Raw genomic sequence first — 119,574 nt, 5'->3', positions numbered from 1 at the left:
GTTGAGGACCATTGGTCTGAGAGCCATTAATGGTTTCCAGTTAGAGGCCAGGAGGATGTGGCTTCGGATCCATTTTTCATATCTTTTCCTTTCCCCAGTCTACGCTGACTGGTTAGCATCACCCAAATGGCTTACTCCTGCTGCCTGGGGGGATCATGAATTCCAGGACCAGGGCTCTGTCCACGGATAAGCTCCACTCCAACCTTGCTTTCTTCTTGGGAAACTCTGGTGACATGATCCCTCCATTTTCTGAGCCAGTCATACTCAGCTGTGTGGTCATCCAACAACGGTGCCACGGCTTGCTTTTCTATGAGAAAACACTGACCAAAAACAACCAGGAAGGGCTTACGCTTCCCTATCATAGGCCACCATGACGGGAAGTCAGGGCAGGAACTCAATGGGAAACCCAGAGACCGGAGCCGATGCGGAGGTCGTGGAGGGTGCTCATAAACGCTTGTTCCTCCTGGCTTGCCCAGCTGGCTCTCTTACACACCCCATGACCATCTGTGGGGTGTGGCAGCACCCACACTGGGCTCCCACATCAAGAAAATGCTCCATCGGCTTGCCCACAGGCCAAGCTGGTAGAGATGTCCAGTGTCAGTTGTGGTTCCATTTCCAGCATGACCCTGGCCTGTGCCGAGCACAGCACAGCTGCCTTCGTCGCTCTGGGCTATGCTCAGCAGTCCCAGGCTTGGCGCCTGCTCAGGCTCTCGAATACCCTAACTCTTGCTTGTCCCCACGCTGACCTAGCCAACTGTGTGGCATCCCCTACCTTCCCCAGGGGGCCACAAACCATCTCTTGATCCAATCAGAAGCACACCTTTCTTTTTTCTTTAACCCACCCTCCCCATCTTGTCTCCTTCCCATCTCTTCCCCCGCTAAGATCCTTTGGTGGCTTCTGTCTTCTCTGCCTGTCCTGTGCCATCTGCCATTACAGGCACCCATCGTGGGGGCCACCGTACGAGGACACTCTGAGAGGTGGGAGGGTCTTGTAACCGACTCTCTGATAAGAAGCAGATGAACAAGGGGTTTGGGACCCTGCCAATCCACCTGCGCCGGCTCTGTGGGTCTCGGACTTGCCCCATGCCTCCCTGGTCACACCCCCTCCTGAGTTGTCACCATTTCTAGCCTCTCCCACTTCCCCAGACCCCCGTGCCCATGGAAACAGCTCGGGGAGGAGCCTAGGCTGCCCACAGGACATCTTCAGCTTCCAGTTAGTCATATGGATTGGTTCCATTTCCAGAATGACCCTTGCTCCATAGCCCTGCTGAAAGGGACCCACCCCAACCCTACTGGGTCTCCTGGAGGCTCGGAGGACAGGACACAGTCCACAGCCACAACTGTCAGGTTTTACCAAAAGGCCTAAGACCTGTAGACCCCTTATTTATCCTCCCCATGTCCCCCCACCTCCCCACCCCGCACTCAGTAATTTGATATGCATGTGAGTCCTGCCTGGTTGTTCCCACCTGGCAGTCTGGCAGTCTTTGTTCTCTGGTGCCCTCTACTGGCTGACTTGGGGAAAAGCCTGCCTCCAAGCTTCTGTAGCTACTGCCAGGGGCCAACCACTGCCCGATGCCAACTACTGTCAGGTGCCAATCCAGTGCCTTCTCACTAGTAGAACTCACACTGATAACAATTATACCATGGACTTTTGTTTAACATCAGGTGTATTGATGTGTACGTCATGCTCCTTAAAATGTAAACAAGTAGCCGGGCAGTGGTGGCACACAACTTTAAATCAAGCACTGGGGAGACAAGAGGCCGAAGGATCTCTGAGTTCGAGGCCACCCTGGTTTATAGAGCGCGTTCTAGGACAGCCAGGGCTACAGCGAGAAACCCTGCCTCAAAGAAAACAAAACAGAAAGAATAAAGCTTAAGTCAACGCAGCAACTTTGTCTAGTGCACGTGATTGTGTAAATACTATTTTAGTTAAGCACAGAATATCATTTTGCCCCACTCCCCCAAACCTCTTGATACCCTTCCTAACCTGCCCTATCACCTTCCCCTCCAAGAACCCAGTGATCAACTTTTTTTTAAAATTGTTTTTTTATTTATTTTTTATTTTTTTATTTTTTATTTATTTATTTTTTTTAGTGATCAGCTTTCTTTGCCCCTGCCTCCGTCTCTCTTAGAGCTTCCGGTATGTGCACTGTGCAGTACGGCGTGACTGCTCTTTCTGGTAGAGCCTGTATGCTCGCCAGGCTGTTGCCTGAAGGGAAGCTTTGTTCTTTACCAGCGCTTCATGGTGGGGTGTTTGGATAGACTTTCGAGTCGTTTCCAGAGTTTACTTATGAATGAAGTTACCAGGATCCCCCAGGCATATGTTTTTGGACATACTTTGGTATGTGGTTGATCTCTAGGATAAACACCTATAATTTCTCAGGCAGAGTTGAACTTCGTAAGTCTGGGTTATTGCAATCATCCCATTTCTCCTGCCTACCAGCAATGGGTGAGTGACCGAATGCTCTCTGCGCCCAGACCCTTTTCATCTTAACTTATGTTTATCAATTAGCAAATAGCATTGGGTATCTCATGGGCTTAAGATTTTTTTAAAGAGTTTTCTCTGGCAAAGCCTGACTGGATAGTTCATCTTTTTTTAACATTAAAAAATTATTTTATTTGGTTATATGCATACCATGGCAGGTATGTGGAGCTCAGGTGACAGATTATGGGCGTTGGTTCTTACCTTTCAACAGGTGAGTCCCGGGGATTGAACTCAGGTCCTCAGGCTTGACAGCAAGCACCTTTTCCCACTGAGCCATCTTGCCAGCCCCAGCCTATACATTTTAAATCAGATAGGGTTTCTTTTGTTGTTGTTTGCTTGTTTGTTTCTGTTCGTGTTCTTATATCCAAATAGAACTCCTCTATCAGAGCTGAGTGTGGTGGTTTGTTGTGGGATATTCAGCAGAGAAGACTGCTCTGACATGGGTTTAAGCTAATAAAAAGTATTAGCCAATCAATAACTAGACTGGGTGCTCAGGATCCCAGGGTAGCCCTGAGCCAGCCTTTCTCAACCTGAGCTTTAAGCACAAAAAACCCACATCCTGGTTTGACATACTTCAGTTAGCAGAACAGTTAGCCAGAAGCGGAACTACGGAAGCCAAAAAGGTAAGCTTGGTACATTTAGAGACTTTCCCAGAACAATGGACTTTGATGGATCAGGTCTTTGTTTTGGGGTTTCGTTTGTTCGTTTGTTCGGCAGGTGGTGCTGTCTATGAGCTGTTTTACAGCCTGAATGGAGTCCTTCGTGCTAAGGTCCAGAGGTCTATCACAGGCTCACCCTGGAATTCCTGTACTTGAGAGCCTGAGGTACAGAGACATCATCTGTGAGGTTGAGGCCAGCCTTGGCTGCAGAGTGAGTTCCAGGCCAGGCCAGGTTCACACACAACCAACCAGCAAGGGCTCTATGGATGTGTGCTGTGTAGATATTTCCTTCCGGTCTCTCCGGCTCAGCCTTCAGCTCACTTTGGCAGTGTTTGGCGAAGAGCAAATCCTTCTAAGTTTGATTGATTTTGTGTGTTTGTGTGTGTCTAAAAACCGCTCAGCATCCTGTCTGAAACCATCTGCTTTAACCCAAGGCGCAAACACTTCCTGTTACACTTTCTTCTCGGAGACCCATGCCTTTAATGACTGCATCTCCTGTGCAACACCTCTTAGGAAGACCTGTAGGGTTTCTGTCATTTCCTCTAGAGCAGCCATTGCAGTGTGAAGACTGCTTGGTGTCTGAAGCTCTTACAGGGTTCTAAGAGACTCTAAGCATGGAGACCTGGATGGACCTGCCCTTCAGAACGTCTGTTTACTCATTGTCCTTCAGCCTGTGTCCCTGCCGGAACAACCCTGTCTCACCCATTTTTGTGTATCTATTTTTCATCTTTATTGACTACTATGATATATGTATGTGTGCACATGTGCCACGGCAAGCATGTAGCAGTCTGAAGGCAGATCTGTAGAGCCAGGACTCTCCTTCCACCTTTACATAGATTCCAGGGATCGAACTCAGATTGCCTGGCCTGAGCGGCAAGCTCCTTTACCCCCTGAGCCATCCTGCTGTCCCATTGCTCTTTTGAAATGCCAACATTTTTTTGTTTTGGTTTGTTTTGGTTTTTATATGTGTCAACCCTAATAACGACTGTAACGTTTCCACTCCACAGAATTGACTGTTTTCTTCCTGAACAAACACACCATTAAATGCTGGGAACATAAGGAGTTGTGTTACTTTAGGATTAGATTCTGACACACACGGGCACAGATGTGGTTCCTTGATTACCTCTGAAAATCTGTTGCCTTACTATTTTGGGCCACTTAGCTTCTCTTAGCTAAGTGGTGTTTCCTCTGCCAGTGGAGATTTTGGACCACATATATACATTATACATATAAATATACACATCATACACATATGCATATAATATATAACATATATATATATAATATACATACATATGCGTGCACGCGCGCGCGCGCGCACGCGCGCGCACACACACACACACACACACACACACATAAATGTTCTTCAATACAGGATTTCTCTGTGTAACAGCCCTGGATGTTCTGGAACTCACTCTGTAGACCAGGCTGGCCTCAAACTCAGAGATCCACCTGCCTCTGCTCCTGCCTTTGAGTGCTGGGATTAGAGGCGTGCACCACCACTGCCCAGCTAGAAATTAAATTTTGGAGGAGACACCTCAATACCATTCTGGTTCTACTTTATTCTATGCTGTGAGTCCCTGTCAGTGACTTTAGATGATTTCTACAACAGCTTGGAGCTCTTTTTGTGTGGTTAACTGTGAAGGCGTGTGAGGTCAGAAAGGGCGGGCACCCCTGGCTCCTTACGCTCCCCAGTCCTTATCACTCAGAAGCCTCTTAATGACCCATGAGTTACCTATTAGCCCTTCTGCTTTATGGCTGCATTGTTTGCCCTGGGCACAGGAGAGAGTATCGATTGATTATAATCTAAATAGCCCTCATAGCAGCAGAGAGAGCTGGCCCAGGAGACTGCCTGATGTTGCTTTCCCCAGGTCTATCCAGTCAGTTCAGCCAGCAATTGCACAGCCTCGGAGACAATTTTCTAATCCCCCAGGAGCCCTGTGGCTGCTCAGAGTCAGGCAATCACCAATAACTGACATCTGTCCTTATAGCAGAGCTGGAGCACACATGCTTCTGATGGAGTTGCTTTGGACCAGGACATCAATGTTTATTACCGAAGCTTATTTATTCTGTATGCTGTACCCCTGCAAAGGGTACTCTCTGTCCTGAGAGGCACTAGGAAGGTGAGCAGGGAGAAGCCCCACCCTCCCCCAGTAGAAGAGGCTCAGGGGAAAAAGTCATGGACAACGGGGGTGGGGGGGGTGGGGGGAGGGGAAGGGGGGAGAAGGGGGCGGGCAAAGCTCTGCCTGGGGAAGGAAGTCACTGTGGCGTGAAGTGTGGGCTTTGACTGGCAACAGGGATGGGGGCAAATCCAGCTGGCCTCAGTGTTAAGAGCCTGTAGAATTTGCTGTACAAGATAGCCATAAGCACAATGAGTAACAGTAACACTGCGTAACAGTAGCACACTGGTCTCCTGTTCACCACGTGGCTCTACCACACACGGTACCACCATTATGTTTTGCCTGAGCATACAAGTCTAGTTACTTTCTGAAAGGTCCAGCCCAGGAAATCCTTCATCTTATACATTGTTTCAGGTATTTTGCCTCAGCAACAACCAAGTCGCTGAGTAGAGTTCTTTTTGCTTCTCCACCTCTGTCCAAGCAGGACATAAGTCTACCCTGGGGAGGAAACCCTTTATGTAAATCCAACCACCTGCATCACTCTCTGCATCGGGATGTCCTCAGTGAATATGACGTTAAGATATTAGCATCCAATAAGATCTGTCCCGACTTTCTCCTATCAATCATCACGATCACCATCTTCTTCCTCTTTTTCTTCTTTCTCTTCTTTCTTTCAAAACATACTTTATATATAGCAACACAATTTACATATAGAACAACACTATAAGAGAATAATTTGGTATCGTTTTAAAGAGAAGAAAAAGGGAATTTTCCAGGTTCTAAAACTATTTTTTTAAACGCATTATGGCAAATGCATTCAGTGACTAGTCACATCTAATTTCTGTTCACACTAGGGGTCAATGGAATTGAAAAGAAAGCCTGACTTGGCCAGTTCCATTCATCAACCCTGGCGGTAGCACAAGGTAGCATGTAGGAACAGTCCCTTCCCCTCTAGACAAAGGTGAGAGACCCAGGCCCTAACAGATGGTCCTTGAGCTGGTCCAGCCTGGGTCTCTTCCAGCACCTAGCTCTGCGTTTTAGCAACCTGGATTGGCCCATGCCCTACGCCTTGGTGGCATTTCTTGTCACTTTTCCTTTTCTTAGCCATCACACCGCTTTCGTTTCCGCTTCCGCCTCTGCTCGAAGCCACCTTGCCTCTGCCAGATGAAGTGATACACTAGTCCCAAGGCTGTGGAGCACTGGGCTTTCCCTTTAACCCACTGCGCATGCGTGAAGTAAACACACTGCCGGCTCAATCCTTCCCAATATATCGAGCTGCCGGTGTGCAGTGATAGTGGCGGGTAATTGCTGCTTGGGGTTGGAATTCAACATGCCCCTCCACAGCCAGCATTTTTATCAACAGTGGCCACCTGGTGCTCTTCGTATCTTCCGAGGCACTTGGTTGGAGGCTGTGCACAGGGTGATGGCTAATAAATATTGACTGTTCTTTGTTCGATAGTATTTCTGCCTACGGGAGGGAACTCAGCAAATATTAACTCTCTGGTAAAAACTCCCCAAGACGTTTAAAATCAAGTTGGCCACAAGGGCTCTGGGCATGCAGCTAATCTGTGATGAACCTCGATGTTGAGGTGTGGGAAATGGTGCTTGCCACCAAGCCCAGAGACCTAAGGTCTATGTCCAGGGCCCCCGTGGCAGAAGGAAAGAACCAACTCCAAGTTGTCTGCTGCCCACCATGTGTGCCCTGTGTGCACATATCCACACACGAACACAAACACGATAAGTAACTAAGTGTAATGACATCTTTTTTTTTACAAAGAAGAACTGTTATTTACAGTACCTACCTGTAGTGCTGTGTTCTCCAACAACTGAGAGCCCAGTTAGAATTTTGGGTGAGGGGGTGTTGTATATATGTTATTACTGGCCCAACCAGTTTGCTTGTGTGGAATAGATAAAAACAAAAAAACAAAAAACAAATCCAATCCCCAATTTAAACGTGACTGAGTAAGTCTACCGAAGTTTAGAAAAATCAAATAAAAAATCAATTCCATCTGGTAGAATGGATAGATAACCGTAAGTGAGCATAAGCGCTCACCATACCATGGTGAGTGACCCTTCCAGACCCTGCTTGGGTCCCCTCCAGCATCTTGGAGCTGTACCTGCTTTTTTAAAAACCTGTTTTCGTCAGAATCCATTAGGGGATTGGAACACTTTTCCTGAATCTCCAAGTCAGGCATACAGTGTACAGTGGCCGAGGAAAGGGGAGATTTAGGCTTCTTTGTGCCAAGGTCACCATAAGCACATGGATGGCACAAGGCACCAGGACATTTTCAAGTCCACCAGCATCTCCCACGACCATTTGACGATAGGTACCTCTGCTGTGGATGAGTGTGTCTTTCCCAGTGGGTGGTGAGAAAGCTGTGGTTGCCCTCTGGAGGCCCAGGAATCAAGGGGTGGAGTAAGATCTGAGAGGACTCTGTTCCCTTTGAAACTTGGTGCTGGGTGGGACTTAGTATGAGACCCTCACTCCTGACCGTGGGAGACTCTATGGTGTTGACTCCAGGTTGGAATGCAAAAATAACTCCAAACCAGGACCCCAGCATTCATCCCGAGCCTAAACCTGGCTTCTTCCTCCAGGCCTGCTGGTCATGAGCGGGAATGGATGGAAGGGCTCCCTGATTCCCCATCCCCTACTGTTGTTGGGATTTGTTCAATGTATACTTTGTTTCAAATGTGTTTCTTCAAATGTGATACACAGGGGGCAGCCTTTTATATGCTGTTGGCCTTTGGGTTTTTTTTTTTTTCTGTTTTTTAATGCATCTTAATAAAGAAATGGAATTCTGGAAATGTGTCCTTTGACACTGTCCTCAGTATTTACATCTCTGTGGCTGGGATAAAACGCTGGCCAAAAGAAACTCAGGGAAGAAATGATGCCATTGTATGCATTACAATCCACTACGGAGGGAAGACAGGAGGAACTCAAGACAGGAACTTGAAGGAAGGAGAGAGCACAAGGAATGGAGGCTTACTGGCTTGCTGCACTCATGTGGTGCAGGCCCACCTGCCTAGGGACTGGGCCCTCCATCAACTAGCAAATAATGCCTCACAGACACACCACAGGAAGCAATTCTTCAGTTGAGGGTCGCTCTTCCCAGGTCTGTCAGGTTGAGAGCTGATGCTAATGAAAACCGATTTCCTTCCCCCTCCCCAGAAGCAGCCTCTATTTTGATATATTTCTTATAGATTTAGTGAGAATCTCCAGAAAGCAACTTCAAGAGTGGAGTCAGAGCCTTAGCTGTGGTAGGCAGATAAGAGCGTGCCCAACTGACATGGCCCCAACATTTCCTGTAAGTCATTGAGAGTACATTGCAAGTTTTTAAGTTGAGAGGATTGACGACAGATTTGTTGTTGGGTAAATAATACATGCTAAATGCTTATAAGGTAGTTGCTTCTGTAGTTTATCTGAAGCTATGCTTATATTTTGCTCTCTCATGGTTTACTTATCAAGAAAGTTAAGTACTCCTCTAAGTATTGTTTGGATGAGGAGACTAGAATGTCATCCATACAATGATCAGTACCCAAGTTAGGTGTTTTGTATCCTAATTGCAACTGTTCCTGTACTGCGAATTGGGCTTGCTTTAATTTCTCCTCATAAAGGCACCAACCCTGCTGTGAGGAAATGCAAACAACGCACACATACAAAAGAACAAGCTAGAATAAAAGTAGCCTCTGGGGCAGTGAGTCCCAGCTCAAGTGGAGGCAACAGAGCTCCCCTGGTGTTCCTTGGAACCAGATGTTGCATTAGACACCATGGTTCATCCTGACCATGGTGGGTGGTTTGTACTGGGAGGGCTCTAAGTTCCAGTCAGAAGACATGGGAGTGCAAGCCTCAAATGCATGGCTGGGTGACAGCTAGGATAAGAGTGGTCTTGGAGTCCTTTTGGCCCACCCTGCTATGATATGTCAAGATGTGCCTGACAGAAAAATTTCTGTCTACCCACTTGTCTGTCTGTCTGTCTGTCTATCTCTCTCTCTCTACCTATCTATCTATCTACCCACCTACCCACCTATCTAATCTGTCTATCTATCTATCTATCTAATCGATCTACCTTTCTGTCTACCTACCTACCTATCATTTTCATCTATTATCCATCTATTTATCTATCTATCTATCCATCTATCTATCTATCTATCTATCTATCTATCATCTATCTATCCCTCTTCTTAATCTATCTATCTATCTATCTATCTATCCCTCTTCTTAAAAGGTTCCAAGCAATAAGTTTCTGTATTCCACCTTGCAAAATAATTGACAGAGATTTTTCTCTCCCTTGACATTATTAGTTCCTTTCTTGGCCTCCCTTGACATTATTAGTTCCTGCAAGTATAAAGTTGCAGAAGCTGTCGCACTGAATATTTTATTCCTTTGGATTTTAACAAACATCTCAATAAATGTACAATACACTTTGTCTCAGACTGAAAAGGACTGGTATTAATTCCACTCTCTCACACACAGTTGTTACCCCTTGAGCAAGAGGCTGATTCCCGCATTCTGCTTCTATTTAAATAAATCCTGTCTTACCTTCTCGAGCCTCTTCTGTTGGGTGCCAGCTGTGGAGGAGGGTCCCTTCAGTTGCTTATGGCCAGTAGAGAAACAATTCACAGGAGCTGAGAAAAGAAAATCTCATCCAGTATGACTTGTTTAGCTGGTGCCGGTTCAAACTTCTAGAGTCTGATATGAGGCAGTTTCTTTTAAGCATATTTAAGCACAGCGCAATTTTGGAAAAAAATATTTCCTGATGACAATGAACTCAGACCTACAGGATCTGAAAGTCTTTACAAAGTATAGCATCCTCTATAAAAATGGCATCTGTTGAAACAATGTTAAAGACACAGGTCTAAGGAGAGTGACTGAGGTAACATATTAACTTGTAGGAATCAGGATTGCTCTAACACAGAAGGCACCTCTGCTGTTGCAAAGTACAAGTCTCATCTCTCATAAGATTTGACGGAGAAGCGTCATTCAAGATCTAGAGGAAAGAGTTTGGGATAGACAAACCCAGTAGTCTAGGAGATTTGAGTGAAGCCCGGCCTCACAGATAGCACAGGTCACCAGTTTGCAAACTCATCCTTTCCCAACTATTTTGGTAGAAAATGGGTAAACTTCTCTTTCCTTTGAAGAGTCAAGCCCGTGTGTTTAATTTCCTGGTTTCCATGATGCTTACCTGTGAGCACAAGGCCCTCACACCCTCTATGTTCCGCCAACACCTTGATCTTGGATTCATGGTACTCAAGGATGAAGCGCCAAATCTCTGTCAGGTGAACTACCTCTCATGGTCCTTTCTATAATAGCCGGGAAGGAGTGGCCACAGCCAGTGGCTCTGAGTCCACTTTAGCTTCCAATTCAGGCAGGAAGGTCAAGAGCATCTCTGGTGGACTCTCCACTGTCGTTTTTATTGACTGTGTTATATGCCAATTTTCAGCTTGTGAGCCAAGGCAGGTGGAACTCAAGGTAGGAACTTGCGGGCAGGAGAGAGCACAAAGGAGTGGAGGCTAACTGGTGTGTTGGGCTCACATGGTCCAGGCCCACCCGCCTAGGGAATAGGACCGCCCACAGTGGACTGGGCTATCCCACAGCAACTTTCAGTTAAGAGAATGCCTCACAGACTCACCCCAATCAGCTAGAGGCAATTCTGCAGTTGAGATCCCTTCTTCCCAGGTCTGTCGGGTTGGCAACTGATGCTAATGAAGACAACCATCTTCCTCCTCCCTCCCCAGCAGCCACAGCTCTTTTATTGATATAAGGTCCCTTATATCAATAAAAGTAGATCTGACAGAATCATGTGAACATAGGTCTAACACTCCCCTGATGGGTGTGTGTTTTTTTCAATTTCTTCCTGTTGAAACACAGGCTTTTTCAATGTAGATTGTTATCAAGGTGCCTGACACAGTACGAGTCTATCATGCTCTCCGAGCAGCTGGGTCAACATGCAGGCAAGGGTGTCCCAGCTTTGGTTCTGTGATTTTGAACTGCGCAGGGAGGCTGGGTCTCTTATGTGGTTGTATTTATAGTGTATGCCCCCCTCTTTTTGTCTTTTAAAATTCATTTTGTATTTCCCCCCTTTTGAAAGTAGATTCTTTATGAATTTTTGATCAATGGTCTAGATTTCAAGTATTTTCCGTAAAAAGTCAGAATTTCAGTGGTCACCTGGAAAGGGGATCGACTGCTCCTGAAGCCTGGCTCTGTTTACAACATTAGAGAACATTCCGAAAAGTCAGCCCAGTCACCAAGGAACAAGAGACAAAACCAGAATTGGATAGTGTGAACCACCACACCAGAGACGAGTTTCAGAAAGCACCAGATGCTCTTGACCCTTCCTACCTGAAGCAGAGGCTGAAGTGGATTCAGAAGCAGAGGCTGAAGTGTATTTAGAAGCAGAGGCTGAAATGGATTCAGAAGCAGAGGCTGAAGTGTATTCAGAAGCAGAGGCTGAAGTGTATTTAGAAGCAGAGGCTGAAGTGGATTCAGAAGCAGAGGCTGAAGTGGATTCAGAAGCAGAGGCTGAAGTGGATTTAGAGCCACTGGCTCTGGCCACTCCTTCCCAGCTCTGGTAGAAAGGACCGTGAGAGGTGGTTCACCTGCCAGAGACTTGGCCTCTCCATCCTGGAAGCTGAGTCCAAGATCAAAGCGTTGGCAGGACATTGCTCCCTACATGGACCCTGGGCATAAGTTTTGTTTTACTGAGATGGAGTCTCACTAAACAAGCTCTGGATGTTCTGGAGCTGTGTAGGCCAGGCTGGCCTTGAACTCAGCTCTGCCTGCCTCTGCTTCTCAAGTGCTGGGATTAAAGGCATGCGCCACCACACCCAGCTCAAGGGTAGGAGACTTTTTTGCAGCTCTTCACTGCTGGTGACTGTGCATGTACTCCTTGGCTTGTGACCTTGTCCCTCCTGGCTCTGTCCCACCGTCCCATGGTCATCTTTTCCCACCTCTCTACTTCCATTGTCCTCCCTCTGTCTCTATGTCCCTTTTCCTCCTCTTAAGGATGCCTACCAGTTGGATATAGGCTCACCCTTACTCCTGTGTGGTGCTATCCCTGTTTACTGAGTGACATCCACAAGGACCCTATTTCTCAAACAAGGTCAAATGCTACAGACACTGATCAATAGAGAACACTTGGAAATCCCCATAACACCATCTTGGTTCATGGAAAGGAAGTCTGGTGCCCTAGAGAGACAGCGGTTCATCTGGGTTGCTGGTGGATTTGGAAACCCCTGGCCACTAGGGGTTTCCAAATCATCTGTCCGGGGCTTTGATCCTACAGCTTCGCTCTGCTTTTTGTGAACGTCTGAGAAAAGTGATGTGCCTCCCGATCTGGTGGGCAATGGGCCCTTGGCTTCCTTGAAGATTCAAGGCCACGGACTGGCCTCCCGAGGTGGTGGCTGTCACCGGGTGATAAGAGCTTTGGACCTGCAGGGGAAGGGCGGGGCTGTGCGTGTGGCGGGGTGCCCCTGCTGTACGGCTGTCAGCTGTTGTTTCAGACTTATCTCTGTCCCAGGAGTCGGTCCTGGGAGACAATCCCTCAGCGCGGCACCGCCCACCTGCAGACCTTCTGGAGCTGGGGATCACTGTGGTTGAGTCCTGGGGCAGCCAATGCTGCGACTCTAGCTCCTTTTGAAGCTCGGAATTATTCTCCCAGGACACCTGGGCCTGTTCTATATCCCCCTGACAGTGGTGGGGGCTAATCTCTTAGTACTCCAGACGGGAGACTCAGCCCTATGTGGGAATCACCTTCTGCGGTTAATAATATGTCACGTTTACAATTGTCCCCGAAAGGCAAGGGCATCCCTGAACCAGCTATGATTGTTTGCTTCTTCCAAACATCCACATCTAAGTCCTGATGACTCAGGAGGGGCTGGGAGGCAAGAATTCAGAGGGAGGGAGGACCACACCTAGCACAGCTGCAGAATGGGTGACAGGTGGCCAGCAGGAATTCCCGGCGACGCACAGCCTGGCCTTTTTTTTTTCTTCTTCTTCTTCTTCCTCCACCTTACTGCTGCCTCAGATAACAGAGAGTGGTGACTTGAGAAAAGGAGAGGTGGGGCCACTGCTGGCCTTCACCTGCCTGATTTGTATGGGATGCTTCTGAGTGTCCCCAGGCAGGCAGTACACTGCCATACCCTCGTGACCCTCTCTCATCTAGCGAATTCGTGGCCGTGCCTCAAGAACCACTCGGAACTCGCTTTGCCCTGACGATTCTTACATCCTATGTCCCAGTTCCTGCCTCGAGGCTTTTTCGCTCCTCTTCAGACTGTGACCTCTGAAGTTGAGGGCTCTGCTAGGTGTCATGAGATCCCAGTATCTTCAGGCTGATGGTCTGGTCTATGATCCAGGCTACGTTTACCCTGACAATGCCCTCCCCAGCCTGGATCTCTGATGCCAGAACCAGCCTGCAGGCTTGGACGTGCCCGTCAGACCCTGCACACAGACCTGGCCTCCACTGGCCGGTCTGTGAGGGATGGGCACCCCTTGGGTACCCACTCTTATACTCTTGCCTAACATGGAAGCCAACTTTGAGAGGCTAGATGCAGCCATTTTGTGGGGTGATCTACAAAACGTGCTGGAGGGTTCTCAGGTGGCCTCTGTACAAGCCTATGGATGCTACAGTGCCAGGCAGTGAGGACCAGGCAAGGCAGACCAGTCACCGTTCCTTACCAGCCATCTTCTGGGAGGTGGGACACCTTGAGCTAATGGCTACTAGCCCCTGCTGCTGGAGCAACGTTAGCATCACTCAGTCAGCCCACAGTTTCTTCCTCCAGAAGCCAGGTCTGTTCACCCCCAGTCTCATCCTCACAAGCTGCTGAAGGCTGGTTTCCAGTGTAGATCACTTATTGAGAGTAAGGCAAGAAGACTCAGTAAAGATGAAGAGTCTATAGCTGCTTGGGTTAAAATCTGTGTGGGAGGAGCTAGAGGGGTGATTTGGTGGGTAAGAGCATTGGCTGCTCTTCCAGAGGACTCCGGTTCAATTCCCAGCACCCACACAGTGGCTTGCAACTGTCTGTAACTCCAAATCTAGAGGATCTGATTGATGTCTTTTCTGACTCTGCATGCTCATGCATATATGTGGTACATGCAAGTACATGCAGGTACATGTATACACACACATACACACACAATTAAGTAAAATTTTTAAAAAAGATTTATTTACTTATTCATTATATGTAAGTACACTGTAGCAATCTTCAGACACCCCAGAAGAGGGCATCAGATCTTGTTACAGATGGTTGTGAGCCACCATGTGGTTGCTGGGATTTGAACTCAGGACCTTCAGAAGAGCAGTCTTAATCGCTGAGTCATCTCTCTAGCCCAAGTAAGTAAATTTTTTAAAAAATCTGCTCAGGTCTAGAAAACAGAGGTTCTGAAAATAGATGTCTCTGGATGGGAGGGGGAACTTTATATTCTTTGATTTTAAAAACTAAATATATTAGTGTTTTAAATATATTTTATATATTTGAATTATATATTTTGAAATATATAATTTATGTTATAGATTTTAAAATATATAATTTATGTTGTATATTTTATTAAAATATATTATATTAATATAAATCTATTTTTATAATAAATATATGAATATATGTAGTCAATGTATTTTATTAAACTACATTGAATAAATATTTCAACAAAGTGAAGCTGATGATAACAATGGCTTTTCTGGAGAAAGTGCAGAGTTAGAGTCTCCACCTTCAAAAGTGACAAAGGAGGTTAGAGGTGCTGTGGACGAAGTAGACCAGGTCTTCTTCATTGTTCTCTGTGAGGTGGTTGAGACCACAAGATTAAATGTCCCTGCCTGGCCTGTGGCTCTGTCCAGCCAGTGACCTTGCCTTCAGCCTCAGTCAGTCTGCTTCTAGACTACGTTCATACATTGATTGACAGACTCTGCTTTCAGGTTGATCTGCCATGGCTGTCCCCACCTCTTCCCTGTCCCTGTTTTTCCTCCCTAGCCCTCTCCCCTCCCCCAACCCCCTCCCACCCTGATTTAGGATTGGGGAGGAGTCTTCTGGAATTTCATAGGAGAGAGTGCAGAGTCCACAGAACCCAGCAAACACATGGCTATAAAAGGGCTTCCCTTGCGACCCTGCACATCTTGTGCGGTCATCCAGACGCTTGCCTGCTGCCATGGAGACCAGAGCCCTCTGGCTAGTGCTGCTGATGATCCTGGTGGCTGGGTCCTCTGGGATAGCTGCGGAGTATGTCGGCCTGTGTAAGTACCTATCTGGTTCCCTCTGTAACTAGGCTGGGACCTCTACGAGGAGGGAGACAGAAGACCCAGGCTAACAGAGCGTTCTGTGAGCTTGAAAGCAGGGGAGACTGCCTACCTTCTACCTCGATTTAATAATTAATTACCACTTCAGAGGTACATGGTTTCTTTCAGCAGTCCTACAAAGATGCTCTTTCTGACCCACTTCAGAGACAAGTTAATGTAAGCTCAGAGAATGTTAACATACCCGGGACAGCTCTCCTCAGAATCTGCAGCAGGGTTGGAGCCAAGGCTGGGCTGGGAGAGACGGCTGAGGCTCATTCTCTCTTTTTGCTTTCTTTGCCGGGATTTCTAAACACACACTGAGTACCCGAATGCCCCCCCCCCAACCAAAAAAGAAGAAACAGTTGAGAACGTAATAGCTCCAGACAGTTTCTAGAAACCTGTTCCCCTTGGACATTGGGTCACAAATTAGGTGAGAAGTACTCAAGAGACATTGGGTATGACCTTTGCCAGGCCACACCTGACCAGGGTGAAGAGAGTAGATCTACTGGGGTTGGTTTGAAACCCTGCTGCCTGGGGTGTGTCCCTTAGCTCCCCACCCCACCGCCCACCATCTGAAGGAAGGCATGACATATCCACTTCAGAGGGGGGAGATAGAGAAGTTTGCTGGGTTTCCGCTTAAGGGAACTCGGTTAGCTGATCATGTATGGATAAGCATGCAACCTTCCTGAACTAGGATTGCTGGAGGTGGAGGGAGCTCACAGCTGGGACCGGACAAGCTAACCACCAGGTGGTGAGCTGCAGCGGAGACATTGCAATAGCACACACGGCGATTTTCCTTGTGGCTTGGTATCCCCCAGGATGGTTTTCCCTGTGGAAGGGAAGTCCTTACAGATCAAACAAACAAGGGAACTTTGTTCTAAGCATTATAGGCTCCTGGATTCCCAGGAATCTTGTCAGTTGTAGGACATCTAAACCTGTTTATTTACCTCCTGACCAAGTGAGGGATACTAGGCAAATGGACAGATTCCTTGGGTTAGCATTCAGCAGTGAATGCATGTTGTAGAAATTATTTAATTTTGACCTGGGGTTTCTACCCTGCCTTGACCACTTAGTTCCCGGATAAAAACCACACACAACCTTTTTATTTACCAGAAGCCTTAACTAGTCTGAGAGCTGGGCAGATGCTTAGCCTCTGTGATATTAGAATCTACTTTCCTATCAACGACCAGAGTTATCACTTACTATATTTCATCTAGGTTGATCTTAACTCCAATTGGCCAGCCCTCAGGGTTCACCTAACCCATGGCGGCTTCTTTTTCTCCTCCTGCACATTCTGCTTCCTCGTGGTCCCAATCTGACCCCCATCCCAGGAAACCTAAACCCCACCAATGTCTCTTCTGCCCAGCTAGTGACAGCTGACATCTTTATTTGCCAATCAGAAATAACTTCGGGCCAAGGCGTACATGTGGACTCTCTCATCTCTGGGACAACCAGGTCTTGGGGGAGGGGGACTATATTGAGCATTACGATAGATCTCAAAAGACCAAATCTCTAAGGATACAAACCACAGCTATCCTTCTAAATTAATGAGTGCACATCAAATTCAAGGCCAGTCTAGGCTGCATGAGTGTCTGTGGCTATGAAACCGCCCCTTCCACCATAGAAGTGGGCACAAGAATCTTTTTAGACACAACAAAAGATGATTGTTAAGGCATTTCCCAAGTACTATGATGGTGGTGGGCAGGGCAGGGGAGGGGGCTCTGTTACATGAATTGGCTGTTTCTGGTGGCATTCTTAGCTCTGGAGTTGGTGGCAGCAGTTAAGGGTCTGCTAAGGCCGCATGTTCCAAAGGTTACATCTGAGAGTAGAGGGATGCCAGTCAGATGCAGTGTTAATGGACGGTGAAGGGAACTAAGGAGGCCCCGGAGGATTTGAGTTCCACATTCCTGCCCTCCACTGTCGGGGAGAGCTCCAGGAAGCTTCATTTCCCAAGAGACTGCTTTCCTTTAGACATGTCCCATTGGGTAAGATTGTCATCCTCTCCATACTCGGAATGGCTGAGGGGGTGCCACAAGAAGCAAGAAAGGAAGCCCAAACTAGCAGTCCGGCAGCTGACTGTGCTTCATTTGGACAGCTCCGAGCCAATGTTTGGTCCCGACGGATGTCAGGGTGGACTGTGGCTACCCGTCTGTCACATCAGAGCAGTGTAACAACCGTGGCTGCTGCTTCGACTCCAGCATCCCAAATGTGCCCTGGTGCTTCAAACCTCTTCAGGAGACAGGTAAGGCCAGCCGGTGGTGCCCAGGGTGGCCCTGTCCTTTCATGTGTCTGGGCCCCAGTGGGACAACAGTATCACTAGTATTCCTTGGTGAGACCTCATATCAGGGGTGTTGTGCCCAGGGCGGCTGGTGGCAGTGGCTGGCCCTTTCTATAAAATACATGAATGTGTTCTGAGGACCAGGGAGATGACACAGGGCCAGTGAAATGCTTCCCACGTAAGCATGAAGATATGTGTTTGATTCACAAAACCATGTCAAAAAGCCAGGCGTGGTAGCCATGTTTGGCTCCTCATGGCTGGGGACTCAGGGACAGGCAGATCCCGGGGGCTTGCCGGTTAGCGGGCCTAGCCTAACTGGCGAGTTCCTGACCAGTGAGGGATCCAATCTGAGTAAATGAGATGTCACGGAGTGAGCGGGTGAGATGGCTCAGCAGATAAGGTGCCTGCTGGCCAGCCTGATGTCGGGAATTCAATTCCTGAAACTCCCAGGGTGGCAGAAGAGAGCTGCCTCCACCAGGTTGTCCTCTGATCTTCACATGTGCACACAGAGTAAATAAACATATATGTGAATACATACATACATACACAGAGACAGGCAGGCAGACAGACAGACAAGGAGCTACATGGTGGGAACTGGTTTGAAACACACACACACACACACACACACACACACACACACACAGAGAGAGAGAGAGAGAGAGAGAGAGAGAGAGAGAGAGAGAGAGAGAGAGAGAGAGACTGTGCAGCTGCATAGCTGATTTTGAGCCTAGTATTTTTTTTTTAAGCAAACTAGCCATCCATCTTCCCTTGGTACCTATGACTGTCCAGAGCTCACAGCAGACCCACAGCCAGGTGACTGTGCTTGTGCCCTGCTGCACCCTCACCTCCTACCTCTTTTACCCCTTCCTTGGGTGGAGTCAGTTGCAGGGCAGGTACCCTGAGAATCCCTGGGTAGGGCCCTGTGCAAACAACAGATGGCCAGGCCCCAACCTACCACATCTCAGGGTAGCTACCCACTGTGAGCCATCTGTTATGTCCAAATGCTGGCTCACCTTCTAAGAAGGCTGGACCTTCATGAGGCGTCTTCCTGGGTCAGCACTTAAAGGAGACAGATGTGCTCTTTGGCCAGGATAACAGAAGGCTTAGTCCCAGCTGAACGGGGGCATACCACGTGCAGGCCCCCCTCCTTCAGCCAAGCTAGGAGGGAGGGCTGAGGATAGGCAGAAGCAGCGGCAGGAACTGGCCACTGCCTCACAGTTGGCAGGTCCCTTGCCTCCGGCTCCCTCCTGGGTACCATCTCCCATAACCCCGTGCCAGGACCACCAAGAGGGATCCAGTTATCTGGCTTGGTAACACCAGGGAGGATGCACGGCTTCTCTCTCAGGCTTTGGGGGGTGGAGGGTTCACATATCCATTGTGACCCAGGGGAAGAAGGGAGACAGGTGCTGGCCACGGAGCCTCTCTTGCCCTTGGAAGCCAGGCAGCACTGCATGGGAACGACCCCACTCACCTTGACCCTTTCCTTCCTTCCTTCCCAGAATGCACATTTTGAAGCTGTCCGGGCTCCAGGAAGAGGGCTCTGCACCCTGGACTCCTGCTCAGCCCGCTGACCGAGGGTAGCACTCACCCCTGATCTGCTCTCTGCTGCAGGCCAATAAAGGAGCCGGGAACCCTGAAGAATAAAGACCTCACAATCGGCACAAGGTTGCTCTGATTGCTGAGACCTCTGCTCTTGTGTTTATTTCCGTGTGTCGCTCACAGGGTGGGGAGGGTGAAGGGTCAGGGAGAGGATGTTCCAGGCTTGTCGGGAACTGACTCTGAATTGCTGTGATACACTGAGAACAGCTTCAAGCCAGTATTCTAGTTCCCTTCTATTGATGTGATGAAACTCACTGGCCAAATTCAACTTAGAGGAGGAAGGGTTTATTTGGCTTACACTTCCAGGGCAGCGTTCCATTGTTGAGGGGAGACACAGCGGGTACTGGAGCTGGGGCTTGAAGCAGAAACCATGCAGAGTAACCCTTGTTGGCACAGTCTAGGGTTCATGCTCAGTTGACTCACTTATAAAGCCCAGGCACACCTGCTAGGGGATGGTACTGCCCGCAGTGGGCTGGGCCCTTCTATATCAATTAACAATCTCCACCACCACTGCCCTCACCCCCAGCCATTCCAACAGGCCAATCTGATTTGAGCAGGCTCTCAATTGAGGAATGCTTTCTCAGGTGACTCTTTAATGTACCAAGTTGAGTTAGAGCTAACTGGGGGAGCAGCAGGTAGAACACATAGCACACTTCTGTGATATTTAATACCTGCCATATTGCAGGTGACTTTTTTTTTTTTTTAACAGATACAGAGTAGCCATCTGTATCCATACCCATGTCCACTTCTTCTTGGCTGATTGGTCCCCTTCTCCTCATTTCCTGGTGTGGCTTTTCTCTGCACTCACTATGGGAAGGTTTGGGGGTGGAGGCATCTTCTTGTGCTGCATGGCTGATCCCTAATTCTGCTCCCATAGGGGACCATCTTAGCACCACATCATCCATGTCATTGTATGACTCATTTATACAACACAGGGGTCAGGAAACATTGCTTCTCTTTACGCTGGGGTTTCCTGGTTTCTTCCTTCTGGAAGAGACCTCAGTCCCCTTAAACACTGCACTAGAAATGATGGTTCAGTCTGATTTTTGTCAAGTCACATTTAAAACATATCACACGGACAGTTTGTCACATTGACTGTGACACCTAAGGTGCACGGGGGTGGGGGGATGGGGTGGGGTAGGGGAGTTGGGGGGTTAGGGGGATGAGGGGAACCATTAGAACCCATGTCTTAAAGGACTATCAGAGTAAACTTGAGAGACAGACATTTGAGCCTGTATGGTAGGAGAAGTCCCTGCCTCCTTGGCTTCTACTTGCTTTTATAAAGGTTTATCGGAAGCAGGGCCAAGATTACAATGCAGAAGCAGGGTACTGTTATCCAGGTCCAGAATTTTGACATTTTATCCACTACATATCTATGTGTTACTTTTGTTTTTCTAAATGCAGTTCTCTGTTTTGACAGCTGAGGTTTCTGTACATTTTCATGAGAGGTGAACACTTTATACAGCAGTGGACCCTGGTCTCCACCCTATTTAGTGACATCGGACTTGGGGCATTCACCTTTGTAGTGACATTTTTGAGGATCCTGGAATTTTTGTTTCTTTAAAACCAAACACAGAAATATTGTAAGAAAGTGCTTTAATTTTAATGCCAGGTGTGGGGTTGTGGGGCTGCTTTGGGCTGTCCACAGCAGCTGACTGTGATTTGCCTCGTGCTCTAGCAGAGGCACGGCTTTGCCAGTTGCAGATAGTTCCTGTGATTGTGTGATGTTTAGCAATTTGGGAACTTTTCAGAGGGTATAGAAATCCAGGGCTTTGAGACAGGGGTGAGGGTTGGGGTTGGGGGGAAGGGAGAGGGTGGGTGGCTGTTGGTCGGTGAGGGGCCTTGGTTGCAGTTTGTTAGTAGCCATGGTCAAAGAAGAAACAAAAGGAAAGAAATTAGATTCAGGGGTCTCTTTCCCCTTTCCCTCTTTTTTTCTCTTTCCCCCATCCTTTTTTGGTTTGTTTTTTAAAGATTTATTTATTATATGTGAGTACACTGTCACTGTCTTCAGACACACCAAAAAAGGGCATCAGATCCCATTACAGATGGTTGTGAGCCACCTTGTTGCTGGGATTTGAACTCAGGACCTCCGGAAGTGCAGTCTGTGCTCTTAACCACTGAGCCAACTCTCCAGCCCCCACTCCACCCCAATCTTTGTTTTTCTTCTATCTAGTGTTGGGGGTGTGTGTGAAACCAAGCAGGGGTGTAAAGGTATAAAGGAAAAACACAAAGTAACAAGGACCAGTTACAACCTTTCAAACTCTCTGTACATCAGAAATAAGATATAGCTGCCCTAAGTTTAGGAACTCTTTCTATAGGCACTGTATTCTCAATGCCTCGACTTAGAGAGAAGCTGTCACCATGTCCTTGTTTAGAATCCAAAGGGGTCCTTCAACCTGTCTGCCTGCTAACATCAGGAAGGACACTTGGGTTTATCTCCCTCTTAACAACCAAGTGCTGTCCCCAGCCCAACCTTCCATTGCAAGTGGGATCTGAAGATATTCGCTTGATTACTGAGCTCTCTGGTGTCTGTTCCACACTATCATGTAGGGTAAGTGTCCTGTTCCCTTTGCCCTAGTCCCTGCTCTGCTCAGTGAAGGAGGGACCCAGGCCGAGCCTCTGAGTGGGGGAAACCGGTCAGTACACCCAAGCATGGTGAGAAGCTTCTTTAGGGTCCCATTGCAGAGGTGTGATCTCAGTGCCAAGAAATCAGAATTAACAGGTCTTAGATACTTAGAGAACATGGTCACAGAGGCTGGAGGCAGCCATCTCTGGGCAGAGAACATGGTCACAGAAGCCCCCACGAGGGAGTCAGCCATCCCTGGGAAGAGGGGACCTCGACTGAAAAAGTGCCTCCTACAGGGCTGGAGAGACAGCTCACCAAGCTCTGGCACTGGCTGTTCTTCCAGAGGTCCTGAGTTCAGTTCCCAACAACCTCATGGTAGCTCACAACCATCTGTAATGGGATCTGATGCCCTCTTCTGGTGTGTCTGAAGACAGCTACAGTGTGCTCATAAAATAAATTAATTAAAAAAAAAGTGCCTGTGGGCAAATCAGAAAGGTGCTTTATCGATTACTGATTGATGTGTGGTGTGTGTGTGTGGTGTGTGTGTGTGGTGTGTGTGTGTGTGGGGGGGTGGCAGCCCACTGTGGTTGTACCACCGCTAAGCAAGTAATCCTGGCTTGTATAAGAAAGCAAGGTAAGCAAGCCACTGGGAGCAAGCCAGTAAGCAGCGTTTCTCCGTGGCCTCTGCTTCCTGGGGATGCAGCAGGCCTGGTCTTCATCTTTTTGCTTACAGAACCCATCCACCTCTCTCTGCCTGGCCTTCCTACACCATAGGAACTCAGGACGCTTCCCCTCTTCTTCAGGGGCCTTGGGTCGGACAGTGTAGACTTAGCTGAAAGCAATCTGGCAACATTCCAGACACTGAGCTGTTCACACTTAGAATTCCTGAGGGCTTTTTCCAGTCCTAAGGGAAGACAACTGTGAACTCACCAGGACGGAATCAGAACCTCAAATAAAACTCATACGGCCTCACACCGCCTTCTGCTGGCAGCCTGGAGTAGCGGCTGCTCCTCACCTTGAATTCTCTGACCTAGTCTATAGTCTAGCTTCCCTGTCTCCCCAAAGCATCCAATCCCGAGCCAGCCATTCCCTTGAGCGGCCCTGGCCTGTGTGGTGTCCTACAGTTGTCAATGGAGCCAGTGTCGAGTGCTGAGACCTTCCCACTGTGACTGGCCTCCAGCATTCTGTAATCTCCAGTGGGAGACATGGGACTCAAGTGGGCCAAAGAAAAGTACCTCCCATTGTCTTAGGGTTTTACTGCTGTGCACAGACACCCTGACCAAGTCAACTCTCATAAGGACAACATTTAATTGGGGCTGGCTTACAGGATCAGAGGTTCAGTCCATTATCATCAGGGTTGGAACATGGCAGCATCCAGTCAGGCATGGTGCAGGAGGAGCTGAGAGTTCTACAGCTTCATCTGAAGGCTGCTAGTGGAAGACTGACTTCCAGGCAGCTAGGGTGAGGGTCTTAAAGTCCACGCCCACAGTGATACACCCACTCCAACAAGGTCACACCTCCTTATAGTGCCAATCCCTGGGCCAAGCATATATAAACCATCATACCCATCCAAGCTCATTTTTGTGCTGTTCCCTGTTTAAGGCTTGAGGTGGACACAGTCTAACCGTACAGCTCTGTGAGTGTTCAGAAACTTGTGTTAGCTGGGATTCACAGGGTTTGCTAGAACAGACTGTATGTATATTATAAAGGGGGACTTTAATACCATAGGGGTCTTATACCATAGTGGTATTTGGGAAGCAGAGGCAGAAAGATGACTGCGAATTCGAAGCCAGCTTGGTATAGACAGTGAGTTATAGGGTAGGCAGGTCTACCTAGTGAGACCCTGCCTCAAACAAGCAAGCAAAACAAAATGTGTACTATTATCATCATGAACAACAACACACATACACAACAACCCACACAACACACACACACATACATACACACACACCCCTCTACCCTTCTACCATCTTTGTCAATTCCCTGCTCAGAGTCTGAGATTTGAGGTGTGTTGCTAGGGACATAAGCCCTTGGTCCTGCCCATTGCTTCTAAGACGGCAGGGGTGTCCCCTTCCAGGATGACCCTGCTGTATGTCTAACCTTCTTCCCAGCACAGAGATTACTAGATGCCTTTCCATGCATCTGTCCTTGTCCCCTTGTCTGGCTGCTGCAGTCTTTCTAATCTGTGACCCCACCTCCCTAACCTTAACCCTACCCCTAGCCCTAATCAGCTTCCCCTGTTCTCTTCCAGAGGACAGATCTGCTCCACACAGTGTAGCTCCAGCTACCACTAGAGGGCGCCCTTGAGCCACAGACATTTGTCACAGACCTTTCAGCTGTCCCTCACCCAGCAAAGAGGATGATAGCACTTGTGTCTCCTAAGAGGAGAGTCTGTGCTGGTGACACCCCAGAGACAGGCGAGCCTGTGTGACCCCCATCTCCCCACACCCACATACTTCCATTCAGAAAAGTTGGGTGGGAACTTTGAGCACTGCTGTGTGTGCCTGGGGCAAGGAGGAAGGTTTAGGCCACTGCAGCACGGAGAGGTGGCGCGCCAACAGGAGCACCGTGCTGGCTGCTCGAAGCAAGGATTACTCATGAAGAACCAAGTACGGGCCCCAGCAGGTCACCAGCAAGGGCCACCCCATAGCTAGGGGCTCCCTGACTAATGTTGGCATCTCTGCCTCTCACCGTGGAGAAGGACCTCATAGACATAGATGTACAGGTTTCTGGAGCCCAGACCTCATTGTTCAGTGAACATAAAACAGACATGACCCCTAACTGGATACAGTTCCCATCATGCCAAGGCACTGGCATGCAACGTTTCAGGTGCCTGACGCTGCTGCTGTTTAGTTCACCCAGTGCTGACAGGCAGAGAGCAGCATTGTTGCCGCACTGAAGGAGCTGTGGGCTATGTCAAGGTCTGTTCTGTCTATGGCGTGGTGTTGGACAGTTTTATGTCAACCTGACACAGCTAAAATCATCTCAGGGAGGGACCACCTCCACAGAATCATGTTGGAGGCAAACCCTTAAGGCATTTCCTAAATTAGTGATTGACAGGGCAGGGCCCCCAGCTCACTGTGGTGGCTCCATCCCTGGGCTGAAGGTCCTGGGTTCTACAAGCAAGCAGGTGGAGCAAAGCATGGGGAAAAGCCAGTAAGCAGCCCTCCTCCATGGCCTCTGCGCCAGCTCCCGCCTCCAGCCTCCTGTCTTGTTTGAGTTCCTTCCCCGACTTCTTTCAATGATGAACAGTGATATGGAAGTGTAAGCCAAGTAAAACCTTTTCTCCCCAAGTTGGTTATGGTGTTTCGTCGCAGCAATGGTAATCGTAACTAAGACAGGAGTGGACTTGTGCTCTTTGCAAGATGAGCCCAAACGCCATTACCCCTGAGCCATACCTGGGGGCCCTGAAAGGCAGAGGTGGAGAGAGTGTCCTGACACCATCTTCATCATAACTCTTGAGTTCTAGAGCCCCAGAGTGTACTTGTGCCTCCCTGACACCTGACTCTTACAGAGCCCCGAGCAGGGCACTCCCTGAAGCAGCTGCTAGGTCCTGGAGAGGAGACGTGGGCAGAACTGTCTTGGCTGTGCCTCTGGGGGTTGAGGTGGTGGCAGCTCTCCTGTTCCAGGGGCTTCAGTCTCACCTGGTGCTGCTGGAGGCAAGGGTCACATGATCACCGCAGAGGACTGTGGGTTAGGCATCTAAGGGAACACAACCCAGAGACAGCTGCACAGAAAGCACTGCAGAGAGCAGGCAGACTCCACGGTGGGTCAGACCACACAACTGATCAGAACTCTTTACCAGGCAGACACACCCATCTTCAGCAGGCAGCATGAGGATTTGACTCAGCCAAAAACCCGCCAACAAATCACTTGGAGCATTTGACACCGAATGCACGTAAACATTTTATGTAAAATATTTTATTAGCAGTTTTATATCTTCTGAGTATCTAACTTTACATTGACACAGTCCGCTCCTCGAGCTCCCCTGCTGGGTTCCATCTGTCTGTCTGTCACCTTCTCATTCTCGGTTCTCAATAGCCTTAGTGGGTTTGCCATTAGAGACCTTCGTCTCCTGCGCTGTAGGCATGGATGAATCTTGTCTTTCCTTCTTGGAGTAAAGGTGATGGGGAAAGACTTAGAGGCTGCTAGGCTACTGACACGAAGGGCAAGCCACAGAATAACTCGGTCAGACATGTGTGTCAGCGGTCCTGCACATGTGCACATATGAGTGTGCACGTGAGTGCATGTGCAAGATCACGGCTAGACAATCAGTCACAAAGTACACAGACACCAGTGTGCCTGGCCTGAGGTGGCCCACTAGTGCTGTGTCAGGAATCTCAGCTAGGGTAGGAAAGATGGAGGCCACCCTCACTGAGACACAGGCAAAGCTGGCCTCTGGGTGGGCTCATGACATTCACCACAGGCACTTGGAGGTAAATCCCTCAGGGGACCGAGAGCAGGCTGGCCACTACCCTCCGCCTTATCTTAGTGGTAGAGCAACAGACGGGGAGGCAGCCACTGCACCCGAGTTACATTTTGCATCTGTCTAATCCCTGTCAGCCAGTTTGCACAGTGACTGCTGGAAGCGCCAGAAAGCAGGAACTGAGATGTCTGACAGGGGCTCCCTCCCCATCCCAATGCTACACGGAGGAGAGAGAAGTAGTTGTCCACCAAGGTAAGCCTGGAAAGAAGGTCCCTTCCCTGGCCTCGGGACCTGGAGCAACAGGGGGGAAATCAGATCAGATGAAGGTTTGATGGATGACTACTGAATTGAGAAGCCAGAAGGGACTCCTCGGTTCCCAGACACTCCCAAGTGAAGGTGTAACCTCCAGTCTGTTCTGTTGTCAGGGGTACCCTTGGGGTGTTTTCTGCTCTGCAGATATTGTTGCTTCTGGCATTGAGTTGATAAAAATAACCTTTCTCAACTGGGCAGTGATGGCACACACCTTTAATCCCAGCACTTGGGAGGCAGAGGCGGGTGGATTTCTGAGTTCGAGGCCAGCCTGGTCTACAGAGTGAGTTCCAGGACAGCCAGGGCTACACAGAGAAACCCTGTCTCAAAAAACCAAACCAAACCAAACCAAACCAAACCAAACCAAACCAAAATGACCTTTCTCAGGAATCTAAGTTTTATGTTTCATTTTCTGGTCCTAATGAGTGCCTCTCCCCACCTCCAGCTGAGGAAGGGAGATGACTGCCCCTACTGTGTGCAGTGCTCACTGACTCACCCCCCTCCCTAGAAGTAACACCAGAGTTTAACTCTCTCTGGTCAAAGGGTAGAAGAGGAGGCAGGAGAGGCTGGGGTTGTTGGGGGGGGGAACAAAGAAAGGGGCTAGACAGAGGCTAGCAGCCCCGTCCTTGAGCACAGGCTTTCCTGAGCCTCAACCTGGCAGGGCCCCACAGGTTTCACTGACAGGGTCTCTCTAAATTCTGTCTTTGGGCTTTTTTTTTTTTTTTTTTTACACGAGGACTTTTGTTTCATCAGCTTACAGGAGGAAGTGGTGTAGCCTCAAACTCAATGCAATCCCTTCCTTTCAACTGAAGGAACTCACCTAGAGAGGAAAAGAAGCCTCCAGGGGACCCAACTGCAAGGGAAGTCTGACTTTAACGTCAGGGTCAGGAGGGTGCACACTTCCGGGTTTCTCCTACCATGACTGAGACAAACAGACAAACGGGAAGAGGGAGAAAAGGAACTGGTCTAGAAATCCAGACGACATCTCCGGGATCCAGGCTATGTATGGGGATAAGCAGAGCCCCTGGGGACACTGGATGAGGGACAAGGATGCTGAGTCCCCTAGCATGGCTGTCAGCCTTCCTCAAGTCTGCAGAACAAATGAGCAACGCTCTCCTGCAGGGTGACTTCTGAGCCTCTTCTGGTCAACATCCTTTACCAACTGCCCGGGTCACCCTGCCACCCAGCAGCCTTCCAGTTCTTGGATCCCGAGCTCAGACTCTGCCCTGTGGAGGGACCATGTGACACCTTCACTTACTTAGAAGCAGTGACAAGCTGCTCTCAGAATCGAGGAGAAACCTGGACTGGAAAGAATTCTTCCAGAGGCTGAGGAGCCCTTCCAGATTTGAAACATGGACCACCCTGCCTGTGATTGACAGCACAGAGATCTCTGGGAAGAAACGCAGCCCTTGGCAGAGCCTGCCAGGCATGACCCACCATACCAATCCATACATGCAGATATGGACCGAATGGCCTCTTTGGTACCAAGCTCACCAAGTGCCAGACTGAGATCTGCCCACCCAACACCCATTCCTTTCAGGTCCTACTTCACAGAAGCCAGTTCCTCTCCAGATGCCACGGCTAATATCCTGAAAATTAAATGAAGACTTTATGTTTGTTTGTTTGTTTTTTTAATGAAGACTTTTTTTATAAAGGCGAATCGTGACCCTGGTTAAAAGCTGAGTCTAGAAGGCAAGGCCGTGTTTGTATAGAACAAGCAAACTGAGAATTTACATCGTAATAACGCATTTCAATTGTGTTCTCTCTATAAAAAAGATTCTAAGAGTGTAAAAAATAAAAAGAATCTCTAAAGAGTTCCAAAGCACATCACCCATGCGGTAAGGATAATTCGGACCCTTATCATTCTCTACAGATAAGATACGAAGGCGTCAAGGCCACAGCCGAGGAATCTCAGGACCTGTCCAGACCGTGATCTAGTGCAATTACTTACAGGTGGGGAAACTGAGGCTCACAGGGGTAAACAGACCTACCCAACAAGAATTGAGACTTTTGTAGGCGAGTGATCCTAGCATGGCGGTGCTCTGGAAGAGGCGAGCAGCTGCATTTTCTTAACGGGGGTATCCATGGCACCTCCCCTTCCACTTAGCCGGCCTACCTATCCTTGATACCCCATGGCTCCCCTCAAGTTTGAGGGGATACACCCGATATGTCCCTAGGCCGGCTTCCCAGGCTCAGTGGAGGTAGTTAATGTGATTTGTGAAGAAAGGGAAAGGTCTTTAAAAAAAACAAATCAACAGAGTGGATCGAGTATTTCTCGGGCAAAATGAAAGTAGCTGGAAAACTATAGGAAGAGTTTTATGCCCATCTAAGTTTGCTTAAAATAAGAAGCACATTTGAGAAAGGAAGTCTGGAAGGAGCCTGCCAACTCTCCCCCAGCACTGTCTGCATTGCGTTGCGTTGCGTTGCGTTGCGTTAGTCCCGGCTGGCCCAGTGCAGCTGGTGTGGTGCCTCCCTCACCTGGAGCCTGCGTCTGACCTGTCTCTCTGGTTTGATCGGTGAGCCCGACTTGGTGACTTGATTAGACTCTTCCGTTTTCTAAGCAAAACACATCTTTGACCCTGAATAAGTAGTCCTCAAGAAGTACTTAAAAAAGATACAATCTCTTGAAGTGAATGAAATTTATCGACTTTGGCTCGGAAAGCAACTTCATCAGAAATGAGAGGAACTTTAGAAGGCTGAGACCTTTAGATCCCGCCCGCTACATGTGGACCTTCCTCCCAAGATATCCACCTCTCTGGACCAATCTGGCCAACACTTCTCATCCAGGGCCAGTGTGTCCTGGACTCTGGGAGGAATCTACTGAAGAAGCCCCCCTGTCCCCAGCTGGAGCAGGGGATGACATTCTATGCCAGTTGTATTTTGAATCCCACATGTCAAAAAAAAAAAAAAAAATCAAACCCCAACCATCCTACATCTTCCTAGTTAGAAAAGGAAACGAGGTCCAACCCGGCAGGCAGAGGCGGTCAGCACTGGTCATCATCGACCTGCGTGGCCTCCAGGTTGGGTTGGGAGAGTCTGTGTCACCAGGAGCAGGTGCGCTGCCACCTCCCAGCAGTGCCCTTGGTCACAATGTCTGCTTTGCCTTGTTGCTGGCTTGGAGGTGTTTTTTACCTCTCCGCCCGGATTTTGTATCTCAGGACGAAATAGGCGATGAGCCGCAGGGAGATGAAGAAGATACCCAGGACGATGAAATCCAGGTACAGCTTCGCATTCTCCACGTCTAGCTCCCGCAGAATGGCCTCTGACTTCTGGAAGTGGCACGTTTCCGCAATGTCACAGTGCAGGTCCTCTCGGTCCAAGCCGTAGATGGACAGGATGACCCCCTCAAAGCCGTATCTAGGGAGAGGAGGAGTGCTGAGTATGAAGGGCAGTCCTGGCTGAGGGTCACTAGGCTGGCTCTCTGCGCTCAGTGGGCCCCTTCCCTACACCACTGCCTGGCTTTATCACAGCTTCCAGAGTCAGCCCTGGTTCACCCTCCTACCTATGTTCCTAATCCTGTTTCTTCCAAGGCCAGCAGAGAAAATTCAAAATGGAATGAACCCTGCTTAAGCCATTGGGGCGATAAATAAATAAACAAATACATCTGGCTTCCTTCTGAGCCTGTACACCTTTCACAGTTAGGTCCTGTTATGGGTTTGGATATCCTGGCAAGAGCACTGGAGCATTTAAATAAAGCCTCGTTGGATCAGCCTTGTTTTTGCAGAACAAAACGCAGGGATCTTCAGATGAAAGGCACTGGTGTCCGGTTTCCCAGGGTTGGCAAGCACACAGGCAGCTGAAACTCTGCACAATGGCTTTGTGTCTGTCTTGTTCTCCTAAACAAAGTAGTGGGGTCTAAGCTGACACTCCAGGAAAGAAACGCTTGTTCCCAGTGTGGACCTTTGTGACTCAAGGGAAAGAGCTGCAGCTGAGGGTTGGCGGGGGAGGACACAGGCCAAGTCCTAGGGACAGCCACTGACTACCCAGGGACTGCCCAGGGTGTAGAGTCACTCAGCAGAGGGGTAGGATTCTGGTAGACCCTGGACCCAAGTTGCCAGAAAGTTCTCGTTGGAAGGGTGTTTCAAGAGAGGGCATGGTGCACACTAGGTACTCTGGTCAGGTTTTATAACCAAGATCTATCTCATTGTGGTACTTTTTCCATAAAATACAGACACCCCCTTGGGCACACCCCGAATATGAGGGCATGCCATAGCATCTTCAGGCTATGAGACTGTATGTGCACTTGGAGAGGCACAAAACTAAGGGGACACATAAACGGAGACCTTTGGAGTCCAGGTGTGGATTTGGCTTCATTCCCACTCAGTTCTTGGCCCCACCCCCTCCACCCCCACGCCCCTGCCACCACCGCCCATGGGTACCTGACATAGGAGATGTAGGACATCCACTGCAAGTAGGCTGGGATGGTGTCAAAGCTGACAAAGAATCCGGAGAAGAGCAGGACAGGGATGGCTGTCACGGGACCCACAAACGTCGCAACCTGGAGTGAGACGGAGCAGGACATGAACTGGTGCTCACTGCAGGGGAAGAGGGATATCCCACCCACTCAGGTGACCCCAAGGATATCCCAGTGGCTGGAAAGGACGTGTGTCAAAGGGCCAGAGTCTTCCTGGGCTGGCCAAAACCAGGGTGGTAGTCAAGAATGTTCCCTGGTGGGGCAAAAAGTTAATCTCCTGAAGAGAGGCCCTGAGACACCAGTGACGAAAGGAATGGAAAGAAATAAACAGTATTTCCTGAGGGCAGAGGCCAATATTTTCTGGGAGGAGTCTCTGTGAGCAGTTTATAGCTGTCCCTGGAGCTGACAGTTGGGCAGGGCCACCTCTCTGGAGGGGAGGAGGTCCCAGCTAGAGGCAAAGATGCTGTCATCGACACACTGTGACACCGAATGCCAGAGACAGGTTTAGAGGACCCCATGGGGACCCAGTGATGGGCTTCTCCTCTAGGATCCTGACGTCTCCTGAGAGCTAAGGGCAACACCCTGGAGGCTGGCAAGCAGCAGCTCCCACAGGCCAAGCTCTGCAGGAAAGACTCTAAGGAGTGGCTGTGCTGTGTGTGTTGCATATTGTGTATGTATTCATAAATGAGCTAAAGGACATCTAGCACCGAGTCAGATACACCCGCTTGGCGTCCAAAACTCTAGGGGCGGGGGAAGGTCTGAGAAGGAGAGATGGGGGTACACATTAGGAGATAAAGCCATCTATGGAAACGGCATGGTTCTGATGTCTGCGTGGGACTGGCGGGGTGCACAGGCCACACTGAGGTGAGAGGTCAACATGGGGTGACATATGTTTTTCCATGGGCCTGATTTGGGGCTGGGATATCCCAGCCCCTTCTCTGGGGTGTTGTCTTTGGCCCTCATACAATGCTATAAGACAGATACAATGGGTGATCCACCTCTGAGTGAGGAACCCAGACCAGGATGCCAGGAAGCCATTGCTGCGGATACTAGAGATGAATTGGGAAGCACGTGGTACCCAGGAGCCCTTGGAACATGGCATGGAATCTCAAGAGCCTCCGATGGCTTTGGATTGTAAGGGCAGGGGAGGCCTGGCTCAAGGACACAGGGAAGAGGCTCTGGGTGAGGTGAAGAGTAGGTCTCTACCATTGGTGTGCCAAAGGTACCCTACTGAGGCAAGGCTAGAAGTGTGGAGAGCTTGGTCTCTATGCCAACCGTGTGATGCCAACCAGTCAAGGCAACTCTGGTCCTAAGTCTTCCCTTCCTGTAAAATGGGCTCTTGAGGTATGCTTGGTATGACAGGAGATGACAGTTTGAACTCATGTCTGGGCATGTGTAGTGTCTAGGCAAAGCCACCCTGCAAGTCCCTTCTGTAAGAAGGCCATTGTGACCAGTGAAGGCAATGCTAATTCATTCCTATGAGAACAGCCTAGTGAAGATAACCTAGAAGTTAACAACAACTTCTAACAGAATTAAGGGTCCAGCGGATCACGGAGCCCCGTAGGCCATGTTAGACCAAGGAGACAGACAGAAGGCCAGCAGTCCCCGGCTGTACCTGCAGGGATGTGGATGCAGCGCCAATCAGCAGGCCTAAGGACTGGGCCACCAGCGAGGTCATGGTACCCAGAGCAGCAAACAGCACAAAGCGCACAGCGTCCGACGGCTGCGACGTCATCCAGTACACAATGCTGCAGTAGGCCACGGGGAACATGATCTGCAAGTACAGAGCCTGTGTCCCTGGGGGCTCTGCGTGTCTCCCACCTCTGGGGCCTTTCTGTTGCAGACCCCACCAAATCCTGCTTCTCTTCTCAGCAGAAGAGCACTAGTGGAAACTGGTCCCGCCCAGCTCTGTATGGTGTGGAGAATGTCTGCTCCCCCCATGCAACTCGCTGGTGGCTCGCATACCTGGAAGGGGACATCGGCCATGGTCTTTGCCAGGTAGTAGGCCTTCAGGCTGTACCAGTAGTTCAGGTGCTCTCGGAGGAAGACACTCATCTCCAGGGGAACTACAACAAGAAGGCGGAAGAGACAGGTTGGGTAGGCACAGCCAGGGGTTGTGATATACACATGGGTGACCTTGGGCTGAGCTCTGTCGCTTCTGACCTATGTCACAGTGTGGGTCCCCAACACTTCAGTACTCAGACTTTAAACAAAAGATGAAACCTACATTCACTGGTCTAGGAAAAGAAAACAAAAAACAAAAACAAAACACAAGCTGTTTCTCTAATCGCAAGAGCTACATCTTTAATCCTAGTACTTGGGAGGCAGAGGCAGACAGATCTCTGTGAGTTTGAGGCCAGCCTGGCTTACAGAGCCAGTTCCAGAACAGCCAAGGCTCTGCAGAGAAACCCTGTCTTGAAAACCTGAAAAGGTACGTTACATGATGGTTTGAATGAGAAATGTCCCCTGCAGGCTCACGTATGGGAACACTTGGTCCCCAGTTGGTTGTGCTGTTTGGGGGAAGTTACGGAACCTTTAGGAGGCAGAGCCTTGCTGGAGAAAGTGCATTCCATGAAGGGGGCGGAGCTTAAAGGATTGACAGCCTTGACCCATTTCCTGTTTTCACTTTCTGCTTCACGTGGGCAGTCACAGTCAGCTTCCTGCTCCTGTGGGCACAATGCACCTTCTCTACCATGACAGATGCTGGCTCTGGGCCTGTATGCCCAATAAACGCTTTCTTCCCTAAGCTGCTATTGTCTGTGATATTTTATTATAGCAGCAAAACAGAAACCAATCCAAGTGGTCCCATGAAGACCCGGAGTGGATCAAGTACCTGACAACACCAAGTGTCCGTATGGTGGCTAGTGGGACCATTCTGGCAAGCACTATCTCTGATGGCCTCACCAGCTCTCTAATCCAAGGCGGCCAGAGCTGCCATCCAGGCTATCTGAATAGCTGACCTCCACTGGTCAGGTGGGCAAAGCTAAACTGGGGGTCCCTTAAAAAGCAGACTTTAAGGAACTGCCTTCCGCTATGCCTAGTTGCCTTTCATTGACATTTGATCATCTGTTCTAAACATAGTATTTTAGTGTATGTGTGTCTGACACATATGTGCACATACCCATAGACCAAAGGTACTGGATCATCTAGAGCTGAAGTTACATGTGGCTGTGAGCCATTTAACATAGATGCTAGAAACCAAGTCCAGGCCCTTTAAAAGGATGCTCTTTTAACCTACTATACTACAGTTTCTTATCCAGCAGTAAACACAACACAACCCATTTTGTCAACATGTAAAGGTTGAATTTGAAGCATCAAGACACTGTGGACCTGTAAAAGCCACGCACGGTCAAGGCAAGGCCCCAGCTGCTACCCCAAGCCTGGGCAGGAGTCCCGGCTAAAAGGGAAGGGACACTCACAGGTCAGAACTGTGGGCATGAGGGCAGCAAACATGAGGAACAGCATGGAGAAGAACAGGAAGCCGGAGTTGCTGAGAACCTTCTTGGCTTCGTTCCCAATCCCCAGGTACAGCAGGCCAATGAGCAGGCCGATTCCGATGTGCGAGGTGATTCGCAAGTGTGTCAGGACCTAAGGGCAGACACAGCTTTTACCCAGTGTGCAGGAGAGAGAGAACAGCAGGGCCAGGGCCACCAGAAGCATCGGATGGATTCTGACTCCCATGACAGCAGATCATACGAGACACCTTCCCTTTCCTTCAGGGAAATATCAGAGTCCTTATCAAGTACACTCATGCACAAACACGTGTGCACACACACGCACGCACACACACATGCACCAAGCTTACATAGTACTAATCAGAAATTACTATACTTTGTTGCTTCTATTAAACTCTGGCAAGCAAGGCCGGTCTCCCTGCAGAGGAGACAAATCCACAGGAGACCCTCACTAGCTGTGACTTGGGTTACTATGAGCGTGAGCCCATATGGTAAGTTACAGGTCTTCCAGCTCAGGGCCCTGAGGCTATACTAACTCCAGGCTCCCGCCCCAGGCAGGCTGCCCAATGCCCACTGGACCACCCTGCTATCAAACCTCCATCATCTCCCGCCTCCCTCTCTGTGATCCCAGTCCTCGGTCTCCCTCTAGTATTTTCCTTCCCACAGGTCCATACTGGAGCTATCCAGTTTGGGGTTTGGAGTGAGAGGAGAGACGGGGCCAAGCCCATTTCGACCCCTACAGCACATCTATGACACCTGCAAGACGGACCCTGGGTCCTGTGAACACAGCTGTCTTGGGGCCTTTTGTTACTGTGGCAGTGGTAGCTGACTGATGCAAACTGAGATACGGCAACCTGAGAGCGTGCTTGCAGGAGGGGGCGGGGAAATGGACACCCTTACCGAGTCCCGCATGATGCTGAGGAAGGTTCTCTTGAAGAGGATGCAGAACTGAGTGAGGCAGCTGGCTGAAAAGCTGTGGCAACCTTCCATGGAGGCTGAGTCCTGAGGAAGCACAGAGAAGGCGGTGAGTAAGCCGCCTGCTTGCCACGCCCCCCACCCCGCCCAGGGAGGGCCCTTGGGTAGCACAGACACAGGACATGAGCTACCCACTCCAGGCCTCTCCAATCCCTTCACCCGCTTTACCTCTTCAGCAGGTCGGTGCCAAAGAAACGGGTTCACGTCACTGTCGCCCCCGAGGTCTCTCTTATAGTCAGAGTCACACATGCCCTCCCGCACGGCTCTCACCAGGCGACTGTTCTGATCCCCGTACTCCCCAGATGCCACTTCCATGACTGTGGGAGACACAGAAGGTGAAGTAAGGCAAGGGGGGGCTTCTGGGAAGAAATCACCGTGGTGCTGATGGGAACGGAAGGTCTCTGTTACTTGGTAATAGCATAGGCCGGGAGGCAAAGGAGGAAAGCTTTAAAATGAGTTATGGTGCTGGCTGACAGCCACAGCGGCCGGCTGCTGACTGAAGTCCGCTCACAACCTCCCACCCCCCACCCCAAGTAAACCATTCGTGGTGTCAGGAGGCCAGAAATGCAAACCCACAAATGTGCATGCATACACCGAATGCCTGCTCTGGACCAACATGGCCTGGAGCAGAGGAACCAGAAGAACCTAGCTCAAGTGCTGAGTGTATAAACCGGTATAAACAGGTCCGAGGCCGAGGGCTGCTCACAGCACTCAGGGTCCACTCCTCTGAGGCTGGGGACCATGGCCCACACCCTTGACCCCTGAGCAAGCAGTTCCTTCCTCCCTCACTTCCTCTGCCTTTCCTGAACCCTGTCCAAGTTCCCTCCGCCTAGACTTCTGTGGTTGACCAGGCTGATTGTCCCCTGCTCGCTCCACAGTGAGGACACCATCTAGACACCACTTTCCTTTATTTAGCGCTTCCCTGAGTAGCACAGCCTTCATCCAAGTATCATGCTGCTGATGTCCAGAGACCCCCTCCTTCCCGGGACCCCTCAGCAAACTGGTAACTGCTTTTCAAAGTGCACATTCAGCGGAAACCAGGACATATCTGGACCAGAGCACTGAGCGAGCCCTCTGGCACTGCCGGGTTCCTCTCTAGACTCCTTGGCTATTTGCACCGCTCCTAAGGACCACAGTCCCATCTTCCCGCCAGCGGACCCTCAGGGGAGAGAAACCCCTGTGGAGGGGTATGCTCGCCTCACCAGACACCTGCCATCTTCCCATGGGTCCACATTTCTCCCCTCTCCTGCTTGTCCTTCTCTCTGGGATTCTATCTCTCTCCGACCCCGCTCAGTGGTACCCACCACCACTACTCTCTTGTGTGAGGGCATAAGTCAACTGCAAGCAAGACCTTTCCCTTGGCTTGGAAATATGCCCAGTTCTTCCCTTTAAGGGGAACTTCCCCTTACCTACCTCCTCCCCTCTACATTTTGTGACAGTTTGCTTCTTGTAGGTGAGGGATTTTTTTTTTTTTTTAAACCAGGGCCAAAGGCCCCAGGACACAATTTGGGAAGTGACATATGGAAGCCCAGGAGCTGTGTGGTCGGATGTCTGAGACAAATAGAGCCATGGGAGAAGAGCTATACATGAGGGCTGACCAGCTGGGACCCCTGGGTGGCCCCGAGTAGCAAGGTGTGTCTATAGGGAAGCAGTCACAGGTGTAGGGTTGGTCCTAAGTTTAGTGACCCTTGTCTACATAGAAGGGTGAGGCCAGGCAGATCTTGGTCTTCAGACAAGTCCTCCTGGAAGAGAGGATGGCCTGGAAAGAACTACCACAGGACGGCGTCACCCATTGGTTAAGACGTGGCAGTAACCGCTGACTCGAAGTGGGACACACAAGACTGTGCGGGGGGGTCCCCCTTTCCTTCCAGCTGGTTTGGTGGTTTCTACTCACCAAAGTCTGCTGGGTTGTGGTAGGTAGGGCAGTTCAGACCCAGATCCCTCAGGTACGGCACGAGATTCGAGACCTTTCCCCGGTAGACACATTGTCCTTGACTTAGGACATATAGCTGAGAGGAAGCAAGAGAGAAAGCGGTCAACCAAGGCCTCCACCTCTGTAGAGCAATGGTGGCTCTCACTCAGTCAGCCCTTCAAGCATTTGGCCAATGTACTGGCTGGCTTTGTGTGTCAACTTGACACAGGCTGGAGTTATCACAGAGAAAGGAGCTTCAGTTGGGGAAGTGCCTCCATGAGATCCAGCTGTGGGGCATTTTCTCAATTAGTGATCAAGGGGGGAGGGCCCCTTGAGGGTGGTGCCATCCCTGGGCTGGTGGTCCTGGGTTCTATAAGAGAGCAGGCTGAGCAAGCCAGGGGAAGCAAGCCAGTAAGAAACATCCCTCCATGGCCTCTGCATCAGCTCCTGCTTCCTGACCTGCTTGAGTTCCAGTCCTGACTTCCTTTGGTGATGAACAGCAATGTGGAAGTATAAGCTGAATAAACCCTTTCCTCCCCAACTTGCTTCTTGGTCATGATGTTTGTGCAGGAAGAGAAACCCTGACTAAGACAGCCAGTGAGTCATTCATTCATTCATTCATTCATTCATTCATCCGGCCAGCCTGCCCATGGGTCAGCCAGCTTGTCAATCAGCCAGTCAACTAGTTATTCAACCAGTCAGTCATTAATCAGCCAGTCAAACAGCTAGTCAACCAACCAGTCAGCCAATCACCCTGAAAACTAGTAGAAAGAATCAAGATTCCGGGTCTAATTTTGTCAGGCTTTCTCTACCCTGTCTGGGATCTTAGGATGGAGTCCGGGGTAAGAATCTGGGGTAGGTCAAGGACCTGGACCGGGGGAGGGGGCCGTGTACCTGGTCAAAGAGCTCAAAGAGTTTGGCGCTGGGTTGGTGGATGGTGCAGACTATGGAGCGGCCGCCCTGCGCCAGGCCTTTCATCAGGGACACCACTTGGAAGCAGGAGGCGCTGTCCAGGCCACTGCAAGTCAAACACACCGTGAGATGCTAAACATGTGAGGGACAAACTCAGTGCCCCATGTCTTGGGAGTCTGGGCAGTCACTGCTGAGGGAGGATCTGTAGCTGCACCCCGCTCCCTCCAAAGCTGGGCTCTTCTCAGCCCCTCCAACTGTCCAAGGGTGACACTTCCACAGGGGCCGTGTGCACTGCATGCTATTTCTGACAAGGATACAGGAGCCCAGAAGATTCCCAAAGGCTTGGCTGTGGAATGGGGGAGGGGCTCCCTCCCCACCTGCCTTGTCGAGAGACATCAGAACTGTCTGGGTCCAAAGTAAACCGGAAGGCCTGGCAGTCAGTAGTCACAACGCCACACTTGGGCTGTTAGGGAGGGCGCAAGGGGACTCCTGATGCTTTATTGACAATATTGATGCCTTTTGTGGCAAGGCAGAGACCTGAGGCTTGCAGGGCTTTGCCAGTATCTGGAGCCCCTGGGTGAGTTCTCTCCTCTCCTGCTCGAGCACACCCAATGCCATCTTGCTTCTACTAAGTAGCTCCCAACAAGCGGAAGGAGTCACAGTGGGCACCCCCCAAGCACTGGCTTTCCCCCAGGGCAGTGAGCCTGTGGTAAGCAATTTTAAGGGTTCTTGGAGTTGTTTTGGGGGCTCACTGTGGGCCAGGCATTCGGTTGGGCTGAGGTAGATGTGAGCCTCCCTGGGATGCTAGGGATGGCTCTCAAGTTCAGAGGGCATCCATGAGACCAGCACCAGTAGGTAGGCAATGAAAGGGTGCGTGAGGTCAGTCAGGAGCAGCCCTGTGCAGCCAGCCTGTTTTGTTGGGGATGCCTGAATACAATGTGCTTGGCAGAAAGGCGGGCTGATTAACCAGGGACCCCTGTGCTCTGGAGGCAGGACTTGAGACCGGCATCTCCCCAAAGGTAAGCAGGTGTGTCTAGGACAGACGTCAGGGTCCACATGGTCACACAAAGGTGGTAAGCCACTCAGAATGGGACAGACTGCTAAGACCATAATATCCCAGGCCCCCTCCTCAGTGCACCCCACAACACTAGCCTTCAGGATGCTTTGCCACTGGGAAGTCGGGAACAAGCGAGAGACAGACACTAGGAAGGGATGGTTCCGAACTCCAACCATATCTCCACACTCAGTACCCAAGGTCCCAAACACACAGAGAAGCCTCTGGGCTAGTGGCTTCGTCTTGCCATCCCACAGATGGGGTAGTCTCTTGTAGCCGTCTCCAAGGCCATACCAAGGCAGCAAGGCCACCTCCAAAACCTCAGAACAGATTCTAGAAACGACTCTTCCCTGTCTCTCTCTGGTCAGCAGTCCAGACACCAGACATGGGCTTACCTGGTGGGCTCATCAAAGAACATGACAGGGGGGTTGTTGACCAGCTCTAGCGCAATGGCCAGGCGTTTCCGCTGGCCACCTGAGAGGCTCCCCGTGCGCGTGTTGGCACAGGGCAGCAAGCCCAGGGCTGTCAGGATCTCCTTGACCTGTGGGTAATAAGACCAGAGTCTATTAGGAAACAACCTTCCAAGTTTATGGTCATCAACGACGCATGCTGAGCCCTGTGGGATGCCCTGCTGGCTACAACCTTGACAGTCCATACACACATGTCTATAATACTGCACTGTCCCAGGCCACCCCAAGGGAGTGGCCCTGCCTGGAGAGACAGGAAGAACTGTCAAGAGGCAAGAAGTAGCGTTGGTGGGGGTGAAGGGGTTCAAGCCAAGGGCTGAAGTTTTTGAGAATCCTCTGACTGGTGACCTAATATCATTTCTTCTCTTCTAAGCCAAACCTAACATCTAGCATGAAGAAATGTCCTATAAATAGTTGGCTAGTGGATAAATTAATGGACACATAAGTAGGTAGGTGATCAGGTCTGTGACCAGCACTGACAGTCACTGACCATCATATGGCAATGACCTCAAAAGTGCCTTATTGGAACACTGGGCACACAGTAAGTACCCCACCCCCAACAGCTACCACCCCTGTTTCTCATCTCACACAAAACATATGAACAATTCCCTTTGCAAGTTCCCTACCACGCGCCCTGAGCCAGCTGTGCCATGAGGCCACTTAAAGTGTGCCCAGGTGAATGGCTGAAGGCAGTGAACAGATCTGTATTGTATCTGTCACAGTGGCCACCCCATGCCCAGGGCCCTGGGATAAAGGCTGAGAATAGTAACAAATATGGTTAGTTATACATAGAGTCCTCCGATTGGCCCGTGATGGTGACCTAGTATTGGCTGAGGGAAACAAACAGGTCAGCAGGCTCTGGGGAAACAGAGACTGATCTAGCTACCACATCCCTGCCAGGCTCCTCTCCAGGGCGCTCAGTGATTCCCTCCAGAGTTTGCCCAGAGGCAGGACAGCTCTGAGGCAGCCAGGCCCTGGTGGCCATACCAGGAGGCTCTTGGCCAGTGGCTTCTCTGGGGAGATGAGGTCATCTGAGAGGAGAAGGCGGTACAAAGGAGAAACTTTCCACTCTGGACATCTGAATTGTTTATCGGTGGTCAACACAAAGTCAAACGCTAGTGGGAGAGCCCCTCGGAATCCAGTGCTGGTGAGGTCCTGGGGCCCAGGGTTCAAGTCCCACTCTGCCTCTTCTTGCTCAACCCTCAATCCAGCACCACGGTCTCCTTCTGGAATCCATGGCTCTGGGAGATGGATGTCAACCTAGGGACAACTTCCTGTGACTGTCCAAGAGGGCCAGAGAGGCAGGGCCACGATGGGCAGCCCTTTCTCTTAGGCATATATGCTTCTTGCCACAGGGTCTGATTTTCTCACCACCGGCTTCCAGGTTCTTCAGCACAGCTAGCTGGTCCTGCAGGGTGACTGGGGTGGTTTCCTCTGGGGGACATCCCATACACAAAATGCACCCTGATTTCTTCAGGGAAGTTCATGGCAGGAGAGTGGAAATAGAGCCCACCATTTGGTGGCTGTCCTTCTGCCCACATGATCTATTTCTGCAACCATCAGGCCTGGCCCGTTCTCTTCAACCTTGTCTTAGAAGTGACACTATCTATATAGGTTGGTTTGGGTGTAAAAGTAGTCAGAAATCAAAACACAAAAGACAACTCCACAGGTTTATTTCTACGTTTCTCTAAATAAACAGAACAACACAAGAGAAAACAAAAATCCCTGTGGTCACTTGAAATCCACCTCCTCCTGGAGGCCTCACCCTCTGGGGACGATCTCAGCAGCCCAAGACTGCCCACGGTGATCTTCCTCTTGAGGAAGCATCTGTCCCAGAGAGCTCCTCCTCAGAGCCAAGGTGCCTTTTCCGGGAAACAAAGCAGGCTATAAGGAGCATACTCTGTGATGTGCTAGAACATTCCATTCTGTTGTTCTTCCACATCCTATACGCAGCATTCACTGAGGTGCTGCAGGGGCTGATGGGAAATGAGTCAAAGTCGTATCCTGCTGCGAATCTGTCCTTGAGAGGCCTGTTATGGGCTCTCGGAAAAGGCAAGAGCTGTATTTGTCTGAGAAATTCCATACCAAGTGGAATTTCTGGTCACACACACACATGCCGGACACGTGACGGCCTCAGACCGACATGGCTGGCTTTCTGTGACACTCAGCGTGGGCTATGGCTGGAGGACCAGTTTGGGCTTGGCTCTCTCAGGGACACTTCTTAGAGTAGAATAAATGGAGTCTGGGTACACGTTGAGAATCCTGTCAGACTGGCTATAGTGACTCTTCCTGGTTGTCAACTTGACTATATCCGAGAATGAACTACAATCCAGAACTGGAAGGCTCGCCTGTGTTCCTAATCTGGAGGCTAGGAGATACAAGTTTCTGATCTGGATCTCAGCATAGAGATCTTGAGGCATAGTGGCTATAAATCCCAGAAGATTAAGAAGGGGAGATCTCTGAGTTCAAGGTCATCTGGGACAAAGCAAGTCCCAGATCCAGGCGTGGTGGCACACACCTTTAATCTGGGCCACATTTTTTTTCTTGGTTTTTTTGAGACAGGGTTTCTCTGTATAGCCCTGGCTGTCCTGGAACTCACTTTGTAGACCAGGCTGTGGGCCACATCTTCTACTGGAGACCTATATAAGGCCATTGAAAGAAGGAAGGTTCACTCTCTCTTTTTCACCTGCTTGCTTTGTGGGACTGAGCAATTGCTAGATCCTGGGACTTCCAGCCATAGCTGCTGCTGACCATTGTTGGGGAGTTGGACTACAGACTGTAAGTCATAAACAAATTCCCTTACTATATAGACTACCCATACGTTCTGTGACTCTAGAGAACCTGACTAATACAGAGGCCTAACTATGGCTTTTTCCAGAAGGTTCTAGGCTTCTCTAAAAGATACCACTACAGTCACAGAAAATGCTCCTGGGACCCCAACCAGCACCCAAGAGAAGGGCTCAAGCTAGATGCTAGACTCTGACAGTGCCAAACAGCATCAGAGGCAAAGATGACACAGGAGTCAAAGGCCTGCCTTGCAGTGGTCACCTGCTCAGAGGCCTGAATTCAGAGAATTCTACTTTCCCAGTTGCATAGGAAAAGGTTGGCCACAGAGCCATGGCTGTGAAGAAACAGTCTGCCTCTATCTCTCCATCCTGCATTCACAGAGATCTTACCAACCTGAAGACTTGAACGATACTGTCTTCTTCGGCCCATGCTCCCTGAAAGGTGGCAGGGCCCCAGCATGGGTTACACAGGCTAAATTATCTAGAGAGGTTCAGAGAAGCCAGGGCTAAAGAGGCCGCTTCTCTGTAGGACCTTCCCCTCCTGGTCTTCTCATCTCCACACCATGAGAGTCCGTGGCTGGCTCTGACCTTCAGTCTCTAGTTTGAGCCAAAGAAACCAAGCTCCTTTCCCAGCCTCACACCCTCCAGAGAGACCAGCGTCTTTGACATCAGGGCGGAAAATCAGCACAGGCACTGTTTCTTTACTTGGTGGCAACTGTCAGATACTGGCGAGGCCTCACAGAGGTTGGATGGAGCATTGGGCCCCTGTGGAGCCCCAAGAGGCTGGTAGATGGGAAGGACCAGGGATGGGAGGTGGTCCCAAGGCTACCACAGTCTTCTGATAAGTCACCAGGAGCCACAAGGATGCTCCCTCTGGACTTGCTTGTGGCTTCTGCCAGGTTCACCACTGTTCCGGCCATTGGCGGCTTTCCTTTTCAGCAGTGAAGATGGAGCCCAGGGCCAGGGAGTGCTGGGGCAGGCATCTGATAAAGGACAAAGGACCCCGTTCTTTGGTATAGGTCATCTCGGACTCACCTTGGCACACTGTGTTCTGATACTTGGTTTTCTCTTTCCTTCTTTCTTTCTAGAGCTTTCTTTTGTCATCCCAGTGGTTGCCTGACTTAAGACAGCTCGAGTTGCCATGACAAAGTATCCCAAACTGAAGGCATAGGCACTGGACTTGCCACTGATAAGAGTCTGAAGGCTGGTTGGTTACGTTCAAGGTGTGCGAGGGTACTAGTTCTCCCGGGCCCTCCTGACCCCTCTCTTCCCGGCTTGCAGATAGCGTCTTCTCCCTGGGCTCGCAACAGAAATCCTTCTGAGTGAGCGTATGTCCTGACCTCCTCTCCTCGTAAGGACAAAGTGAGATTGGATCAAGGCCATTCCAATGACCTCTGCAAACAGCCTGTTAAGTCTGAAGTACTGGGCTTAGAACTGTAGCACATCATCTTGGGAGGTCAGCCCCTAAGCCTAGTCTCTTCTAGTCTTCGAGGTATGGAGGTAGGTCTGGGGACGGGAGTCACTGGGAACGTGGGTGTGATGTCTTTCTAAGTCACACGATTCAGAGAAGACTGAAGACCACAGAGGTTCTTGAAATCTCACCCTCCAGGAAGAGGTCACAAGCCCCATTCTACTGCCAACATGCGGCACCCGCACTTTCCATATCTTCTTTTGTTGGATACAAAATGGTCCAACATCTTCCCCCTCGATCTCAGAATAAGAGAATTCCACAGGAAACGTTTCATTTTTTCTTTTTTCTTTTCTTTTCTTTTTTTTTTTGTAGTTCCGGGGAACTGTTTTTACCTCAGAAGTGAGTTCTTCGTTTCCATAGTGCATACCTCACTACCATGACAGAGAACCCCAGAGTGTGAGGGTCTTGTGAGTGAGGAGAAGGGAGCCCCTCAGGCTGCCTTTCCATAGCCAGCCATATACTGCATTAGCTGTTCCAGGCAGTGAAGGGGCTGGGGTCTGAGCATGTGAACATAAGGGGAGCAAATACTGTTCCTGGCAGCTGCCAGTCAGAGGCACGACCGCCGTTGCCTGGCCTCGAAGGCGTCAGAAGGCACAGATAACATCCATGTAAGGGGGCCTTCTGTGACATCTCTCTTCTACAGAGCATCTCAGTAGCACTAGAGATAGCAAGGAGTTTCCCTGGGTGGCCTGTGACTATGGGCTGAGAGGCCCTCCTCCCCCACCCCACCCCACCCCCACCCCTTGGGGACTTCCTGAGGCTCCTGCGGGGTCCTGATTATTTCCTTCTCTGCTCCCTGAGGGCTCAGGGAACTGGGGAAACTGGTAAAAGGGAGGAGAAGAAGTCTCAGTTAGGCTGAGATGTTTTTATTCCCCCCACCCCTGTAAATGGCTGGTTAATAAGACGCAAGAGCCCAATTTCTCCTTGCAAAGGTATGTGGGTGGAGGAGAGTTATTTTTAAAACCAATGACTAACCATCCCATTGTCAGTGTTTCTTTTTTTAAAAAAAGAATGGTTTAATCTAAAATATATTAAACACCCAAGGGGGTGGAGTACCCTGGCCAGGCCCTGAGGTTTGCATCTTCTGGTTACTGGGAGGGGGAGGAGCCGAGGCTGCAGACTGACTGAGATCTATACATCAGTCTATCCCTGGAGCCGTCTCTCCTGGACTCCCACCACTGTACCTTACTACACACATTCTGAGGCCCCACCACAGACACATACACCTGCACTCAAGGGGAGGCAAAGAAAATCAACAACAACAACAATAAATCCAGAGGGGAGGATCAAGCCCCTCCCCTCACAGGTCACGTGTGCTTGCATCACACCCCGAGCCATGGAGGGCTTGGAGCAGCAAACTCACCATCTCCCGTCTGCCTTCATCCTTCTCCTGCAACTTTAGATGTGCGGACACCTGTTGGCAAGAGAACACCAGTGAGGTGGCGTCTTAGTTAGGGTCTCACTGTGTGAGCAGACACCATGACCAAGGCAACTCTTACAAAGGACAACATTTCATTGGGGATGCCTTACAGGTTCAGAGGTTCAGTCCATTATCATCAAGGTGGGAGCATGGCAGCATCTAGGAAGATACAGTGCAGGAGGAGCTGAGAGTTCTACCTCTTATTCTGAAGGCTGCTAGCAGAAGACTGACTTCCAAGCAACTAGGATGAAGGTCTTAAAGCCCATGCCTACAGTGACACACCTGCTCCAACAAGGCCACACCTCCTAATAGTGCCACTCCCTGGGCCAAGCATAGACAAACCACAACAGGCGGCTTCAGGAAGCATGAGTCTCACAGGATCCAAATAAGGTTCACAGTCACACCATGGTCAAAATCACACCGTGGTCAAAGCGATACCACAATCAAGGCCACACCATGGTCAAAGACACACAATGATCTAAAGCCACACCACAGTCGAAGCTACACATGGTCCAAAGTCACACCACAGTCCACTGTCCCATCATTTTGAGCTGCTTGATGGATTCATGAGAGCCTCATGTGGTCTCGGCCTCCCACATCCATGGCCTGATGGAGGTGGGCATCCTGGGAGAGCTATCTGGGCCTGCTATGCTTCTGGCTATCTCTGGTATCCCCATGAAATAACCCAGACATACACAGCACAGAGACAAGAAGACCCTAGGCAGTAGGGTTTGGAAACAGCTTGTAAGGGGACCAGTAGCACACTCAGGACCTTGAAGTTGTCATGCTGGGAGGATCTGCAGTTGGGTAGCAGGATGAACTTCCTGGTTCACTTCCTCAGATCCTGTTTAACAGGAGAGGGTTGGGTCCCCAGCCCTGCTTGGTTAAAGCCTGAGACAGACTCACCTGGCCCAGGTTGAGCCCTGTTTAGTTTATAGCGGACTCTGTGTCCGCTTGGTTCTTGGCGCACCTGGGCCTCTGCTTCCGGAACCTGCATGACAGTACATTTAAAATATATCTCAAGGGGCTGGAGAGATGGCTCAGTGATTAAGAGCACTGGCTACTCTTCTTGTTAAGAGCACTGACTGCTCTTCTGAAGGTCCTGAGTTCAAATCTCAGCAACCACATGGTAGCTCACAACCATCCATAATGAGATCTGACACCCTCTTCTGGCATGTCTAAAGACAGTTACAGTATACTTACACATGATAAATAAATACATGTAAAATCTACCTCATTAGTGAACTTGCTGAAGGGGTCAGGTCAGAGACTAAGAGGCAGGGGAAGGGACTGAAGAGGCCCTGGGCCTCAGAATGGGACAAAAGTAAGCCTGCATTACCTCTACAAGGCCAGCTGCCCATCTTATGACACTGAGTGTTGCAAGAACGTGTCATGTTGGGCATGAGGTAAAAGAACCAGATAAAAATGTACAACTGTGGAAGGTTGGTAGCCAGCGGCCAGGAAGCAGGGGTGAAGGGAGCCAGGACCTTGAAGTTTAAGGTTAGGGAGAAACATTCCAAAAGTGCTGTGCAAGCAAACTCCCCAACTGATTATGTGATTATAAAATAGATGGATTTCACAGCAAGACCTGGAGAAGAAACACAGCCACCACAGAAAAGGGCAGCAAAGGAGCTGGAGGGTCGAAGGGTCCACACAATCTACCAGTGCCTCACCAAGCACTATGTTCAGGTCACCCAACACACTGAGGGTCCCTCGGGGACTCACAGGAGTCCACAAGTACATGAAGAACAAGGCCTGAGGTGAGAGAAACCTAAGTAGGCTGCCTGGCCCCATCTGTGTACAAATCCTTTGGCATCCTCTAAGCCCACCGAAGCTCTACTAGAGGCCAAGTAAGCAGGCAGATCTCCCCTGAAGCCACTGCTCATGGAGACTGGGTGGTAGACAGGTGTCCCCTTACCTAGTACTAGGACAGAGGAATGAGTCGTAACCCTGCCGGGCCCTCCTTTTCTCTTTCCACACAAAGCAGGCAGAAGAGCAGATCTCAGCTCTGAAATCTTAATCTACTTTTCTTTACTGATCTACGACTCCCCTGGAGTCACACAAAGTGCTGTGTGGTGGCCATTGTCTTGCTTTGCTCGGTTCAAGTTCGTGAATGTGAGGGCAAGACCTCTCCACATAAGGCTATCCATATAAACATCCCATCTGCTACCAAAGTACAGAACTTCTTCCAATGTCTTCTTCAGGACCAGGGGAGACACAATCCTACCGAGACTCTACGAAGTGACAGGAAAACAGAGAAACAGCGCCGGCTAGGCAGGAGGTGAGCGGTGACGAGCAGAGACTACCAACCAGAGCTCAGTGCTGGTTTTTACTTTTTTTTTTTTTTTTTTTTTTTTTTTTTTGAGACAGGGTTTCTCAGTATAGCCCTGGCTGTCCTGGAACTCACTCTGTAGACCAGGCTGGCCTCAAACTCAGAAATCCGCCTACCTCTGCCTCCCAAGTGCTGGGATTACAGGCGTGCGCCACCATGCCTAGTTTCAGTGCTGGTTTTAAAATCGCCCATTAATGAGAGACATTTTAGAAACTTCTTCTACTGACAATGAGGTCACATGGGCTAGTCCTTTATATATAAATGGCCCCTAGAGGCCCAGAGCTCCTACACTGATGGGGACACTGTCTGTGTAGAGAGGACAGCCTGGCTGTTCTGGAAACCTATGATACAAGCTCCATCTGGACCCTTGTATGGCCCCGGCGGGGAAGGTATTTTTAAATTCCTCCTGGACTTATGCACTGGAGTCTCATGTGAAGACACAAGAAGAAGACTCGGGAGGGTGGAGATAACCAGAGCACACCTGTAAGGACAACACTGATGAGCCCTAAAGTTCAGGCCTTTCCCTAGTTCTTCCTGTGATGCTTATCACGATTCCAGCAACATCGGGACAGTCTCACAGATGAGGAAGCCAAAGCCAAGGGGCTAAAGCAACATCATGGATGGCCCATAGAGTGAGATGTGAAACTCAGAGACCCTGGACCAGAGCTCTGCCTCAGAGTCTCCCCTTGGCTTTGGAAGACTGTAGCCCCGCCTCACAGCTTCATTCTTAAAGAGGCTCTGCTCATCCCTGTTCCCTAGAGCCTGAATAGCCTAGACCTGTGGTACCCGGCAATGGCGGACTCTGTCTTTCACCTGGCAGACAGAAGAGTCTGATGGAGATCTCAGAGAATGGTCACTCCACCAAAGAGAATGATTCAAGGACAGAGACGGAGGGTGCAACTGCTAGGCTAGGTCAACTTGATGTAGGCTAGAGTCATTCAGAAAAAGGGAACCTCAATTGAGAAAATGGTGGTCAGATTGACCTGTGGGCAAGTGCCAACCCCCCCCCCCACCCCCCAGGGCTGCTGGTCCTAGGTGCTATAAGAAAAGAGGCTGTGAAAGCCATGGGAAGCAAAGCAGTAAGGAGCATTCCTTTGTGGCCCTGCTTTCGTTCCAGCCCCAAATTCCCAAGAAGATGAACTGCAATTGTAAGAGAAATAAACTCTTTCCTCCTCAGGTTGCTTTTGGTCACGAAGTTTTATCACAGCAATAGAAACGCTAACTAAGCAGGGAGGTGTGGAAAAGTTCGTGAGGGAAAAATAAGAAGGTGGTTACCATGGAAACAGTCATTCAACTCGGTGACCAATCATCTCAGAAACCTGATTGTGACTTTGCCAAACGAGATCTATTAGAACACTGTGCAGGCGGCAAGACCAGGGTTGAAACTCTGCTAGAGAGAAGGGACCGGATGTGGTCACGTGTAGCAGGTCTGGGTAGTGCCCAGGGCAGGGGTGGCTCACCATCATGGCCTCCTGAACTGTGAGGTGAGGCAGCAGCATGTCGTCCTGCATGATGTAGCACGAGACCTTCCGGAAGCAGCGCAGGTCCCGGGGCATGCCATTGATAAGGACCGCCCCTTTCATGCCGGTCTCCCTGCCGAGACAAGAAGAAAGGTGGCTGTCAGCCAGGGCCTTCAGCATCCCACCTTTAGGGGGAGAGGGGACCTCCCTCCCTCCTGGACTCTTCCCAGTGGAACCATTCACCATGGCAACAGGACGGAGCAGAGGGACCTAGGGATGCAGAGTACCGCACTAGTGCTCTGCCGGGAACCAGGGATCAGCAGGGAGACAAGCCCCACACCAGGCCTCTCTTTATCACACCACTCAGAAATGGCTTTTCTTTGACTGTTACACAAAGATGGCTGGGGATGTCCCTCAGTACAGCCACAGGGCAAAGACGTATACCAACGGCTACTCCATCTGCAGCCCAGACTACACTAACTGCCCCAGGATTACAACAGCTACTCCATCTGCAGCCCAGACTACACTAACTGCCCCAGGATTACAAGTGTACTTGGCAGGTGTCTCAGGCTCAGGTGGCTCAGAGACAGTATCGCGGCCATGACAGTTCATGATTGGTTCAAGTGCAAGCAGAGGACCTTCTGACAGCAGATGAGAAGGTTGGGAGCCTCCTGTGTCCTGACAGGACTGGAGGGCCATCCAATGCCCCCAGAGGCCCCCCCGTCAGCTCCTCCTGTGTGTACCCATTGGGCCTGTTGCCTCTTAGGTGCTTCTAAGCACCTGAAGAGCTGGCTTCCAGAGGCCCTCCATCTTCCTTTCCACCCAAGGACACATCTCTGCAGCTTTCCCTTCCTGTGCCCAGGGAAAACAGTAGCTTTACAGAATCTGTAGGGACTAAACTCATTCTGGATTCCAGCTTCCATGGCACCCTGCCAAGGCCCAGGGCTTTGCAGTGGGTCCTACCCAGGCAATGGGCAGCTCCCTTGGCTTCCTCTGGGTACTCAGCCTGGCAGGGCTGACTCTGCATCCCTGGGATACACAAGTGCCCTTGGCCTTCTAGGAACTGCCGTGGTAATCTGAAAAACAGCCAGCCCTAGGAAACTATCCCACTCTGCTCCCTCCCTGTCTCGACTCTGGGAGCCGAGAAGTGGTCTTTGGTCTTCAGACATGAGTGTCGTAAAAAGGAACTTATAGGGATGATTTTGAAAAAAAAATGTAATTTCTAATATTAGGAAACAATTCAGTACCCTAAGGGATGGTGAGATTTTTCTTCCTCCTGCTTGCCCAGTAATTAAAATTACTAGTATCACAGGTGTCCATCATTATGCTCAGGAACTATATAGTATGTTTGGGCTTGCATTCAGAATGTCTCCCACAGGGTGTGATTGAACTCTTGATCCTCAGATGGCGGTACTGATTTTGGAGGCTGTGGGGCCTGGGTGGCAGAGGAGGATAGGCCTTTAAAGGGTGAAGCCTAGCTCTGCCTCTGGCTCCACTCTATCCTCTTCCGGGGCAGTGCCAGGAAGTGGGAAGCCTTCACCAGTAGGACAAAACCCAGTTGCTTCGGTTGCCATGCCTGCCTTCCCGTGACTGTGATGTCCCTCTGAGACCGTGAGCCAAAACAGATCCTTCCTCCCTTAAGTTGCCCCTGACACAGGGATTTGGCCATAGCCACAGGACAGTGACTGACACGTGTCCTAGGCAGAGACTGAAACCATGCAGAGCTTTGTACACTATATGGATGGTGACCTTTCCTAGGCTGTGTGTATGTGTGTATGTGTGTGCTAAAGCCTAATTTATAAAATAAGCATGACAAGAGATTAATAATAACCTCTAATGGAATAGAACCGTTCCAGTGTGTTGTCAACAGTCTTATCCTTGTACTCTGGGGACATTATCAAGGAAAGCAAGGGTCCCTCGAACAAAGCTCACACTGCTCCAGCCAGTCTTAGAGCCTAGACAGGTAATAGGCACAGAGAGCAGATACATCAGTCCACGTCCGGAACAAATGTGGCATCAGATTCCATCAGATTCTTTTTCGAAAAGATGTGCGCAGGTAAGGTTTGAATAGCTTTCTGATCACGATTAGCTATGGGTTATTGCTGCTACTACTCCTTGCTCTAGTTACCAAGTGAGAGCAGGACTTTAGAAAGCCTTTCTTTCTTTCTTTCTTTCTTTCTTTCTTTCTTTCTTTCTTTCTTTCTTTCTTTCTTTCTTTCTTTCTTTCTTTCTTCCTTCCTTCCTTCCTTCCTGCCTTTCTTTCTTTCCTTCCTTCCTTCCTTCCTTCCCTCCCTCCCTCCCTCCCTCCCTCTTTCCTTCCTTCCTGCCTTTCTTTCTTTCTTTCTTTCTTTTTTCCAAGACAGAGTTTCTCTGTGTAACCCTGGCTGTCCTGGAACTCACTCTGTAGACCTGGCTGGCCTTGAACTCAGAAATCCTCCTGCCTCTCCCTCCCAAGTGCTAGGATTAAAGACGTGCACCACTACTGCCAGGCTTTGAAAGCCTTTCTTAAGCACGTCAGCAAAATTCACAGATGAACGACCTTGGCACGACCTTGGGGATGGTGATCCCTAAAGTCCTGAATGACCATGGCAAATGCAAGCCTTGGACCTGGCAGCCTCTCATTCTCCTCTGTCTAACAGTCCAGCGTGCTGTCCTACAGTCTGGCTGTCTTCTGATCTGACCAGATCTTGACCTTAGTACATTCTCCTGTCAGGAAGGTGGACTGTGGGCTGAGCTTATTAGGAAGCAGCCTTGTTCACCTGCACATGGTCTCTTCTTCATACCCTAGGCATGCGCAGCCGTCAGTAGGTGCAGACTTTCAGTACTGCTTCTCTGTGCTGCTTTCTTCATGGATCCTCAAGCTCTGGATGCAAACATGCACCACACACACACACACACACACACATACACACACACACATACACCCTGAGGCACTCAAGCACACATGCACACAGGTATTCATGCACACACGTGGCTTCCCAGGAGCCCAGGCGAGCAGAGCTTCTGGTAGCAGACAGTTGACAGAATGCCCTCAGTGCCTGCACTGAAGCAGCTCCGTGCCTCCCTCAGCTTTCTCTGCTGGCCTCTGCTCACCTGTATCCTGCCAGAATGTTCATGAGCGTGGATTTCCCGGCTCCAGAAGGACCCATGATGGCCACCAGCTCTCCGCTGTTGAATTTCCCAGAAATCCCTTTCAAAAGGGTCTTGTATCCTGAAAAAAAATGCAGATTGGGTTCATTTTCTAACTGTCTCATGCTTTATTTGATCCCAGGACTTAACTGCTGCGGCCAAAGACACAGTTTTCCACGGTGGTATGAAAGACATATAGCAACATTTTAGGCTAGAAGCAGACATCGTGCCTGTTTTATGCATGTTCTATGTACTGTCTGTTTCCCAGGCTGACCTTACGCCTTATATCCACGACCACGGCATATGCATCTTGCTTAAGGTTTTCCAAGCACAAGTCCAAAGGGCATCCAGGAAGATCCACCATTCACATCTCAACAAGAGAACAGGTGGACAGAGCCTATTTAGCCCTGGACCAATGGCCATCTCTTCTTCCCAATACGGTATACATGTGTATGTACTAACAGGTAATTCGTCCAGCATTTCATTAGCATGTTTTTTTTTTTACTTACCCCTTATAGATTTATATAAAAACAAATAATTTGTACAAAATTCATAAACAATTACTTTGTGATTAAATAATATAATCAATGAAATTGTTAACTGGTTTATTGGGTAATTGAAAGGGCTTGTTGTCACACAGTCACATCAAATGTCTAGGGAATATCCGGCAAGTGTCTTCTGCCTGGATCTTTAGAAGGGTGCTGGGAGGGGGGTGTGTGGGGGAGGAGCCACACACCCAGAACAAGTCAGGGCACTATGGCTTTCAAGCAGGCTGTGGAAATGTGTTATAAATGATAAATGAGAGTAACTGGTTCAGAGATAATGGTGCCAACTCAGACGTGGTGTTTGGTGTGGTGTCAGATAAGAGCCCACCCTAGTGAGACAGGCAAGCGTTACCTCCCACTTCCTGTGCACGATGCCTAAAGAGACCTCATGAGCCCGGGACATGTGGGGAACTTAACCTGGTTTCCCCAGGCTCCTGCGAGCACCCAAGCCTCCAGGTCTGAGAAAGCTCGAGCCCAAGAGAATGTTCTCCACATAGTCTTACTGTTTGTCACAGATGGGACACTTGGACATTCCTACCTGTCATCAGGTGCCACCTTAATTTGGACGAGGAGTCCCTGGAGCCTTGTTTGAGTCAGGGAGAAGCGGAAGCTAGAGAGTGAGGAAGCCTGCTGCTCAGAAACTGAATCATTAAGCAGAGGAGGCCGGCTGTCAGCTGTCACCCCAGAGGGCTGAGAATCATCCCAATGGGAAAAGGGTACCCAGGAACAAAGGGCAGGGCACCGAGGAAAGCTCTAAGCTGTAGAGGAACCGGTCCCCTCCCCGGTAGCACAGGAGAACAGAAGGAGGTGACTGTGTGGGGAAGGACAGCTGGCTGTGTCTGCCTTCAGTGGACAGACGGAACAGCAGATGTGGCAGACAGGTAAACAAGAGCCAGGGATGGCAGAAGCGCTTTCTGTACAAAGCCAAGCCCCTGCCAGGCTCATCAGACAGAGTTCTGCCCCTTGGGGACAGATGTGACCCTCCAGGGGCCCCAAATGACATCACCAAGGGGTTAGTATGTGCCCCGGTGTCAGCTCATTACTATACTTATCTGCCTAGGCTGGAGCTGGGGTTACTGTCGAGCAAATGTGTTTGAGGCTGCTTCCACTCCAAGATGGACCCTCAGCCCCTGCTGAGACCCCAGGAGCAGGAGGCTGCTCAAAGCTGGAGGTTCCCCCCCCCCCCCGAAATGGCCACCACCCCTTGAATGAAAGCCAACGGTGGTGCAAATTCCCTCCGCATGGTTCCTGGGAGAAACATACAGACAACTGGACACAGCTGGGCTCCCAGCCCCCAATTCACAGATGGGGTGTATATGACCAGGTCTGGAAGCGCCCCCCTTGCACTTCCCCTGACATGGAAGGCTTTAGAGTCCTGGCTTTACACAGTCAGGGCAGCACCAGATCGCTTCTTCTCTTAGATGTCAAGACTACAGACATTCCTTCGCCTACAGACAAATCAGTCCCTCCTCTTTCCCCCCCCCTTTACCCATTTTCATATGCATGTGTACATGTTTGCATGTACACAGAGGCATGCACGGATGTAGATGCCAGAGGTGGATGCTGGGAATCATTTTCCATCACTCTTCCACTTTACTAAGGCTGGACCTGTCAATCAAACCCAGAGATCACAGGCATGGCTAGTCTTGCTCTAGCTAGCTTGCACCGGGATCACCTTTCTCGCCCTCCCTAGGCTGAAATTATGAGCGGGTGGCTCTGGCATTTACAAGGCTTCTGGGGTTCCAACCTCTTCTTCACCCTTGTATGAAGCCCTCTGACTGCTGAGCCACTTCCCTAGCCCGAACAAAGCCTTTCCTCTTTAGACAGGAAGTTGCTCCCTAACAATCCCATGAGCCTCTGCTTGTCACAGGAGACTCTCCCCAGCTGAGCCATCTCCCTCCCAGGACCTCACCTCTGAGGTGAGCTAATGCCAGAAAGCTGGAAGTTGGGCAGAACCAGAATGCAAGCGTTGTTTCCCTTCTGCTGTGCTGAGGGCATTTCACAAAACTGAACCTTCTCAGTCCACTCACTAAGGGGATGCAGCTAGTCTACCTCAGGATCAGAACTACTTTTCTTGCTTTTGTGGAACGGGGCCTGTTTAGTGTCCCAGAAGACAGTCTGGCTCGCTTGGGCTGGAGAAAGGCGTTGGCTTGGCTCACGTTATTGTTTGCCTCTGGTGTTCTTCCGTGCATTTTGCACATACAGAAGGATTCAGAGAGGGCTGGCCGCTGTCAACGCCACCTAGCAACCCAGCACCGGGAGGCTCTCAGCCAGACTAAGGCTTGTTGACACACACCTGGGGCCGCCTGCATCTTTGGGCAGATCAGCCTGCAGATCTCAGCAGTCACTCTTCCCCGGACCCCTGTGTGCAGACTCAGTCCTCACAGAAGTGTAGCTGCTCAACACAGTCATAAACCATACTAAGTGTGTCATCCCCTTTACTGGGGGTGCCTTGTGGTCAAAGGCTATGCTATGGCATTGAATGGGTTAAGGGTCCTGTCTGTGACTGGGGTATATGCAGGGCATCAGCTCCAACCAAGAAGTGAAATTAGACAGTTCCAATTCAGCTGATTAAGACTGTGGTCATTTCCAAAGAGCCAGCACCATTCCTAGAACGCCTGAGACTCACAAGGGCTTTTCTGGACAGAGGGCTGTCGGTCTGGAAGGAATCTTGTCCCCAGCATCTGCCCTAGGAGAACATGACACTATCAAGGTGGTTACTGTCCCGCAGGCCAGTGTCTGCTGACTGGCACTCCAGGGCCAGAGTCCAACAGACAGAGGTCACCCCTAAGTGGCCGCTAGAAAACCTACCCACAAGGAAAGAAAGGGAGATGTATGCCTTGACAGTGTGCTATTAGCACCTTTGTTGGTGAAGAACCATTGTGGATTTCTGAGGTGCAGGCTGTCCCCAGGTAGACTGCAATCTATGTCTATGACCTCAGCACCTCCGGGGTGGGGCGGGGGGGTGGGGGAGTGAAAGCAGGGAACAGTGCTTTGCTGTTTTGGTAGGGGGGAGGGAGAGGCTGTGAAGGCCAAGAGAACTTCCTGGGCCTCAGGGAGGAAGTGTCCATACTGCCTATGGGTCCAGCTACCTCACAGCAAAGGCCACTGGGCTCCACCTACTCTTCCCAGGCCAGGCAGAGGCTGTCAGAAGACAAACGCTCCCAAGGGCTGGACCCTAAACCCCAGCCAGACTCCCAGTGGAGCCAGCCAGTCTGAGGTCATCTGCTAAGAGGCAAGTGCAAGGAGGACCTCTGAGCCTCAGGGCCTGGAGCTGGCGGAACCTGTAAATGGTTGGGAGAGCAAGACCAGCCATTCCTTCCTGAGGCAGACAGGTGGGAGAGCCCAGGCTGAAGAAAAAGAATGCAAAGAAAACAAAGAGAGGCTGAGGATTTATTTCTTCTTATCTAAATATCGCAGGCTCAGTGGGGGAGCAGAGGGGGCGGGGCACGGAGAAAGGATCTGTAAATGCTAACTTCACTCCAGCCTATGGGGTCTGCCAGCACGTGCACAGGGACATTCTCCATCTGTACATAAACACACCAAGGGCACTCACGTGCCTGCAGGTTGTCATAAACACCATAGGGGCACACATTCATCCCCGCTACGGTGTACACATTCATCCATCACGGACATGCACACACCTGAACCACACAAACCGTGTACACGCAGGCTAGGTCCTGAGATCACAGCCGGGCTGCCCCTGCCCCAGCATGAATAAAGCTGGCAGTCCGTCGCCTCTGCCTGCAGGAAGCAGCTTTCTATTAACCCAGAACTTTTAGGCTTCTAAAGAGCCATGGTAGTCTTCTTTCCGGGTTTCTAAGCCTGGCTAGAACAATTTGAAAATCGTTCTCGTAGTCCAAAGAACGGTACGGTGCCAATGAAGTCTCCAGATGGGCTCCAGATGCCCTATCAACCTTAACCTGAAGGCTATCCAGCTGCCCCAGCCTCTACACCCAAGGCCCAAACTAGTGTGGTGGTTTGAATAAAAATGGCCCCATAGGTCCATAGGGAATGGCACTACTAGGAAAAGAGGTCTTGTTAGAGTAGGTGTGGCTTTGTTGGAGGAAGTGTATCATTAGGGGCTGGCTTTCAGGTCTCAAATGTCCAAGCCACTCCCAGTCTCACCTTTACTTCCTGCTGCCCATAGATCCGGATGTAGAACTCTGAGCTACCTCTCCAGCACCAAGTCTGTCTGCTCAGTGCCATGATTCCTTCCATGATAGTAATGGACTGAAACTCTGAAACTGTAAGCCAGTTAAATGGTTTCCTTTATAAGAATTGGTATGGTCGTGGTGTCTCTTCACAGCAATAAAACTCGAAGACAACTAGTAAGCCATATATACGGGCCAGGTCATAATCTCACCCCCAACCCCAGGAGAGACCAGGTATCTGTCCTGAGATGTCCCCAGCACTCAGACTGCAAGAACACACCACTGCACTTTATTGTTGTAAGGTCTCCAGGACTCAAACTTAGGTCTTCACACTTACATGCAAGCATCTTAACTAAATGAACTGGCTCCCAAGCGCTGCCTGGTACAGGCTGCCCAGTGTCTTGCTGGACTGAGTTTTCTATTGGCCTGACAGGAGGCTGGGACTCCCAGGTCTGGCAGCCATAGTGTGTATTCTATCTCAGTGGATCATGAAAATGTTTTAAAGATGGCTCAGGGGCATATCAGGGGGGAACTGATCAAGAGCAGCCTGAGGACATCTTTTTGGTCCAGCCTCAGCTCTCCCTGCAACTGCTCACTGACTGTTACAGTTCAGTGCTTGGGTCCCTTACTGTTCGTGTAAACCTACATCAGCATAACTGTCTGAGTCAGGGTTTCTATTCCTGCACAAACATCATGACCAAGAAGCAAGTTGGGGAGGAAAGGGTTTATTCAGCTTACACTTCCACACTGCTGTTCATCACAAAAGGAAGTCAGGACAGGAACTCACACAGGGCAGGAACCTGGAGGCAGGAGTGGATGCAGAGGCCATGGAGGGATGTTTCTTACTGGCTTGCTTCCCCTGGCTTGCTCAGCTTGCTTTCTTATAGAACCCAAGAGCACCAGCCCAGGGATGGCACCACCCACAATGGGCCTGGCCCTCCCACCTTGATCACTAATTAAGAAAATGTCCTACAGCTGGATCTCATGGAGCCATTTCCTCAATGGGGGCTCCTTTCTCTGTGATAACTCCAGTGTGTGTCAAATTGGCACACAAAACCAGCAAAGTACAATCACTTCCATTGGTTCCACTAATACGAACCATGTCTTGGCCACTGTCACCAAGCTTCAGACACTACACAGGGGAGAAGGGGATAGGGTTTCAGGAAAACAGATAAAGTAAAAAAAAATCCTGAGAAATTTACAAGGCTCAAGAGGCTTCTCACTGGTGTTATAAAAGCAGTGGGGGAGGAGGGAATCTCAAGTGTAACTGTCCTCCAGTTGTGCAGGAACCTCTGGGGAGGCAGCTTCTGTGACTTGTCACACAGGATAAGGTGAACATATAATGACGCTATTGTCTGAATCACTTACACACTTATGGAAACCCTCACATATGTGCCTGTCACTACCCTCAACAAACTCATTGGCTTACCACATCTACTTGTGTGTAATTGTTGGTTTGTTCTGATGTTAGTTCCCTATCTGAGGCATTCTAGTTAGTTAGCTTTAAGTTCAATTTGATACAATGTATAGTTATCTGAAAAGGGAGTCTCAATTGGGGGACTGTCCAAATCAGACTGGTCTGCGGGTGTATCCGTGGGGACTTTTTTGTTAATTTGTTAATCGAAGTAGGAGGGTCCAGCCCACTGTGGGTGGTACCATTCTCTAGTCAGGCAGTTCTATGCTGGATAGGGAAACAGGCTGAGAGTGAACCTGCAAACAAACAAACAAGCAGTGTTCTTCAGTGACTTCTGCTTCAGTTCCTGCCCTGACTTCCCCCAGTGTCAGGGGATGACCTGGAAGGATAAGCCAAACAAACACTTTCCTCTCCTAAGTTGCTTCTGTGAGAATGTTTTTTTTTTCCCCCACACCAACAGGAAGGAGACTAAAACACAAGGTGAATAGTGTTTGATCACGTCTCTCCAGGAAAACTCAGGGGACAACCATCCTGTCTCCAGTCCGAGACACCCACTCACCCTCCTAGGCCTCAACCCTTCCTGACTGCAGTCTCCAATTCTGCCCAATACTTCACCCCTACCGAATTTTTTATTCTCCCATATTTTCTCTTTTTACTGCCTAACTATATTCATCCTTTAAGAGTTTGAATAATTTTTTGCATGCTTCTGGAATTTATATAAATGGTGCAGTACTGTCTGTCTCAGGGCTGTTTTTCCTCACTTCGGGTTCTAGAATATTCTATAGTGAGTGTTATCTGTGGTTTGCTAACTTCTCTTTCTAGTGATCACACATAGGGTATTAGACTGGTGCGCTCCAGCAGCGGAAGAGACCTGCAGTATTGACCACTGTCAGCTCAGTCCTTCACCATGAGAGTCACCACAGCAAAAAGCTCCATCTGCCTGACCCTGGGCTGTATCCCCATTTCTCCTGCTCGGGACACATGGCCCACTTCAGGCTGATGCTGGAAGCCACCTGCCACCTAGACCAGCAGGGGCTACGCTGTGCCTCACCGTTTCTGAACCTGTTGTGTGTAAATCTTTACCTGGTCCCAATGGAGACTCTCCTTGTACCTCAGTTAGCTCCCTGCCTGCACACGTTCAGGCCAGCATCTCTATAGTTGTGTGATGTCTACTGCATACCACTGAGAGCTAATATTAGTAATTAAAACAGGAATAAAGAAAGAAAGATAAAGAAATTGCCCAGTGGTTTGGAACACCTGCTGTTTCTGCAGAGAGCAGAAGTTTGGTTCCCAGAACCCAGGTTGGGAAGCCCACAAATCCTTGTTCCTCCAGTTCTGGGGGACCAGATGTCCTCCTCTGGCCTCTGTGGGTAGCCACACACACACACACACATGAGAATAAAAACATGTCGTTAAAAAGAGTGGAGTAAAGAAACCAGAGATCTCCAGAGGTCACAAAAGATGAATTCTGCCATTCTTGGTGGATTTAAAGGCCATGATGGTAATGTGACTCATAATTTATTGTCAACCGATAGATCCCGACGTTGTACAAAGATATAAACAAGTCCATCTATGCCCCCGACTGCGGATTCACAGCACTTTACAATCTACAAAACAAGTATGGCTGGGCAAGGGCCTTTTCTAACTTAAGGAAACATTCATGTTATAAACATGGCCACGCATGCACAGATGCACTGTACTGTAAGACAACATTTCTCACTACAGGGAAAAATGGCAAAGAAAGTGAAATGCTCATGGGGTTATTTTTCAGTCTCTCACGTCAGTGAGTTAAAGCTAAGACTGAATCAATCTCTCTCCCTCTTCCCCTCTCTCCTCCTCCACTTCCCCCTTTCTCTCTCTCCTCCTTCCTCTCCCTCTCCCCCTCCCCTTTCTCTTTCCCACTCTCCCCCTCCCCCTCCCCCTCTCCCTACCTCTCCTCTCTCTACCCTGGAGCAGAGCTGCCCTGTCTATTTTTTATGTCCATGGACTGAGGTTGTTTTATGAAATATTTATTAACAAGTAAATTACCAGAGCAGCGTGGCTGCTCTGCCAGAATCTCTCAGAACTGAAACACCATCTTGATAATAATTCCTTTCGGAGCTATTCCGGATCTACTGAAGATTCTAAAACGCTGCTTCCCACAGTCACCCTCTGTAGGAGTCCTCCAATTCAGTTCTGTGGAGCGCTCGCACGGCTGATTCACAAATCCAGAGGCCCTGCATCTGGAATGTGAAGACCGCACCCTACCACATTGGCACTAATTCGGGCGTGGCGGCCTCTTCCACGGCCTCTTCGCTTCAGCCATCCATGCTGACCAGAGTCCAGTCCCTGACCTGCCAGCAGGTTGAGTGTGGTCGAACCCACCCTTTTTCTGGCTCCATCCTGGCCATTCCACTACCACACACCGTCACCACACTTCCTTACAAACACAAATCTCCAGAAAGGATAGGTCTCAGGAACAGACAGGGAAATGCATCCGGGATGCTTGGCTGTCCCCAGGATGGGACAACGGCCGCTCTGCCTCATCTCCACGTTGGGCTGCTCTCTCCTCTGGCTCTGGTGATTCTTCCATATGCTTATCCAGGCTTGGAGCCTCCCCGAGCTTTCTCCTCATGAATGGCAGGCCAGCTTCTGTCTTGTTCCTGCTCTGTTACCTGCCCTGTCCTCCTCCTGTCCCCCCACAGTTGGCCAGGGAAGCTCCCTGGCCTGTGCTCCATCATCACACACACACACACACACACACACACACACACACACTAGGCTGGGTTGGCCCAGGAGAGTTCCCTGGGGCAGCCTCTGGAGCACATGGGGTTAGGGGGTCTGCCCTTCCCCAGCCATCTCATCCGGAATTCAATGGAGAAGACAGCTGCTTAAGCATCTGTATCACTGCAGCCCTCAATCCATCAGTTACCGTATGGACTGGAGGCGGGGTCTGTTATAGATAGGCTAGCTCATTCATGCTAAGCAAAGTGCCCTTCCTTGGTTGCTTAATCTGCTATCACTTGGAGGTTCTATGACATGGACATTTATTTCATGGGCATTTACTTCATCTTACACACCTCCTGGTACAGAGCACAGTCAAGCAGATTCCTTAGGAGGCCCGGGGTTGCACCAAGGTACCCAGGGTATACCAAACTGCTACCTTCCCTCCAGGTACCCAGCACTCTCGCCTCCCTCTCTGCTCCCCCTTAGGGGACAGCTTTGGGCTAGTGACTAAGGAGCATTGTTGCCAGACACAGGGTGTTCACGCCCTGTTTCTCACCCATCCCTATGAGTCTGACTCTAGCAAGTCACTTCCTGGTACCCATCCAGTCCCGTGCTAGGTTCTGTATGTGAAGATAGGTCCCTCCGCGAAGGTCACCTGGAGCCTCAAGTTGGGTGTTTCCCACTTTCTTGGTAGGGATATGAGTCACTTGTAAACAACCCCAGCCCTCCATAAGCAGGAGTAATAAGCAGCCTCCATTGTCCCCTCCCCCTGCACACTAGGACCAGTGTGGCCGTATCTGTGCCCCAAGTGCAGTCTTTAAAACTGGTGGATTATGATCCTTACAGATTAGAATCTGTCATTATCTAAATAAGGAACCCAAGAGCGAGAACTATGAAGTTTGACAATATGGAAACCAGGCTGCAGGAGATGCAAGAAACCAAGTATCCAGGGCCTTTGATGCAACACTTTGCTGGCCAGGCATTGGCTGTGCTAACATCTGAAGTTTTTTTCTTTTTTCTTTCTTTTTTTTTTCTTTTTTTCTTTTCCCTTTTTTGTGGTTTTTGCAAGATGGTGTTTCTCTGTATATATCTTAGTTAGGGTTTTACTGCTGTGAACAGACACCATGACCAATGCAAATTTTATAAAAGACATTTAATTGGGGCTGGCTTACACAGGCTCAGGTTCAGTCCATTATCACCAAGGGAGGAGCATGGCAGCGTCCAGGCAGGCATGGTGCAGGAGGAGCTGAGACTTCTACATCTTCATCTAAAGGCTGCTAGCAGAAGACTGACTTCCAGGCAACTAGGGTGAGGGTCTTAAGCCCACACCCACAGGGACACACCTACTCCAACAAGGCCACACCTCCTAATAGGGTAACTCCCTGGGCCAATCATATAGGAACCATCACAGTATAGCCCTGGCTATCCTGGAACTCACTCTGTAGACCAGGCTGGCCTCTAACTCAGAAATCCTCCTGCCTCTGCCTCCCAAGTGCTGGGATTAAAGGCGTGCGCCACCACTGCCCGGCCACATTTGCAGGTTTTAGTTTGGGTTTTATTTTTCCTTTGCACTAGTCACTGAATCAAAAGTCTGTGCCTGTTCGAGAGGTGTTCTACCACTGACCCACACCCCAGCTCTGCCTGTTTCTTACTTACACCTAAGAGTCTGGAACAGAGGCCTATGGAAATGTCTACTGCATTCTGTCCTGGCGTGTTACAATCACGTTCTGAGCTGCTGGCTCAGTGGAGCTGGGCACTGAGAGAGACCAGTGAGGCGCGGGGTCTACATGCCTTCTACCCTGTCAGCTCCTGCCTGTGCCCCATGACACATTCCCATCCTAGGGCCACCTGAGGCTTTACAAATGCTTATGTCATTTCCAGTGACAGAGGGTGAGTTTTCTTCCAGCCAACGATAGAGAGAGTTTACAGATGAATACAAAGACCTGCCTGGTCAGAACGGGTCCTTCTTTAGACTTCCTTCCTGCCCCTTCTGACAGGACAGGGCCCTGGAATCCTGGAACGGACGGATGAGTGTCTTCCCTTCACAGGACATCCTCTGTGGCGGTCCTCAATGCTGGCTGGCAGGCAAGGATGGAGATCAGAGCTGCCTCATCCGGGTGCTTCAGCAACACTCCCCGCCCACTCTCCACTAAGCTCCACCCCCACCCCGCCTCAGCCACTAAGGACCACTAAGGATCCGCTCATTCAAGTCCACACAAGGGGGAGTTAGCATGCGTCCCTGGGGTCAGTGAGACAGAAATAAAATCCGCACTGGTTTAAATAATAGTAGCGGGAACTGCTGAACCCGGGAGTTTTTCCCTCCACTCAGCACTGATGTCTGCTGTCCGGGACAGATGCTCTGAGGAAAATAATCCTCTGCCCAGATCCCTGGGGAGGAAAGGGGCTGAGCAGCTCCTTGAGTTCACAGTGGAGAAGGCATTAGGCCCTCCCCTCCATTGGAAGGCACTTTCTCCATTTCTCTCTGATCCTTCAGTGTTTTCTAGGGCGGAGGAGCCAATGACATGCAGAGGCCGCCTGGACCACTGAGAGTGGTTCCCCCACCCTGATCGACTCTGGGGCGGGGGAGGGGGGAAGGGTACGCAGAGACACTTCCTGACCCCGCTTTTCAAAGGATCAAGTGTGACTCCCAGGTGGCCGTGTAGCCATCACAGATTCTGAACCAGCAGTTCTCAAACTGAGGTTCCCCACTGACTGGATCTACACGGCTGGGGTGACCTGCAATTCCTGCGGCTGCGTGTCAGTGTATCTCAGGCGCATCCGAGTAGCAAGGAGTCAACACCACACCAGCAAAAGAAATGCACAACACACAAACAGGTTCTCACCCCATCATGTCCATTCTGAAGGGCTATGGGGGTGCGATTGGTAAGACAACTGAATGAACGAACTCATGGGGGCCATGAGTCCTCCCCAGAGAGTTCACTCTGGTTTTTTTGCCATCTCTCCAGCCACCCCGCCACCCCGCACCCCCCCCAAGAGTTCACTCTGTTAACCGGTTAATATCAGTGAGGCTTACTTAGCATCATTGTTTCATTCCAGGGTCAAGATCTATCTGGATGGGCCCAACCTCAGCCCACCGCCTCACACAGCCCAGGGTAGCTATGCCTGGCTCAGCCCAGCACTGAGTTGTAAACTTGCTTGGAACACTGTAAACTTTTAGGGGAAATGTATAACTTGACTGTGGAACTCTCAAGCATGAATGTTATAGATGGTGATATCAAAGGCTGCACGCACGCCCGTGGAGTGCTTGCTTCAGTGTCCTTTCTCAGGGCCCAGGTTTGAAAAAACAAAAACAACAACAACAACAACAACAACAACAAAAAACCAGTTTTCTATATGGAAACCTAAAAGTCAAAGCATAGGGTGAGAAGGGCGTGCGTCTCTAGAACTTTCTACCTCAGCCTTGCCCCACTCCCTGCACTCTCCTTGTTGACAGGTCTATGGAGTAAGCCAGGCTATGGCCTTGATTTCCTAGGGAGTACACAGGCCTCTGGGTCTGAACTCCCACGGAATGTGGCCGCCACTTGGCCCCACTCACGCCTGTGGCAAGCTTGCTGCTATCCTGGGGATGTAGGATGGGATCCATTGCACCTGAATGTCTTGATCAATGGGTGCTGAGAGGGGGTAGGTAGGCCTGGCGCTCCGTCAGCATCCTGAGGGGCAGCTGCTCTACCTGTGCGCACCGCTCTCACCACACACCTATGAAATTCACAATGGAAGGTTTTCAGAAACCCATACACTCCCTGACAGACCTAAAGAGCACTGGGGGGCGAAGGGTGCCAATGCTGATGCCAGCCAAACTGCTTCTGAGCCTGCCCACAGCCTGGTGCCCTCTTAAACCTACTCCCCGTGCCCTCAGTCCCGTGGGTGGAGCTGAAGGCCACGCTGGCCAAGTGTGAGTAATGCTGGAATGTTCTGAGCATGGTTGTTTATTCTCCCGAAGCACAGCTTGCAGCTGTCACCTGGGGAGACCTGTTTGGGTTGGGGGAGGGGGAGGCTCCATCCCTTGAAGCATCCCAAGCTTGACAAACCTGTCTCTAGGCAAACTGCTTCCTCCTCACTGAAAGCTCCTGTAGGCAGGAAGCTCAACAGTGCTCAAGGTCACTCTGTGGCCCTGATCCTTGGTGGTCACTGACTCTTTCCTATGACCTCAAAGGTCAAACTGGAGGAACTCAGGAATCGTGTCATACTGGGTCCCCCCTGTCATTAGCAGGGTCTCTGATCTTTGTGGTTCCCTCTCTGGCAGGATGACAATGGTGTTTACAGGGTTGCTGGGGGCACAGCTTGCCTGGCATCCTATCCTGACCCAACACCGCATCACCATCCTCAGCTACCTTTCTCTCCTACATCATCTGGCTCCCCTCACAGCCCAGGACAGGCACACACAGCGATCTCAGCACCGTGAGAGGGTAACCTGGTACAGACGTGATAAGGTATCACCGTCATATGCCCCTTCTCTGGGTCTGATTGGAGGAATGAGATGCTAGATGCCCAATTATCCAAATGACTAGAAGAGCCTTCTAGAATAGTCCATGCAGCTCCTTGATTCTGAAGATACCATTTGGCCAAGGTTCTTAATTTGAGTGCCATGAACATCATCTATCTACCTGTGGGAACTGTTTGGAGGGCTGGCCAGGCTGGAGGGTGTTCCGTTCCCAACAATGGAGGCCACTCTAGAAGTACACATTATACACAGACATGCTGAGGTAAGGTTAGAGTGGAGATGTCCAGGGCTTAGGAGGTAGCATCCCAGATCACTTTGGGCTCCACCACATACAGACCTGAGACCTTGATCAGGCTTGGCGTGCATCCTGTTACAAAAGTGACACACAGGGACTTTGAAGACAGGAAAGGTTGAGCCAGCATCTGCCAACAGCCATGCTCTTTGGCTTGGAAAACCTGGTATCACAGCACACTTTCTTTTAGAATGCCTAAAGGGCTTTTAATCCATTTTATTGATTCTAGTATTATTGGTTTCTGATGTCACACACAAGACTGTTTATTCAGTCGTGCCTGTGGGACATAACACTTTGTAGTTGTCAAGCCCTTTGACCCACTAAAGTATGGTTTATTGCTGGGCAGACACTCGCTCCATTTTATAGGGGAGGTAAAGACTCCTCGCCAGTGCCCTGCTGGCGAGGTGAGGAGGACCTTTACATTCCCAACCTCTCAATCCTTCCTTTGGCCTCTTCCTTTACTGGAATGGTCTTAAATGGTATTGACTTTAGGATTCTGTCTGAGCTCCACCCCACAGTTACCTGGCAACAGGTAGGCCTGGCCCACTATGAAAGGGGCTGCTTGCCCCTCCTCTCTCTCTTACTCTCTGGTCTCTCTTGCCTCTCACCCTCCCGGGCTCTCCTCTCTCCTCGTTCCCTTCCTCCCTCTCTCCACGTGGTCATGACCGGCCTCTACTTCTCTACTCTCTCCTTCTCTCTGCCCTTCTCTGCCTTAACTACTCTCTTAACTGCACCCCCCACCCTAACATGTCCTAAATAAAGTCTACGTTATACTATACCATTGTGTGGCTGGTCCCTCAGGGAAATGGGATGCCTCGGCATGGGCCTACTGAGGCACCCCCTTCCCCCATTCCTCCCTCATACTTCTTTCTCTTTTTATGATCACAACAGTTAAGACTTGAAACTATCTTACTAAGAGACAGAGAAGTGAAATTGAAACTCACTTCAGAGTGTAGTTTTATTTCACCCCCTCCCTTTGAGAAAAAGAGAAACACATTTTCTATAAATTTTAAGATTACAGGATTTACTGTAACTATTCACAAACCCAAGAGTGACACTCGCACAGGACCCGGTCTCAGGTGCTACGGCCGCTGCTCTGCCCACAGAGCTGCTGTCCGTGTTGTGGCTGCCAGTTAGAGCAATGGGCACCACTTTCTCATGTTTGATCATGAAGATCCAGCCACAAGACAGAAATACACAGGGCCTGAGAGTCTCACATCCTCCCAAGATGACCTACATTAACCTCTCTCAGGAGGCGGATTCTGAAGTGTAATGTTGCTTACCCAGCTCCGGTTCAATGGTGGAAATTTCCACCCAGCCACTCACAAATACTGATGCTTCAACATAAATAGTCTCCAGGATGCAAAACTTATCACCTAGTGACCTGAGAGTTCTCTGAGGGCCTCTTGGGTATGACACAGCTATGACCTGTCCTGTACAGGGCAGGGCCAAGTGCTATGGAAGACGTGTTTATCAATGGCTCTGAAATGAAGGTTGATTCCATTCTGATATTCGTCACCAGGAAGTCACAAGTGTAAGTCTTAGGAAGACAGTGGTGAATCTCTGAGAGACACATAACTGGAGTTGTTAGGGACAGAGACTCATCCCTGGGGGTCCTAACAAGCGATGCTCAGCCACCTGCCCCCAAGATGCTGATGAGACAAAATCATAGCGAAAGGTTGAAAAGAGAGGCTTACTTGAGTAGCCACATCCGGAAGAACTCTTATTTAAGAGTTCCAGAGACCCTCCTAAGCCCACCTTCAGGGTGCTGACATGAGGCTCAGGGTTTAAGTAGAGGGAAGGGTGTCTATTAACTAAGTAGTTCCAGTCAAATGTCTGTACACCCACCACCCACCAAGACCCATTATTGTCTGGGCTCTGGGCTCTCCTGCAAGGAGGTCTAGCAAGTTGTCAGAACCGTGTGAAATCCAGTCCTGGGGGACAAGTTCCTCTTTGGCTTTTTCTTTCTCCCAGTCTGAGATTCCTGGGGAAATTCCAATGTCTTGAAAACTATTATTAAAGTCAGATGGCGGGAGGGAGGGTACACTTGACTCCAGGAAGCTCCCTCAGTCTACTCAAGAATCCTGTGTAGCTCAAGGTGCCAGCATCTCCATCCCTCACAAGAAGGGGCTGAGGACACTTCCACATGCAGAACTGTAGTTATCACAAATGCACACTTCCTCCTTTTGATAGAGGTTTCCACCCAACAAACCCCTAGGAAACAAGAGGTTTTGAGGTATCAGGGGTCGCCATTACTTCCTACCACCCATCTCTAGCTTGCTTTTATCGGCTTTCTTGCAAAAAAACGTTAACTCTACAATCACAAAAGGAGGTGGAGAAGCGAGAAGCAAAAAACACAAGCCAAGTCACCAACCCCAAGGGGCCTCCCTGCATTGGGCAGGAGCCCCAAAGGTTGAGCACAGACCATATGTATGATAGTGTTCAGCACTTTACAGGGTGCCTAAATTAAGCCCAGAGGAGCCATCAGGCCAGCGTCTCAAGAAGGCCCTGGTCCCCAGGGAGGGCATGACGTGACACCTCCTGTTCCACCCAGACCTGGGTCTTCCAGGTACCTCCTTGAGAGAAATCTGCTTTTCTTACATCTGTGAGCTCACAGACATAGCCACAGACACGACAAAATGCCCTCCTGGCTCATGTTCATTCTCTGCTGTCCTCAGGATGGAAGTGACTCAGCTGGGGCAGGGAAGCCCTCCGGATTCCAGCTGGCTTAGTGGATCCACAGACCAGTCTCAAAGGGAAATTCCAGGGTTTGGGAAGCCGCCCTGGTCCTTTTCTAGAGCTGGTCATAGAAAGAAGTTCTGCCTCTTAGGCCTTCCGATGCTCTGAACACAGAGCAAATAAGATCATTTCCAAGGAGTCACAGACCAACAGTGGTTCTCGGAAAAGGGTGTGACCAAGAGCTATGAGCTCTTTGACTTTAAACAGCAGTATAGAAACACACACACACACACACACACACACACACACAAGTCCGATCAAAACTTCAAGGTCATAGCCAGCACACAGAGAAGGCTTCAGCTTTCCTGTATCTACTGTGTTATTCCCTCTCATTCACTCCCCCCAATTAAGCTTAAATAAGAAAAAAAGCATGTGTATGAACATATTTATCCAGTAATATGTCTTTGCTTCATCTGCTCCAGCGTCTTCCTATTGGAGAAGCCCTGAAATTTAGGGTGTCTTTTGGACCTGGAGTGGAGAATGTGACCAGGGGCTTTGCTCTTTGTAGCATCGGGACCTCTTGAGCCCCCTAGAGCAGCAACATCCTCTTAGCAACAGTGGCTGGGCGCGCGCAGCCAATCACGCAGCTCCCCGCTGCCGCCGGCTGGAGGTTACTAGCGAGCATTGACCGATAGTAACCCCGGCGCGGGCGGCAGGGACCGGCAGGCAGGCATGCACTGCGCCTGCGCAGCAGCGCACACCTGCCCCGCCCGCACCTGCAGACTGGAGGAGGCGGCTCCTTGCTGCTTCTTCCAGTTGCTGAGAATTCCTAAGAATTCCTGCAGGCAGCCTCTATGGAGCCTGCAGCCAGGGTTACTTGTGAGCAATGGATCCAGTGTGTCCTGGCCGCCTGTAGGATGCTCACAGAACCACGGAAGGAGGGGGAGAGGTGCTCTAAGCAATAAAAACCCGTTATGGGGTTGTCACTTGGCCGGTGACATCAATACTGGGCCATGTAGATGACAGTTGGCTGGAATAAACTATTCTCTCATTCATATTTATGCATGTTCCCCCTCTTGCTTGCTCGTTCGGTGAACATATGTAACTCCATCTTGGAGAGTGAGCAGAGGTCTAATGTGCCCAGCAGGCAGTAGTGCAGTTCTGGACTCCAAATAGAGGTCAAACCTGCCTCCTGCCCACACCTGAAAGATATCTGTCCCCACCCCACCCCCACCCCAACCTCCACTGAGGGTAGGCAAAGAGGTCTTTGTGTGGACACCCACAGTGTTTATCTCCTGAGCAAGAACTTAATGCCGGTCATCCGTGGGTCTGGGCCTCCTGAAACATTTGGAGGCAGAGTTGAAGCTCTGGGGTAATGAGACAATGTGGGAAAGGAAACAGCAAACATTAGCTATTTTTAATTGAAAATAAGCATGACTCCCTCCAAAGTGGGAGAGGAGGCATATGACCGAAACCTCCCACAATGCATGCTGGGATGCCTGGCCCAGGGGCTTCTGGGTGGAGCCACCAGTTGCCACATGACCGATACAGAGCAGAAGCCTCATAGCTGCTTCTCAACTGGACTCCACCTTTATCAATAACAGAGAACCTTCTGGAAGGTATGCCTGTCTCCTGCTACCCACAAGTGTCACCGTGCCACGCAATCTCAAAGCAACCCGGGGCCCTCATCTCTCTAGCAGCCTCATATTTCTCAAGTCTCCTATCAAGGCTGCTGACTCGATTACTGTTTTGTCCCTGGTCAGACTCTTATTCTGTCTAGTTTGTGGGCCCACTTCAAGGCCAAGCTCACTTGTTCCAGAGTTCCAGAAGCGGGAGCTGGGTCGACTCATGAACCTTACACAAGCATTTTCTAAGAACGGAGCTTGTGCGAGCACACTGTCCGTACTGTCCTGGGAGTCTCAGTTCCTGGTGACTGTGGTAATCAAACTGACTGACTTGTAGGGAGGGATAGTGCAGATGGTTTGTCCATGACACGTGGGAGTCGAGTTCAGACTAGGGCAGGTCCAAGGCTTCTATTGGCGCCAAGATTTAGAGTCTAAATATAGGCCTCAGCTGGACCTAATCACAGCCCTGACAGGCTTCCTGGCGTATCTTACTTTTCACACTGGATGCCACTTGCCCCCACTGCACAGTGAGGTGGCGAACAACATGCAGCTGGCTCAGTGGATGGTGAAACTACGGCATTGGGTCATGTGGGGTACAATCAACCAGCAGCTTTTCCACATCCTTGGAAAAGCCCTCTAACACATTTTCTCACAGGAGCAGAGCACCAGCACCAGACATATTGGATTTGAAGATAGCCTTTCCTATGCACAGCAGGGTTTTTTGTTTTTTGTTTTTTTTTTCAATCATTATGTGTCTCTTGAAGAATGTGCCTCGTGACCATGGCCTCAACCGTGTGGTGCAGTCTTAACTATTTAATCTGGCCCTCTTTTGCTTAAAGAAGCCAATCTGTTGCTGCTCAAGGGGAGCAGGTGTACGGTTACCAACCACTACGTTCCTGCCAGTCTATAAACAAAAGGAAATGGTTTTATGTTCAGCAAACTGTCAGCCGTCCTTCCTCCTTGAACCAGGAGAGGGGGCTTCAGCTTCAAAGGCCTTCCGTCTCAGAAGGTGGAGGTTTCTGGGTGCAAGCCCACTGCTGAGGCGCTAAATGCAAGCAGGCAGGCACCCAGGACGCAGGGCGAGCATGGCGAGAACGTCCTTGGGAAATTAAATAGTGACAACGACATGTACAAGCCTGCACCGCCATCCTGCAGAGGCCAGATGGCTCAAGAACAGGGGCAGTGGCATGGGGGTGGGGGCAACCTTGGGAAAGTGATAAAGGTCGCATAGCCAGATAAAGAAACTGCCGGAAAGAGTGCTCAGAAAAGCATGAATCCAGGGTCAGCAGCATCAGGGCATCTAACCTATGTCCAGATGTGTCAGCCAGGACCACACAGTGCACTGGAAACTCATGTCTCTGACTCCAGAGCTCAGCCAGCTTCTCATGTGGGGGGGTGGGGGAGGGGGAGGACTAACGGGAGAAGGTGTGCCAGCCAGAGGAGGAGAGACAGGAGAGGATGGATGCTGAGACTATAAACCAGCAAGTAAATAGCTCTCGGCCCTCTCAAGAGTTGCCCCTTGTCAACGGTTCCTCAAATCCTATTTTTAGGCTACCAAAGAAGTTCCTTATCACCAAGGGTGCTGCTCTCAGGACCCTGAACAGCCGGCCTACCCATCTGCCCCCAGGAATCACCCAATACTCAAGGGCAAGAACTGACCTCTGAGTTTACCGAGGCAACAGATGGCCACTGTGGGACTCTTCAAAACACTTAAACCACAAGAAGTCTGCGAGTGCCCTGGGGCTATACGCTGCCTGAAAGGGTTAGCTACCACCCTAAATAAAGCAAACTGCTGTGTTAAAAGCAGTCTCCTTGGAGACCCAAAAGAAAGCCTAGCACAAGGTAGGCCAAGAGGATCAACAGACTTCTTCCATGCTAAAGGGAGTGAATCCCCCCTTAAAACCTGAGCAACCCATCACTGGTCTTGGGGCTCTCTGAAGCCTTTCTTTTCCGGGCTGGGTTCCCCTTCCTGTCTCATATCTTGGGCATTTGGTTGAAGGCCAAGTTTCCTAATGGAATTCCTGAAAGGGGCTTATTAATGGCACAGTCCACTCATCTTAGCTAGCCTGTAACGACAGGCCTTGTGAAAGGGTGGTGGAAATTAAGAGAAAGCAAACCTTAATTTGAGAAGGGTGTTGGGTGTGCAAAGTCCTTTTATAACTCAGAAAGCAAGCCAATACACATTAATCTGGCTTGGAGCTGATCAGGCTACTTAACACCTTCCTGGTTTTTTGTTTGTTTTTTTGGGGGGAGGGGTAGGGTGTTGGGGGCAGGGCTGAGAACTGGAAGATTCTGTTTCCCCAGAGGCTGTGGTGTACTCTACTTTGTCCGTGGAATGTGGCATGTGGAGACATGGCCTGGCCTGGCTGAAAGGACATTAAAGAAAATGTCCTGAAGCCCCAGGTTTGATGCCATTTGCTCTCAACCTAAGCTTCCGCACTGATTCATCTCTACACAGGTATTTCATTCCTAAAAGCCGTGTCATTTGCTGGGGAAGAGTATGTTCCCTGCTATCAGTTTTGTCCACTGACAAGGACACGACACACACACACACACACACACACACAAACACGTCTCTCTGGAGGAGGATGGAATTGCAAAGCCCTTCAGATAGCCTAATCAAAGGTTACCTCCAAGCAGGATCATGAGATAGGAAACAGGACAGGCACTAATAACTCCATCTGCACTATGGTGGTCCAGGATGAATCCCCCACAGGGGTAAACACTCATGGGGAGGGGGGTTGTCCTGCAGGTAACTGATCTTGGTTTGGAAAACCACACACAGGGTTTCAAGTTGGTTTTCCCTTCGACCATGACCTTGAGATGCACAGAGGGATCCGAACGGCTCCTGAAGCATCTTTATGAGCCAAGCAAACTGAAGAAGTCCCCTCGGCCAGCCAGCTGTGCAGGAAACCATTCAGTTGTGCTTGGGTTGCAGAGAGGACAGTATACAAAGTCCCCCAGCTATTCTGTGACCTTAGCACACCACATCCTAATGAGAAAGAAACTTCTGGATGGCAGGAGGCTCCCCCAATCACCCTCATCTTACTCATTTTTGCCATGTGTATTCACTTTAGGGAGATTCTTGGTGACACCACACCACCATGGCACAGACTGTGTCTTCCATAGTTATTCTGGCATGAAGCTCCTCCCACCAGTCCCCTACCGTGACAGCCAGTGTGACGGCACCAAAGGGGAGATTGTTCCTAGTCATTTGTCCCATCAGCTCACACTACGTGAGTGGATTCCTTGAGGGAGAGTAATTACCAGATCAGAAGCTGGCGAGACACTCCTTGGAGTAAGCTGTTCCCTCCCGAGACTGGCTCCTCTCACAATTATGTTCCCTACCAGGAATCTATTACACGATCTAGTTTTTCCTCTGAAGACATCATTAATCATCTGACGAAAACTTAAGTACAATTGAAAATACATGTTTGGTTAAGCACCACTCTTAGGAGTCTGTCAAGCTCCTAGATGTTAGAGAGACAGAATGGCCTCTCCTAAAGCTATGGATACTATCCATGCCCGAATCCCTCTCCTCCCAGCAGGGAGAAAAGCAGGCCTCATTCTGCCTGCTTTCTTTAAGATGACAGTGTTATTTATACTGTTATTGTCTTCAGAAGGTGCCCAGTATGGTCGCACCACATTCTGGGAGAAATCAGGAAAAGAACTGGTTTCTGTGGAAGGAATTGGATCCAATTGGGGGGGGGGGCGGAATCTACAGAGTGGTTCAGCATCTATCTAGGTAATGGAAGAGAACATTTAGGCTCTCTCTTTGGCTTCGACTTTGGGCAAATTGCCTCTGCTCTCGGGCTCTACCAGTCTCTAAGTCTGACAGGCTAGATGTTCCTCAGAGCTCCTCAGTCTTACAAGTCGGGAGTCCTCCCTCCAGCAGTCCTCCCTCCAACAGTGTTAGGGCAGCCAACCTAGGAGTTACAGTCAGCTCAGCACATTCAGGGTGAATCTTAAGAGCCAACAACCAATCCACTTGATATACAGACAGCAAAACGAATCAGGTAGCAGCATATGAGAAGTGGCTTCCACCCTGAAGGTAACCTTGGAGTCACACAGAGAGGATGGCAGATCCCAAATCACCACGGTGGAGAGATGACAAGAGGAGCCAGGATATGACCTCTGCGCCTCCAGTTACTATAGCTGGAGCCCTTGACAGTCACTAGCCGTATGAGGGGCGAAAGAGTGAAAGGTTCCACATGGGGTGGGGGGGGACGTCAAAGGAAACAGAATTTTTAGACATTCACAAGAAGAGGCAAGGAAGGGGGTCATGTGGTTCGGAAAGGACAAGGAATCCAGAGGTGTGCTGAGTGTGCCAGCCAGCCTGCTGCCTGCCTGGTCCCGGGGAAAACGCACATTTATGGCTTGCCTACTTACTGAGTATGGTTCCAAGTTGAGGAAATTGAACCCCTAGGTTCAGAGTCACCAGGACATAGCGCTGGTGCTAGGAGGGAGGTTACAAGAGTGTCTATAGCTCGAGACATTGGTAGCTGATGAGGCAAGTGAGCGTCGTTTCCCTGCCAGCCGCATTAAGATGACCCATAGGGCTCAGAGCTGGGCAAGGCCTGGCCTCCATGCTGGGCTTCCCAGAGTTAGCAACCACCACTGTAGTTTCAGGCAGGAATATGGACCACCCTTCGCTTTAGGTTCCCTTCTATTCAGGGAGGAGGAGGTGGGTACTTCTTTTCCACCTTAAGTTCAGACCGACTTGAAAAAGCATCCCAATTCTGATGTAGGGAAGGACAAGGCATGCAGAGGAGAGGGTACCTCAGAGATGCCGCTGCAGAGGAAAGAAAGCAAGACTGTGGAGGACATCAGATAGCAAGCCACAGCCAGCTGGATGAGAAGCCAACAACACGACACACCAGACTAGGCATATCCGTCATCCCTCTGACTCACGGGCGAGTCCCGCGGGGCTCGTGTGTGGCTCCTCCCATGCCTGAACCCACAGAGGTTACTACAGGGCAAACAGCCTCCTGGCTCAGCACATCCTCGAAGGTGCTGAGAATGGACACTGGTGTCTCAGCCTGTTAGGAATCCATTACCGGGTGCATGGGAACTGTGTACGCTCAGAGGACACGCAAGGCAGATACAGCACCAGGTTGCCCCTTCCTGGGCCCAGATGTATATTCTGGGTTTCAACTCAAGATGCTGCCAGGGTGTGATGGTTCGTCTTGAGTGACAGCTTGATGGGATTCAGAATGGCCATGGAGACCAGTATCTGGCTGCTTCTGTGAGGGATAATTATCTAGATTAGATTAAGTGAGGTGGGAAGGCTCGCCCTAAATGTGGACAGTGCCATCCCTTGGGCTGGGGTCCTGGACTCAATAAAAAGGGGAAAGGGGGCTGATTACTGGTAGCTACCGCTCTCTGCTTCCGGAATGTGGGAAGCCACTGAAGTTGTCTTCTCTTTCCGACAGGACTTTTCTGCCATGTGGGCTTTATCCTGGACCTGGGAGTCAAAACAAACCTTTCTCCCTTAAGTCTGGTATTTTGTTGCAGTAAATAAGCTTCGCCACAGACACACAACGATTTAAACATCCTATGCCCTATGTGGCAGGCCACTTTCATCTATAGCCTGGATTTTCAAACCTCACCACACCTCCAAGACCACATATAACACTCATGTGTTTCACAGGTCTGTTGTGGTTTGTCTACACGAACCAATGAGCCCCATCGGTACATTTTTCTGTAAAATCTGTATTATTCCTGCCTTTCAATTCCAATGGGCTTCCAGCATGGACCTATGGCTGAGCCTGGCGCGGTTTTGTTCTTAACAAAACAGGCTGGCATGTGGAACCGGGAGTGTCAGATAACAGTGCCCTACAATCAGTCCTGAGAGGGAACAGGACCTGTTCATGGTTGTGCAAACCCAGACACAATCGTTTAACAACCACTGAGCTCAAAGGTCCTGGGGACTGGCTTCTCAGGTTTCCAAAATTTTGTTTACCACCAAGACCAGATTGCCCCGGCCGATGATCTTACCAGCTTAGCTTCAAGAGGCAGAGAAACAAAATGGGGGGTGGGGTAGGGAGGAGATGAAAAATTTAAAAAGAGGCTAACTTTTTAAAAAAGGAAAAAGAAAGGTTGTGTCAATATTTAAGTTTAAAAAAAAATCAATCTTCAGACGGCACCCGTGTCACCTCGGATGTCCCAAGCTCCCTTCGGGTTTCCAATTAGCATCCGGTGATTCAGTAGATACCATGGACCACCTGGTCTCTTCCCTGATTACCCCACTTCTACAAACAGCAAACCAGGCTGGGAAACAAGCACCTGTCAGAAAGGCGAGTGCACTCAAACTTCAGCAAGCATCGCGTAGGGGAGGTGAAGAACTCAGGAAGATGGCTGAGCGAATTGGATGTCGGCATATCTATCTCAAAGGTCTCTCATCCTCCAGGGGCCTCCTCTGCTCCTTCCTACCATTTTAGTAGACAGAGCTCATTTTATGACCATTTCTCTATAGGCCACCCACACTACCCATTGAAGAGTCCTTCCAAGACCTCAGAAAACAAGCTGGTTCCCGACAAGACTATGCCGGACCCTGGAATGCTCTTGAACAGTTGAGACCTGGACGGTAACACACACTTTCTCTGACTGACTAGAGAACTATCCTCCCTTGAGAAGGAGGCTCTCAACTCCGTTCACTAGGGAGGACCCTCATGCTAGGAACAAGCAAACCCCGATGCTGGGTGACTGTGAAATCCTTTATCCAGTCTCTGCTATTAGGAATCTAAGATACTTAAAACTCTCATTTTTTTCTGAGCACTAACTGGAATTTTTTCCATGTGCTCAAGACAAGTTTGAGATAAGTCACAATCAGAATATAGATGCATGAGAGGAAGATAAATGTCAAAGATTACGTTCAGGTGTGTATCTCATAAGCTGTCCAAGAAACAGATGGATATCATGTCTACATTTGGGTGTTGCCTCCAAGGTACCTTATTATGAATAGGTAATCCTATTATCCAAATCCAAAATATATATGCAGTCAGAAGCACTTTTGGTCTCGAGCATTTTCAACAGGGGACACTGAACATGTCCAACACTCCCAAAGCTCAGAGCCTCTGTGGATGCTGAGATTGTCTAATCTAACCTGTGTTGTTTCATGGAAGAGAAGCCAGCAGCAGATCGGAGAAATAAAATTAGCCAAGGCAGGCCTGCATTGGAAGAGAATACATCTCAACCCTCCAAACTGCAGACCAAGACTCTCCCCTGAACGACCTGTGACTTCCTGCAACTCAAACACCAAGAGAGGGGAGGGGCTTTATTTCCTACCTTTCTTCCTCCACCAGGGTCCCTCGGGTACAGAGTAGGAAAGGTCCTTGAATTCGATGTTCACGGCCGCCCTCCGTGGCAAGGAGGAAAAGCGCTGGGCCTCTGTGAAGTTGTTGTCCACTTTCTTCAGGTGTCCGTTAAGCAGGTCTGTCTCAACCTCATCCACGTTGCTGGACACAACCTCGTCCACCGACACGCACACCGACTTGGGCTCCGTCATTGCTGCAGAGTAACTGCTGGCATTCTGGAAGGCAGAACAGAGGCAATGAAGTATGTTGGGGGCTCCCTGGAGAGAAGGAATTACCAAGAGACTTGCTGCTGGGCTCAGGGTCATCGGTCATCTATAGAAGTACTTTCTAAGAAGTGGTGGCACATGCCTTTAATCCCAGCACTTGGGAGGCAGAGGCAGGTGGATTTCTAAGTTCAAGGCCAACCTGGTCTACAGAGTGAGTTCTAGGACAGCCAGGGCTATACAGAGAAACCCTATCTTGAAAAAACAAAACAAAACAAAACAACAAAAAATAAAAACAAGTGCTTTCTAGACCTTTCTAGAACACCCTTGGGCCCAGAGGAACTTTCCCTCACTATCACTTTTGCTTCTAGTAAAAAGGCACCTCAGATGAGACACCAAACACAGAGACTATCTTCCTTTAGGGTCACAAAATCTAATCATAAAACTTTGATAAGTGACCTGCTTTCCTCTATAAAGAAGAGTCGGACCACTATACTCACCTCTTTCTGTTCTACACATAAAAACCTCAGGGAAGATGCACGCACAGGGCTTATTTAGAAGGAGCTGTTGTCACATGTTCCTGTGTCAGCTCCTGACGTGTCTTGAGACAGTGTTATTAGAATACTGGCTTATGGAGGGGGCTGACATATCTTACTGTCACACATCCTAGATCCCTCGCAATCCACTCTCCTTATAATATTGGGGAATTGGCATAGTTTGTTTATTTTTCTGTTATTCCGGCAAGGAAACTGAGGCACGGGCGACTTAAGGAACCTGTGCTGGGTGCTGCAATTAGGGGTGGAAGTAGGAGTGAGAGCTAAACTTGAGCCATTAAGGCACAGGGAGGTGCTTTCTGCGTTACAAAGGCATCTGTAGCTAGCAGGGCTCTCACTATATTATCCACAGAGCCCATAGCTTTAGCTTTTAAGCCTTTCACAAGGAATCAAATGCACGTAGCGGGTGGGCCAAGACCCAGGAGTATTTATGCAAAGCAAGGGGTTTGCTTTTCTAATGGCTTGGCAACCCTGGCTTAATCAATAAGCTTCAGGAACCCTCCGATCACAGCCGAGCCTTCAGGGGGACAAGTTGTACTGAAGCATTTCTAGCTGTCTCTCGAAGCCCAGGGAAAAGGTCCAAAAGCGTGGGCCATCTGCAGGCTCTGCCAGGCTGCTGACAATGTATGGGAGAGAGCCCACCCCTCACCAGTTCAGGCCACTAAGGCACAGCAATGACCTGTGTTCTAGAAAGGATACACATCAGCTGTTCTTCTGCAGCTTCTTCAGTAACTCATTCTTTAATATCACTTATTATTTATTATTATTTCTTTAAAGAATATAGAAGAGAATAAAACTATAGCAGACTGTCCATAAAACGCATCCTAAAGGGTTGGGGAGGTGACTCAGTCAGTGGAATGCATCCCTAACATGGCCAACCCTGGGTTTGCTGCTGAGCCCTGTGCAAACACGCTCTGCTAGTGCACACCTCTAACTCTAGCGCTTGAAAAACGGAGGAAGGGCTATTAGAAGTTCAAATCCATCCTCGGCTACATAGTGAACTTGAGGCCAGACTTGGCTATACAAGACCCTATCCTACCAACAATAATCTCGATAAGCCCAGCAGGTCAAGCCCCTTACCCACCCACCCTCTGAGAGCATGCAATTGATCCATGAAAGAGCTGAGTTATTGCCACGGAGGTATTTGATAGATTCAGGGGCTTTGGATGCTTAACAAATAGGGTATGGTAGTGGGCCAGGGAATGGAATCAGAGTCTCTTAGTGATGGAAAACGGAGCTTTACATGTAAGAAAAAGACAAGTCACAGATCCACGCCCACCCTCGTGAGCATCTCCTAAGTCTCAAAGACAATCTTACTGAGTGAATGAAAGTACAGGATGCAAAGAGAATCCTTGAACTCCAGCTTGGGGGCACCAGGCACAAAGCATGGCTGCTCTCTTCCCAGTTCCAACAAAGTGGGTTCATAGGTGCATCAAACGATGTCTGTGCTCAAGACTTTGAGACCCAGAGTCCAGTGGTGAGCACCCACAGGTGGACTCTGTGTCCACCCATCAGGTGCCTTCCCTGATGGGCCTTGTGAAGGGGTGGGTCACTCTGTCACACCTCTGTAGGAATGCACCTATGCAACTTAGAACGCGCCCAGAACACACAGGGGCATTTCCTCGACCCATCTACTGTCCTTTGTGGCTATAACTGCCATGGTGGCAGACTCATCATAACCACAAAGACTATGAAGGAAGGAGCCTGGGAAGCCCTAGGTGCTGGCTCTAGGGGTAGGCTATCCGGTGGAGAGGCAGTCACATGAGGCCAGATCACTCCCACCTCACCTTGCCTCTCCGAAGTTTGGAAGTACTCCTCCTGGCTTGGCACCAACCCTGAGAGAGGTGGGTAGCCCTTCTCCATCACAGTTCCCAGAACTCTACTCTCAGGTTCCAACTGCTCTGGGTAATCCCTCTCTCCCTGCAGGCCCCAACCATACGAGTCCAACTCCAGGGAAGCCAAGAAGGGATTGGCTCTTTTCCCTGTTGGAACCCACAGGAATAAAAGGTCTATCTCTCCCCTAGTCAGAGAACAAACAGGTACCAGACCTGCACCCTTACCTTTTCTCCAGACCTATCTTTGCAAACGTTCATCCCCTTAGCAGACTGAACACTAGATACCAGTCAGCTAGCCAGACACTCACGTGGCCTGTGGCCCTAGCCAGCTCAAGTTCAAAACTGAGCACAGGGAAGAGGGCAGCTGTCGCTGCAGGATTAGGCAAAGGCTGTGAGGGGTTTATTCGATTCAGACCAGACCCTGGGGTGGGGGCCCAGGACAAAGTCTGTCTGCAGAAATAGCCCAGGCTGAGATTAGCAAGCGGAGATGAGGGCAGGGCTTTGTGTACCATGCTCCCTGCAGAGCCCCTCTGTGCACCGTGGGTCTGCAATATGGAGATCTAGACCTATAGCAGAATCAGCTAGAATGTGGGGTTGGGGCGGCAGAGGGGCAGAGGAGGCCAGGAAACAGGATACTTGGCATAGATGAGACTAGAGAGGCAAACTGCATAAAGAGAGTTTGAAGATTGCTGGGGACCCAGAAAGGGAACCCAAGCCCGGAGCTCCAGACTCAGAAGGCTGTATCAGTCACCAGCAGAACTGGAGATGGAGGAGCTTAATCAGCAGGTGGTAACTAAGTTGGAGCCCACTCTGCCAGCAGGTAGACCAAGCTGAGAGATTAGAACTGAGGAGGGAGGGCGGGCGGAAGAAGCCAGAGTCAGATACTCAGGATGTGAAGTGTTCAAGAGCGAGACCACGTGCATGCCCATGCTAGGCAAGTGACTGTAAACAACTGTGACTAAGATCCAGCATGCTTAAGTCTCCTCCAGCCTGCAGCCTGGGCTCTTAGCATTTGCACAGTACCGGTGGTGGTGGGAGGGAGGTTGCCGACTCCAGTTGGAAAGAACACAGGAAAGCAGCAAGGAGTCCCCTCCCTCCGGCTCAGGACACCTCAGTCAGGAGGTCCGTCTCCCCAAGGCTTCCTCTGAGCTGGCCTCCCACCCAGCCATTTGACTGTCGCTTAGTTCACTGGATACAGTGGAGGTGCCGAGTTATCCTTTAGACTGAAATGCACAGCAAACAGGAACTCATGCAGCCTCCCTCTGCAAAGAGGGCAGCCCCACCCTTCCTCCACCGGTGTCCAGTGGCCTCACCCAATTAATAAAATCACGGAAACCTCTGTGATGAAGCAGTGGCCTTGTCACTCCAAAATAGACCAGCTCTCTGGAAACACATCCTCCGATGAGAACTGCTAGCTAACAATGTAGGTTACAGCGAGCTCTGCCTAGGCCTCCTGAGCTCATTAAAAATAAAACAAACACCTATCCGCTCCTGCTCTCCCCCACTTGACTGGTCCGTTCCCCTACCTTCCTGTCTGGATGCTGTGCCCTCTCCTCACAGAATGTGTTTTTGAGGACTGAACAGATGGTAAAGGCAGGAAGTCCGTTCCTGGGGACTTTGTGCAGAGAGGGGATCCTGTTGGGGGCTGTTCAAGAGATTGCATTCTTGGCACAGTGTCCAGTGAGTTCTGCACAGATGTTGGGAATCTAGAGACACCAAAGTAGTAGGGGGAAGTTCACACACAGCCCGCAAGCCTCACCCAGGCCACTGGAAGACCCCTTCACTGAAATAGATACTTTCTGACACAGAACTTCTCTCTGTAGGCTGGGGCAGGGATCATTCCCATTTCTCTGTGCTTCCTCACGACCAATGAAGAGGCTCACTCAGACAGTATCCTAGGACATCTTGGGTACATCCCAGGAAAAGAGGCTAACCCATAATCAGCACAATTTCCCACAGGAAAAGTGTCCAAATGCCACACCCCGAGCTAAGCTTAAAGGGCAGGTTACACTTGAGTGACCACTCACAATGTCACGAAGCTCCAGCGCTTACCATCCCTTGGAAAGACATGCCTATCGTGTGTGTGTGTGTGTGTGTGTGTGTGTGTGTGTGTGTCTTTGCCACTTCAGAGGCCCCAGTACTCCTGGATGATATCTGGCTCCCCTCCAGGGATCTCCCCCAGACTTATAGCTCACTCAGACAGCATGCAAATCCTGAGGTCTTGTTATAACTAAGATAGAACCTTTTAAAAAAGTAACCTCATCTTTGTTTTATGCCTGTAGCACCTGGTATTCCTAGTGGCTATCACCTCCTATTCTCAAACAGGTCCCAACCAGGCTGACCCTGATTGGCTTTCCAAGAGCAGACAAGATCCGTGGACCCGAAATAGTATAACCACAGACAGACAGAACAGACAGACATTTAAAACTTAAAACAAAAGAGCCAGGTTTCCAGGAAGAAAATTATTTTCAAATGTATCAATAGGTTTCCTGGGAAATAAAAGATAACCCCATCCATTATAAGACTGGTAACCTCATAGCAGGGGTCTGGACTGTATCAAACCATCATGTTATAAATCAATATGAAAACCTATATCCCACAGCATTTTGGTTCATTTATTTACATGTTCAAGCCAGTTCTGTGCAGAGAGAACCCACCAAACTTCCTCTATTTGCAAAGATCGTCAATTATCCTAATTTTCTGTTGCTAGTAGAATCTTCACATTGATAGATACATGCATAAGGCCAATCTTTCAGTGTTAACCAAGCCACCAACTAGAGCCAACTAAATAAAGGCAAATACTCAAGGAGAAGCGATTCCTGTTTTCATTGACTCTGGCGAGTCGGAAATGGAGTACATCCCATGGATGGGAACCAGCTTGGGGGGGGGGGTCTTCCTACCCGCCTCACCCCACCCCCTGCTAACCACCACCACCATCACCACCACCACCATCAAAGTGCATCTTTGCTCCATTCTATCAGTTTACACCAAATCATTACATAATGAGTCGGCGGGCAGGGCTCTAGACGAGTTCTACAGTAACCTGTTTGGAATCACAGGATGCGGTTGTCAGAGCAGAGCATGCGCACAAAGCCGGGTGTTTTTTTTTTTTTTTTTCCTCTAGAGCTCAAGGCAAGAGGTAACTGTCGGTCAAATCCTGCTGAGCCTTGCTGACTTCAAATACAGGATGCTAAAAATGAAATAAAGGGGAGGGACTGTGCAATGTGGGTTTCCAGCGTATCGGGAAGGAACAGGCAGGCTAGTAACAGAGCTAGGAAGGAGAGAAAGGGACGATTCGGGTGGGAAAACGGAGGGCTTGCTGTTCGTACTCTACACAGTCTGAAGTCAGCCTAAGAGGTTATTAACCGCAATGTCCGCTTCTTAGGCAGAGCTGGTAGGGACAAGGGCGAGACCAGGCAGATGGTGGGCTGGTTTCTTTTTTGTTGCATGTTAGCTCTTTTTTCCTGGAGCACTGAGTGACCGCGCAAGAGGAGACGCTTGTCCACCTCTGAGAAACAGGGCTTCTCTAGTAATTCAGTGGCACCCAGATTTTGTCCTAAGACTGGTATCTGGGGGGAGGGGGCGTGTAAATACCCACACCCTGCCCTCACCCTGGTAGGGATCTGGGCTTGTCCTCCTGTCTCCCCTGGGACTCCGCTGCCTCCTCCAAGAGTAGCTGTCCCTGGGGAACGCAGGAGAGCAGGCTCTGTTTCGTGGGGCGCAGTTTCTCTTTTTGTTCTCCCCCACTATGGCCAGCGCTCCAGAGGGTGGCGCAAGAAGTCCCTAGCCGCCTGCCTGCCCCGCAGAACTCCCCAGGGAGATCCGAGCCTCCCCTCCCTCAGGCTGAGCCTGCAGTCCCTCCCCAGTGCGCTTCCACATCCCGTGCCCCTCACCCAGGAGGCGGGCAAGTCAAGGCCATCTACCTGTCCACTTGTGGGGCTGCTCGCTACCCCGTGCCCCACTCCGGGTCCCTCCACCTTCCGGGTGACCTAAGCCAGAACAGTAGCATCCCAAGGCTCCAGGTGGCCAGGGCAGAGGCGGGCAGAACCGGGCACCTCTCCAGAGCGCCCCAGGTCAGCGCCGGGAGGATGCGCTCATAGGCGGCTGGTGTGAGGACCAGCCAGCAGGCTTTGGGTTTCCTGTTTCCTTAGAAGATAAAAACCAGCTACGAGTGCAAAGGATGTGCGACTCACCATGGCGGTGCCGACCGAGAAAGCGGCCATCAGACAGGCCATGCCCCGGGGGCGGCGGCGGCGCTGGAGACGAGGCTGCGGGCGGCGGGGACGAGGTTGCAAGAACGAGGCTGCGCTTGCTCTAGCTCCACGGCGGCGTTCTGCGCGGGTTCCGACTGCGCCCCGGCCCCGCCCCGGCCCACGATTGGGCGGCGCGGAGGGGGCGGGGCGCCGACAGGTGCGCGTGCTCTTGTTTTGCTCCTGTTGCAGAGCGGCTAGAGGATGCTCTGGACCGGGAGCCATCTCCTAGGCCTCTGGCTCCGCCCAACCGCCTGGACCCCGCAGGGGCTGGTCCAACTCACCCCTAGACGAGCCATTGAAGGCGCCCTACAAAACCACCGGGTCCTAGTTTAGGAAACCTCCTGATTTAGCTTGAGATCAAAGGGATGGAAGAAGGCAGGTGGCTCTTTTGTTCTGCCTTTGTTATGTACTTCTTCCAGGTGGAAGCCCCAGGCATCAAACGTAGAAGACTGTAGCAGGACTCTTCGCACAATTCTAGTGTGAGGTGACCCTTAAATTGAGGCAGCATGGGTTCATACAGTTAGCATCGGCACAACCCCATCTCCAAATAAGCCCCAGGGGCGTTTCCAGTGTCCTACACAGCTCCCATTGGACTCCATTGAAGCCGCTGTTATTTGTAAATGGGCTGTTCCCCGATAACCGTGGTGAAAATCTTTAATCCCAACCTCGGACACTAAGCTACGGCTTCCGTTGAAACTGTTCTCTGTCACCAGTGGGACACAGTAGAGCCACCTGCTCCAGCACTTGGGTGTGCCAGGGTACTTTCTGCTCTTCTAGAAGAGGGCAGGCAAATGGGTGTGACACCCCCAGATCCTTGACCTTAGCCAAGCTTTTCCCTAGAATCACAGCAAGGAAAGTGGGCATGACTGAGTTTGGAGGGAAGAGGGTGGGCTTCCATGCCGAAGAGGCTGATGGTTCTATCTGGTATCAAGAAGGCTGACAAAGCCAGGGCATTCTAGAAGAAGGTTAGGAGTACAAACCTCCCAGGGAGTGAGAAAGGTTTCTGGGGCCTGGGCTGTGCTTTGCCCTGGTACCTAAGTGCTGCTGTGGAGCAGCCTAGATAGACAAGGGAGACAATGAACAACGTGACCACGACAAAGGCTGTGGCACCAGCATGCCTGGTTTTGCAGATATCTACCCTCTATCTACTCCCCCTACTTCCAGAATTTTCTTCTGGCATTTCTCTCCTTCTCAAACCCCTACTGCTCAACCCCACCCCACCCCCGCCCCTCTCCCATTTCTGTGCCCCCTTTGATTCATGTGCCTTTGATGAACTTTTAATTCAAAAATAGGTCAATGAAAAACAACAACAACAAAAAAACCCAAACAACAACAACAACAACAAAAGCCGGGCAGTGTAGCACACATCTTTGGGAGGCAGAGGCAGGCAGATTTCTGAGTTCAAGGCCAGCCTGGTCTACAGAGTGAGTTCCAGGACAGCCAGGGCTACACAGAGAAGCCCTGTCTCAAAAACAAAACAAAAAAACAAAACAAAAAACAAAACAAACAAACAAAAATAGGACAATGAGCTTCCATCCCCCCCTCCCCCCACCCCCCACCCCCGCAACCCCCAGCAGCCTGTCCACAGGAGCTTCAGATGGCGGGCGGGGCTTTCTGGGCACCTGAGAATGTTCAGGGCTAGGTGGACCCTGAGGAGGAAGGCAGAGAGGGCAGATTGAGACAGCCATGTGTGGGGTCCTCATTGGTGTGGCTTGGGCCACTGAAAGGGTTCCCACTCACACAGGTGTCCATGGGGTAGTGGCCCCCTGACCACAATGGACCCCACAAGTGATGGGTGCTTCCTACCTACAAATGAGTATCAGTCATCGTTCACTGCTGCCGTCTTGCTCATGCCTGAACAGGGAATGAGTGAGCCGTACAGCTCTTCAGACTAGTGTTGTGACAGAAAGCCGGCTTCAACTGGCTGAGGACACTGCTTTCTGTAGCAAATAGGGTCCCAACACTGGTTTCAGGCATGCCATGATGAAGGACACACACACACACACATTAGCTCTGCCTTCATGTGGTGGCTTCTCACAGTGAATGTTGACATTGGCTGGTCTTGTGCCAATCTGACACACAAACTACAGTCATCCAAGAAGGAACCTTAACTGAGAAAATGCCCCCATTTTCTTATAGCCAAGATCTGAGGGGAGGGCCCAGGCGCCCAGGCCAATGGGAGTGTTTCCACCTCTGGGCTGGTTGGTGGTCCTGGGTTCTACAAGAAAGCAGGCTGAGCAAACCAGAAGCTAGCCAGTAAGTAGCACCCCTCTGTGGCCTCTGCATCAGCTCCTGCCTCCAGGTTACACACACACACACACACACACACACACACACACACACCCTTTGTGGTGAGGAGCCATTTAAAAAAATGTGAATTAACCCTTTCCTCTCCAACTTGCTTTTTTGGTCATGGTGTTTTGTTGCAGCAAGAGAAACCCTAAGTAAGACTCTTCGCTCTCCTAGTCTATCAGCTACACTCAAGTCAATGGTGCCCAGTCCTGATGGGCCTTCCCAGTCTGAGTCACATGGAAGAAAAAATCGAGTAGCTGAGTCTCAAGGCACTGCAGAGGGAGCTGTAGCCCAGTGGTTTCTATGCCACTTGGGAGACCTTCTAACCACAAGGACCAGGCCAACCAATGTGAAGCAGGCCCAACTCAGCACTGCCCAGTTCAGACACAGCCCCAGTGGGAAATTCTACCAAGACATGGCGATATATAGATGGCCTTGAGGGCTTCTGGAAGGAAACCACTTCTTGTTAACAGCAAGGAGGCTTTCTGTTAATATTGTCATCCTTGGTACCTTTGGGAGACTGGGTTCCAGACCCCCATCCAATGCCAAAACCTCATATCCTTTGCAAGGATGCAGGGTTTGCCTATAATGTACCCATGCCCTACTGTGTACTCTGAACATTCTCTGATTCACTTCTAACATGACACAATCATATCTAATAAGATGCAGGTGTCATTTCAATGCTGGTAGCACTTAGAGGAAGGCTTCTTAAGCTGTCAACTAAGAGCTGCATGGTAGAATGTGTGGGTCATGGAAAAGTTGGCAAAAGTTCATTCAAAATCAAACACGTAATAAACCCGAGGGTTTTCTATCAACACTCACCTGTGATGTCATTGCAGCCTTGATCCTTAACACGCAACACAGACTCACTTTGCACCACAAAGGCCATCGCACTAACAACACATGACTTAAGATTTCTGAATACTGTATCTTGAATTTTTTTTTTACTGTGAATATAAAGGTGTGTGGGCTTTCGTGGAAATGTAATGGTTTAATTATTGGAAAATAATGTCTCTTGACATTTTTCTGCCAAGATTCTTCAGCAGGTGTGATGGTTACTTTGATCAGCCTGACACAAATCTAGAATCACTTGAGGAGAGGGTCTCTGTGAGGAATTGTAGGCCTGTCTGTGGGGGAATGTCTTGAGTACATTAGTTGATATGGGAAAACCTAGCCCACTGTGGGAGGCACCATTCCTTAGGCTTCGGTTCTGAACTAATAGGGATAGAGAAAGCCAGCCAAGTACTAAAATCGCCCATGCATTATACATGCATTTCTCTCTGCTTCTGACAGTGGATATGCTAGGGCTAGCTGTTTTCAGTTCCTGCTGCCTTGGCTTTTCTGCTATGAAAAACTGAAAACTGGAACTGTGAGCTGAAACAGACCCTTTTTGAGTTGTGTTTTGTTTTTATAACAGTGGAAATTAAATTGGGTTTCATGCACATTAGACAAGGAATTCTGCCATTGAGATACAGGAGATTAATTTTTTTTGCCACTTTGCCACAACCACAGAAGTGAAATTAGGACAGCACATAGGTATCAAATTCACATATCTTGGGACTGGATTAAGTTAGAAACACATTCATCTCATTTGTATGCAAATTTGCTTTCCTCTTTAATAGACAATGGTAAGATGTCAGAGGTTAACGGACTGTTTTAAAATAAAGTTGTGATTTATTATCCATAACTGTTTGGCTTGCAGACCTATCTTATAAAATTATATACCCAGAGATGTGTAAAAAAAAAAAGTCTCAGGCCAAAAAGAATAATGAGTGGAAAATATTCAAGAAGCTAAATTTAAATCATAGCATCGTGGGGCGGGATGGGTTAGGGCAGGTGGGGGGGCCTGTAGTGTCTGATGTATGTGCATGTTTTTAACACCTTTGATCCAAGGTTATTTGGATCCACAGATGCAGAACACATAGATGCAGAGAGCTGACTATAGATGCCTCCAGTAGCAAGGCACACTGTGTCTGTCTCTGTCTCATCCCTATTGCTTTTAGTCACAGGGCTATGTGGTCTGTTGGTTCCTGTCTGGCATCGCAGGCCCCAGGGAGGCAACCAAGCTATGAGCCATCTGTCCAGGCCTCTGTGCCTTTGTCCAATCTCCACATGCCCAGCTCTCCAGCAAAGCTTTGCAGGACAAGCCTCCTGCCCCTCCTTCTGCAGATGTATGCTGGTTCCTCAGAATCCTTTGTGAAATGCTGGGTCTACTGTGGAATGCTATTTGGTGTGGTCTGGCCAAGGTAAATAGCGTGGTTAGGATAGTCCATTCTCAAATCTAGATGCTCTATCCTGTTAGCACGGCCAATCCAAGTTGATGGCATGGGAATCTGCAGCAGCCTGGAGGACTTGAGTGACATCCAGCTAGCCAGAGCCAGGTCATGGCCAAGAACTTCTGCTCTGTGTGTCTGTGGCAGACACATGTTGTACTGAGTTTTCACAAGCTGAGTGTCTCACATTTATGTCTAATAAACATGTCCCTATATCTCACACCATCTCTATGCCCACACTCCAAGGTGATGGTCTCTGTGTGATAACACACACGTAGTTACCACAAGCCAAAACCTGTTCCCATGGCTGGGCTGTCTGTCCTGCAGCAAATCACTGACTTGATACCCATGGGGCTCATAAGTCAATGGACCTCTGCCATTTGGCCGCAATCACTGCCCTTCCCATGTGGACTTCCACTGGTCCTGTGTGTGACGTCTACTCAAAATCTAGCCCTAAGGCATAGTTTCTCTGTGATGGACAAGTAGCTGCTGAGTGCACTAAGAGGGGGGTGGGAGAAGGGATCCTGAGGACTTAGACTCTGAGTCAAGAACTCTGCAGTCGGTATACGGTGTAGATGGGTCTGTTCAAGATAGGCAGCTAGGATTCTCCACGGAGCTGTGGCTTCCCTGATGTGACTTTGGACACCGACCTGGAGTTGGCTTTGTCGGGGCATGGCATGCTGCTCTGGATGCATGGGAGAGAACTCCCGTGGCTCACTTTCTTCTAGTTGGCTGAAGAACTATGTCAGAATAAGCAGCTCTCCCTGACTAAGATTCTGCCTTAGACTTAGCAGATCCAGATGTGCTGGGTGCCAGAGATGTTCTCAGCACTGGGGATACAGGTAGACCAGAAGAATCCCATCTTCAAGGGACAGGAAGGTTTTAGAAGCTAAATACATAGTTCTGACTCCCTCAGGAACCCAATACCCTTGGTGGGGCATCACAACTTCGGGTGGGGACTTTTCTGTGTGTGCTTCAGCTGGAGGCAAGCTCAGGATGTAGGTCCCTCATCATTGGCATTCCCAAGTCTACCCTCTAGGTATCCATCCTGGGGGTTCCATCTCTGGGGCTATCTCCCGTAAGCTGCCTCACCCCTGTGTAGCATTCTTGTAATCTATAGATGCGTAGCATCCTTTGAATCAGCTCTACACCTCATCCTCCCTGGATGTCAGCCTCAAGATGCAGGCCTGTTTACCCATAGCTGGGTAAAGTGCCAGCCTGGGCTATGGTGTGTGCCAATCAAGCTGGTACCCCGAGTCTCTCTGGTTCCTTCTCTCAAGTGGTTACTCTCCCACCAGTGTAAACTCCCTAGTCAGTGTGGATATGGGGCTGCCAGTGTAGACACTGCATGCCAGTCTAGACACATACCTGTTGATCTAGACATGTGCCTCTCAGTATTGACACACCTCTCATTATAGACACATGTCTGCCTGTGCAGACACTGTCCATCCATGTGTGGACACAAACCTTTGGGCATGTGTGAGTGTGGATACATGCTGGACAGCACAGACTGGTCCCTGCCCTGCTAGTGTGTGCTGGAGACATTTCTTCATTTGGCCCCTCTTCATATCTTGAAGGAAAACACAAAGCTAAAGAAAGCTGGTTACCGTGTGGCCCAAGGGTGTTGCTCAGTGCCCACGCAGCATTAGGCATGGTGGATTCGAAGGCCTCCTTTCTTTTCCAAGGCGGACTAGTCATGGGAGAGGTGTTTGCATGCATGATTGCACATCTCTGGCCACCCTTTGCTCCCACTTTCCACTGCACCTCACAAATATCCAGCGGAGGCTCTCTGTCCACCCCCCACCCCCCACCCTGCCGTCACAACTAGTCAGCCAGAGGTCAGGGATGTGAGCTGTGGAGAATGTAAAGAATGGCCTAAGACCCATGGGCAGAGCCTGGAAGGCAGAGGCGGAAAGGTGAGATAAACTGGCAATGCCCTGAGAGAATGAGAAAATACACATATATACTTTTCAGAGAGCAGCCAAGTGAAGAAATGTCTTCAGCACACAATGAAACCCACAGGGACCAGTCCATACTGGCCAGCATGTGTCCACACCCACACATGCACAAAGGTGTGTGCCCACATGGATGGGCAGTGTCCACACTGGCAGAAGCTTGTCTATGTTTGAAGTGAGTCAATACTGAGAGGCAGGAGTCTACATCAACAGGCATGTGTCTATACTGGCATGCGGTGTCTACACTGACAGCCACGTATCCATACTGACTAGCAGTGCTACGCATTCATAGACTACAAGAATGCTGCATTTATATGGGGATACAAAATGCACGCTGCTAAGAGCTCCAGCCTGGCAGGTTTTAAAGGGAGGGGACAGAGGACATCAGTCATTCTGGAGCCCCAGCTTGGCAATCTGGTCACATGGTCAGTGGACCATGATCTTTGACATGAGTGTTGTCTGCACCCGCTGTGGTATCATCCCCTGCATTCTTTTTCCTTTGCTTTCTGCACAGCTGTGCTCAGGCACTCTGTGGAACGCAGGGTCTAGTCAGGTGTCTGCTGCTGTCAACCCTGAGGCCTCCAGCCTTGAGAGGTCGCTCAGGGCAAGCCAGTTCTCATTAGCGTGTGTGCGCTGAGCTGCTAATAACATTTATGTATTGATATGGAATAGAATATTTCTATCATCTCCCTCCTCCCCCCTCCATTAAGGCAAATAATAAAAGTTTGCAGAGCACAGGCAATGGTGGGTACCTGAAACATCACAATAACACTGCAAGGTTCACTGCTCAACAGTGGTTAAACTGTTTAAACACAGCCCCTGGTTATTCTTTGGCAATTTCATAGGTGCATACAATGTATCTTCATCCTATCTACCCCAGTCCCCTCTCCCTGCTTTTAAGACTCTTCTGTACTCTTGCTAGGAATAATAGCCAGTGTGATAGAGAAAAAAGAAAAGAAAAGAAAAGAAAAGTCATATAGATTGCTTCTGTACTTTTAAATAAAGTGTGTGTGTCTGCACAGGGAATTCAAAATATCCCCCTGGAGTGGTGGCTTCAGGGGGAGTCCCCCCTCCCAGAGTTGTGGTTTCAGGAGGTAAAGTCTGGTTGTGAGCCCAACACAAGAGGAGAAAATGGGGGGGGGGGGAGGAATTGTATCATTATATTCTAGAAGCACACACATGACCATTGACCATAAAAATGCTCCAATATTTACAGTTGCTCAAACAAAACTAGAAGGCTTACAGCTAAACCTCATACTTTGATATGAAGCTTTGTATAATATAGTTACTTCAAATTCTGCTTGAAAGTCAAATAGTAAAACATTTACTAGGAGAAATAGGAGAAGGCCAGGTGTGGTGGCGCACACCTGTAATCCCAGCACTTGGGAGGCAGAGGCAGGCGGATTTCTGAGTTCGAGGCCACCCTGGTCTACAGAGTGAGTTCCAGGACAGCCAGGACAACACAGAGAAACCCTGTCTCCAAAAATCATAAAAAAAGAAAGAAATAGGAGAAAAAATATTTTAGGTTCCAGAGCCAGATAAATACTTCTTAAAATTCACAAAGACAATGACCCAGAAAATAAATTGATAAACCCGGCTCATCAAAATGAAAACTTTTACTTTTGAGAAGATGATTCCCAGCAGAAAGCACTTGAAAATCTCACAGCCAGTGAAGGACTGGGGTTGGGAATTTTAAAAAGTCCTCAGTTTGGCAGTAAATAATTACTTACATTACAAAATAGAAGCAAAACGTACCAACAGACATTTTATGGAAGGTACCCAGATACTGAGGAGGTTGAGAAGGCATCCTCATTGGACACTACAGGAATGTGCATTAAGGCATTATTATTATGGAACAACAGTCCACACCTATCCAAATGTTGGGGGGAAACAAAACAAAAACAAACAAAAACAAAAGGGAATTCCAAGAGCAACAGCCACAGGTGTGAGGATGCGAAAACCCTATTGTGCCAGCAGGGCTGGAGATGGGAACTGGGTAGCCACTCGGGGAACGCCTGGCTGTCTCTTTAAAGTTCATATGATTACTATCCAACTCAGTAACCGCACCACAGAGGCATGGAAAGTACTGTGTGCACAAGGCCCTGGATGCCTATACTTCTAGCATGTGAGAACCAGAACTCGAAATCCGCTCAGCTGTTGCTCAGAGTGAAGTTAGATTCTGGCTCACCCAAGGGTAAAGAATACTATGTAGTGAGAACTCTGGAAATAAGACCTAGGCTGAACCATCCTCCAGAGTATTCAGCTACAAAAAGTGAATCCCACAGGTGTATGTTGTGACATTCTTGAAAGGAAGGTGTTATACAGATGGGACATGTTAGCCACTGGGATTAAGGAGATGGAGGTGGACAGGGAGAGGATGTGACCACAAAATGGTAACAGGAGAAATCCCTTCAGGGTGATCTGTTTTGTCTCTAGGCTGTTGCCAAGAACAATATTGTGGTTGTGACATCAGATCACAACTATGCAAGAAGTCCCTGTTGAAGAAACTCGGGCAAAGGCTATATGGCTTGTCTCAGAAATAAAAAGAAATCTGACATCTGGGAAGTCACAGGATGGTGAGGGAGACTCACACATGCCCAGCCTGAAGAGAGCAGACATCACATGAGCTGTGGTGTGGATGAGGTGGAGATGCTGTTGGAAGATAGGGAAAGGCAAATACCAGGTTAGCCAGGACCAGAATAGGTAGGCTCCGGGTCAAGATTGAAAGCCACAAAGGTCACAGCTAAGAAGGCCATGGTCTCAGGGGACACTCATTGGACCCGCCCTTAACTGACTATGGGTTGATGTGGATGCTGGGTGTAATGGCTATCCCTGACAATTTCTCTGAAAGAGTACTGGACCTGTTTCTGGGACCTTCTAGGGAAAGAGCATTCCAAAAGGCCACACCAGCTCCCTGCACACGCCAACATTCCCGTGGCAGGGAACCCTAGATGTCAAACTTGATTAGATCCATCCATATCATGCTAAGTACAAGGTCCTCACCCCACAGACCAAGTCCTCAGGGGCCATCTTTATCCTGATTTTCTCCAGTTCGTTCTCACTGAACTGGTCCACTGAAGTCTGTCCTTGCTTTTCTCCTGGCCACCTCTCACTGTGTTTGTTGACTGACTGACTAAAGTCATAGAAGCTAAAATTCCCATGATTTGCTGGGCGGTGGTGGCACACACCTTTAATCCCAGCATTTGGGAGGCAGAGGCAGGTGGATTTCTGAGTCCGAGGCCAGCCTAGTCTACAGAGTGAGTTCCAGGACAGCCAACAGTATACAGAGAAACCTTGTCTTGAAAAAAAATTCCCATGATTCTTTGCTGCCTAAAGTAGACTTATACTTTCCTTGACTATACCTAATTAGTGACACCACACATTTAATTTCTTTTAAAGCAAATTCATGTAGCCTTAGGCATAGATACTTCTCATGAGACTGCCCTGTTACAAATCACCCTGCTGTCCATTCTAAGACTCTGCAAGTGACCAAGGGAAGGAGCTCCCCCCGCCCCATTTAGGTGAGACAGGATTTCACTTTGCACTGCAGACATGCAAGACAAACCCCAAACCACCCACGAGGATTCAGCTTCTCTTTTCTGTTTCTCAGAGAACGGTTTTAAATTAAGGCCCGATGCAGTCACGTGTTGCAATGGTATTGCCTAATGGAGCTGTCTCTGCACTGACAGGAAGGGCTGAGGTTACTCCAGGGCAGTTCTGAGGCGAGCAAAACCCAGTTCACATCTCCAGAGCCACAGGAAGAAATCCACCTGTGCCCTGCTGTCGTATAGTCACCTAGACTGGACCTTGCATTGTGAGCACAGCAGGTAGTTTTTAATAAACCCTGTAAACCAGTGGGCCTCAACCTGTGGGTCTCAAACCCTTCAGGGGTCAAAAGACCCTTCTCCCCAGGGGTTGCATACCAGATATTTACAATGTGATTCATTAACAGTAGCAAGATTATAGTTATGAAGTAGGGGTGAAATAATTTTTTGGCTCAGGGTCATCTTAAGGCTTGCCTGTCTTGTGTTCCGCTGTGTAAGTTGGCCGTGAAGGACATCTGGACCACCTTAGTCCAAAAGTACATTTGCCCTTCTAGAATGGGCAGCCGGGGTTTGTTTGTTTGCTTGTTTGCTTGTTTTTCAAACTCAGTTCTCATTGAAACACCTTTTGCACCTGTCTTATCCAGCCTTTTCATGTAAGAAGTCATCATTGTTCCTAAGTGTTGTGTTTTATAAAAAGAGAGAAGGAATATGCTTGGTGGATGTGCAGTCAGGTATTGTGGAAGGGGTGCCTCCGTGAACCCATGCTGAAGCATCCCTTCCCCCTGAGGGACCAGGGACCAGCCACATGTTATAGTACAGAATAGAGTTTATTCAGAGCATGGGGAGGGGAGTTGAGAGGGTAGTAGAGGCAGAGAGAGGAGAGGAGAGGAGAGGAGAGGAGAGGAGAGGAGAGGAGAGGAGAGGAGAGGAGAGAGAGAGAGATTGGGGCAAGCAGCTCCTTTTATAGTGATTCAGGCATACCTGGCTTTTGCCAGGTAATTGTGGGGTGGAGCTTAGACAAAATGCTAACCCTAAGTCTTTGGCTATCAGCTCCGTTCTCCAAGCCATACTGTCTGCTGGGAAGGGGCAGAAGCTGTCACCCACAGCCGAGTTGCCTCTCACCCACTTAGTATTGCTGTTTGTGGTGCCTTCCTGTCTCTGGGCATCAGTTCTCAGAGCTGTTCCCAAATACCAGGAAACCCAGATGGTAGCTGCAACCACCCACCTCGCTGAGGTCATTGGCCTGTGACTCTGAGTCAGGGGGTGCCAGCCCTCTCCCAAAGATAGTTTGGGAGCCCATGTAGGGCCGTGCTGGGAGTGTGCCAACTGCCACTTCCTTGAATTGGCCTGTCCACAAGGAAGCTCACCAACATGCCCAGTTACATACTGAGAGTAAAATGTTCTCTATTAAAAAAAAACAAAACAAAAAACAAAACAAAAAACAAAACTGATCTGAATTGACCTTGGTATCTATTTTTTTTGTTGTTCGTTTGTTTTATTTTGTTTTGTTGATACAGGGTCTCACTATATAACCCTGGTTGGCTCGGGAACTGTCAGTGTAGATCAGGCTAGCTTCAATCAGTGAGGATTTAAGGAACAGATCTATAGCATAGGCTCTAAGGAAGGAATCCATTAAGGATTGTGGTTACTGCAGACACCCCCCCCCCCATATGAATGCACACTATGCAGGTGAGACTGTGTGAGGGACCCCTGATCCTAGGGAAGAGCCCAGAGGCCCTCGGTCCCCATGTGGCAAAGCCCTTAGTCTGATGTCATACAAACACTTTCCTTTCCACTTTAGTACTCCGTTTCTGATCTCAAGCCGAGGTGCTGCTTGGACCAGTTTGGATAGCTGTCCTCAGGGAGGGAGTATATGGGAAAATGGCAGCCCTTCTAGGATGTTACTCTGAAACAGAGTCAGGGAGGGCTGGGTTGAGGCGGCCTGAGGTGGGCCTGGTGATGCTTACAGTCCCGGAAGTCTTTCTAGGCTAATGTTACCAAGGCAAACTCATACTCTGTGCTCTGGCTTGAATTTATCCCCCAGAGTCCACGTGTTTGGATATAACACGTGGGGTGTAGAGAAGATAACAAAGTCCTGTGAGCACAGCCCTTCTAGATGTGGGAGTGGGAGTCTGAGGAAAAACACGTGAACCTGATCCCGCCCTCTCTTGAAATCCAGGTGCTTCCTGAATCCTGTACCTCGGTCTTGGCCTCTCGAACAGTAAACTAATACAGTTCCGTATTTAAAGTTTATCCAGCGTTGGATATTCTATTACAGCGGTACAAACCAGACCCAGACACTAAACTGACCCAGGCTCGCCCCTAGCTGCACACCAGCACCTTAACATTCCCATGCTGCCCCTGAGGAGCTCCAGTGTGGCCATACATGCCTTCCTCTGCATGCCCTGCCCCCACCCCAGCCACCAAGCTGTCAGGCCAGCCGCTCTCCAGTCACCCTGCTATGGGGCTGACCAGACATTCTGCCCCAGTCACACACATACACAAACACGCAAGCAATAAAGCAATGAACACACAGAGACTCGTCTTTATCATCCCAGCCTAAGTTTGATGTGTAGAAAGCCCTTGACTCTATATTTGCATGTTCAGTGTTGCAGTCTACAGAGAACCTGTGTGAGCTTTGTACAAATGCTACACACTTTATAAAGGGGACTTGAACTTCTGTGACCTGGGGGTACCTGGAACCCACCCCTACAGAGACTGAGGGATGAGCATGCACTGGAAGAATCCTCTAGCTTGGGGCCACCCCACCCCCTACCCCTCTTCCAAGGCACCGGTTTCCAAAGGCTTTTGTCTCTGGAAATCGTGGAACCTTAAACTTCAAGCTGAACTTTATTATCTTTATGGAATGTGCTGGAAATACTGGAGGAAGAGCCCGGAGCGGTTGTTATGAGAGCTCTGTGGTCCCCAGCCTCCCAGCTCCCAGGCTCCAGAACCCCACTGTGCTCCGCAGTCCACGCAGGCGTGCACTGTCAGCTCCTCCTCAGCCCATGGGCGATGCTTCGCTGTGACAGAGCACCAGCCATCCCTCTGCAGGCTCGCTAGCACTTCCGTGGGTGTTTTGCTTAGAATGCAGTGCACACTTTCCCATCGGGTGGGGGTTAGGTTCCCAGGGCAGCCCATAAAAGCCTTGTTTTGTTCCATTTGCAGAGTGTGTCACTGTGACTCTCTGTGGCAGTGAGCGGTGGAAGTCAGGGCAGAGAACTGTGCCGGGCGTCATCTGTGGGAAAAGATGCCAAATCCAGACTCCGGATCCACTGCAGCACAAGACTCGGGCTGCTGGCATCTAATCTTCTAGAACCTACCTGCTTCAGGTGGTGTTTGGTGTGTGGCCAGCAGGGCAGCAATCCCAGGACTGAGGACAGTCCTGGGGCTAGGGAGGTGATTCAGAGGGATGAGAAGAGGCAGGACCAAGACCAGGCACTCAGGGCAGTTGAACCTTGGTTATTAGCACTGCAATTTCTTAATGTATAGACATGGGTCATGCGGCAGTTTTAAAACCCCTCCACTGCAGAGATAGTAAAGTGAACCCAGCACAAAGCTACTGGCCAGCACAAAGGACCAACTCAGGGGAGGAGGAGGCAGAGACAACTCTTCTTGTATGCCTCATTGATTAGTTTTTATTGATTAGGAGGGCTGTCATTTGACACAAACCCGCACTCAGCAGGACCCAACACCCTGATCAATTAGCGATGTCTGCAATAGGAGAGGACAGGGCAGCCTGCTGGGTATTTGCCAGCCCCTTTTGAGTCTCACTGGAGAAGGCAGGCCCTCTTATGGTTTTAGGACAATACCTCTCTCTCCCCCTTGGAAAGATGTGTTCTTATGCACAAGCAAACATGTGTGTCCTTTCCAAAGTCCTTATGTCAAATGCTATCTATGCAGTGTTAGGGGGTCAAAAAGTAGTTACGACTGGGGAGATGGCTCAGTGGTTAAGGCCGTTCTTCCAGAGGATCCACACACTTTGATTGCCAGCACTGACGTGGTGACTCATAACCATCTGTAACTTCGAGTTCTAGGAAACCTAATGCCCTTTTCTAGTCCCAGCAGGCACCAGGCACTTATGAACATGTAGGCAGAACACTCACACACGTGAAGTAAAATAAAATAAAATAACATTAAAAATTAGTTACACTCTGAGAGGGAAAAAAAAAAGTCTTGCTTTCTGCGCCTGTGTGTAGCCAGGTGCTACCCTCAGAGCTGAAATCACATCTGGGAAATTCAGTTTCTTGATTCCAGTATCCGGAGAATCTCTGCTACAGTGTTTGTGCACAGCCACTCACTGTGAATCCCACGTGACTTTCCACCATAATTTTAATCTCTTCTTGTCTTCCCGTGCTTGTGAGATATTAGTGTATTTCAGAAACATTGTTGCCAAAATGTCTTTGTTCCATGCATCTATCTATCTATCTATCTATCTATCTATCTATCTATCTATCTATTTATTTTAGAGTATCCTGTATTCCACGAGAGCTTGAGGCCAGCTATGCAGCTGAAGGTAACTCTGAACTCCTGTCTCTCCTGCCCCCACCTCCTGAGTGCTGGGATTCAGGCCAGCACGCCCAGTTTTATGAGGGGCTGAGGATGGAGCCAAGGGCTTAGTGCTCACAGGGCAAGCACCACCTGAACGGAGGCCACAATTCTGATGTCATTTAAAAGCCTCTCCCTTACAACACTGAGTGTTTCAAGGAACTTCCCGTAGTAGCCTTTGGGAGTGTTGAGAGATGCTCCGAACACTCAAAGATGGTGGGAGTCCTGTGGATTTCGGCACTCAGGATGCCCCCCTCCCGCCCCCCGCCCCGCATCCCCTCCCCCAGTGCTTCTCCTGCACGCCCCAACCTCCAGCTATGAATGGCTCCTTAGCACCCTCTGCTCAGCACTGACGGGGAACACAATCTAGAATCTACCAGCCTGTGACTGGGCTCTCCAAAGACCTGAACGTGCAGGTCTCAGCTAGTGCAGAACTCAGCTAGGAAGACAAGCTCCTGACATTGCAAATGCCGGCTTAACACTTAAATCCACTTTCATGCTTTTATATTTTAAAAGAACCTTTAAGTCACTTCACTGGCTTCAACCCATGTGAGAAAATGTCATCGGGGCATGTGTCTGAAGGAGGGAGGGACAGGTAGGACATAGATGGGAGCTAGAAGAGGAGAACGCCTTCCCCAACTTCTCCTGCCGGCCTTATCTGACCTCCCCTTCGAAGCTCTCAGTGGCAGCCACAGCCCCGGCTGTGCAGGGGAAAAGATACTCATTATCCGGAAGCCCCCTTCTAACCACCAGCTGCTGGTTGGCACAATGGAGGTCATGTGATCTCAAGGTGAGAACACTGGTTTCTCCTTTGGCCTTGTCACTGCAGCTCCTGGTGGCCCTTCTCTTCCTATGGAGGAGAAAGGTCACTCTCTGGGGCTCTTCCTACCCACAAAGTCCAGGGCAGGCCCTGGCTGTTTTGACAGCCGCTGAGTGTAAACCAGGTGCGGAGGAAGGAGCGCGCGCGCCTGGCAGTCACCGTCCTTGGCCTTCTCTGGCCTTAGGAGAAGATGAATACAGCCTTCAGGTCTGCCCGGATACTGGCTTGTTTATAATCAGGACCAGACTTTGCTGATTTACTCGATTTACTCTAAGTGGAGGATGCTCATTAACTGTTTCCACCTCTGAAAACCTCCTTACCCCACACTGGTGACCCTTTTGTTTTCTGAACAGTGCAAGTTGTTTCCAGCTCCCGCCCTGCCCTGTTTTGCCAGGACTGGAGATCCGGCCCCTGGGATGTTACAATTGTAGCAGTAACAAGCAGACAAGGTGTCTGCTGTATCATTCTTACTTCACAGACGAGGCAGCCAGGAGCCCATAGCTTGTCAGAGCTGACGGGAAACCCAGATCCCGGGCGCCAGCTTTCCTAGCCGCTCCACAATGGGCTTCCTCTTTCTTAGATATAAAAAATGCAGACACGTCGAGGTGTTTTTCTTAGCAGTCTGGACTCAAGCTGCCTCAAGTGCATCCTGAAGACACAGGTGCACAAGTCTAAGCTACGTCTCCAGCCCACCTGAGGGGCACTTTTCTCACCCACGTTTTTTAACACCCACTCAGTCACCCAACTGCGATAACAAAGGTTGAGCTGTTCAGAACACAAAAGAGGAAACTCCCTTAGTCCTGAGCTGCAGGTCACCTGCATAACAGAGGAAACGAAAAATGAATTAAAAAACAAGGCCTTTTTCCTTTCTTTTTAATAAAATGACATGTAACAACTATACATATTTATGGGGCCAAAGATACAATTCTGATGTATGCAAAATCTGTATTTAAGATTTATTTATTTTATTTATATGAGCACACTGTCACTCTCTTCAGACACACCAGAAGAGGGCATCAGACCCCATTACAGATGGTTGTGAGTCACCATGTAGTTGCTGGAAATTGAACTCAGGACCTCCGGAAGAGCAGTCAGTGCTCTTAACCGCCGAGCCATCTCTCCGGCCAAAATTCCTATTTAAATTAAATCAGAGGTTTGTGGCTGTAGCTCAGTGCTCGAGGCGCGCATCACATGCCCAGCATCACACAACAAAACCAAAAGAGAAGGATCCAGTGAGTTAATTAGCATACCCGTGGACTAAACAGTCATCCTTTCCTTGTAGCAAGGCTGGAATTAGCAATTTTCAAATCTGTTGCATTAGTGATGAGTCCCTCTTGTCTCTTAATTTCTCAAGTACACACACAGAACAAGCTAGTTTGGTGTGTGTGGTGGCTAGTGTGAATCATCTACTTGGCAATCTAGGATCGCCCAGGACACAGAGCTCTGGACACGTCTGATTATCTTGATTGTATTCTTTGAGTGGGAAAGTCTGCCAGCTATGGGTGGCACCATTCTCTGACTGGGATCCCAGACTGTGTGAATGAATCGAGAGAGACCCGAAGAGCAGCAGGCATCCACCTCTCTGTTCTGACTGTGGATGTGATGTGACCAGTTGCTTCAGGCTCCTGCTGCCTTGACTTGCCTTCTGAGACAGACTGGGATACTTTGAACTGTGAGCCAAAATAAATCTCTTTGGAGTGGCTTTTGTTCAAGTTTCCTCACAGCAACAGGATAGGATGCTAAGAGAGTGTATAGACCGTGTGTGTCACCCCGTGTCTGTCTGTTGGGTTCCTAATTCCCAATGTGTTAGCATTTGGATGAGGGCCTTTGGTGGACACCGGTCTGCAGTGATCATCTGTGAAGAGAAAGAGACATCAAAAATGTTGTTCATTCATTCTTCTCCATGTCATGAGGACATAGCAAAAACTCAACGGAGTAGGTCAGGATCCAAACTCACCAGAACCTGGCCCTGCTGTGTCACCCAACCTTGGCCTCTGTCTTAGTAATGTCTTTACTGCTGTGAACAGACACCATGACCAAGGCAAGTCTTATAAAGGACAACATTTAATTGGGGCTGGCTTACAGGTTCAGAGGTTCAGTCCATTATCATCAAGGAGGGAGCATGGCAGCATCCAGGCAGGCACGGTGCAGGAGGAGCTGAGAGTTCTACAGCCACATCTGAAGGCTGCTAGGAGAAGACTGACTTCCAGGCAGCTGGGATGAGGGACTTAAAGCCCATGCCCACAGTGACACACCCACTCCAACAAGGCCACACCTACTCCAACAAGGCCACACCTACTCCAACAAGGCCACACTTTCTAATAGTGCTACTCCCTGGGCGGAGCATATACAAACCATCACAGCCTTCCAGCCCACAGAAGTGGAGAACATAAATGCCGGTCATCTATAAGCCACCCAGTCTCTGGTCCTTCATCACAGCAGCCCAACCTGACTTAATGCAATGCTAGTGTGGAAGGCCAGCACCTCATTGCCTCAGACTCTGAGAAACACAGGTGTAACTTTAGAGCCACCCAGTGGAAGAAATTAAGAGTGTTGCTTGGTATGTACTGGTGGTCAAAACTCCACAGCCTTACTCGGGTTCCCAGGTTTTCAGACAGGCTTTATCAAATCTCCAAGCACCAGACACCCTCACACACAACCTAATTATCTTTTATCCGAGGATTCAGGGTCTCTTGGTGCGGCTGGTAACACAACCCCTCCCGTAGCAACGATCTCAGGAGTGGGCTGATGGAGCGGTAGACTCCTATAGCAAAAGTGGGTAGAGAGAGGCCTGGTCAGGGCTGGGGGCAGCCCATCCCAGAGCCAAGCCAGAGCAAAGGCAGTTATGTGGCTGGGTTGGGGCTGATTACGATTGATCGATCCCAGAAGCAAGCCAGGTGGGACAAAAGGGAACCAGGGAGCAGTCAGAGTACATCAGCTGGTGGCAGCATGTTTTAAAACCTACACGCAACTGGGAAGACAGAAGATCTCAGTCCCAGCTCACACATGACTACCCCAAGCATGTATCCCAAGCACACAGATGAATTCACTTCTGCCAAGCTCCGTGGTACTCAGAGCATTCTCCGTGCAGGGCACCTGTCCCACAACAGGTATGCGTGACTCTTCTGCCAGAGGATCCTATTAAAGATCAAGGGTAGGTGGCCCAGAGACCAAATGGCCCGCATGTTGAAGTCCAGGGCACAAGGTCAGCCGTGGTAGTGTGCAGGTGTACCCTGGGCTCTCTGAAGCGACCCTACCTTTCAAATTTAGTGACTGATTGTGTTGACAAGATGCATTTCCAACAGCATTTGAACATTTCAACAGCTCCAAATTTGTCTACTCTAATGCTTTTCTCATGATTAAAAAAAAGAGAGAGAGAGAAGGAAACTTACAACATATTTCATTAAAACAGAAAACCTATCCGATCAGATGTCAGCCGTTTGAGTGTTTCATGGCAAGGGATGTCAGCATTGCAAGTACAGAAAAACCTGTTGGGTTTATTTTCAGCTGGATCTCATGAAGTGCTCATCTCAGCAATGAAAGCCTGCTTCCAAGAACGCTCTTCACCACTTACAAATGGCCTATTTTCTAAAAAGAATTCAGGACTCCTGCTGGAGAAAGCCCACATTTCTAAGAAGACAATGAGATCTTTCCATCTGTCAGGCACTGCTCTGGGAACCCATCTCTGGTCCTGCAAACATGGATTGCGCTCCTGAGAAGCAGGGCTTTGGGTTCGAAGCAGCATGAGAGGTGGGGGAGGGGTCATTTGGCTTCATCCAGCCAGATAGAGGACGGTGCCTGGCCTCTGTCTGACTTCCCTGCGAGTTCCTGGTTAAACCAGGATGGTGGTGTTTGTCTAGACGTGCAACCTTTCTCAGCCTTAGAGGGGTACATCATCATCCCTGCTGAGGAGGGCTCAGCAAGCCCAAACCCTTCCAGGAGATAAAAAGATACAGTAGCATTGGCTATTATGTTCTTAGATCTTGACTCTTCCAAGTATTAACCACTTAGAAGTTCTAGGGAAACACAAAGAGTAACATTGTGTCCTGTTGCAGGCTCACTCGGGCACCCTAAAGGCTGAGCAGCTAGGGCCCCAAAAGATACCTGACATTAGGAGCTGGTAGGAGCACCAGGAAGCAGACAAGGGAGGACTCTTTACATTTGCAAATATTGGACCTGGTGTTGACACCGTGCACCTCCTACAATGAGTTAAGCATTATGGGGAGTCCAGACCTGTGGAAACTCAGTCCTCAGTCTGGGGCATCTACTGGTCATATTCTTCTAGAGATTCTCTGGCTCACAGCTCCAAACTCTTCCAAACACCTCTGAACCACTTGGTTAGTTTCAACAAAACAAAGTCGTGTCGTCCCCGCTTCCCCTGCCTTCCTTCCTTCCTCCGCTCTTTCGTCTAATTTTCCATATTAGTTCTTTTGCTTACTGTTGACACAAAATATCCGGCAAAAACCAGTTAAAGAAGGCAGGGGTTTACCTGAGATCAGTGTCTGAGGGTACAGTCCACACACTGGCATGAAAGGCACTGAGGAAGGAGGAAGGCAGCTACTCTGACAGCATCCGCAGTCAGGAAGCGGAGATTCTCCCTTCCATCCTCTCTAGAACTCCGGGCCATGGGATGGCGCCACCTGAGGGAAACTGTTCTCTGTTCGGTTAAACCTTTCTGGAACTCCCCCCCCCCCAAAGTGTGTTTCCACAGTGATTCTGAATCCATCCTTTTGTCAATGAAGATCCGTTGTCATAACAACCTTCAAACTTCAAGTGAAACTAGAGACTCTGACAGCTGTTTTAAAAACCCACACATTTTAAGCCAGCAACCCAGTTTTTACTGATTTGATTCTTACGTACCGAGGAATGGAGAAAAACAAGAGTGCTTTCCTTAATTAAACCATGGCGTTTCTGAAAGAGCAGAAAACTTGTGTGTGCAAAAAAAAAAAAAAAAAAAAAAAAAAAAAAAAAGCCTCCATCTGCAGCATACACTTGTCTGAAATCGGAGCCAAGGTGTTTCAGGCTATGTTTTTTGGCATTGATGGGTGGGAAAGTGAACGCACAATGTATGGGGGCAACGGCTGAAGTGAAGCGTGCGTGGCAACCCTGGTGAGCACGGCCAGAAACAGCTCGGATTCGTTATTCACTCGATTGAATTGATTTTTGGTCACTGAGCACCCAGCAAGGTTTTCCAGTTGCCAATTATTATTATTATTTTTAAATTCACAACTCCCCAATTCAGTTATGTGATGCACAGCTAAGAAGCTGTGCCTCAGAGGCCACGGGAGATGACTTTGCTGAATCCTTGAAATCAAATTCGAAGTGTAGTGTCAGGGCAAACGGGCTCGGTAGGAAGAAAAGGAGTCAGCCTGGATGTCGCTAACAGCAGGCAGGCAGGCAGGCAGGCAGGCAGGCAGGCAGGCTGGCAGCAAAGCTTCGAAATTCATCATAGAGGCAGCTAGCTGGGAACTTGCCTGGCCTTGTAAAGGACCCAGTGGTAGAACACGAACTATTCCTGGACTCACCTGGCAGTTTAAAAGATAATCTAAAAAACAAACAACAAAACAACCCCTAAAAAGTGTCTGGTGCACGCATGCGTGGAGCCTTCCTGCCTCTGCATCAAAGCAGTGGGCTGGGCTTGCTCTTCCGCTAGACCTGACCAATCAGAGCGTTCCCGCTACCAGCCTCCTTAGTGGTGTCTGGTTTTACTCATGTGACCTGGGTTGAGCCAGTCAGGGCCCTTCAAACTTCTGAACTGGGAAGCGATAGGAAAAGCTGTTTGCTACTAGGGTTTTGGTTAATCCAGATAAGGGTGTTGGGACTCTGTCAGCCTCCTCTCTAGCCTTTGAGGGACAGGACAACATCACAACACCCCCTACCAAGGGGACTCTGGGTTCCCTTTGTGTGACCCAAGACCCACCCACCTGTCCTGAAAAACCTGTATGAGGAAAAGCTGCTGTCCAGAGCTCATCTAAATGGAGCGAGCGCTACTATGGTGGGGCTTAGAAACCATTTTAAGTACATTATAGCTAATATCTCACCTGATTGAAAGATAACTAGCTATTAATTCAGGTCACTGGGATGGAGAGATGGCTCAGCGGTTAAGAGCACTGACTGTTCTTCCAAAGGTACTAAGTTCAAATCCCAGCAACCACATGGTGGCTCACAACCATCTGTAATGGGATCTGACGCCCTCTTCTGGTGTGTCTAAAGACAGCTACAGTATATTCACATATAATAAATAAATCTTTTTTCTTTTTAAAGGCCAAGTGGTTCACGTTTTACAGATACAGATAGATGATTGTGTTTATAATTTTCTCAAGTATGCCTGCACTCTTGGACTTCCTTTCCCCTCTCTCCTTCTCCCTCTCCCTCTCTCTCAGGATGTGTGCACACACGAATACACACATACACACACACACACACACAAGGTGTTATTTATGATCCGAAATCAGTTTCTCCAGGTGCTGGGACATCCCCAGAGTAGCAATTTCGTAAATGGTACCCTGTCATTCTGGAAGAGTTAATAAAACTTCTCAGGCAATACCTGCCTCACTTTCTCAGAGTCGTTTTCAAATTAGTTAAGTCAAGCCAAACCCTTCTAAAAAGCTCTCACCTTCTTTCTGTCAAGAGATTTCACACAGCTTCCTCTGGTGGAGGTTTGAGGAGTCTGAGGTGGTGATCTAGAATGTTCTGGAGCCATAGAAGGCTTCCCAAGGCACAAATCTAGCTAATTCCCTTGAATATCTTCTGGACTCCCGGTTATCCATAGCTTCCAGATCACAGGACCCCTCTCCCTGTCACCATACAGACCTCAGGTCTCCACAGTGGTGTGGCCCAGATGGACCCAGGACTGACTCTTTCATCAGATCCCAGATTCTTTGGATTCTCTGTCGGGTGATGGACACCAGGAATCTCTAGCCACCAATCCAGCCAGTCACCTTCACTGTACCTGCCCAGGACCTTGTCAGAGTCCAGGGTGTTTAGCCTCTTCCCAAGGCAGTCCTCTCCTCCTCCCTCAGATCATGGGCCATAAGGAGCCTCAGACAGGTGTAACTCAGAGAGGTGGTGTCTATGAGCGATGAACCTGTGGGAGCCAGGATGGGTTGCTGCCTCTCTCGCACAGAAGCATCCCTGTGTTCAAATGAAGACTCCATGATGCAGAGTGTGGGGAACTGGCTGAAAGACATGCACCTGGAGAAGAAGAAAGATCCAGAACAAGTGGGTGGCTATGCTGTGTACTGTAGCCGTCCAGCAGTCTACGGGGAACCGAGTATATGAAAGGGGGGCGGGGAATGAAACAGGACAGGTGGGAGAGAGAAGAACGAAGCCAAGACAAAGATTTCTGGTCAAGGCTCAAAGTTTAATGTTTAGAAGGCAGGAGACTTCTACCCATGTCGGAAGACTCCACCCTAGGGAGGCTAGGTGAGTGGGAAGACCAACTGTGGCAAACCGTTAAGGTCTGATTAGCCTGCTCAAGGCTGGGAGAAGGGCACAGTGTACATTGCCTTCTTGTTTGGGGTGTGGAGCTACACAGGTCTTCCACTGTGGCAGTAAGAGATGGATCCCATGTCATCTCAAATCACACACTTAGTAAATAGACAGGCAGGGGTGGGGTGGGATGCTGAACATGAACACCATTTAATTTTACACGTGTAAGTAAATCGCCTTTAGACTGTGTGCAAAAAATAAAATAAAATAAAAAAAGACTGTGCATGCCTAAAGACCCCCCCCTTTGAAATGAGTTCTCTCCCATAATAGGTTAGAACCATCCAGAAGGAAAAAATATTATTTCTGGTTTTTAATTTATTTATGTAGAAACGTTTAATAGAGCACATTGTGAACATCTTTTTCTAGCCATTTTGACATTTCAAGGCTTCGTAAACGACAGAAAGGTCAGCCAAGCACGGCAAAAGCCATAATGCTGGGATTGTTCCGGATTTAAAATGCGAGAAGAGAAATATTTCCACATCGTTGTGTTTCAGTGGAGCTGAGAACACTGTTGCCTATTGTCGGCGGCCTTGTCCTTGTCCAGCCCAGAGCCACCCAGCCACTTCACACCGCCACCAGCACAGATCAGCTGAGCGCTAGGGCCTGTCCTAATCATTAAGCAGGCTGTGTATTAGTTGAGTTCGAGAAAATTCTTTGTGTTGGATAAAGATGCTACGCTTCCTCAGTGTCCTCAATGAGATCAGGAGCAAGCATGAGGCTGAGTCACTTTCCAGGGCAGCTGGAACACAGGCCAGATGTGATCTGGTCCCCTTCCCTGAACCCCACCTACAGTCACACACATTCTAGTGCAAACACACCCAAGGGCTCCGGACTCATTACACACTGAAGTGTCTGGAGGAAGGCCAAAGCAAGGACTGCTGAAGGCCTCATGGCAGTTGGGGGACATTTATTAGTTAGGTTACTGTAGCCTACTGTGATGGCTCCCACTGGACTTCTTTCTGCATCTTTCATAGAAGGCTGATGGTGACAACGGAGACGGAAAAGGCATACCTAAGTGTCATTATTTGGTCTGTCTGCTGGGGACACGCCCAAACCCGTGTTTAGTGTTTACGTTTCTGCGGCCTCATCTCTCTGACACCCTGAGAGTCAGTTGGCAGGCAGGAAATGATCGATGGCCCAATGTTTGCTGAACTCCTGCCCAGTGCTGGGCATTGTCTTGAGTTCCAGGATGAACAGATACGCCTTTGTCTCTCAAGGACCTTATTGTCCAATGCAGAAGAAAGACAAACAAATAAAAACAATGTTAAAACAATGTCACAATCGAAGTACAAATAGTGCCCGCCAGAAGCGGGAGATTTATTCTCTATGCGGCATCCTGGTGCACAGCAAATGTGACCAGAGCACTTGGGAATAGTTGTCAGTTCAATTGTGATTTCAGGAGACATGCTGGAAACCAATGCCCAGGTGTGTTGGGACTCCTAACGTGTAAAAGTGAAGTTCACACAAGCAACCCTATGAAAGAAAGGAGGGTGAAGACAGTGGAGCACAGGTGAGGCTCCTGAGGCTCTTACCCTGCCCAGGTGAGGAGAGTCACGTGCAGGGGCCTGGCTGCAAGTGACCCGTGCTATAGGGCGTGACATTGAAAATCATCACAACAGCACTGAAGAAACAAAACAACAGCTGGAGACCCCAGAGTAGAGAGAAAGACTTGGTTTAAATCTTTTTAAAAATAGATTTATTATTATTATTATTATTGTTGTATATATTATAGCTGTCTTTAGATACACCAGAAGAGGGCATTAGATCTCATTTCAGATGGTTGCAAGCCACCATGTGGTTGCTGGGATTTGAACTCAGGACCTTCGGAAGAGCAGTCAGTGCTCTTAACCTCTGAGTCGTCTCACCAACCCCCGCCCCCTTTTTTAAAAGATGTATTTATTATTATTATATGTAGGTTTATATTATAGCTGTAAATCTTTTACCTCCATGAAAGAAGTACTCACTACTCAATTGACCAAAATAAAGAGGCAAATAAGATAAAGAAAACACCCCTCACTTCCCCACCCTACCCCACCCCACTCCCCACCTATTTATAATAGCCAGAAGCTGGAAAGAACCCAGATGTCCCTCAACAGAGGAATGGATACAGAAAATGTGGTATATGTACACAATGGAGTATTATTCAGCCATTAGAAACAAAGAATTCGTAAAATTCTTAGACAAATGGATGGAGCTGGAGAACATCATCCTAAGTGAGGTAACCCAGTCTCAAAAGAACACTCACCGATAAATGGATATTAGCTTAGAAGCTTGGAATACCCAAGACACAATTCACATATCAAATGATGCCCAAGAAGAAGGAAGGAGTGGCCCCTGGTCCTGGAAAGGCTCAGTGCAGCAGTGTAGGGGAATACCAGGACAGGGAAGTGGGAAGGGGTGGATTGGGGAACAGGGGGAGGGAAGAGGGCTTATGGGACTTTTGGGGAGGGGGGATCCAGGAAAGGGAAAATCACTTGAAATGTAAATAAAGAATGTATCGAATAAAAAATAACCCTACCTTTAGCAGTGGGCAAAGAGGCACCTTGTCCTTGGTGTCATTCTTATATCAGTCAGGGACAAAGCAGATGGCAGTCCTTTGTTCGTCCTAGTTTGATGCCTGGCTTACTGGCCAAGGTTGACTTAATGTCTAGGACTCCTAAAAGCCAAATCCAAGCAGCATTGCACAAGACAAGGAAGATGGAGACCAGCAGACCACCAGGCCACCCACAGACCTGCACTCCAGTGCACAGCATGGGGGTGGGGGTAGGGCTATAGACACCTGCTTGCCACCACAGCAGGCAGCGGAAGATGTCACCCAGGGGCCTGCCTGCCTGCAGCATGGCCAGCCTACAGCAGGTGCCATCACAGTATGCAAGTCTGGGGTGGTCAGATGGGAGAGAAAGAGAAGTGGGGTAGCTCGAGCATTATGAAGAGAGATAGAACTGACACTTGAGGGTGGAGACAGGTAGCCTATTGCGAGTGACCAGCCCCACCACCTGGGGGGCAAGGTGAGGTCTCCACATGAGCCACCACTAAGGTCTCCCGAGCCACCACTAAGGGCAATTGTCTGAATCTCTGGCTGCACTGGCAAGGACCAGTATTGATGTCTGTGGCTCATATCACCACTAGAGAACATGAGGATGTCCCTGGTCAGGACAGCCAGGAGCCAAGGTCTAGGAGAATGTCCAGGGGCTGTGCATAACCGGCCCCGCCCCTCACTGGGTGTGGCGTTTCAGAGAGCTGGCCCTGTGGGTCTGCGGTTTTGTCTCACTGCTGGGGTGCGTGAACATCACTCAGGTGGTCCACAGTTCCTCTCCAGCATCGGGGAATTGTGGAATGCTGACACTGCCTCAGAGGAGGTGGAGCACAGCCGAAAATGGGGTCCTGGCCTGTGTTCCTCTGGGGGAGAAACAGCACAGGTTGGGGTGGGGACTGTGGTTCCCAAAATCCTAACCAGATGCCACTGCAGAAGAACCTGCAGGCTGGTTATGAGCCTGGTGTGTGTGTGTGTGTGTGTGTGTGTGTGTGTGTGAATCTGGCTTAGCTCAGGGTGTCAGGAACGCTGAGAGGCCTTCTACAGGCGACTCAGGAAGGCGCAGTTCACTTGGGAATGAAAGCTTCCCCCACCCCCACAGGAGATTTATTTATTTATTTATTTATTTATTTAGAGACAGGGTTTCTCTGTATAGCCCTGGCTGTCCTGGAACTCACTCTGCAGACCAGGTTGGCCTCGAATTCAGAAATCCACCTGCCTCTGCCTCCTAAGTGCTGGGATTAAAGGCGTGCGCCACCACCGCCCAGCACCCCACAGTGGTTCTTGATGAGTCAGCCCTTGCTTGTCCAAGCTGCTTATTCATGGTGAAAAGGGATGCATACAACGTACCTAGGGTGGACCAGAGATGAAATACCTTTTGTAGGAAGAAATGTCCAGGAAGGGAAGCTTATCGGCTAAACCCTCAGGGCCAACGCATCTAGATACCTCATAGCCTAGAGAACTCCGGACTCTATTAGCTGTCATGGTCCTCTTACTGTGGTGCCGTGGTCACAGGCTCCAGGGCAGGAACTGGGTAAGGAGCAGATTTAAATGCCTACTGTCCTCAATTATGAGAACAGTCGTGCAGGGGTAGGTGGTGTTCCTTAGTCTGCTTGTTTTACCAGTATTCTGTCTGGTGACACAGTTCCACTTACCCCACACGGCCCCATCTCTCACCTGTGTCAACACTCTGGAGAATGAGTTCCGTGCCTTGCCCAGGTAGCACAGTGGAGCTGGCCTGGTGCCCAGGGTGCAGGCGAGCCGACCCCAAGGGCATGAGTGTGGGAGAGGTGACCCCATCACTTGTCTACCGTGGGGCGGCCCAGGCACAAAGGTGATACTCCCCCAAATCTGGGTGAGTGGGAATGCTGTCCACAGGGTGGTGAGCTCAGGGGAGTTGACTCTGCACCTCACCTGGACGGCACGAACAGCATAGCAGAGCTCACCCTGGTGGCAGGGTCACAGGTGAGTCATCCTTAAGGGTGACCACAGGAGAGTGGGCCTCACCATCGGCTGTCAGGTGGAATTGGGTACCCGCTGTTGCCAGGGGAGCTGGCCCTTCCCCTCACTGGCTTGGGAGAACTTGGCAGTGTGGGCCCTACATGTCACCTGGGCAGCAGCAGCACAGTAGAGCTGGCCCTGGTTGGTCGAGGGGGAGTGGGTCGAGGACCCCTCTGCCGTGAGGTGGTATGGATGCCTAGGTATGTCCTTCTCATCCCTTGCCACCTGCAGCAGTTAGAAGATCTGCTGGCCCTGGGGTCATGAGAGCGGGAGAGCCAGCCCTCCCTGTCACTGGCCCTGCACCTCACCTGGGCGACACCGAGGAGCTGGCCCTGCCGGCTAAGGCATGGGTGAGCCAGCCCCCGGGTAGTAAGAGTGGGCCAGCCCCTGGTGGGCTGAAGCACTTGAGAGAGTAGGCCCTGTACCTTGACTGGGTGGCACCTAGTGGAGCTAACTCCAGAGGTGTGGGTGCGGGTGAGCCGGCCCCGAGGGCACGAGAGCAGCAGAGCTGAGCCTGCCTCCCTCGGACGGCTGCATTGGGGCGGCCTAGCCAGAGAGCAGTGCTGGAGAACTCACTCTGGTGGTGCAGGTAAGGGAGAGCTGGAGGGACCACCTCTCCAGCCCAGGGCCAGGGCTCTGAATTGGCCCATCCCACAATCTGTATCATCTGTGGATGGCTGGAGTGTGTGAAAAGGCCAGTCTTGCTCTTCCAAAACTGCAGGAGCTCCATGATACCGGGTAAGAGTCCCAGTGAGGATTCAATATTGACAGTGTCACAAAAGCCAGAGATCTCACGCCAGACCAATGACTCGCTGCGAGGAACATGTATTTGCAAGTGAAGATGTGTGGACAGAGGGATCTACTGTGGGACACACTGTGACACACTGCAGCTTCCATGATGATGACGAGCTGTTTGCTACTCTTTGTTTTTGTTGTTGTTTGTGTGTGTGTGTGTGTGTGTGTGTGTGTTATTGGGGGAGGAGAAGTTTCAAGGGTGAAAGGCCCTTTGGGGGGCCTTGGAAGTTAGGAGATAAAGGACCAAGAAGTGCTGGTCCTTAGAAGGAGAACCTAGTGGGAGCTCAGAAGGGCTCTTAAAGTTTCAGGTGCAAACAAAGACAGCTGGAAATAGAACTCCAGACTATTTGTATAGTATAGCCTAGTGAAGAATTTGTCTACATTTTTGTCCCTGGGCTGAGACTTAGGGTAAGAATGAGTTTTTAAAGTGATAGATTAATAAATGGTGTCAGAAATTTCAAGGCAGTAGGGCACTTGGGCTGTGCCATAGTCTTTAGTGGCTGCTTTTAGCCAGGTTTACAGTGAGAACTGGCAGGGGGGGCATAAATATTTGTAAAACAAATAGAAAGGTGAATGTCTAAAGTATACACAAAGAAGGGATGGTGGTTAATTTTGATTACCAACCTAATGAGATTAAGAATCACCACGGAGGGCTGGTGAGATGGCTCAGCAAATAAGAGCACTGACTGCTCTTCCACCAAGTTCAAATCCCAGCAACCACATGGTGGCTCACAACCATCTGTAATGAGATCCTGACACCCTCTTCTGGTGTGTCTAAAGGCAGCTACTGTGTACTTACATATAATAATAAATACATCTTTGAAAAAAATAACAACAAAAAGAATCACCATGGAAACAAGTCTCTGGTCAGGCCTGTGGGATATTATCTAAATGAGAATAACTGAGATAGGAAAATCCACCCCAAATGTGAGCAGTACCATTCCATGGTTCTGGGATTAAATTTTAAAAGGGGGAAAGCCCACTGGGTATAAACATTTATCGCTCTCTGATTCCTGACTGTGAATACAACATGGCCAGGTGCCTCTGCCATCGTGACTTCTCCCACCATGAAAGACTATGCCTTCAAACTCAGAGTCCCAAACAAACCCTTCTTTCTTTTCATCCACATTCCTTCCCCCAACAGCAGCAAGACCTTGTAATTAATGCACAAGATGTGGCTGTTAAGGATACTAGGTCTACTGAAAAGAAACCAGATACTTTGTATCTAGACACCAAGGAAGATGTTTTGATAACTGTCCAGACATCACTCCTGGTACCAATTAGCAACTTAATGAGGGACAATTTTTACTTTGGCTCACCCTATCAGAGACTTCAGCCCACTGCCCTTGCTTCTGTTGGTCTTGGCACATGGTGAGGCCAGCAGCACGTCACAGTGGACCAAACGTGGAGGAGGAGGCGCGTATTGTGTAAGGAGCAGAAAGAGTAAAGGACAAGTGACCATTCCTGTCCCACCTTCTAAGGTTTACAGACTGTTCTAAAACAGCACCACCCCCTGGAAATCAGAAGAGTCACCACCTAAGACTGTGAGGGACATCCGTAGCCAAAGGTGCCGTGCAATCTTAAAAGTGTAAACGCAATTAGCGTTGGAAATTTAAATATTCCCACCTCAATGGTTGCTTGATGATGCAGAGAGAAAGTACTAAGAATTCCTTTTGTACTCGAGAGCATAGTATTAGCCGCTGTGGACCAAAGAGCCTGCTCTAGTTCCAAATGCTTCTTGACTCCTCTGGTTCAGCTTCGGGGTCCTAGAGTGCTGCAAACAATTGTCAAACCGTGGTTGAACTGGAAATGCAGGAGTTTGACACATACACACCCCCCTCCCCCAAATCAGTACAATGATTCTGTGTAGTGTAATTGGTAACGCAAATTTACAATATGTATCTATTATTTCTAAATCACATACATTCTATTTAGCAATAAGTGGGGGGGGGGGGGAGCTGGAGAGATGGCTCAGAGGTCAAGAGCACTTGCTGCTATTCCAGAGGACCTGAGTTTGGTTCCCAGCACCCATGATGGGTAGCTAACAATTGCCTGTAACTCCTGCTCCAGGGGATCTGATATCCCTTTCTAGTCTGTACAGATATAGTATCCATGTGGCAGACAGACACACACATGTGAAATAAAAAAATGAATCCTTATAAGAACAGTACACACACACACACACACACACACAGACTGCATGCACACACAGACAGGCTGTGTCTGCAGGGAGCTAGTTGCTGAAGTTTTCACATCTTGACTACAGCCTTCTCAACCATCCCCTGCCCTGCCTCATCTTCTGAGTCCTTCAGTCGTCCTAGCACACCATGCTTGTCCATACGCACACCAGTTCCAAGTCACAGTGGTTGGAACTGGAGTGGGCAGGTTGCAGAGTCAAAGTTGTGGAGAAATACCAGGAGACAGATCCTCAGCTTCCAGCGATTACAGCGCTCTATCCCCTTGACCATGGCCCAGCGAGCCCCACGGACTGCTCATATTGAGAAGATGAGGAGCCTTGTGTGTTACTTGCAACCCCTCCTTTGGACTTGTGGTCCTTGACTGCAGCATCCTGGCTGCCTCCGCTTTCTCATTCTGGGACATGACAGGGCTCCGGGTTAACCTGAGGGTCTGATCCAGCCCTGCTACACTGACCTATTGAGGCTCTGGGAATAGGGACAGCAGAGTGACTTCAACAGATCGTTGTGAAGATTAAATGGGACCGTCAGGGGGAAGGGCTGTTACAGTATTGATGATAGCCACAGAAGCCACAGGGCACAAGGAGCCGAGTCCTCAGAGCCAGGGTCTTGGAGGCCAAGGGCCACTCTCCAGTGTAGCACTGGCAGATGAGTGTCCCCAGAAGCTGCCACTGTGTATTGTCCACAGAGGCAAGCTGCTTGCTTGATGCCTTCTCTAGCCCATGGCCCTGGGCCAGTGAGGCTGGTGCTTCTGCATACGCCTTTGTCCTCTAGCGATGAGCTGAAAGCCATCTTGGGGTGTGGCTGCTACACAGAGTGGTCCCTTGAACTCCTGGCCTCAGCTGTGATTGCGGATGGGCACCACACTCATTGCCTCTCTGGCCTGCCATCTGCCTCACGGCATCTGCACCTGAGAGTAGGTGTGGTTGGCACAGAAGCTACGACTGCCACCAGGGCCTAGAGGCTGGACACAGGTTGGGGCAGTTTGTCTTCACAACAGCTGTGAAATCAGTGAGGCTAAAAACCAGTGTGTCCCACCCACACACCCACACACTCACACACCCATCTGGACAGACTTCTCCTTCCCTTTCTAGCTCCTGCCAAGGCTGTGATCTGCAGTCTTCTCTGGGTCAAAGGTATGAACCTCCATGTCCTGAAAAATCCCTAAATTAAGCCTGGGTCTTGCAAGACAGACTGGGGGAGGCGTTGGTTGTGAGGAGAGATTGCCACAGGTGGTCTCAGGTTTTCCTTGTGTCCTGCTTCCAGGCAGATAGAGTAGGTAGGAAGCTAAGTGTGTGGGTGAAGGTCTGGGGGCTGCCTCTCAGTGGAAGCAGATCAAGAAGCTTCCTCAGCAGGAGGTTGCCCCCCCCCCAAAAAACAGGGAAGGTTTGCCTGGAGTTACTATCAGGACAGTGGATAGCTCTTATATTGGGGGGGTAGGTCCTCCAAAGTTCCAGGACAGGGTTTGTGGGCTCTCATGGAACTTGGGTGGTTTGCTGTCTCCCAGAATTACAGTAAGGAGTCACCATCTACAACCCCTGCAGTCTTGCCAAAGGCATAGAGGTTAGTTGCAAAGAGGAAAGAGATCCCTTCTGTGTTCTGTGGTCACAGCGATCTGGGGTACTCATGAGCTGCTTGTGAAGGAAACGTTGTTGTCACTGTTCACAGTTGGTGTCCCAGAACGAGGGATACCTGGGAGAAATCACAGGTGTGCAGCTTAGGGATCCACAATGACTGAATCAGAGTGGGTGGAGGAAGGTATGATTGGTAGAGTGGCGATTGGCAGGATCTAGCCGGACCCCCAGATAGGTCCACCCTTCTAACAAACTCAAGACTGAAATGTAGACCTCTCAGTGTGCCCCCCAACCCCCCTGAACTACTTGACCTTTCTGCCTCTCATAACCTAATTCTTGATGCTCCCTGGCAGATCTGGGTCCATGGGATGGTTTTATGCACCTAGTGATTCCTATTCCTGTACCAAATTCTCTGGGGAGAATTAGTTCTTTATTCTCCACCCCCACCACTGTCCTCCATAATGGCTGCCTTTGCAGTCTGGAAAACAACAACCAGAGAGATTGTAGGAAGTACTCAAACAGTATTTGGGGAGGGTGGTGCCTTTGCACAGGAACTCATGTCCCACAGAGAAGGATGAGCGCCGTCAACCTTCAGCGGGCCATTGCTGGAAAATGCCCTGATATGAGGCTGTGCTGGCCTCTGCATGGGCTAATGCTCTCGGCCTTTTTCTGTACTGGTTACTGTCACGTGATTTTTCAGAAAACTCCTCTGTGGACTCTTTGTTGGGGCTGACACAAGGGACTCCATCTTGATTTTTACACCTTGACCTTCCTTCCTGGCTTACAGTCCCTCTCCGCTCTAAGGCTCTGCCCACAGCGCCCTCTAGAGGTGAGTCCCTGGGATCCAGACAGCAGCCTCCAGCTCTTGTCCTTAGCAACCCTTACAATCCCTGCGGCAGTAAGTATCCGCTTTGAGTTTTGAAAACTCCAGAGAGGATTCAACTCTTGGTCGGAGCAACAGGAGAGAGATAACTCTGTTATGTTCTCCCAGTACTTTAAGGACTTTGAGTCCATGATCAGACCAACTGTGGTTTGTCAAACCAGAAACTCCTCCCTATCCCAGCTATAAACACACACACACACACACACACACACACACACACACACAATTTGTCTCTCTGTGTCTCTGTCTGTCTGTCTGTCTGTCTGTCTCTCTCATATACTCAAACCAATATGCTGAAGCTGTGCAGGACTGGGGTTAAGCAGATGTGCATGGACTCAGAATCTTGCTCAGAGTAGCCCCTCATCATATCTCTTCCCCACTCCATAACTAAGCAAGCCTGGTGGCCATTTGCTGTCACAGCCAGAGTCCAGTGCAGCATCCCATCCCTGAAGACTGGGAGAGGCTCCTCCTAGGGGCTGCCCAGGAAAAGCTGGACCCCTTAGTCTCTATGGTCCTTTACTGCTACCTTCTAGAAAAGGAGAGGAACCATCCCTTGGGACTTTCCTGGGTGGTTTCTCTCATATCCAGTCTCCACTCTGGCCCCCAGGGTTTACCAGAAGGCTATAACTACAGGCGCATCTCACTGTTGAAGGTCCCTTGTCCAAGGGGCTTGAAACCAAAAGTGGCTCAGGAATGTTTACATATTTATAATTCGGTATTTCCTAGTCAAGGCCCAAGTTTCAAGGTAAAGTTCATGTATGTGTCAGGAACTCACCCACACACCCCAAGAGGAAGATGGTTTTTTGTTTTGTTTTTTGTGTTTTGTTTTTTGTTTTTTCCAGACAGGGTTTCTCTGTACAGCTCTAGCTGTCCTGGAACTCACTCTGTAGACCAGGCTAGCCTTGAACTCAGATATCCACGTGCCTCTGCCTACCAAGTGCTGGGATTAAAGGCGTACACCACCACCGCCTGGCTTTTTTTTTTTTTTAAATGTACCTATACCTCATGACAGTCCAACTACAAAATGAAGTGTGGAAATACCCATATAGGGCATCTCTTACACACACACACACACACACATTTTTGATGGGAGAGCATCACAGATTTCACATGTTTGGATAATGGATGCTTGGGCTCTACCAACTCCAGCCCATAGGACCACAGAGATGAAGTGAAGGCACAGCCATTGGCCATGTTCTGGACTTTTCTTTGCCAGGAAGCTCAGGGTCTTTCACTACTACTCTCTCTGGGAACATCTGTGTACCGCAGCTTCTCTGCCTTGCTTAAAACTCTTGGCAGAATCTCCTATCCATCACAGGGCTGAGAAGGCCCTGGCTCAGCTTCTCACCTGGATAAGGTCGAGGCTTGCAACCCGGTCGGCTTTTCTGACCATCGCCTGCCTCATATCTGTTCTGCTGAAGCCAATGCGGGCAAGAATTCAGAGCACGGCTGATTAGTACCTGTACAGATGCTGTGTAACTGTACTGTGCAGATGCTGATTCTGAACTTGTGGAGGTGTATGGTGGACTGATTTCTCACCCAATGTACTAAGTAGGAATTTATCTCTTTCCCTCTTGACTGTCCTGATTATTTTTGTTTCCTTTTTTTGTTTTTTTGGTGGTTTTGTGTGTGTGTGTGTGTGTGTGTGTGTGTGTGTGTGTGTGTGTGACTGTTTCTGTCTCTCACATTGCAAGATCCAGGGAGAAGACCTGGATTCATTGGACTCTGAAATCATTGGTATCAACCTTGGCATAAACCCGAAAGCAGAGACTCTTAAGCAGAATCTGGGCAGGCTTAGAGAACCCCGCTCTCAGACTCCTGCCTGGCCCATGCTTGCTAAAAAAGCCTCACTTGGAGCCTAGCCTGGGCACCCATGGCTACAATTTACTGTTGTTGCTAGAGATACAGAGCTTGTGAAATGGGATCCAATGCCTCCCTCCCTAGAGGAGGACCAGGAATTCCAGCCCCGAAGACTAAAGGTTTCAGACTGATCTATTCACCACATCTGAATCTTCCAGGTAGCATGCAGACCTCCCTCTGGTCCACCTGAGGCCTCAGCCCAATGCGGAGTTACCATGGTTACCAACATGTTTGCTTTAGCTGGTGTGATGGCAATTTCTGCCACTCTAAAAAGAAT

General features: G+C 49.7%; 2 protein-coding genes and 1 non-coding gene across 3 annotated transcripts; 2 read left to right on the top strand and 1 right to left on the bottom strand.

Annotated features, from left to right (window-relative positions):
• The first annotated feature begins 14,858 nt into the window (after nt 1–14,858).
• Nucleotides 14,859–19,477, top strand: Tff3 (trefoil factor 3). The gene is made up of 3 exons (XM_052164078.1): nt 14,859–15,487; nt 17,625–17,771; nt 19,307–19,477. Exons 1-3 carry the CDS (start codon nt 15,403–15,405, stop codon nt 19,318–19,320), a joined length of 246 nt encoding a protein of 81 aa, XP_052020038.1. The 5' UTR covers nt 14,859–15,402; the 3' UTR covers nt 19,321–19,477.
• Nucleotides 19,478–28,943: 9,466 nt separating this feature from the next.
• Abcg1 (ATP binding cassette subfamily G member 1) lies at nt 28,944–84,626 on the bottom strand. Its single transcript, XM_052162982.1, has 15 exons — nt 84,473–84,626; nt 77,659–77,902; nt 52,459–52,576; nt 49,366–49,498; nt 45,517–45,567; nt 39,825–39,970; nt 38,358–38,481; nt 37,446–37,560; nt 35,720–35,868; nt 35,477–35,578; nt 34,541–34,709; nt 33,087–33,187; nt 32,737–32,895; nt 31,087–31,205; nt 28,944–30,064 (listed from the first exon to the last, which is right to left on the bottom strand). Exons 1-15 carry the CDS (start codon nt 84,512–84,514, stop codon nt 29,836–29,838), a joined length of 2,001 nt encoding a protein of 666 aa, XP_052018942.1. The 5' UTR covers nt 84,515–84,626; the 3' UTR covers nt 28,944–29,835.
• Nucleotides 84,627–109,971: 25,345 nt separating this feature from the next.
• LOC127670254 (small nucleolar RNA SNORA48) lies at nt 109,972–110,116 on the top strand. The gene has a single exon (XR_007974498.1). It is a non-coding gene; the product is annotated as a small nucleolar RNA SNORA48 (small nucleolar RNA).
• Nucleotides 110,117–119,574: the final 9,458 nt, after the last annotated feature.

The sequence above is a fragment of the Apodemus sylvaticus genome, chromosome 19 (assembly GCF_947179515.1).
Source record: "Apodemus sylvaticus chromosome 19, mApoSyl1.1, whole genome shotgun sequence".
In the NCBI taxonomy this organism is placed as follows: Eukaryota; Metazoa; Chordata; class Mammalia; order Rodentia; family Muridae; genus Apodemus; species Apodemus sylvaticus.
The sequence above is the reverse complement of the archived record's forward strand: the minus strand, read 5'-3'. Positions and strand labels throughout refer to the sequence as shown.

Bases quoted from the DNA above. Each gene is read 5' to 3' on its own strand.
- Abcg1 (XM_052162982.1), bottom strand. From the start codon at position 84,514: ATGGCCTGTCTGATGGCCGCTTTCTCGGTCGGCACCGCCATG. The intron at 52,577-77,658 runs GTAGGAAATAAA...ATTTTTTTTCAG, and splicing joins ACCCTGGTGGAGGAAGAAAG to GATACAAGACCCTTTTGAAA. The intron at 49,499-52,458 runs GTGAGCAGAGGC...TTGTCTCGGCAG, and splicing joins AACATTCTGGCAGGATACAG to GGAGACCGGCATGAAAGGGG.
- Tff3 (XM_052164078.1), top strand. From the start codon at position 15,403: ATGGAGACCAGAGCCCTCTGGCTAGTGCTGCTGATGATCCTGGTGGCT. The intron at 15,488-17,624 runs GTAAGTACCTAT...TCATTTGGACAG, and splicing joins TGCGGAGTATGTCGGCCTGT to CTCCGAGCCAATGTTTGGTC.